General features: G+C 41.2%; 2 protein-coding genes across 11 annotated transcripts; one reads left to right on the top strand and one right to left on the bottom strand.

The window, feature by feature from the left end:
• Window positions 1-43,821: 43,821 nt before the first annotated feature.
• LAS1L (LAS1 like ribosome biogenesis factor) lies at window positions 43,822-63,666 on the top strand. 10 transcript variants are annotated; one of them, XM_014794888.2, is made up of 14 exons: window positions 43,822-44,113; window positions 44,855-44,980; window positions 45,949-46,018; window positions 46,847-46,928; window positions 47,726-48,007; window positions 48,295-48,341; window positions 49,176-49,285; window positions 51,055-51,140; window positions 51,864-52,070; window positions 52,424-52,571; window positions 57,954-58,474; window positions 61,246-61,396; window positions 61,878-62,080; window positions 63,342-63,470. In XM_014794888.2, the coding sequence occupies exons 1-13, from the start codon at window positions 43,923-43,925 to the stop codon at window positions 62,065-62,067; spliced, it is 2,211 nt and encodes a 736-aa protein (XP_014650374.1). In that variant the 5' UTR covers window positions 43,822-43,922; the 3' UTR covers window positions 62,068-62,080; window positions 63,342-63,470. The 10 variants fall into 10 exon arrangements, 8 of the variants coding, with proteins under 8 accessions (XP_014650374.1, XP_087282945.1, XP_087282947.1 ...); XR_015550462.1 differs by lacking the exon at window positions 61,878-62,080 and adding an exon at window positions 55,338-55,453 and having other exon boundaries at window positions 43,828-44,113; window positions 63,342-63,666; XR_015550463.1 differs by lacking the exon at window positions 61,878-62,080 and adding an exon at window positions 55,338-55,453 and having other exon boundaries at window positions 43,828-44,113; window positions 61,249-61,396; window positions 63,342-63,666.
• Window positions 63,667-70,281: 6,615 nt separating this feature from the next.
• On the bottom strand, window positions 70,282-108,290 carry ZC3H12B (zinc finger CCCH-type containing 12B). Its single transcript, XM_004439908.3, has 6 exons — window positions 108,167-108,290; window positions 84,649-85,415; window positions 78,750-78,889; window positions 77,030-77,264; window positions 76,259-76,365; window positions 70,282-75,090 (listed from the first exon to the last, which is right to left on the bottom strand). The coding sequence occupies exons 2-6, from the start codon at window positions 85,257-85,259 to the stop codon at window positions 73,673-73,675; spliced, it is 2,511 nt and encodes an 836-aa protein (XP_004439965.1). The 5' UTR covers window positions 85,260-85,415; window positions 108,167-108,290; the 3' UTR covers window positions 70,282-73,672.
• Between the last annotated feature and the right edge of the window lie 35,889 nt (window positions 108,291-144,179).

Below are 144,179 nucleotides of genomic sequence, written 5' to 3' on the forward strand. Positions count from 1 at the left end.
TTAAAAATTTCCAGGCCCTGTGGGGTTTGGGGTTAAAGAAATGATGAATAAGTCACTGTCCCTGCCCTTGCTCTGGTAGAAAAGACAAACATGAACACGAAATGCCCGTAATTCATATGGCTCAATGTTACACTAGAATAGGAGTTGGAAAACTACAAGCCATGGGCCAAGTTCAGCTGGTCACCTGTTTGGGGAAATAAAGTTTTATTGGCACACAGCCGTGCTCATTTATTTACATGTTGTCTGTGTCTGCTTTTGCACTAAAACGGCAGAGTTGAGCAGTTGCGGTAGAGACCATATAGCCCACAAAGACTAAAGTATTTACTATCTGGCCTTTTTCAGAAAATGTTTGACAATCCCTGCACTAGAGGGCTGAGAAAAAGACTCTGAGAGCTAATTTGATTCTGCCTGAGAGGGGAGATGGTAGTGGAGGGGGGTCGGATAAAGCTGCCCAGAGTGGCACAGGGACCTGGGTCTCAGAGGCAGATGGTGACTTTCCATCTCTCCACTCTGCCCATGCTCTGTACACTTGGGCCTCTGGGCAAGTGCTGGCTCACCCACCTACAACCTCCACAAAACACACTCACAGAGCTCCCTGTACCACCAAATAGACACACAGTCATTCCTTTCCCATGTCTTTCCTACATCAAAGAAGGACCTTAGGCAGAGAGGATGTCAAAGACCAGATGCCCATGCCATTCTTCCCCAACTGGTAGAGCATGTCTGACAAGGCACTTGTGCTGGCCTGAATCACCTTCACATTGGTCTCAGAGAGTACATTCAGGAGGGCTGGCAGTTAGGCCTGAGGGAGATTTCTCTGGGTCACCAAGCACAAATACATTAGATTAGGAAGGCCCTTTGGAGATGCCTGAATCTAAATGCATCACTCTCCATTTACATATGGGAAAACTGAGGCTAAAAGAGACATAGAGATAATCCCAAAGTCGCACAACAAATTGGTGGCTGAACTGGCACCAGAATCTAGGTGTCCTAAGTCTAGAGGCAAAGTGCTAGGCAAACTCTTTACAGATGGGAAAAGTTCCAGGGAGGTGAAGAGACTTGCTCAGGGTCACATTGTATGTTAAGGACAGATCTGGGACAAGAATCCAGGGTGGTTGAATCCCAGACCAAGGTACTTTCAAAACAGTGTTAAGCATCTAACCCAAGTGCCCAGAAAGACACCTATCTAAGATCACCTCAGTCTTAATGGAAAAGCCAGGGGTCTTTCCATTAAGCCATACTGCCTATCATGGGGCACATTAGTGCCTTCCAAGCAAGGGGAGAGGAATGATAAGAAACCTGCTTGTCCTAACCTCCCCATTCCCAGAGATGGCCTATGCCAAGGGGGGTCTAGGGTAGTGGTGCCAGGGCATTCCTCCCTTCCTTCCTCTGTTATGCTCCCCAGTCCACATTTGGGCCTTCTGCACTCCCCTTCTCTAGGGTGTGGAAGATGTTGCTGAAGCCATGTAGGTTCAACAACCTCACAATCATGCTCCTATCAGAGATGCCTTTATGCAGGTAGCTCAACGCCAATTCTCAAAGCAACAGTTTGGACACCAGAGAGCTTCAAAAAAGCTGGAAGTGTCAGTCCCTGATGTTTTTGGCTCCTCTGCCACCCCTATCAGTTTCCTTCACTCAGTCCTCTGTTCCTGCCTTGCTTTTTTCAGTTTTCACCCAGGAGACATGGACCTCAACTTAGACTGGAAAATCAGGTAGTGCAGTGTGGGAGTGTGCAGTGCAGGTCTTCTCTGAATAGAGGGCCTTGGGAACAAGAAAAGAGAACTGGTCTTAGAGTCCGGGGACTTGAGTTCTAGTTCAGACTCTGCCACTGAGTCCCTCAGTGATCTGAACAAGCCACTTTCCCTCTCTGGGGCTTAACTTTGACCTGCAGGAAACATCTCCCTCCCTCTACCCTTCATTCTTCCTTTGGATCCCACTGACCAGCCAGTTGGCCACTAAGTCTCTCATCCTACCTGTAAGGTCAGGCACATGTTCTGGGAAATCAATGAAATCCTTCAGAGAGTGGAAGCTATCTAGCATGTTGAGCTCAAAGATGCAATAGATCTGGGTGGTCAGAGCAAAGATTTTGTGGGCATACACAGCCTTCATGACTTCTTGGTACCCTGGGACAAAGAGAATCTTGAATATGATATTCATGGCCTGCAAGAGGCAGATGATAAGGATGATAAGGATAAGGCAGTCCCCCCTGACTGAGCGGAACGAGGGCTTCCTGGGCTGGGAAGCAGAAGGATAGGTGGTATCTCCATGGGCTGCGCAAGACACCTAATATTTCTGGTCCTCTCTGTATCCAAGAAGAGTAGTTGCTGCCTACCCTGCCCTAGCTCTCCAGGTTCTTATGTAGAGTGGGGAAATGACATCTGTGAAGACCCCAGGGTTCAGATAAGGGACAGCTTGGCTGGTATAAGAGGAATTGACACAGATGCAGGATCTTCCTTCCACCAGAGACTCCCTGGCTCCTGTCAGAGCTCTAATATCTTTCTTCTCTACCAACTTTTATCCCCTAGTAGTTAACCCTTTTTGCCCAAGCCCCTCATTAACTTCGGGAAGGGAGCGGTGATAGCAGCTCAGCCAGAGACTCTGCATAGGGGCTTTTGGCCTCCTAGATTTCCTCCAGGGATAGCCTCTTCTCCAGTTTCTCCATGAAGCAGCTGGAGGACCTTGGAGCAGACCTGGGAGTTGGCACCCACTGCCTTTTCCAGCTCTGCCTACAGTCACCCTGGGGCACCAGCAGCACCCTCTAGTGAGTTCAGGCTAGGTCCAATGAGCACCCAGAAACACACACAGGCTGTAGGACACTAGTTCATTTTCTCATTCATCCATTCCACAAACATTCCCAGAGCTCCTACTCTGAGCCAGACACTGCCCAGCATCAAGAACATAGTAGGGAGTAAGACCCAGTCCCTACCATGAATGTGCTGTAATACATGATAAAATTATCATAGTACCCTCTATATCATTGTCACACATCCTTTTGAAAATGCGGCAGTGTTTTAATTAATACATACTATATGGAATATACGTACATAAATATGTGCTCTGTTAGAGGGATGTAGAGAGTGCTCGTGGAATTCAAAAGAGGGGAAGCAGGCCAGATCTCAGAGACAAGGGGGTATTTGAACTAGGTCTTGAATGATGAGTAGTTTTCAAGGCAAAGGGGATGAAGGGAAGTCCAAGTGGAGGAAATGCCATGTGCAAAAGCAAGCATAGAGGCACGAAAAGGCATGGTGGTTTCCAGAATAGTGAAGAGTTCCATGGAGCTAAAATATGAAGGAGAGTGAAGAGGTAGGAAGTACTTTCAGTCATACCCCCCCCTGACCTCCAGTGAGGGGAGAGGGGTTGGAGGTTGAATTGATTGGCCAATGGCCAATGTTTTAATCAATCATGCCTATGTAATGAAACCTCCATAAAAACCCAAAAGGACAGAGTTCGGAGAGCTTCCAGGTAATTGAACACATGGAGATTTCTAGAGAGTGGCATGCTCAGAGAACATGGAAACTCTGTGCCCCTTCCCACAAATCTTGCTTTATGCATCTCTTCCATATGTTTCTGAGTTATACCATTTTATGATAAACTGGTAATCTAGTAAGTAAAATGTTTCTCTAAATTCTGTGAGCCATTCTAACAAATTAATCAAACTCAAGGAGGGGATCATGGGAACCTCTGATCTAAAACGAGTGGATCAGATGCACAGGTGACAACCTGGACTTGCAATTGGCATTTGAAGTGAGGGGGGACAGTCTTGAGGACTGAGCCCTTAACCTGTAGGATCTGATGCTATCTCCAGGTAGATAGTGTCAGAATTGAGTTGACTTGTAGGACATCCCACTGGTTTTGGAGACTTGCTTGGTGGTATGGGGGGAAAAAGCACACATCATACATTGGTTTACCCCAAGTACTCTTGTTGCTCCAGAATCTCTAGTGGTGGTAGTGCAAGAAACCTCTGGAGGCAGGAGGCCAGAAGTTCTGTCTTCTCTTAATCTTCCAGAGAGGGCTTGAGTTTGCTAGAAAAAGACAATTGTGACTAGTAAGGGGGAACATTTGGGGAGAACGGGTAGAAGGCAGCCCAAGTCAGCAAAGGGTAGAGAGAAAAGGAGGCCTGCTCCCAGGAGCAAAGTAGGGAAAAAAACAGGCACAGATTGAGCCCCTAGGCCTGGACTCTGTGGCCTGACCTCTGAAGAATGGGCCCAGCCAGCTAGGGGAACTCTGTTCCACCCTAGCCAGGTATCTGACTGAGAAGTACTTCTCATTTCAATTTAAGGGCTGCTTAGAGCTGGGAGCCAGCTTACCTAGAAGAGGAGTACCTCTTTCTTGGGCACTGTCCCCAAGTCCCTTTCTGTTGCTAAAGCTCAAAGCAGCAGACAAAATCCCTCAGAGCAAGAAGGAAGCAAGGGTAAGGGCCTCCTGCTCCAATAGTAAGGTGATGGGGGATTACCTGAGAGTAGCACAAGCAAGGGAGGCCTCCTGAAGATTTGAGGTGCTCAAGATAACTTGAGGCTCCTCTTCCATCATAATCTGTAAGAATCAGTGGGGTAAGAGGATCCAGATTAGGGAAAGGCTGACATCTGTGTCCAAGGCTCTCTAGGCAAAAGATTTTATAGGCTCACCAGCTCTTATGTCTTGACTGAAATCTTCCCCAATAGTAAATTTCCTTATGGCCAACAGCAGCTGTTGAGGTAGCATAAAAGACAAGATAAGACTCAAGGGGAAAATGGATGGGAAGGAAATACACATTTAATGAGCTCCTACTGTGAGGGACTAAAATCAGGGATTCACCATTGAGGGCACACAGGCATCAAAGGCAAGCAAATGGATTGGTTAAAGGGTGGCCTTTGGAGCCAAACTGATTGGGGTCAAATCCTAGCTCTACCACATGCTAGTTGAGTGATTTCAGACAACTGATTTGCCCTCTCAGTGCCTTTACTTTCCTCATCTATAAAGTGGAGATGACAATAACATGTACCTTAAAAGAGTGTTGTAAAATTTAAATAAGTTAACATGCCTTCAACATTTAAAAAGGTGCCTGCACAGTAATCATCTAGTAAAGAGAAGCCATTATTTTCATACATCACGTGCCAGGTAGGGTTCTATGAAATCAAACAATAAACATTAGTGCATCTTCATGGAAGATTAATTTTTCTCCATGGTAAATAATTGTAAAACATTATTTTAATCTTAAACAATATTTTGGAGTAGAAAATTTTTATGAATCTTTAAGTTAAAAGAAGATGTTTTAAGTAAATCTAGGGCTTGCCAGAGAAAAGCCCCTCAAACTCTCCCTCAGACCTTGTCTGCTTGTTCGGTACTGTGTGTCCTCAGGGTCAAACATGGTTCCTGTCACTTAGAGGGCACTTGATAAATATTTGTGGAATGATTGAATAAATCAATATGCCACACTTATCTGTCTATAGCTGAGAAGTTTTGTGGAACGTTATTTGGGTACAGTTGTGGTTACTTTGGTTCTGCACTGCTTCTGGTTGTATTTGAGAGCCTGTATTTTCCATCCTCCACTGCCTCTGCTAGAGGCATCGTCAGTGCCCTCCTTGTGCTGCTTGCGCCTCTGAGGTTGCTGGTGCCTTGTTGCTTACGATGTTGCTGCAGTCTCAGTTGTCACCACTGGGGTCACCAGGCTGTGAGTGCTTCTGCTGCTTCCAGGATCATCTGGGTCTCGTGTTCCTCCACCGGCTCTCCGCAGATTCTCCACAGGCTCAGATGTTGTTGCCCCATGTACCACCTGGGCCACTGCTCCCAGGTTGTCTGGGGGTGCTGGCTGCACCACTACGAGTGGCAATGGGTTCCCAGGTGTTGCTGTCACTGTCAGGGGCCTGGGGACCTGGGGATTTGTATGCAGCTCCCGCTGTTGGTAGAGCCGGTGTTGGAGGTGCCACCACCGGGGGCTGGGTCATCAGTTCTGCTGCGGTTCCTGAAGACTCTGGCCACAGGTTCTACCTGCCACCGCTGGTGGGGGGGCAGGGGCTAAGCAGGGAGCGATTTTTCGTTGCAGCTCGCTCTTGCAGTTTCTGGTCTCTGGCATGAGTCAGTGTGTTTTGAAACTTCAGGCCCCAGCTGGGAAAATCTAAGTTTTGTATGCTGTCCCTACTGTTGGAAAGATCGGGCCACTGCCAACGCAGGGGCAGGGGGGCTCTGGGTCACTGGCTCTGCTCTGTGTCCTGAATTCTCAGGGCATGTGCACCACCCACCAGTGCTGGGGTGGTGAGGGGTCGGGAGCCACAGACAGGAGTGCTGCTCCCCTAGTTCCACTGCTCCCAGAGGTCTACTCGACCCACCTTCAGATATATAGATGTATGTATCTATTAGGTGTCCTGTTGTGCTGTGTAGGGAGTCCTTTGCTGGGCAATGGTTGGTTGTAACTTAAGAGGGGAGAGACCTGATGCTGATGTCACTCAGTTTTGAGGAACATTAAATCCACACAATAGGCCTGCAAAATATTATATATTATAATTATCCCTACTTCAGATATTAGGAAAGCAAAACTAGCAAATAGCTAGAAATGAGGTTCAAACCCAAAAGAGGATTTTTTTGTCTAACACTGGATCCTAGAACAAGTGTCAGAGAGACAGCAATGCCCAGGACTCTCTCAGTACAGAAGAGATGTCCATCTGTCCAGTCCTGGACCCAGATGAAAGCAGGAGGATAGAGAGGATGGCTCCACATTCCAGACTCCTGTCCCAAGGGTCTAGATGCCCCCTTTCCCCTTCCCTGTGTCCTCAAGGGAACTAAAAAATGAACAGTGGGGTCTTGAGTAATGGAGGATTTACCCTTCAGAAGCATGAATCCTTCCCACACTGTCCCACCAGGGTAGGGATGGGGTGAGGGGGGGCCACTGGTGATATGTTGCCCTGGAAAGGACTCCCACATGGGGAATCAGACTACTGACAGTCAGTTCGAGGTTTGCCACTTACTAATTGTTTATCCTCAGACAAATTGGTTTATCTCATAGCATCTCACCTATAAAATACCAAATAAGCTGCTACATCATTAAAAGAAACGCTGTAGACTGTAAAGGGGCTGAGCAAGTGTGAGAGAGAGAGAGTTATTAATGAAGGTAAGTTAGGAAAACCTTGAATGCCAAAGTCATTATCATGCTTCACCTTAAGACAGTGGATGAGTTGTAATTTCTAGAGCAACCAGTAGCTCTCAGCTTCCTCATTGCTATAAATGGCTATAAGCAGGATCAGAGTGAATGTTAAGAAACCTTTCTTCAGGGGCCAGCCCCCGTGGCATAGCGGTTAAGTGCGCGCACTCCGCCGCTGGTGGCCTGGGTTCGGATCCCAGGTGCGCACTGGTGCACTGCTTGTCAGTCCATGCTGTGGTGGCATCCCATATAAAGTGGAGGAAGATGGGCCAGATGTTAGCCCAGGGCCAGTTTCCTCAGCAAAAAGAGGAGGATTGGCATGGATGTTAGCTCAGGGCTGATCTTCCTCACAAAAAAAAAAAAGAGACCTTTCTTCAGATGTTCATCGCAGGGCCACCATAAGGGGAGGGGTGAGTGCAGAAAGGGGTTATTAGAGGTCATATAATCATGAAAGAAAGCAGAAGTGTGGTCTCTGCAGGGGCAGGCAACACTTGCCTTTGCAAAAGGCCAAATGGGCCGACTCTTTGGATTTCTATCTAGCCCTAGACCTCCAACCCCCACAATGAGTGCCCCCAAAATTGGCTGCCATCCCTGTAGCCCTCACCCTCCTACCAGACCCCCCCACTTTCACATGCTTCCTCTCAGGTCATCTGGGGAGGGAAAAGGGAGATGCTGAAGGGGGCCTTACCTTAGACACAGAAAGCTAAGTCAGAAGGCTTGGTTTCCAAGCCCAGTTTTGCCACTTACTAGTTAGACAATCTTGGGCAAGTCACTTTACCTCTCTGAGCCTCTGTTCCCCCCACTGTAAAGTGGGTAGAATAAGGTCTGCATTGACTACTTCAAAACGTTATGCAGGACAAATAAAATGATGGATTGGAAAGTGGTTTGTCAATGGCCACTTGCTACAAACAAGTGAAAGGAACCAGCATTGTCACTGAGAAAGGCTTGACCAGCTCAAAGGATGGGCCACACATTTGTCTGAATCCCCTAACTGAAATCAAATGTCTAATGGTGCCATGTTCCCTTTGGAAGTCCCCTCCCTTTTCCAACCATTTGGTGATACTCCAATTTTGACCATGGGTATCTAACCAAACTTATTATCTACTCACCCACAAAACTTCCTCTATCTTCCTCCCATCCCTATTTTGGTGAACGCCATCACTAGCCACAAAATTGGCCATAGGAGACACTGCAAAATCATCTTCAGTATTAGGTAATATTAAGTAATTATTGTTTATTTTATTTATTGTAATTAAATGCATGATGCTTACAGAAAAAAATCATATTTAGAGATAGATACACAATGAGATATCTATGGGTAAAATGACAAGATATCTGGGATTTGCTTTAAAATGTTCCTGCCATAACACAGAAAATGTTCCTGCCAAAAAAAGGGAAAGAGGTAACTGAAACGAGACTATCAAAATGTCGATAATTGTTAAAGGTGGGTGATGGGTACACGGGGATCCATTATACTATAGTTTTCACTTTGTGTGTGTGTGAAATTTTCAAAAATAAAAAATCATTCTCAATATCTCCCTTCCCTTCATTCTCACATCTAATTGGTGGTGGTAGGCTGAATAATGCCCCCTTTCCACAAAGATGTCCACATCCTAATCCCTGGAAACTGGGGCAAATGGGATTTGCAGTTCTGATTAAGTTAAGGGTCTTGAGTTTGGGATATTATTATTCTGGGTTATCTGGGTGGCCTTAATGTAATCACAACGGTCCTTATAAGAGGAATGCAGAAGGGTAGAGTGAGAGATTTGAAGATTCTGTACTGTTGGCTTTGAAGATGGAGAAAGGAGCCAGAAGCCAAGGAGGCAGGCATCTTCCAGAAGCTAGAAAAGGTAAGGAAACAGATTCTTCCCTGAAACCTCCAGAAGGAACGCAACCCTGGCAATATCTTGATTTTAGAATTCTGACCTCCAGAATTGCAAGAGAATAAATTTGTGTTTTGTTTAACTGAAGGAGAGCAGAATATGCCACCCAAAAATGTTCCACTTTGGAATGCGGATTATTCGGAGCTGAAAGCAATCAAGGCTCAGCAGACTCAGGAAAAGCTTTATACCTCCCCTGTAACCTTCTAAAATAATTTAGATAGGGAATCTGTACCAAGAAGAAAGCTATTACTAGATAATAGTATCTGACTTACCCACATAGCAGAGCAAACACCTGCCCTTCTCATCTTCCTGTGAATTGCTTTCTTCCCCTTTGGAGCCCCAGGCCCCTATCCCATTCCTTAGCTCAGATGGTATATAAGCCTCAATTGCCTGATTGCCTTTGAGCCTCATATCTCTGTGAGGCTCCCCTACATAAGTAGGAAATTAAATTTGTTTGTCTCCTGTTAATCTGTCTTTTTATTACAGGGGAATCTCAGTCAAGAACCTAGAAGGGTAGATGGAAAATTATTTTTCCTCCCCTATAGAACCGCTAATTTTGTGGTAAATGCAAGCAGCAGTAGGAAACTAACACACTGGTAGTTTTTCATATTTTGCTTTCTGAACACCTTTCTGATTTTTCCAACCTCTCCTCTCCTCTCCATCCCTAGTGATAATGCATTGGGCCAGGCAGTTTTCACCTCCTAATCCATTTTTATTCATCCTCTCTTTTTCTAGTCCACCTTCCTTCACTGCTCCCTGACTTCCTTTTTGAGAACATATATTTGATCATGTAACAACTTTTGCTTAAAAACTATCAATTAAAAATTATCCTCCCACTTAGAGGATATCAAATTCATACCAGCCTAGCCTAGAAGTACCTGACTAGCCTCATCTCCCACCACTCCCATCCTCCAGCCACCGGGCATGAGGCTTCAGCCACAACCAGCCACTCTGCATTCCCCAGGCACACATGCCCATGCAGGCCTTGGAACATTGGCACTAGCTTTTCTTTCAGACTTGACTGCCCCTCATCCCACTCTTATCCACTGAGCTAACTTGTACTCATCCTTCTAGGTCCAGCTCAAATGTCATTTCTTTTGAGAAACCATCTTACTCAGTGTCTCTTCTTCCCCCAACAGAGTTGTCGGTGCTTCCTACTACATTCACAGGCCCGTATATTTGCCACGCTCACAGCATTTAATCACACTGCAGTGAAGTTCCCTGTTTGTCTACCTTACTATGATTGTGTGAGCTCCCTGAGGGCAGGGATTGTGTCTGATTCATCCCCGTGCCCCCAGAGTCTGGCATGGCACTTGGCATGTGATAAAACTCAATGAGTGTTTGTTTTATGATTTTTTTAAAATAAATGAATATTACCATACCAGTTTTACAGTCCTGGTCTGGGACTATAAAACCTACTTAGATACAGGTACAGGGGGCCTCTGCTGTCTAACCAAGGCCAGGAAATGGAAGAGAGCTTGCCAGTTCAGATTGAGTCTAGGTTGGAGTGAGTGCCCATTAGACAGATAGACAATTAAGTTTCAGAGCAGAAAGAGAGGTCAAAACCCAGGATTTCTGGCTCTTCAATCTCTTGCAACCCAGAGGAATGAGGAGGGGTAGAACGGGGAAGGGAAAGAGGAAAAGGAACAAGGTACCCAGTGGTTGTTCTGAAAGTAAAACACAGTTCAGGAGGCAAGGTTGTCAGCCAATACCAAGAGGTTGTCCTGGAGGCTTGAATTCATATGGCCATAGCAGAGCAGCAGGGTGCAGCGAGCCTACTTCTGCTGAAGGTCACTGGGGCTCTGTGGAGACAGGGCCTAGTGAAGGTTACAATGTCCACTCCTGGGCTCATGGCCACAGCAGCTGGTATGCCAGATGGCAAGAAGGCCAGTACCCTCTCCCCTACTGCCTCCCCTCAACCTTTCCCCATGGATCTGTCCAGGGAAGGCTGCAGAGCTCACACCAAAAGGAAACTTGAGTCACAAGTCAGAGTGAGTGAATGAGCATTCAGTTTCTATGAGTCCTTGGAAGACCCATTTCCTCAGACAAGAAGATCAATGGCCTCAGACCTACATTCCTGTCCCTAAGAGCTGGCAGTTCATAGAGGCACAGAAACTGTGCAGCTCCTAAGAATTCCCCAGATCCCAGTATCTGCTCAGCTACCTTCACCTCCTAAGTGAGAGCTATGGCTGCACAGCAGACTGTTTTTCCCTTAAGAGCAGCAAGGAGGCCATTGCAAAGACCCTCTTAGTGGGATAGAACTAGGTGGCAGGTGGGGAGAGCTCAAGTGCTCCCCACCTCCCACTAACTTAATGGCAGCCCTCTTTGGGAATAGCTCTAGGACAGACCTGAGTGAAGGGGAGGTAGGGACCGGAAGAACAGGGGGTTGTCCCTAGAGGTCAGTCGTCCACAAACCCTCCTCCCCCTGAGAATAGCGTACACTGTGAATCCACCTGGTTTAGAATGTTGCTGCCAAATTCTTCTAGCAGAGCACAGGTCAGATCCAGATACCGAGAAGCTGCCAATCCGACAGTAAGGACAATGCTCTGGATGGCAAAGAGGGAAGGAAACCAAAGGGGGGCATGAGAAAAAGTTAGCTTTTGGTTTCCTCTCCCTCCTTGCCTCTCCTGGTGGGACAGAAGGCAACCAGCCTGTGTTTGGGACCCACATTTGCCCAATTGTTTGACCTAGGAGCCTCTGTTTCCTCAGCTATAAAATAAGAGAGAAACTTCTCTGCCCAGGGTAGCTGTGGAGATCAAGCGAGGTGTCTGAGAAGGTGCTTTGTAAACAGCTAAAGCAGTATACACATATGGAAATTATGATTTGCTTATAAACCCACACGTTTACTGTTATACAGAGAGGGCAAGTGGAGCTTCTCAAAGACCTGGCTATATCAAGCCTAGCAGGGGGCTTTTCCACAGGGCTGAGGGACCCAGGTAAGGGAGGCTCTCTTTGATCTGGAGCCAGGCTGGGTCAGGTAGGGAGGAGAGGAAGGAAGCTTAGGTCAAACTGTGTTGCTACAATTGAAGAGAGTTGGCCTGGGGACCCTCTACCCTGAAGTGGACAGGGACTAAGCCCCCTCACTCTCCCAGGCCTCTGTATCCTATGGTGATTCTTAGCCTTGCCCCTTCCCCTCCTAGGTCCCAAAGGGGGCCAGGACTGACTTTTTGGGAGACCTTTATTCAGGCAGCAATTCTTCCTCATTCCCTGGTGTTCTGGACTCAGCCACCTTCCCCAGGCCTCCTGGGCCTGCCACTGATCCTCTGCCTTTCTGGGTGACTTGGAACTGCATTGCACAGAAGCTAAGAAAGTAGGATCTGGGGCTGGCCCCGTGGCATAGCAGTTAAGTGCACGCGCTCTGCTGCTGGTGGCCCGGGGTTTGGATCCCGGCGTGCACCGATGCACCGCTTTGTCAGGCCATGCTGTGACAGCATCCCATATAAAGTGGAGGAAGATGGGCACAGATGTTAGCCCAGGGCCAGTCTTCCTCAGCAAAAGGAGGAGGATTGTCATGGATGTTAGCTCAGGGCTGATCTTCCTCACAAAAAAAAAAAAAAAGAAAGAAAGTAGGCTCTGAAATCAGACTGCCTGGGTTTGAAGCTCACCGCCAAAACTTGCTAACTGTGTGATCTTGGGAAAGTGGTTTACCTGCTTTGAGCTTCATTTCTTCCATTTGTAAAATGGCTATAATTATAGTCCCTACCTCATAGGGTTGTTAGGAGGAATAAATGGTAGTTTATACAATAATATCTAATTTATTAAGTGCCAAGCACTGTGCTCAGCACTTCTTATTTTTCTTGAGTTACAAATGAGAGAAATTGAGGCTCAGAGAGGTTACATCACTTGTCCAAGGTCGCACAATTAGTGAGTGGCAGAGCTGGATTCCAATCCAGACCACCTGGTTCCAGAGCCCAAGCTCTTATCTGCTCTGCTGGTTTGGTGAATGTCCAGTGTTCAATAAATGATAGTTATTATTGTTATTTTTAACAATCATAATAATTTCTGAAGGGACAGAATCCCAGAGGAGCTAAAATCAAACATTAGAATGGTGACAAAATTTTAATGCTGACAGAGACCTCAGGGATCATGTGGGGCAGTCCTTACATTGCACATAAAGGAAAACTGAGCCCCAGGAAGGTGGAGTGGCTTGCCTAAAGATATGCAGCAATTGGGGGCAGAGCTAGGGTCCATTCCTGTTCTGTTGACTCCCAAACCCTTGCCCATTGTACCCTCCCAGGTCTCTTCCCCCAACCCTCAGGCCCAGGAACCATTGATAGAGTATGGAGTGGGGATGCAGAGGTGTTCTAGAGGGTAGGCTGGGGTCCCTCAACCCCTCCCCCAAGTCCTCACTTCTCACTGGCACATCTATTGGTGAGATATCTCCAGTAGGCTGCTTATGTGTTCCTATATCAGGTGGACATCATCAGACACCATCAGGACAATCCCATAGTGTATACAAAGGCTAGCCTAAAAAGACACCAGAACTGTAACATGAGCTTGGGGGGGATGAAGAGGGAGGGGCAGTCTACCAGCAGACAGAGAGGGATCTCAAGCCTCCAGGAGAGACTGGAAGGATGAGGCACTCTACAAACAAGTTCCCAGAACCAGCAAGATGCCAGCCCTCCTCAATTGCTTGGCCCACTACCACACACAAAGACATCATGTGGGCAGGCAGTGCTCTGGCTAAAGACACCCTGGATGCACAGCCCTGGCCTCAGTCCTCAAAGAAGCCCCAAAGATGCAAGAAAGTGCAATCCCAAGTCCAATTTTTAAGGGTAATGGGGAGTGTCATGGTAAATACAATGAACCTAGTGTCAGAAGCCCTGGGTTTGCCTATCTACCCTTGACCCCCACACCATGGACCCACTGTATGACCTTAGGCAAGCTATCTAACCTACCTGAGCCATGGATACCTTATCTGTAAAATAGGATAATGATCATCTTCCTTCCAGGGCCAGAGGGAGGTTTAAACTAGATAATGCCTATAAAAGCCTTTAAAAATCATAAAGTGATCGGACGTCAGCATCATGGCAGAGTGAGCTTTCCCGTGAACTCTTCCCCCAAAAAGATACAACAAAAGCAACAGTCACAGACCAACAACAGAATCCCAGACAGTGAAAACCTAGAGCGGAAGGATCCAAACTGCCGCACATCTGAGAGCGGAATGTGCTGGGCCCCCGGAGGAAGTGGGGAGAGGTAAGGAGAACTCCTCTCCCTCCCCATCAGATCAGCGATCCTGGTCCGCGCGGCTCCCAGAGAGGGGGGAGGGGCGGCCCTCGGCGGGGAAACCGTGGCTCATCGGACTCTCTCAGCCAGTGGGAAACCCCCGCACAGAGGACTCAGAGGAGCCACAGGGCTACCATCAACATCTGAGCACCCCAGAGAGCAGATAAAGAGGGGCAAACGAGAAGCCTCCCACGTCAGGGACCCAGAGGGCAAAAGAGAGAGCGTCCCCCTCCCCGCAACCCGGACTCTGCAGCTCAACGGACCAGACCAGACCTAGCGATCTGCGACAGACCTGATCAAATGACTGCACCCGTGGATCGCAGCGGGAAAAAAAAAAAAAAAACAACAAAACTGCAGATCGCAGCAGAAAAACTAGGGCAGAGCACAGGGGGCTTAGACTACACAGCACTTTACCACCAGACAGTGGCGGCAGGTGGAAATTGCAACCAGAGACTTCCAGAATGAGGAAAAACAAAACCAACACAGGAACCACAATGCAAAAATATATGAAATCACCAGACCAGAAACAAAAAGACAAGCACCCAGAAATCAACCCAGAAGACACAGAAATCCATAAACTAAATGACAGAGATTTCAAAATAGCTATCATAAAAACACTCAACGAAATACGAGACAACACAGACAAACAATTCAATGAGATTAGGAGTTTCTTCACAAAAGAGATTGAAATCATAAAGAAAAACCAATCAGTGCTGATGGAGATGAAGAACACAATGGAGGAGATAAAGGAGAATCTGGAATCTTTAAAGAACAGAGCTGACAATATGGAGGAAAGAATTAGCACTTTAGAGGATAGGAATACAGATATACTCCAGATGGAAGAGGAGAGAGAACTAAGACTAAAAAGAACTGAAGAAAGACTCCGAGAAATATCTGACTCTATTAGAAAATGTAACATAAGAATTATAGGTATTCCTGAGGGAGAGGAGAGGGAAAGAGGAACAGAGAGCCTATTCAAGGAAATAATAGCTGAGAATTTCCCAAATCCGGGGAAGGAGCAGGAAATACCAGTTAGCGAAGCCAACAGGACACCTATATACATTAACAGACAAAGGCCTTCACCACGACACCTAGTGGTAAGGCTAGCCAGGGTCAACGACAAAGAAACAATATTAAGGGCAGCTAGACAAAAACAAAAAATAACGTACAAAGGAACTCCCATCAGGCTCTCAGCGGATTTCTCAACAGAAACTTTTCAGGCTAGAAGAGACTGGAATGATATATTCAAAATACTGAAAGACAAAATCTTTCAGCCAAGAATACTCTATCCAGCAAAAATATCCTTCAAATATGATGGAGAAATAGTAACTCTCCCAGATAAACAAAAGCTAAGGGAGTTCATGGCCACGAGACCCCCACTACAAGAAATACTCAAGAAGGCCCTCAGGCCTGGAAAAGAAGAGAAAGGGAACACAAAGCTTGGAGGAAGGAGAAAAGTAGGTAGACAAAATCAGAGAAAAAGTAGATCTTTACCGGAATAGGTTAGCAACCACTTAAATACTAAATTCAAAGATCAAAGGAAGAAATTCACCAAAAATAAATTTAACCTCATCACTGTAAACACACAGCCACAACACAAGATAGAATAAGGTATAACAAGAACAACTTAGAAGGGGAAGAGGAAAGTGACTGAATTGACTTAGTATAAGGAAATAGGAGGCCATCAGATAATGGACTATCTCATACACAAGATTTTTTGCCCAAACCTCAAAGTAACCTCTAAACAAATAATCAAAGCAAAACCACATATGATAAACAAAGAGAAAACTAGAAGAGTCATAAGACAGAACAACCAAACTGAATTGGCAGTCCAAAACAAATCGGACAAGAAACAAAGGAAATGCAAAAGAACCAGAAAATAAGTGACAAAACAGCAACATTAAGCCCTCATATATCAATAATTACCCTAAATGTAAATGGATTGAACTCTCCAATCAAAAGATACAGAGTGGCAGGATGGATTAAAAAGCAAGACCCAACAATATGCTGCCTTCAGGAAACACATCTTAGCACTAAAGACAAGCACAGGCTCAGAGTGAAAGGATGGAAGACAATACTCCAAGCTAATGGCAAACAAAAGAAAGCAGGTGTTGCCAAACTCAGACAAAGTAGACTTCAAGATAAAACAGGTTAAGAAAGACAAAGAAGGGAAATATATAATGATAAAAGGGGCACTCCATCAAGAAGACACATCACTTATAAATATATATGCACCCAACATAGGGGCACCAGTGTACATAAAGCAACTATTAACAAACCTAAAAGGAGAAATCAACAACAACACAATAATAGTAGGGGATCTTAACACCCCACTTACAGCAATGGATAGATCGTCCAGACAAAAAGTTAATAAAGAAATAGTAGACTTAAATAAAAAACTGGACGAGATGGACCTAGTAGACATATACAGAGCACTCCATCCAAAAACAGCTGACTACACATTCTTCTCAAGCACGCATGGAACATTCTCTAGGATAGACCATATGTTGGGAAACAAAGAAAACCTCAATAAATTTAAGAAGATTGAAATCATAACAAGCATCTTTTCAGACCATAAGGCTATGAAACTGGAAATGAACCATGAAAAGAAAACTGGGAATGAGACAAAAATGTGGAGATTAAACAACATGCTACTGAACAACCAATGGATCATTGATGAAATTAAAGGAGAAATCAAAAACTATCTGGAAACAAACGAAAATGATAACATGCCATATCAAACCATATGGGATGCAGCAAAAGCGGTCCTGAGAGGGAAACTCATAGCGATACAAGAACACCTTAACAAACAAGAAAAAGCCCAAATAGGCAACCTTAAATTACACCTAACAGAACTAGAAAAAGAAGAACAAACAAAGCCCAAAGCCAGCAGAAGGAGAGAAATAATAAAAATCAGAGCAGAAATAAATGAAATTGAGACCAAAAAAACAGTAGAAAGGATTAATGAAACAAAAAGTTGGTTCTTTGAGAAGATAAACAAAATCGACAAACCCTTAGCCAGGCTTACTAAGAAAAAAAGAGAAAAGGCTCAAGTAAATAAAACTAGAAATGAAAGAGGAGAAATTACAACGGATACCATGGAAATACAGAGGATTATAAGAGAATACTATGAGAAATTATATGCCAACAAATTGGACAATCTAGAAGAAATGGATAAATTCTTAGACTTATACAACCTCCCAAAATTGAACCAAGAAGAAATGGAGAATCTGAATAGACCAATAACAAGTAAAGAGATTGAAATAGTAATCAAAAACCTCTCCAAAAATAAAAGTCCAGGACCAGATGGCTTCTCCAATGAATTTTACCAAACATTCAAAGAAGACTTAATACCCATCCTTCTCAAACTATTCCAAAAATTAGAGGAAGATGGAACACTTCCTAAATCATTCTAAAAAGCCAACATCACCCTGATACCAAAACCAGACAAAGACAATACAAAGAAAGAAAATTACAGGCCAATATCGCTGATGAACATTGATGCAAAAATCCTCAACAAAATATTGGCAAACCGAATACAACAATACATTAAAAAGATCATACACCATGATCAAGTGGGATTTATACCAGGGACGCAGGAATGGTTCAACATCCGCAAATCAAACAATGTGATACGTCACATCAACAAAACAAAGAATAAAAACCACATGATCATCTCAATAGACGCAGAGAAGGCATTTCACAAGATACAACATCCATTTATGACAAAAACTGTCAATAAAATGGGAATAGAAGGAAAGTACCTCAACATAATAAAGACCATATATGACAAACCCACAGCCAACATCATACTCAACGGGGAAAGACTGAAAGCCACTCCTCTGAGAACAGGAACGAGGCAGGGCTGCCCACTCTCACCACTCCTGTTCAACACAGTACTGGAGATTTTGGCCAGAGCAATTAGGCAAGAAAAAGGAATAAAAGGAATCCAAATAGGTAACGAAGAAGTGAAACTCTCACTATTTGCAGATGACATGATTGTACATATAGAAAACCCTAAAGAATCTGTTCAAAACTATTAGAAACAATCAACAACTACAGCAAAGTTGCAGGGTACAAAATCAATCTACAAAAATCAGTTGCATTTCTATATGCTAATAATGAACTAACAGAAAGAGAGCTCAAAAAGATAATACCATTTACAATTGAGTCAAAAAGAATAAAATACCTAGGAATAAATCTTACCAAGGAGGTGAAGGACCTATACAATGAGAACTACAAGACGTTATTGAAAGAAATCCATGATGACATAAAGAAATGGAAAGATATCCCATGCACGTGGATTGGAAGAATAAACATAGTTAAAATGTCTATATTGCCTAAAGCAATCTACAGATTCAATGCAATCCCAATCAGACTCCCAATGACATTCTTCACAGAAATAGAAAAAAGAATACTAAAATTTATATGGGGCAACAAAAGACCCCGAATAGCTAAAGAAATCCTAAAAAAAGAACAAAGCAGGAGGCATCACAATCCCTGACTTCAAAACATACTACAAAGCAATAGTAATCAAAACAGCATGGTACTGGTACAAAAACAGACACACAAATCAATGGAACAGAATTGAAAGCCCAGACATAAAACCACACATATACAGACAGCTAATTTTCGACAAAGGTGCTAAGAACATGCAATGGAGAAAGGAAAGTCTCTTCAATAAATGGTGCTGGGAAAACTGGACAGCCACATGCAAAAGAATGAAAGTGGACCATGTGCTATCGCCATTCACAAAAATTAACTCAAAATGGATCAAAGACCTGAAGGTGAGACCTGAAACTATAAAACTCATAGAAGAAAATATAGGCAACACACTATTTGACATTGGTTTTAAAGGAATCTTTTCGGATGACATGCCTACCCAGACTAGGGAAACTAAAGGAAAAATAAACAAGTGGGACTTTATCTGATTAAAGAGCTTTTATAAGACAAATGAAACCGGAATCAAGATGAACAGACAACCAACCAGCTGGGAGAGAATATTTGCAAAACATACATCTGACAAGGGGTTGATCTCCATAATATATAAAGAACTCACACAATTGAACAACAAAAAAACAAACAACCCGATCAAAAAATGGGCAGAGGTAATGAACAGACACTTCTCCAAGGAAGATATACAGATGGCCAATAGGCACATGAAAAGATGCTCAACATCACTAATCATCAGGGAAATGCAAATCAAAACAACACTAAGATACCACCTCACGCCCGTTAGAATGGCTATAATCACCAAGACAAAAAACAACAAATGTTGGAGAGGATGTGGAGAAACAGGAACCCTCATACACAGCTGGTGGGAATGCAAATTGGTACAGCCTCTATGGAAAACGGTATTGAGATTCCTCAAAGAATTAAAAATAGAGATGTCCTATGATCCAGCCATCCCACTACTGGGAATCTATCCAACACACCTGAAATCAACAATCCAAAGAGGCTTATGCACCCCTATGTTCACTGCAGCATTATTCACCATAGCCAAGAAGTGGAAGCAACCTAAGTGTCCCTCGACTGACGACTGGATTAAGAAAATGTGGTATATATATACAATGGAATACTACTCGGCCATAAAAAAAGACAAAATCGTCCCATTTGCAACAACATGGATGGGCCTGGAGCGTATTATGTTAAGTGAAATAAGCCAGAAAGAGAAAGACAAACACTGTATGATCTCACTTATATGTGGAATATAAACCAAGACATGGACAGAGAAAACTGGACTGTGGTTACCAGGGGCAGTGGGGGTGGGGGGTGGGCACAAGGGGTGAAGGGAGTCATATATATGTTGATGGACAAACAAAAATGTACAACCTAAAATTTCACAATGTTAGAAACCATTAAAACATCAATAAAAAAATCATAAAGTGATCTATAAATCCAAAGACAATGCTAGTGAAACATGCCAGTCTCAGATGAAAAAAAAAAAAAAATTTCAGATTCTGTTTTCCCAAGAAGTAATTTCAGCTCTGCCTGAAAGTTTGAAGTTCCCAAAGGGAAGCAGGGTGGTGAGAGGAAAGCAGCAAGAGAACCAGGGTGACCAACTGTTCTGGTCTGCTCAGGAACGAGGGAGGTTCCCAGGACTTAGGACTTTCAATATTAAAACTAGGAAATTCCTGGGGAAACCAGAACCAGTTGGTCACCCTAAAAAGAACCCTGCCAAAAAGTCAGAAAGAAGAAAGGAGATGAACATTTGAGTTCTTACTCTGTGCTGGGCACTGTCTAGGCATTTTTTCCTTGCATTCAAATCCCAGCTCTGACATTAACTTACCTTGGACAAGTCTCTGGGTCTCAGGTAGGATAAGACCTCCGAAGTCCATACCAATTTGAACATTCTGGGAATCCTTTCCTTTAAACTCAGGTGGCATTTAAGGCCCAGGGAGGTAAAGCCCACCCAGCAGACTGGAGGCAGATGAGCAGGGCCATGCCTCCCCCTACCACCCCGAACCCATCCCACTTCCTGTGCTCCCCTACACCACCCTTCTCTAAGGACTCTCTGGTAGAGCTATATCCACACTTGCTGAACTTCTGGTGGAGTACTGTCATCTGGATTTTCTCCATGAGCATGTGTAGGAACATTTCATCAATCTGAGAAAACATGCTTAGATCTCAGGGATCAAGGCAGGCTAGAGAAGGCCTCACAGGTGTGTGGGTCAGCTTCTTGCAGTAGAGTGTGAGACCGGAACCTGGGGTGGATGTATGGTGGGGTGGAGGCTTACTTTGAGTCCTAGCTTAGCTCAACTGGGAGCAGTTTCAAAAGCCTCCAGTTTAGGGTGGGGATTGAAATACCAGGACTGGGTGGCTAAGGGCAGAGGCATAGTACAGGTGGGGTTGTCCCAGGAACATAGGCTGCCCCAGGCACAGGAGATTGAGATAACCTGAAGTGGCCCAGAATACCTTCCCAATTGTCTGGACCGGGGCTTCAGGGGGAGCTCTCATTTTCTCCCAAAGTTTACTGGTCTAGGACCAGCTGAACCTTATATAAAGTGAATTTCTCTCCCCCTACTCCCAGTGGAAATGGCATAAGACCCCTCTTGGCATACCTTTTCTCCCTCTGCTCCCTCTGGGCTGGCAGATCCAAGGCCTTCCCTGTCTCAGCAACCTGTCAACCACCATCCCTACACCCCAACCCAGGTCCCAGGGACCAAGAGTAAAGAGGGGGAATAGTTGGGCAGTTTGCCTGGGAACATTACATCCCTAGGAGCAGGGATGGCAATTTAGGCTTTCTCTGAGAGGACTAGGCTCAGGGAATGAGGGACAGACAGCGGCAAAAGCCCAGACTCTGGAGTTAGAAAACCTTGGTGAAAGGCCCAGTCCTGCCATTTACATATTGGGTGTGTGGACTCAGGCAAATCACTTGTGCCTCTTTGAGTCTCAATTTCTTCCTTTGTGAAATGGGAGAAATGACAATCTACTAACCTCAAAGTATTGGTGTGGGCAACAAATGTGTAGTGGACATAGATTTTGTAAACTGCCAAGGTCTCTACATATGTTTGCCATTTGTTTACTTCTTCCTTCTATGCCAATTGAATAGAACACATTGAGTGAGCACCCACTATGTGCCAGGCACTGTACGGACTATAAAGAAGACAGGATCCCTGAAGACACACAGAGGCCAAACGCTGTTATAATAAGGTAGTGGAACTATGGATAATTTTTTCCTTCTTTTCTCTATTTTCTACATTTTTTCTGTAATGTGGTTATTTTTCATAAACAAATGATAAGCTAATATTGGTTGGTTGAATATCTACTGTAGGGCAGCAGAATTTGCTATTCCAAATTGTGTCTCTTTGACTTGATTATTTTTAAGAACAAAAGACTCAGGAAAAAACATTGACCTCCCCTGCTAACTGCCTAAAAGAATTTAAGGTAGAAGGCCTATTCCAGGAAGGAGCTATCACCATAGATAACTATAGTATAAATGAACTAGGTGTGGTGGACAGAGAGGAACCTAGCAAGGCCCATTTGATCGAAGTCCCCTTCATGTCTCATTGTCATTGCAAGGCCTGGCAAACATTTGTTTACCAAACACTTGCTTTTCCATCTCCATGTGAATTGCCTTCCTCCCCTTTGAATTCCAAAACCACTACCCCCAACATCCTCCTTTGTCTTTAGCTGAAAATGGTATTGAAGGTGGTGGCTTGGCCATTTTAGTGAGTCACTCAATTTTCCTGGGTCTCTCCCATGTATACAGGGTTATTAAACTTGTTTGATTTTCTCCTGTTCTTCCGTCTCATGTCAATTTATTTCTTAGACCAGCCAGAAGAATCTAGATGGGTAGAGGAATATTTCTTCTTCCCCTATACTACTATGTGCCAAGCACTATACTGGGCACTTGGCACACATTATCTTCTTTAATCCTTGTGAAAATTCTACACTGCCTTCCTTTTAGGATTGTTGCAAGGATTACATAAGTTTTTTTTACAAATCTTTTACATCATTTTACAAATACAGATACTGGACTCAAGAGTTTAAGCCACTTATTGAAGGTTATACAGGGGATAACTTCCCCTGGGGATTATACAATCCCTCCCCACACTTTCCCTTAAGGTTCTTATGGCTGGCCAAATAATTAAAAAGGCAGGTTAGCAGGAGAAAATCAAACAAAGTTCAATAACATGTATACGTGGGAGAAACTCAGAAAATAGAAACTGAGCAACTCATCCTTCTAACTAAGTTGCTTGCTTAAGTATATTCAGCTAAAGACAAGGAGGGTATTGGGGGGTAGTCATTTGGGACTTTGGAGGAGAAGAAGACAATTTACATGGAGATGGAAATGCAAATGTTTGTCAGACAACCCTTTACAGGGCCATCTATAGAGAATGTGGCAGGAGAGACAGAGTTTTTGATAAGATGGGCTTGTTGGTGCCTTCTTATTGCTTCTATTTTACATTATACTACAGCCATCATATGGTAGTGGCTCCTTCCTATAACAGGCCTTACATGTTAAATTCTTTAGGCAGTTTGGGAAGGGAAGCTCAAATGTTCTTCCTGAATCTTCTGAGCCTTTATTTTCTTCAGCTCGAAATAATCCGCATACCAGAGTGGCGCATCTTAGGGTGGCCTGCCCTGAGCACCATCACAGCCAATAAATGAATAGTAGAGCCAGAGTTTCAATCCAGACCTGTCAGATTCCAAAGCCAGAAACCACCCTTCAGGAGTAGCCACTCTTAAGGGGTAACTGAAATACACAGCATACTGTACTCTAAGACTGACTATGTTAATTTCCATAATAAAGGTGGAAATTTCTGTGCACACGAAGAGGAATAGGAAGTAAACTCAAATGCGATGGAGGTGGCAAAAAAAAAAAAAAAAAAGCTTCTCAAAACAGCTTGGAACCAACTCTCTTACCAGAAACATCTGGGACTCTTTGGGTATACAGATGGTGATCTAAGGAGAGAGGTGGGTCCTTTTACAACCAGAAAGAGGTTGAGTGCTCAGTCCTTAGCATCTGGGGGCTCATTCATTTGTTAATTTATTTAAATACTCCTTGAGCACTCCCTCTGCTGTAGGTTTAATGCTGGTCTCTGGGGAATCAGAAGGAATTAAGACAGTTTGGGACCTCATTTAAAGTCCAGCTGGACAGACACAGTGGCATAAATAGATAATTATAAAACAATGCAAAAAAGCAGAGGTAAAGCTACATACCCACAATATTAGCAAAGTACCCAGGCTAGTAGAGGGCAAGGAAAACTTTTAATTACTATGCTTCCCTTTTAGCCTAGCCATACTCAAACACTGCTTTTGTAGTACAGAAGAGGACATGGGTGGGGGAGCTGGAACAGGGCTTATGGGAATGGTGTACTGCTTCCCAGGCCAGTGGCTGCAATATACCTAGAGGCCCCAATGCTCTTAGCAGAACATCACAGAACATAACAATGATGTTAATAGACCCTATTGGCTGAGCACACATTCAGTGTATGTGCCAGACACTAAAGTAAGTACTTTACCTACATCATCTCATATAATCCTTCCAACAACCCACTGAAGTGAGTATCATGGCCTCCATTTTGCAGCTGGAGAAATCAAGGCTCAGAAAGATTAAGCAACTCTCCCAAGTTTATGCAGTTAGTTCAAACTGGGGCTGGAATCCTCATTTGTTAGTCTCCAAAGTTCCTGCTCTTTATTTGATTCTTTCATGAAAACCATGAAAAAAATTTCCCAACAGACAACATATCATACACATGTGTCTAAAATCACAACCCACAGAACACATGTCCAGGGGAAAAAAAAAAAGAGAGAAGATACTCAAACCCTTCAACTTAACTGGTGTTGCTGGCTTGTGGCAGTGTTTTAACAAAGGTTTATGGAAGTAAAAATACATAAATAGAGAAAAAGTCAATTCTTTAACTTAATTATGCCAAACTAGGCAAATTAGTTAAATCCAGGATCACACTTGTCAGTGAAAGCCACTGAGACATTGGTCACCTCACCAACCCCTCTGATGATCTGGCTTCCTCTCTCCCCACTCCAAGGTTGTCCTACTAGGGCTGGGCACTTGGGTGAGAACACTGACCTTTACAAGGAGAAAGGGATCAGCTGACTGGTCTTCAGCTCAAGGTATCATGTAGTCAGACTCCTGGCTAGAACTTCCAATCCCCTCATCTGCACCAGGGCTAGGACAGTGCTCAGAAAGTAAGAAGTCTTCTGAACAATAACTTAGATTCCAGCAGCTGTGGATTCCAGTGCCAGGCTCAGTCCCCAACTCCCTGAGCCATCTTGGGCTAAGCCATTGGCCTTTCTGGTCATCACTACCTCCCCTTCTCTAAGCTTAAAGAGATAAACTGGCTGATCTGAAGGTCCTTCTAGCTCCAGTAGTTCCTGCTTCTAGGAGAGTTTGCCTCAGAAGTTTTAAGTGTAAGAGTGGATCCACATGAGTATGCTTCCTCACCACCCCTTCTGAAGTCTCTCTGGCTGGCCAGAGACCAGGAGGTAGAAGTTGGGGGGATACATAAAAGAACATTTTTCTCTGGCAGCCTTGGACTTCAGAGAGGAACAGGTAAATCTATGATGAGAGTTGTCAGTTCCTGTTAGGCAAACAGTAGCACTAATAAATCCTGGCCTTTGATCAAAAAGATACTAATGAGAAAGAAGTGATCAGCTCATAGTTTCCACTGTGGGATCTAGGAACAAATGCAAGTTTGTTTTCAACTTGCTAAGACTAGAGCAAGGATAGCTTTTAGGACACCAAAATGCAGGCAGGAAGGAGAGCAGAAGAGATATATAGATAGATAGCATATTTTCCAGCAATTAGCAGACAAAGCCTCAGACTTCCCTAAAGAAAATTCCTCATCCCAGGGAAGACAGCTTCCTTCCAAAAGTCCTGGCAAGGACTTATGATGCCAGACCATTGGGCAGAGTTTTCCAGGAGCAAAATGTTTTTGTTGTTGTTGTTTGGTAGGAGTTGGGGTGGAGTGTTGAGGATTCCTAGGCAGTCATGGCACACTGAGGAAATGTGAGTTTCACAATGGCACAGTGAATTTGCTGTCTCTTTTCTGCCCCAAGTAGCCCCACTCACCTCTCTCACCCCCCTCCTCCTACTCAAGGATAATGCCCCCAAAGTAGCCAAGACAATCTTGCAGATGCATCTTCCTGGTACTCCCTCTTTCCTCATGACCATCTCCTTACCTTTGGAGATGATTTTGCTGATGTACAGTATGCTCCAAGGAGGCCCACTCCAGCCCACTTCATGCTGATGGTTTTGGGCATAATATGTTCAGAATTGTGCATCCGTATTGTCATCAGCCATCAGCAAGTTACTGGCTGTATTCTGGTAGGCTTCCTCTGCATCCTGGGCCAAGAGTAGAGGGAGAGGGAGACCCCAGAGTAGGGTAGAAGGTAACCTGGATCATCCCACTGGGTTTTTGGAAGGCCTGAAACCATCCCAACTCCTTTGAGTGGACTTGTGCAAATGCCTGTGGCTAGACCATCCTACTACACTGAGTCTCAGTTGCCTGCCCAAGGAAATAAGGATTGAACAATATGTGTAAAGTGTTCAGCACAATGCCTGGCATATAGTAGATACTGGTGGTGACTTTTTTGACTAGAGTGACATCCCGGTTTGCCCAGGACTTTCCTAGTTTTAGCGCAAGTCTCACATCATGGGAAACTCCCTGAGTCCTGGCAGACCGGGATGGTTGGTCACTCTATTTTCAATCCTCTCTTCTCAACTCTTCAAATGAAGGCACAATCCAACCATCTCACATCCTCATTTGTTTGACTCACAAACCAATCTACTTTTAGATTTCTCTAATAAAAATCTTAAAAATTTGTAAAAAATACATAGGTCCAACAAATTGCAATGTACTTCTAATGTCTGTTCCTCTCAAAAACTCTGTGTTCTAGGGAAATGCTTCCCAACTGAGGTGATTTTACCCACAGGGGAAATTTGGCAATATCGGGAGGCATTTTTTGTTGTCACAACCTGGTGAGGAGAATGCTACTGGCATCTAGTGGGTAGGGGCCAGGGGTGCTACTAAACATCCCATAATGTGCAAGACAACTCCAACAACAAATTATTTGGATCAAAATGTCAATAGTGGGGCCGGCCCGGTGGTGCAAGCAGTTAAGTGCGCACGATCTGCTGCAGCGGCCCGGGGTTCACCAGTTCGGATCCCGGGCACACACTGAAGCACTGCTTGGCAAGCCGTGCTGTGGCAGCGTCCCATATAAAGTGGAGGAAGATGGGCACAGATGTTAGCCCAGGGCCAGTCTTCCTCAGCACAAATAAAAAAGAGGAGTATGGGCAGATGTTAGTACAGGGCTGATCTTCCTCACCAAAAAAAAAAAAAAAAATGACAATAGTGTTGAGGTTGAGAAACCCTGTGCAGAGCTAATGGATATTATTAGCTCAATAGATGCTACAAAGAAGACTCTGAGGCTGAGTGAGATAAGTAGCTCAAGGTCAAAGAGCTGGAAAGTGGCCCAGATAGGATTCAAACCCAGACTGGTTGAGTCTGGATCCAGTTCTTTTCTTACTATATTGCAATGCTCCTGAGAAATGTTTTGTTTGTCACCTCATTTGGATTTGTTGCATCCCTGGTATGATAAAACACAGTCCATGTTAGAGAAGGGAAGATGGAGCCTCCAAAATTCAGGCTGTTAGCTTCTTAATCCATTTTAGCCTTGTACTCTACAGCCTACTCCACTCCCTTAACACACACACAGGGCACAGGTATGATGGCAATGAGGGTTTGGTCATTGGCTGGGGCCCCTGAGATGCCTGGAGGTGAGTGACAGCTGGTGACCAGTGTGGTGGTGGAGAGGAAAGAGTGGAAAGTCCATCCTTTCCAAGATAGTAGTCAGTTATGGAGAGGCAGCCAGCCAATCTGTCCAGCCTCTTGGCATCCACAAGAATAACAGCCCCCAAGAGGGACCACATCTTGCACTGTAGAGCTCATAGAAGTGGCCTGCTGAGGTAATCTAGCCCAAAGCTCTCATTTTACAGATAGAGAAAATGAAGTCTAGAAAAGGGTCTAGCTCACTGTTTGAGAGGGAAGAGGGACAGGAATACTAGGGAGTCCTGCCACTTAGTGCACAGCTCATGTCACTGTGGTCTCTGGAATCTCAGGCTTGTAGGCCAAGCAGGCACTTCCACATTAATGCTGAATGAAGGCCAATATACCTCCTCACACCTCTGTACCCTTAATTCTCACCCAGCAGGCTCTCTTAATACCTTGAAATTTGAGGATCCTGAGGCAGGTGTTAGGGTTTGGAGGTGGAGGAGTATTAGAAAGGAAGGAGGCTTTAGACCTTCCCCTTTCTCCTTTTGACATCTCTTTTACACTGTGCTCCTGGACTGCTGACTTTCTCTCACTTCAACCCCATCTCCTAGCCTCACAGCCTAGCTCCTATTCCCCCAAAGCCCTTGGCCTTGATCAATTTGTCCTCTCTAAAGCTTCTAAACCACAAAGCAAAGAAATTAATCTTAAATGTGACATTTTCTACATCCTAGCTAGCCACTACACATACTTCTTTTACCTGCCAGGCCCCAATAAGCGTCTGAGTTTGGAACCCCACTTTACCCTAAGCCCTTATTCCCTAAGGCAAGCAGTCTAATTGAGTATTCCAGCCATATAGTTCCTTCTCACAGAGAAAACATCTAGTTTACTTTATACCAGTGGTTCTCGAAACATGGTCTCTTAATCAACAACGTCACCACCATCTGGGAACTTGTTAGAAATGCAAAATATCAGGTCCCACCCCAGACCTACAGAGTCAGACACTCTGGGGGTTAAAGCCCAGTAGTCCTGGGATTTTTGTTTGTTTTTGTGTGTGTGGGGAAGATCAGCCCTGAGCTAACATGCGATGCCAATCCTCCTCTTTTTTTTTTTGCTGAGGAAGATTGGCCCTGGGCTAATCCATGCCCATCTTCCTCTACTTTATATGTGATGCTGCCACAACATTGTTTGACAAGCGGTCCGTTGGTGCGCGCCCGGGATCCGAACCTGCGAACCCAGGGACACCAAAGCAGAGCGTGTGCACTTAACCACTTGTGCCACCAGGCCAGCCCCCCAGTAATCCTGGTTTTAACCAGCACCCTGGGTGATTCTGCTATATGCTACACTTGGACAATATCTGCCCTGTACTCTTAGGTTAGCCTTACAAAGAAGCAAAATGGTATCATTTTAGAGGTACTAGGAAGCAGAGCCACCAAGAACAGTTGCGCTTTACACAACTCCAGAGGCCGTCCTTCATGTAGATGTGAATGGTGCCATGTAGAGTTCTGCAGTGCAGACCTGCCAGTAAGGGTGCTGTTCCTCTTCCTGCCACCAACAGAAATAAACAAATAAAAACCAAGAACAGAACACCACATTTCCTATTAGTCCTCACAGTGATGCTCTGGAGCTGGTTCATACACACTGGAGCCAATTTTGTGCATCTCTTTCCAATTCTGCATTCAGTGATTTCATATTAGTAGCTTGAAATAAGCTATGATGAAAGTATTTAAACCATGTAAATTGGAAAACAGTATAGATCTGAGTTTAAAAAAAATAATTAAGAGCCTGTTTACCCTTTCTAGCAGGGCTACCAGGTATATCCATGTGAGTTGTGTACTGCAACACTGCTTCTCCAGAAAATCTGTATGAGAATTTGTTGCATCATTGTTCTTGGTGGCAAAAAGTTGGTAACAGAGTGAATGCCCAGGAATAGGGCATTGTTGAAAGGATTACAGTACATTCCTCCCAGGGAATATTATACAGCCATTAAAAAGAAATAATTGCAGTTATACCAGATGACTTGAAGGGGCTTTAATGAGATATTGTTGAAGGAAATATGTAGAAAAGTTTTTAGGATATGATACCTTTTTGGAAAACAAATTGTGCATTTAAGCATAAAAATATTTAGTTATGTGTGGAGAAAGATATATAATAGCATGTCAACATGGATTATGGGAATGATGGGAAGGAGGATTCCCACGAGAATGACTGCTCAAAATATCCCCGATATTTATACAGTCATATTTATGTAGTTAATGACAATTTACATATTCTGTAAAACTAAAACTGTTTGGAAGAATATAATTAAAACAATATAAAATTGGGAGGTGGTAAGTTGATAGTAGGCATGGCAGTAGTATTGAGGATCTATCTAGTGTCACACTCCCCCAAGTGGAGAAGTCCCCCAAACTTTGTCAGTAGAGGATCAGAATTTAACAATTCTCAGCTCCTTGATGCCCAGCCCTCAAGTTCTAGCTTTCCAATCTGATATAGAGGTCAACTGCTGATCAATATAGGGCATAGCTAGGTCACTGGGCAGAGGAAAAAATGAGACACACAAAGGTGGCCAACCAGAAACCAACTGTGCTGTTTCAACTCTAACAGCACCAGCCCATACAGGAGGAAGCTGGGTGCTTCCTAAGGGTCCTTGGGCTTGTGCCAAGACTAGACTCCTGAGCCCCAATCCTTTAGGACTAAGCCCTCCAAAACCTTGTATTTATCCTCTTCTATTAGTAAGGGTAAGGGCAGGGGCTTTGACACTTTTCACTTGAACAACATCTCCCTTATCTTTAGCACTTTCTTCCAATAACCAGCAAATATCATTCATTTCTAGTATTTAATCCCCTTTTCTTTTTCCTTCCCTTGTCTCCATTTCCAATGTTTCACTCTTAACTCTAGATCGAACTCATTCTTTAGAAGTCTTCCCTGAACTCCTTGTTACGCTCTTATCCCTGTATCTATTTATTTTTTTCATAACTCTTATTACCTGAAATTATCATTACCTGAAATTATATCACACAGTATTTGTTTTCTTGGACGTTGTCTCTCTCTTTTCACTAGAATGTAGGCTACATCAGGGCCAGACTTTGTTATATCCACTGCTGCATCCCCAGTACCTAGAACAGTGCCTGGTACATATGGGTGCTCAATTAATTTCTTTTTTTTAAAATACAATGTTTTATTTTATTTTTTGGTGAGGAAGATCTGCCCTGAGCTAACATCCATGCCAATCTTCCTCTATTCTGTATGTGGGTCACTGCCACAGCACGGCCACTGACAAGTGGTGTAGGTCCATGCCCAGGCTCCAAACCTAGGCTGCTGGAGTAGAAAGTGCAGAACACAACAACCAGGCCATGGGGCTGGCCCCTCAATTAATATTTCTTCAATATATTTTTAAATACATGAATACCACTTAGTCCCCATATTTTTTCTATGCCCTTAGAATATTAGAAATTCTTTCACCAGGGTAACAGAAGGCTCTAGAGAAACTTGTTTGCTGGATCTTTGGGGTAACTTTCACTCTCCACTGTCCTTGTAACTGCAGCTATGGTTCAGATCCTTAGAATAGGTTCTTTGTTTTTTGAGTTTTTTTTTTTTTCATATATGTGTGGTAAAATTCATTTAAAAATTATTCAGGAAATTTCCAAACAGGGAAAAATAGCTTTAACAATTGTCACCATATGACCAATCTTGTTGCATCTATGGCCTCTACTCTTACCCACCCCTTTTATTAATTTTTCACAGCTTTAATGAGGTATAATTTTTATACAATAAATTCCATATATTTAAAGTATAAAATTGGATGACTTTTGGTATATGTATACACTCATGAAATCATGGCCACAATCAATATAATGAACGTATCAATCACCACAAAAGTTAGAACACTGTCTCTTAAATTGTAGGTTGCAACCCAATAGTCATTTGTGGAACCACTTCTGGGGTGACTGATGAAAGATAAAACTGGATAGCCCTGTAACCTCATTTCCTTCCCCTTTTCAGTAGTTTAGCTGAGAGGTGGCTGTGCTGTACTGAGCTAGCTGTGGAAAGACAAGGCCTTTGGCTGATATCAGCATTCCTGGCAAGGAAGGCTCTTCCTAGGGTCCTCAGTATGCAAGACCATGGCCTTGGGCATGCACACTCCTTAGCATTGTTCCTGATCTGGGAGATCATTGATACATGTCTTGCTGCTTAGAGAAACTAGATGTTGCCTTAGCCCCTTTTCCCAGTGTGGAGGTGGAGCTCGTGTTCTTTTGGAGTGCTCACAGTGGCACAGCCTGCTGTCCAAGCAGGCCCCTCTTTGCTGGGACTTCATCTTTAGTGCATACAGAACATCTGTGACTGGACTATGAAATGGAACAAGGAGAGTTTGGGAAACTGTGTGTGCTCTGCTACTTCTCAGCTTGCTTGTAAGTTTTCCCTGAATAAACAAAACCCCTGTTGTATCTGTACTCTGTGGCATATAGAGAGCTGACTCCCCAAATTTTACCAACACAGCTTGTTGATAAGACAAAGCAGAGTTTATTGCTTACCAGAGTGGAGGAGAACACCACCTCTGCAAGTCTTTGGTAGAGGTGTCTCAGAGGGAGGGAAGATAAGGTTAGAACTTGAGATTTGGAAGTTTGGTTTGAGGTAGGTCTTTCATCGCAGGGACTTGGATTAGAATTAGGTAAGGATCATAATACAACAGTCTAGGATTGGTGGAAACAGCAAGACAAGGATTTTGAGGTGAGAGATTTAAAGAATCTTAGGGCATTTCAAACTCTCTGTTGATGGTTTCCATTGAAGAGTTAGTTTGGGATTTATGGGGATGTTCATGTAATGAACCATTTGCCTGGGCAGGGGAGTCCAGGAAAAATAAAATCATGCTAATGAAGACAGTAGAATAGCAAAATCATGTTAATGTAGACAGTAAAGTGTGGTTTCAGTTCTCAAATCCAAGCTGAATATAGGTATAAAAGATTTTGGTTTTCAGGTGTTTGTTAGTGATACCGCCTCAAGACAAGGTTGACATAAGGGAAGCCATTGTAGAAAAGAAACCCTATCATAACTTTGAATGACCTCTGACACACTAACCCAGCTGGATATGCACCCTCCAGGAGATCTCACTGCTGTGTTGATTTTTCAACTCCTGCTTGTGCATGTACCTCCCAGCTGTGATAAGATGATAACTTTGTTCTTTTGAGTTCCTTAGGAATGTGATGACCCCCGAACAGAGAATTTATGCTAATGGCCATCATCCAGGAAAGCTGAAAGATCTGGTGTGGTGACTCCCAGTCTGTAACACCAGAAGGTTAACATTCCTAACCCCCTCCCCTATAACCCACCAGCCTATATAACTGCTGTAAGACTTTGTGCCCCTTAAGATGGTTTTTTTTTCAGCCATTAGTCAGCCTTCTTCCCTCTTGCTAGCAAGGTGTAGTAAAAGTCCTTTTACCACCTTGCCTCTTGACTATTGGCATGTCTTGCGGCGAGCAGAAGGCCCCATGTTGGGTGGTAACAATTTGGCACCCCAGATGGGATGTTAAGTCCTGCTTGTGGGCAGCCGACCTCAGATGGGCAACCTGTTGGGTAAGTCCCTAGCAGCCACAGAAGCTCTCTTTGTCTTGGCGAACTGCCCTACCTGCTTTCCCATAGTGGCGCCGGCTGCCTTCTAACACTGGTTGTGGTAGGAAGAGAAATGGCTACATCTGGTGAGTTGACAGGCTCAATCTGTAATAGGGTAAGTCACTTGAGGACGCTCATGAACTCTCTTCCCCTCCATCTGGAGTCCTTCTGTTTGCAGCAGGGCCATCTGGGTTCAAATAGGACCGTCTGGGCGCGCACTTGGAGTGGGAACAGTTGCAGGACTTTATACCCTATATCTGGGAAATAGTTCGCTGGTTGTCTGGTTTTTCTGTGTCTGCATCTGTGTCTGTGTTGGTAAATAGCTTAAAATTGGTTGTTTGGAGACTGAGTTTCTTGGTGATCATAACAAACTCACTTTAGAAATTACCCTGTTTGTTACAGCTCCCTTGGGAAAATTCCCCTAAAATGCAGTTAACCATAAACAGCTGGCAAGATAACCTGGGATAATTTAAAGTTACAGTGGCCACTTTGGGCTCCTTTTGAGCTTTTGATTTGAGAGAGAAATCTTTAAAGAGTTGAAGGTTCCACCCCTGGGAGCTCTCCTCTGGTTTCCGGGCCTGATCACTCCTGAGACCCCAAGTAAGCCCTCTCTTGGTGGTTCTGGTTTCTGGTTTCTGTTAATCTCTTTGGGCGCCTGGAGTGATTCCAGGTTGCCCAGTGGGTCAGTCCTTTGACTGACAAGGCTGCAGCTTCTGGTTTCAGAGAGTCCGCACACTCCACCCCTAGGAACTCTCCTCTGGCTTCTGGTTTCAGAGAGTCTGCTCTCCACCTCTGGGAGCTCTCCTCTGGTTTTTGGGCACCTGGAGTGAGTCCAGATTGGCCCTCAGTCATTTGACTGAAATCTGGAACCCTGTTTTGTCTCCTATCAAGAACGCGTTGAGTATTTTAGGCGCCCACTGAGTCAGTTATAGGGACAGGAGATCTGTAATCTATTCTGTAAAATGTCCTGCCGGGGTTGTGTGCCCCAGCATGGGAACTGTTGTCTGTGTGACCCTTTTCTTGATAACCCTTGGGAAGAGGCCATGAGGGCGAGGTCTGATCACCTCTTTCTCTTCTTTGTCTGTTTCATTCATCACCTCCTCTGTTGTCATCAAGTTGGGGTTAAGTTCAGGCTGGGCTTGAGCAGAACCTGGACCTTCTGTAAAAATCAAAAACTTGAAAACTTTCTCCCAGGGACTTAAGTGTCAACCTCAGCATTGGGAGCCTCGGCCCCCTCCCCACTCCAGGCTTTTGCCTCTTGTCTCCCTGGCTTGCCTTGTGCTGGCTCAGGGACTAAGTGCCTGGGCTGAGTGGGACTTGACTAAAGCTTCTAGCTATATTGACACTCACAGTTGGGCTCTGCACCCTTGTCCGTGCTGCTGTCAGTCAGACACTGACAATGCTTTACCACCGTGGGGAATGCCCCAAGCATCCCTGGAGACTCACCCCTTGGATGCATTTTAACTAATTGGAAACACTTCAAATTGGATGGGTTATGCCCCAGAAACTCCATCTTGGGGAAAACTTGAGTGATTTATCTGTGCCTTTGTGATATAGTTGGACAGGTAGATCAACCTATAATGTCATTTGAGTTACAACCCAATTTCTGAGAAATTAAGAGCAATTGTCCTTAAAAAAAAAAAAAAAACCCTGTAAGACTGGAAAAGCAGCTCTAGAGGCAGCTCAGATTGAACCAGTTCCTTAATCTCAAAAAAGATTATTGCCTTGCCTCTCTAGGAAGTGTTATCTAGCTCATCACCAATTCCTGAGACTGAAGGAAAAAAAGAGTCAAAAGGCTGGAAATGGCCATAAGAGCACCCTGGGCAAAAATCTAGCATCTTTAGTGTCTTCTCTACAAATATTAGTAAGTGAAAAGGCTTAAAATGAAATTTGGATTCGTAACTAGGGAGCTTTGTATTACTGTACCCGATTCATGGCAGTAATTTTAAAACCATAGCTGTGGAGACTCTGTGTATGTATGTCTATATGTATGTTACATATGTGTGATATTTTACCTCCAGAGGGTATGGTCAAAATTAAGAGCTCTGTTTAACTGGATTAAAGTAAGGGCTTATATAAATTCTAAATGTAATAGAAATTAACCCAAATGTCTTTCAAGTTAACATGGCATAAATTAATCTTTGGTAAATGAAAGCTGGTTTATGTTTATTGGTTTGATTGACAATTGTTGGAAACAAATGATTTAGATGAAAATGAGTAAGAGATTTTGGGTACAATAATTATGTTTTACAGTCTGTATACTTAAAAAACAGCTTCCAAATTCGTTTTGGTAACTTAAACTTTAGAGTTTTTGATAAAAGTTCATTGAGTATCTGGGTCGTTTTCAAATAAGATAAAATACTGAAACATTATTGCTAAACATATCTAAGTTTATCTACTTTTGGCTTATTAAAGAAAAACTAAAAGGTGTTTTGGGTCTATTAGTAGACATGTCTTGTATTTTATTAAAAGATTGTACTATAAAGTAACAGGTTTTTAGAAATTATGAAAGGTATTTATAAATTTGCCAAGCCACAAAATTCTAATATAAAAGACAGTTCATGATTGTTTACTTTATAGTTTTTACTAAGGTCTGTAAGGGTTAAAAAATTCTAATTAATATATGTAATTAAAGCTACTAAAAATTAATAAGGAAAACAGCTCTGTATACAAGGAAAGTAAGATGTATATAGTAAAAAGGTACAAAGAATGGAAATATTTTGTTTGGTTGGTTAAGAAAGATAAATTTGTCCAAAAGTACTAGAGGGGAAGAAAGGAAGGCATGGGACAAATTCTAAATGTAAAAAGTAAGTGACAGAAAGTTTGTGAAAGTAAAACTCTGAGGAGTTTTATACATGGTCAAGTTGGCTAAGATTAAACTAAATCACAATTAAGTAAATGAGTTTTAATGTCAAAAGTAAGCTGGTGCAAAGTTAAAATTTGGTCTTCTCTTAAAAGGATAATTTTCTTGATAAAGAGGTTATAAAAGATTTTTCTTTACCTTTGAGTAAGTCTACCTAAAAGACAGAAAAAACTGTTAAAACAATTTCCCATGTTCAAAAGACTGAGGTCTCTCTATTAAGGCTTTTTGGACTGTTAGTGCTCTGTTTGCCCTTGACTTTATATTTTTGACAAGCTCCGCAAAATTCATATTTTAAATAAAGTCTTTTTTTTGACTTTTTGTCTTTGAGAATTTTCAAAGGGCCCTGGGACTTCTCAAATAAATTTGCTCTTTTCCTATAAGGAGGAAGATACTAAACTTATTAGGCTTATTTGGTATGTTAAATTACATGGGAAGCATTGTCAAATAAGTAATGATAAACCTTCTTGGGTACTATTATGTGGGTGAAAGTTATTGATATAGGTGTTTTGAAATTGTATAACATTACTGAAATTCTGATCTTTCCTGGTTGTCAGTCTGGTTCTGGTTATTATTTTCAAGTATTGTATGTCACAAAGTTAACTAAAACTGTGTCAGTTGCCATTTGGGGTCTTGTTGGTTACAGACAGTTATTTATTTGCTCTGATACTTTTGCAAAATATGTTTCATCTTCAGACAAATTTGTGGAAAGGACTCTGACATTTATTCTAGAATATAGGTTTCTGATAAAATTTCAGAATATAAAACTGAACTGGATAAGAAATAACAGAACTCTGAGAAACTGATGATTTCATGAAACTGCTAACAGAAGATTAAGATCAAGAATCAATTACATTGGACTGAATGAACTGATGAGGATGACTATAATTTTTATGACTTTGTTTCAAATATTGATGATTTTTTAATGTTTTGTTTTATCAGATTCAAGGAAAACTTTTTCTCTTCTCTCCTGAGCTGCTATGGCTTATGGAAATTTGGTAAATTTTACCTTTGTAAGCAGGATTGAAACATTTATCTTTTTCTCCCTACCTGATCCCTCCAGGATTTGAAAACTCTTAGTAAGTGAGTATTGTTGGTTTCATGTCAATATAGTTATTTGCATAAGTTCAATAAGAATCTGTTCTCCTTATAACAGGACACATTTGGAAACATTGGCCATATTACCACGCTTTGACTGGAATGTGACAAGACAGCTTTCGACAGACAAAGATTGGGCTTTATGGAATAAAGCCACATGGAAATATTGGCTTGGTACCTTATGTTCAGTGTTCCAAGCAGCACTTACTGGATAAGTAAGGAATGTCACTTATCCGGCAGGTGCAAAGAAGCTTGAAATATTTTGGAGGACCTTCAAGAAGAGAGGAATTCACCCAAATCTGTAGGTATTGCAGGCAAATGCTGATGACAAAGTCCTTGGCTTGGCTTTTCTGGCCTCGAGAGACCTTTGAAGTTCAATCTGAGATTTCTTATAAAGAGTTCCAGCAGAGCGGCATTAAAAGAGCCTATGTGACCAATGGCTATTCTTGCTGTACTTATGTAAATAATTGGGCCAAATTTATTGAAACTAAACTTATTCTGCAAACCAGTTAGTTTTAATTTGGCTAGCTTTTATAAAACGAGGGTGATTTTAGAGGGAAAAATATATGTTTCAATAGAAACTATAGTACACATTTATTTATATTAGGTTTTAGTTCTGATAATTGTCTTTGAGGCTTCTGTTTTGTATCTGTTAACTGGACTGGATCCTGAATTCTTCTAGTCTCCTGAACTATCTGGCTACAAATCTCCAAACTAACGTTTTTGATTTTTTTTTCTGTCATTTTCATTTGGAATCACTGAGAACTGAACCTGCCCTTTTTCCTGAAGCTTTACAAACTGAAGCTGGTGGACTTGATATAAACTTAAGAGAGGTTCACGTCTGTTGCTCTATAAGCCACTCAGAAAGGTACCTGAATACCCCATGACATCATCAGAGACATTCCAAACTGCAAAAGATGCTTTGACGCTGACATCTAGAAATCTTGACTGGCTGTCCTCTGAACTCAGAAACTGGTTTATAATTTGCTCCCACCATTAACTTTGTTTTTCTTTTTGTCTTATTAATTACCTGGTTACTTGCTTCCACATTATAGGCCTAACTTTGGGAGCCCATCTGCACCACCATCTTACTAAGAGACTGGTTCAATAAGATGGAATAACAGGATATCCCTCAAGATTGAGGGGTTAAACAGCAAAGGGGGAATTGATACTGGCTCAAGAGAAGGTTGACATAAGGGAAGCCATTGTAGAAAAGAAATCCTATGATAACTTTGAAAGACCTCTGACAAACTTACCCAGCTGGATATGCACCCTCCAGGAGATCTAACTGCAGTGTTGATTTTATAACCCCTGCTTGTGCACGTACCTCCCAGCTGTGGTAAGATGATAACTTTGTTCTTTTGAGTTCTTTAGGAATGTGATGACCCCCTAACAGAGAATTTATGCTAATCGCCATCATCAATGAAAACTGAAAGATCTGGTGTGGTGACTCCCAGTCTGTAACACCAGAAGGTTAACATTCCTAACCCCCTCCCCTATAACCCACCAGCCTATATAACTGCTGTAAGACTTTGTGCCCCTTAAGATGTTTTTTTTCAGACATTAGTCAGCCATTTTCCATCTTGCTAGCAAGCTATAATAAAAGTCCTTTTTCTCCTACCACCTTGCCTCTTGACTATTGGCATGTCTTGTGGCAAGCAGAAGGCCCCACGATGGGCGGTAACATTTGTGGCATAGGTCCATGCCCCCCTTACATGAGAGTGATGACCAGCATTTTTCAAAAAATGAAACTAAGAAAACTAGAGTTGAATTTCATGTAGTGGTAAGTACTGTCTTGTGGAAATTTTGTTTCGGTTATACATATGTACATGTGAAACGAGTTATGAAGTAAAAGGTATTGCTTACAATGGGTCTGGATCCAGAAATGTTCAAAAGCTACTCCTTTAGAGATATGCTGATAGACCCCTAAAACGGAGGATCCCCTCTCTCATCCAGTTTGCACTGCTCCAATCTAGCCTTCCATGCTAGTAGTAGAGGAGTGTCTGGCTTCGTTAGGGAAAAATACATAATCTGAGAATTGGAACAGAGGCACTGTTCAGGTAGATTAAGGGTTGAGTGGGAACTTTGAATCTATAAGATTGTCTGCCATTTTGGCAGAGAGCTGAAAGAAGTCATGTTGCTATTGCAGCACAAAAGATGGAAGCTAGACACAAATAACAACATCCTACTGTGACCAGTGTTAGCATCTAAAACAAATCCTTAAGAAAGTATAGGTTCCCATTTGGCTGAGAAACAATCTACTTAGTCAGGGGACTGGATAAGATGACCTCTGGGGCCCCCTCCATTGGGAAGATATAATGATTCTAGAAAGGATCCTGCAACAGAAGCAGGCAGTTAACCTGAGATGTGTTATCTTGCTATCACCTCCCAGCATTTGATTCTGAGGTATTGTTGGATAGAACAATAAATGTGACACAGTGGCCAATGAAGACCTTCCATTGTCAAGTGGGTCATCTACTTCTCTGAGGAAATTCTGACACTTTAGGGCTTTAGAATGCTTGAGGTTTTAGAAGAGACATTAGCCCCTCCCCAACATCAGGCCTGAAATTCCTCAGATAAGGAATCTTATCCTTTGGATAAGGCTCTGTTTTTTCCATTTAAAACGTACATTCTCCTTTGGCTCAGAATTTCAGCCTTTCACGTTTGTTTTTCCCACTTATCAAAAAGAAGCTTGGGTTAAAGAGAAAGTTTGAGAAACAATGCAACACTACTTTAGTGGGAGTTGATGTGGTTTGTTCAGAAATTCATTCAGCAAACAAAGATTAAGGCTAATTGGAGCCCTGGATGTTCCTGCTTTTGAAGTTCTCATGGTCTGAAGCAGACCTGTAAACAGGTAAATCACAACCCATGTCTGAGGGTTGTGGAAAGACCCTAGGCTTCAGAGCCACACAGACCTGGGAGGGAATCACATAATTGTGCTAATTTAGGCCATGCAGCTGAGCTTTGGTTTTCTCATCTGTAAACTGATGAGAACAAAACCAACTTCACAGAATTGTGAAGACCATGTGAAAGACAAAATGCACCAGGCAATTAAGGAGATGGTTTTATTCAGGCTATAGCCATAGAGAAAATGTTCAAAGAAAAAAAAAGGAAAGTTAGGGTTTTATAGAGGCAGGTAAACAAAGGAGTCATCACAAGTCTTACGGGAGTCGTGAAGCAGTATGGAGAGGGTCTTATCCTGGAATACGCCAGAGCAGTGTGGTCCTTTATAATTAGCTGTTTTTTGGAACACAAAAGGTTGGGGGAGTTTCTCAATTGTGGCTGCTTTCTTGAAGCCCAGGGCTCAGATAAAGTTCAATGCTGTCAAGCACTTTGCATAGTACATAGCACATAGCCTGGCCCATGGTAGGCATTCAGTGTTTCTTTCCCTTCCTTCCTCCAATAGAAGGATGTACAAGTGGTGTGGGGATTCAGAGAAGGGCTTGACAGATTTACTCTGTTTGGGGGAACTGATTTTTTTTCTTTTTTTTTGTTGTGAGGAAGATCAGCCCTGAGCTAACATCCAATGCTGATCCTCCTCTTTTTGCTGAAGAAGATTGGCCCTGGGCTAACATCCGTGCCCATCTTCCTCTACTTTATATGTGATGCCACCGTAGCATGGCTTGACAAGCGGTGCATCGGTGCATGCCCAGGACCTGAACCTGCGAACCCTGGTCCGCCGAAGCGGCACTCCTGGGGGCAGGGGGGGAATGACTGATTTTGACAAAGGATCCTGAATCTTAAAGGATGAATAGTGGTTTGCCAGAAAGAGGGAAGAAAGGAGAGAACTCTAGAGAGTGCTAACATAATAGACAAAGGCACAGAGGCTTACAAGAGGTTTGCATATTTAGAGACCAGCTATAACTTCAATGTGGTACAGGGAGTAATTGGACATGAGGTAGGTTTGAGCCAAATTGTAAAAACCCTTGAAAAGCCATTTAATGCCTACTTTTTCAGGAAAACAGTTCAGGAATTTATGATTCTAACAAGATGAGGTTCAAGTTTGTGAGCCCTCTTCCCTGCTGTGTAAGGGATGGAAGCAAGGAGACCAGTTAGGAAGGTAGTACATGATCCAGAGAGGACCAAGGCCTGAACGAGAACAGTGGCCATGAGGATGTCAAGGAGAGGACTGTTTAAAAGATAGTTAGTAGAATTTACTAGACAGATTATGTAGTTGTGGGGAGGGGCAGCATGGAGGTGAGGGAGGAGGTGGATAGTAGAGGATGATAATGTTAATAACAATATAGGCTAATATTTCAAGTGCTTACAATGTGGCATGCACAGTTCTAAGAACTCTACACTTACCTTTTTAAATCGACACAACAGTCCTACGAGGTAAGTGCTCCTTTTTCTCCATTTTAAGATGAAGAAAATCAGAGAAGTTAAATAACTTGCTTGAGTTTTCACAGATAGTGCTGAAGCCAGAATTCAAGCCCAAGCTGTCTGAGTGCAGAGAGTGAAATTTGGATGACTGTGTGGACGTTGTTGACATTTACCGGGATTGAAGGAGTGGCAGGGCAGATTTTTGGGGAAAGTATTTTAGTTTTGGAAAGATTAATACTGAGTGTAGCAGGCAGTTGATTAAATGAATCTAGAGCTTCAGAGAAAGATTAGGACCAGAGCTGGAGACTTGAAAGGCATCAGCATATAGGTATGTGCTCAGTAGGGGCCTCAGGACTGCCTCAGGTGAATGGGATGCACAAAAGTGGGGGTGGGGAGTTAGAGGGAGGGGAATGGTGAAACAAATGGAAGCAGTGCTTAAAGACAAATTTGATCAACTTCAAGATTCATAGGCAATGCCTTAGACTTGGAGAATGCTTGTTTAATTCAAGACCACTGGTACAGCTGGAGGTGTCCTGCAGCACCACATGCCTAGGGATTCTTAGGATTCTTGAGGATGTACCAGGATGGATTCCATAGTGCCTGTGGTAGGCTGAAAAAATTGCACACCCAACCCCCACCCCCCACCCCCCAAAGACATCCATATCCTAATCCCTGGAAAGTGTGAATGTTACTTTATATGGTAAAATAAATAAATAAAATAAAATAATGCTACTTTATATGGTAACATAAATTTAATTGCAGATATAGTTAAATTAAAGACCTTGAAATGGGGAGATTATCCTGGATTATCCAGACGAGCCCTAAATGTAACCACATGTAGTAGAGGGAGGCAGAGGGAGATCTTAAACAGAGAAAAGATAAAGTGAAGATGGAGCAGAGAAACATTTGAGGATGCTGGACTTTAAGACTGGAGTGATGTGGCTACAAGCCAAGGAACGCCAGTAGCCTTTAGAAGCTGGAAAAGAGAAGAAATGGATTCTCCCCTAGAGCAGCCAAAGGGACTATGGTCCTGTCAGCACCTTGATTTCAGCTAAATGATACTGATTTTGGACTTCAGACTTCCAGAACTGTGAGATCAAAAATTTCTGTTGTTTTAAGCCACCAAGTTTGTGGAAATTTGTTATAGCAGCCACAGGAAATTAATATAGTGCCTCCTCAAAGGCATCACTACTTAATATACTTGATCCAATAATCCCATTCTCAATAGGTCTCAGGCCTCATTTGCCACATATTAGACATGGTGCTCTTGTTACATGCTTTGGTCAAGTTTTCTTGGAATACATGGAATAGGGAGACCTTCAGCTTCACGGGGTAGGAAAGAGGAAGCGTAGGGGTCTTTACCTGAAAAAGGACTAGCTTCTAACCCCCCTTCTAATCATTCAAATGTTCACGGATGATTCCTGCAGACCTAGCAGGCCCTTTGACTGGACTGGATCCTGATGGGTCGTATAAGCCATCTTCCTGTCTTTGCCTGCACTCACCCGAAGGTGAAAGGGTATCTGGTTTCTGGTAGACACCTGGCTTACTGGTTGGCATGGCTACTCAGGACAGAGTAACTGTCATTCAAGAACCACAGGCAGACTACATCTTAGGAGAAGCTGGCTGGAGAAAGAGGCGCATATGGAGAATGGATTGGAATTTGTTCCTCTCAAGTCAAACAGAGCGACTTACAGTAATGCTGTTAAGATTGCTAGCAACAGTTTTCTCTCAAGTGTTAGACTGGAAAATAACTTCTGTGAGAAGGACTGAGACAGAGTCCTGAATACATTTTAGCCAACGTGTAAAACCAGAAAGGCTTCATAATATTGCTTTCCCCCCAGAACTGCAGAATGCCAAGGAATTATGCAGAAAAATTAAGTATACCTTTGTGGATATTGAAACCAACAAAGCAGTGGAATGCTGGCAGAGTAAAATCCTACAATTCTCAGCTATGAAAGAAAACCTAGAGGTCACTCAGTCTAAGCCCCTCACTGTACAGATGTGAAAACCCAGCAGATTTTTCATCTCAACTTCAGATATCTAGATATTAGATATTTGCTCTGTACTCTTGCTCCAGTGTCAATAGCGTTTTACTGGATCAGGTGCTGATTCATGGCAATAAAAACATAAGACCATTTGCAGTACACTGGATTATCACAATCCCTTCCCTGCCCGCCAATGGGCGCAAACTAACATTCCTCCTGCAGTGCAGACACATCCCTCTCGGTCTGGGACAGAAGCCCGTTAGCAACGAGGAAATTAGCGGAACCTTGAGGCCGAACGCTTGCAGCTGCTACGGTTGCTTTGCGAAAAGAACACATCCGGCCGGCGAGGACGTACTCCCATCTCGTGTTTGGTCGGCCCCCTGCCCTCGCGTTCCGATTTGCCACGCTAACGCTGGGAGGCGGGCTTGCGTCGGGGTCACGCTCTCCTATTGGCTACTGGTGCGGCGGCGGTTTGGAGTGAGCGTGGCTTGTTGGGCTGCAGGCTGTGAGGAGGGCCGCGGTGCAAGCTGCGTCGAGTCCAGTGTCTGGTGGGAATCCGGGGCCGGGCCAGGTCTGGGTCACCGGGTGATGGATCGCGTGTGGAGTGCGTGGTGCGGGAAGTGCGTCCAAGAGATAGAGTCGTCGCCACTTTGGGCACAGCGCATCGTGGTCGCCTGGCTCGGTAAGGCCGAGTGGGATCAGGTGACGGTGTATCTGTTCTGTGACGACCATAAATTGCAGCAGTACGCGCTGAACCGCATCACCGTGTGGAGAAGCAGGTAAGGCGGCAGGCTCAGCCCTCCTACCTGCGTGCTGGTGGCGCCTCACCTCTTCCTTTGTAGAATTTGTATAAGGCTTTATTCTCCTAAATTGCCTAGTGGTGCCCGTGTGAGTGGTTTGGGCGTTGCCCCTCTCCCAAGTGCCTGGGGGAAAGTCTCAGCCAAGCTCTTGCACTAATCCCGTTTGCAGAAAGAAAGGGAGTGTGCCTTAACAATCCTCCTGTAAAATCTTCGAGCTTTGACCCTCACCTTCTCCCATCTTGGGGAGGGTGCCGGAGGGACCAGTGTGGCTGAGCCAGTGCTTAAGTAGTAGGTTAATATCCTAGGGTGGATTTCCGATTCGAATGGGGGCGGGGGTGGTTTGCCTACAAAACCATGTTGGAATGGGCCTCCTCAGTCCAGTTGAGAGCAGACAAAGGGTAAAGGTCTCAAGGGATAAGGGTCTTCTCCAGTTGAATGAGTTGAGGGTTTCAGGGTGAAAGAAAGGGGTGTGTCCACACTTGTTGGTTGATTGCATAGCAGTTAGATGTCCTGTATATATCCTAGACAGCTTCTCATGCCCTCTGTACTATTGGATCCCAGGGACGTTATCCTCCCTCTTCCCATCTTCTTGATTTGTGTCTGTTCATGCACTCTTCAGCCAATATATAATTGGAATAACCTACAGCAACCTAGGTTCTGAGGTGGAGGGTGGATCAGTGTAAGGGACCTTTATGATGGTGCTGGACTGTGGCCCTTTAGGTTAGGCAACGAACTCCCCCTGGCAGTGGCTTCTACTGCTGACCTGGTACGCTGTAAGCTCATGGATGTAACTGGTGGCTTGGGCACTGATGAACTTAGACTGCTCTATGGCATGGCATTGGTCAGGTAAGACCTACCACGGGTGGGAGTGGGGGGTGGTTTTGGGGGGGGTTGGGGTGGGGGTAGCACATGTTAAGCAAAGCTTGGGTTACCCTGTGATTGCTTGACTTGACAGCTTTTGGTACCCCCTATCAACACATGTTTCTCTTTTTCCTTTCCTGAGAGCCTTCTCTCTTTCATTTTTCTTTCCATCTGTTTCTTGGAATGTGGGGTGGGGGTGGTTCACACCAAGAGATCTCTGTGGGTCTCTTCCAGCTTTGACAGTTTGTTTTTCTTCCCCTTTAACTCTTTCACCCAGAGGAACTTTTCTGAATGGTTCCATGTCCTTGGCCATAATTTAATGTAGATTTTCCAATCCTCTCCCCATTTATACTTAGCACCACCCTTTTCCCCTTCTCTCCACGAACACTGAAAGGTTGCTGAGTTGTGGAAGTGGAGATGTGGCCCAGTAGTTCGTGACTCACAGAGTGACTCATAGTGATTCTAGCAGGCTCATGCACATTGGGAAAAAGGCTGTCACTGAGTTTTTTCATCTGTCAAAGTCTTTGCTCATCTCATACTCTTCCCCTTATCTGCCTGGAGGCCCTCCCTAGCTCTTCTTACCTTCTCCATCATTTAGCTGTGCTTCCCGTATCATTTTATGTAGTCCTTCGTCCTAGCATTATAGTATTATGTTCCAGCATAATATGTTACATTATGTTGTGATTATTTATCCTAGACTGAATTCTTCAAATCCAGAGCAGTGTCTTACTCATCTGTACGGCTTCAGTACAGGGCAGACCCTCAGTAATTGTTGGACTGGATGGAACTGTCCCTGCTCTGGCTGACACCAACCATAAGAATAGGACAGAACACTCAGTGGAAAGGTTGTGGAAATGCAAAGTGTCAGTAACTCAGCAAGGTGTTTTGAAGCCCCACTGGTTTGAGTAAAACAGTTGCTTGGGCTGTGCCACTTATTTCTCCCTCAACTCCAGGTTTGTGAATCTTATTTCGGAAAGGAAAACAAAGTTTGTCAAGCTCCCCCTCAAGTTCCTGGCTCAGGAGGTGTGTATGATAAAGTGGTCTTGCTCAATTCTCTCTCCCCAGGAGGGCTCACTAAATGGGGCATGGGGTGATGTGGGCACACAGTCAGACTAGCTCATCCCACCACTACTGGCCAGGCCAAGCCCAGCAAGAACCCCAGAGCCTCAGCCTCCAACATGAAAGAAGCACACTTACTCCCTTGCTCATGGCTGCTATCTTCAGTTGGCTTTACTGCCCAGCTTGCTGGGAGTGGCCCAGTGAAGCTGAGGCACCTGGATGCTCCACTGGGTGGGGACAGGAAAGAGGTGGCAGTCACAGCGCCTGCCTTCTGGGAGCTGACAGTCTGAGGGAGGAGACACGCTCAGCCAAGTAGCATGAAAATGCCAGACGTTCCTGCCCTCAGTGAGTATGTGAGATGTGTAGAGGCCCAGAGGGCAGGCAGGTTCTCAACCATAAAGAGAAGCATCCTGGAGGAGGTGTGGGAAAGAGGGAGGAAGGAGGGGTAAAGGGTACCCAGGGAGAGGGACTGGTATAGACAGGTTGGAGGGAGGCTGGAGAAGATGATTGTTAATGCTCATTCACAGGAACCTCTTTGTTGAAGGAGGGTGTTTGGTGGCTGGGGGAGGCGAGTGTTTTTTCTGATTTTCAAGATCACCTCTGCAGAGTAGTAAAAAGAATTGGGAGACCTGGTTTCTAATCTTAGCTCTGCCACTAAGACTGGAACCCCTTCTCAGGACCTCAATTTCTCTATCTGTAAAGTGGAGGGAGGCCAGGCTAATTCATCTCTGTGGTCCCTTCCAGCTTTAATATTTTCTAATTTCTACACTCAACGTCCTCCCCCACAATCAGGTGAACATTCCAGATTGGATTGTTGAACTTCGCCATGAGTTGACCCACAAGAAAATGCCCCATATAAATGACTGCCGCAGAGGTGAGTCCCCAGGGAGTATAAATATCATAGTTAAGCCCAGGTAGAGGGAGGAAGGTCTCCATCTGGGGTCAGAGCCAGGACTAGGGCGAGGCAAGTGAGGCACTTGCCTTGGGCACAAACTTTAAGGGGGCATCGGAACTCAGTAATCAAGATAAATAACATTTTAATGTGGAAAAACCCACAACAAAATATCAAATTTTAAGTAAAGACAGGATTAGTGTTACTGATTTCTCCTTTTGTAATGTGGCTTGGCAGGGCACTGTTCTGATCTTGTTTTGATATCTCGATTATTGAGTGTTTGGGCATTCCTTAAATTTTGTGCCTGAGGAGGAGAGTGGCAGGGGGCAAGTTGAGAGGTGTGAGCCATCAAGTGTCATGAACCCAGGGGTTCTTTGGACACCCCATCCTAACTAAGGACCCCTGCTTCAGCCTAGACCTTTCGTGCAGGGGAAACAGATCTAGAAAAGATCTCAGACCAAGGCCATGTAACTAGCCAGTGGGGCTGGGTCTTTGTTCTCCCACTTGCCAGCCCTGTGCCATTTTTGTCATTCCATATCCAAGCCTAGTATTAGCTTTTTCTAGGAAAGGTACTGGTGAGCAGGAGACAGCAAAGAACAGAGGGATAACCCAATGAAAGAGGGGCAGCTTCTGGATATTTGAGATTTGTGCCTTCTTGGAGCCACGCCTCTTCCCTGGGGCCTTCCCATAATGCTTGCAAGATGAGGCTGGGGACCTGCTAAGAGCTGCTAGCCTGTGGCTGGTCCTATGGCACTGCCTTTCTTCCTCTCCTCCTTTAGGCTGCTACTTTGTCCTGGATTGGCTCCAGAAGACCTACTGGTGCCGCCAACTGGAGAACAGCCTGAGAGAGACCTGGGAGTTGGAGGAGGACACGGAAGAGACAGATGAAGAGGGCCAAGAGGATAAGAACATTGTTGTTGATGATGTCACAGAACAGAGACCGGAACCTAAGGATGAAGGGAAAGATGCAGAGCTGGATGTCCGGGCTGAAGGAGACCACAAAAGCAACACAGAGGCTGATTTGCATTGGGAAAAGGCTCTGAGACATAAAGAGCTATATGGTAGGTGTTCTTGTCGGGGCAGAAAGGGGCCCATGAGCCTGGAAGACTCAAGCTTAAGGTTGACACTGGTGGTTTCCCTGGCTCAGCATTTCCTCTGGGGTTGTGGTGAGTCTTAGCTTAAAAAAATTACTATCTCAAGCATCTTCCTTGATCCCTGTGAAGTAGGAGAGGCAAGAATTCTAGTTCCCAATTTACAACTCAAGAAATGAGGTGAGAGGGGCTCAGAATCCCATTAGGAACAGGGTGCTGGGCTGGCTGCCCTATCTGTTTCCCTATTCTGTTTTCAGAAAGAGCCCGGGAACTGCTGGTATCATATGAAGAGGAACAGTTTAAGGTAAGAAAGTGCCCTTGATTTGGCATGTTCTCTCCTTCCCCAGCCATTTCTTCCCTCTTGCCAGCTACCTTAGAGAAATCCTAAGAAGGAATTTTAAAGAAAAGTGGCAAAGCTTGAGGGAACTTCTCAGAAACAGGAGAAGCAGAGTCCAGTTGGCTAACCCTCCACACGAATGGAGGGGGGAGATGCTGAAAGTTTGTGGATAATCTGCCCCATGGGGTGGTGGGGAACAACTGGACGTAGGTGGTTGCATAGACCTGCGGTACTGCAGCTGATCAGCAGATGGTGCCCAGGAACTTTCCTAGATCAGGTGAGCTTGAGGGGAGCTGTTTTAGCAGAAAGGAAGGTAGCTTAGAAACCATTCAGCTGAATCCTTCCTTTTCACAGACAAAGAAACTGAAGCCATGGATAATTGAAGGGACTGGCCCAAGGTCACATAAGCAGTTAGTGATAGAACCAGGATTAGAGCCTGGGTTTCCTGATTTCCTTTCTTGCATAACCCATTGCTTCCCCTCCCCCTTGGCCCAAGGGTCTCTACCCAACTCCAACCAAATTCTCCCGCTAGATATCTTAGTATTGGGGTATGTGGTGATTGGGAGCCACAGGGAATTCAAGGGGTATGGGGAGGAGGAGGAGGAGAAGAAAGTCTGGCGTTTGAAGGTCAGGATATTTTTAGTTGCAAGACCAATAGGGGAGTTAGGGGCCCACCCCTGCATGCCCTGCCCTATCCCCTGAAGGGAGGTGCTGAGAGGTCCTATGGGAAGGGATCCTGGAGGGGTGGAGGAGGGTTGCCTGGCTGAACCAACCTTCTGATGGGATCCTTTTTGCTGGCAGGTTCTGGAGAAATTTAGGCATTTACCTCAGGCCATTAAGGCATGGAATAACCTGTCCCCACCTGTAGAATGCATCCTCGCTGAGCTCAAGGGCATTACATGGGAGAACAGGTTCGTAACTAGGTAATCAGAGGCTGCCTACTCTGGGGTAGAGCGTAGCAGCCTCACTGAAATTGGTTTCCATATCCCAGCTTGCCAACCTCTACTGTAGGAAATCCCAAGGATAATCCTGATCCCTCATGGGGTGACCCTGCATTCTGCATGACCCTCTTGTCCTGGCCCTGCCAGCGACCAGGTGGGAGTTGCCTACTCTGAGTCACTAAAATGGCCAGAGGCAGGAATGTCGGCGGTCATCCATCCCCTGGCCAGCTTTGTTCTTCTCCGTCCAGTGGTATGTGGAACTCTTGGCAACTAGGAGAATTACCGCCTCACTGCCTAGCCCTTGTCCAAGTTTGAGGTAAAAGATATATGGTGGGCACTGCTTGTCTTTTCTTTTGAACTGCTATTGGAGAGTGTCAGTATCCACTGGATAGTCATGGTTGGGGGTACCAAGGAGGGGCCTTCCCAGGGCCTGGGTCCTCAAACGACTAAGTCCCTCCTCGCTTAGTATGGCCATGAGCCTTTTTCCCAAAAAATAGTGCTCAGTTCAATCCAGAGCAGACAAACAGCGTCTATCCATTCCTCTTCTCCCTAGCTCTTGGGGGCTTGCTACCTAAATTTAGCTGAAAAGGTCTTTGGGGAACCTTCCACTAAGAACCTGTGGAGGCAGTGCTAGACCTTCCCAGCTAGGGAGAGGTTGGAAGGAATCTAGGATGGAGCAGAGTGTATAGGAAGGTGGTCTAGGTGGCAGTGGGCTTGGGTGGGAGCCTACAGTGCAGGTTGGGATTACCCCTGGAGTCTTCTTCATTCCCAGGATATTACTAGTTCCAAAGGTGTTTTATCAATGTCTGCCCAGCCTAGGCTTCTTGGCTGCACCTTTCAGCAAAAGGATGGGTGGTAGCCTCTTCCGCAGCTGGGAAAACTATCCTTGTGCCTCTATACAGTAGTGTCTGCCTGCTTGTGCTTAGCAGGCAGCTGGCTGGCTGCTTCAAGTGCTCTTCCTGGATACTGAACTGAGGAGATGGGAGAGGGATGGAAGGACAACTCCTCCTTGAGCCTGGTGCGGGGGTGGGGGATCTGAGCATGACCACCCTTCAGGCATTGAGACACCTTGGGAGCTCTTGTTCTCCCTCTAGGCCTTGTCATCTAGGAGAGCCTCTTGGGGAACTGCTAGCTCTGGAGAAGACAGCTGGCTCTTGCTGGTTTCGCTTTGAACTAGATGAGGATGAGGGATTACCCCTATAGCCTATGCTTTCAACCTCTATAACTTACTACTGGGTTCTTGGAATCCCTAGGAATAAGGATCATATTTGGTCCAGCAATTGTCTCCCCAAAGTTTCTGCATCTAGGATCTGAAACAGGGCAACCAGGAAGAGGGGGAGGGCTAGGAGGCCAGAGGACTGTCAAGAGAAACAGAAAGACTGAGCAGGAACTAAAGTCTAAAAGCCCTGTGACCCCAGACATTTAACTCCTCTGTGGGCCTGGGACTTTTCACCATCTGTATTTTCAGTCTTGTTCAGCCACTACTGCCCTCATTGTGGGTCTTAGATCAGCATGTGCTTGGCAAATGCTTGTTCAAAACCCACTGATCCCAGTCTCTGGCCCAGCCCCTTGCCCAGGAGGCTAAGACTTGAGATCCAACTGTCACCTGCCTTCCTTTTCCCGCATGCTGCTTTAGCCAATTGAGCCAGAGGCTTTAGCTGCCTTTGGAGTGGGTAGGGGAGTAGGAGAGGGTCTTCTGCCTGCTTCAGTTTGCTTAATTAAATCTCCTCTTGCTCCAGGGAGGCTGTGCTGGATGCTTTTCTGGATGACGGCTTTCTCATTCCCACATTTGAGCAGTTGGCAGCTTTGCAGATAGACTATGAAGGTAGGGTCCTGGGGGCTCACTGCAGCCCTAGGGTACTGTGTTTCTTGGGCTAGAATGCCAGGGGTGGCCAGGGTGACCCTGGACTGGGTGTCAAGGGCTGTTTCCTGCCATTCCATAGCCTCTGGAAGCCCCTCTCAGCTGAGCAGAACAGGTAGCCCCACTGATAAGGAGTGGCTGGGCTGTTCTTCCGTGGCCTGGAATTGGATGGGGTCGGGCGGGGTGGAGTAGGGGGAGTCTTAATGCCGTTATTGTGCTGTGTTAACTATGATTTAGCCACTTGCTAGAGAGCTAGAACAGCAGAACTGGAAGGGCCTGTGAGGTCATCTAGTCCAAGATCCTCGTGTTACAGACGGGCAGACTGAGGTCCAGAGAGGGGAAGGTACTGACCCAAAGTCACACAGTGAGTTATTGACAAAGCTGAAAGCTAGAACCAGAACTCTTTTTCTTTTATACTCTGTTGTGAGTCAGTTGTTGGTTGCCAGATACTAACTGGTTTCTCTCCCCACTGTTCTACTTTCCTCTTTCCTCTCGTTCTGTGGTGACAACTCTGTTGGTGGTGCTGGGGCCCCGTTCCTTCTCCTTCACTCTCTCCTCCCCTTCCTCTCCCCCTTCTCTTCCTCTCTCCTCCTTTCCTCCCTCTCCCCCTCCCTTCCTCCTTCCCTCTCTCCCTTTCTCCCTGTCTCCCTCCGCTTTCCTTGTCAATGGGTGTCCCTCACAAACCAGAAAATGTGGACTTGAATGACGTCCTGGTGCCAAAGCCATTCTCTCAATTCTGGCAGCCCCTGCTCAGGGGCCTGCACTCCCAGGCCTTCACGCAGGCCCTGTTGGAGAGGATGCTCTCCGAGCTGCCAGCCTTGGGGGACAGCGGGATCCGGCCCACCTACATCCTCAGATGGACCATTGAACTGATCGTGGCTAACACCAAGACTGGTGAGGGAGACTAGCCCTAGCCCCAGGACCTGATGCAGCCCAGGCAAGAGCATCTGCCACTGTCCTCAGCTCTCGGCTGAATAGCATCAGGCAGACACATTCCTTCTTGAAGGTTCAGGTTTGCCCAAGAGGGCCCAGTGGCAGCAGTGGACAGATCTCCCTCCACCTTTTTTTTTTCCTCAGAGCCAACTAAACTGGGCTGGGGCAGAGGGCCCTGAATTGTTTGAGCAATTGGGAGGTATAGAGTAAGGAGTCTAGGGGGATGGGGAGGAACAGAGCCAAGCTTTTCAAGGTGCAAGATTGGGTGGGGGGCTTACTGATTCCTTCTCCTCAGGCCCTCTCTTCTCTCTCAGGAAGGAATGCCCGCCGATTTTCTGCAAGCCAGTGGGAAGCAAGACGGAGCTGGAGGCTATTCAACTGCTCTGCCTCCCTTGACTGGCCCCGGGTGGTTGAGTCCTGCTTGGGCTCACCTTGCTGGGCCAGCCCCCAACTCCTTCAGCTGTAAGTCTCTTGAATTCCATCTGATAAGAGAGTGAGGCCTTATAGGCCTCAGGGCCACACGGCCCTAGAATGGCAGAGTTGGGCCAGCCCTTACAAGGATACCTAGTTCCGTCCCCTTCCTACTAACAGATAGGGGAACTGAGTCCCAAAGACGAGAGGGGTAGACTATTCTTGCCAGATCACACAGCTTAAGACTTGGCTGAACTGAGTCCAGTATGAGAATGAATGAGACAACCCCCCTAGAGTGCTTAGCACAGTGGCCTGTACAGAGTAGGTGCACAATAAATAGTAGCTGCTATTTAGTTATCGAACCCAGTCTTCTGATTCTAAGCCCAGTGCTGTCTCTTCTATTATCTTCCCAAAGTATACCTCTCATACATAGGTGCTCAGCAACCTTCAGTGGCTCCCTGTTGCCTTCCTGATGAAGTCTAGGCTTCTTAGCCTGACGTTCAAAGATCTTTCTGATTCTGCCCCAACCTATCATTGGTAACCGTACCTCCTGTGATTTCCCTTTACACAGTCCACCCTGGGCTCTATGGTCAAACTGAATATTCTGCTGGTTCCTGTAAAATGCCTGTGGTTGTCTCCCTTTCCTTTTCTCTGTCATTTTCTGACCTCGAGCCACTTCCCTCATATTCATAGAAGCCTTTAGCGCTCAGTTATCTTCCTGTTTTCTGGAACAACATCTGTTTTCATTTGAGTGACCCATCTGACACTCTGCAGCTCCTCAACACTAGTGACTTTAATTCTCCACTACACTCAGCTACCCATTTCCAACACTCAGAGCTGTTCCACCTCCGAAAGCTGACATCCTAGCATCCCCCTCGGTGACCACCACCTCTTGTCCTTCCAGTTCTCACCCTCACATGCTATGACATCTGCTCTTTGCCTGCATCCAGACCTCCATCTCTATTTTCTCCCTCCCTCAACCTTGCTTCCCTTTGATCCTGTCTGTGGTCGATTACATCAGCCACTCATCATCAGCACCCTCAGCTCTACTCATCCTTTGGCATATCTGACTTGCAAACCCCCAAGCTGGGATAGATCTTCCCCACTCTGCTTCCCCCACTCCTCAGCCCGGGTGGCTGAGCTCTGCTGGAGAAAACCACATAGCCCTGCAGATTGCTGCCACTGCAGAGGTATGATTCTTAATCTTGGGCTAAGTCTCAGTTCTGCTTCTCTGAACTTCTCCTTGTTTTCTGTCCACTTTCTCTCCCATTTTCTGACTGTTCTAAGCCCCTACCACTCACTTTAAGCCCCTCCCCCTCTCCCATTCCTTTCGAGGAACCCTAACTTCCTCGAGCACATGGAGGCATCCGGCAGGGCCCACTTACCTGAAATCCAGCCCTCGTGAACTGATAGGCGGCTACACTCAACCTTCTCACTAGTCTGGGGATGAGGTGGCCTTACCCCACCTCAAAGTCTGCTCCTCCACCTGTGTTCTGGAGCCGCCTCCACCAACATCGCTGGGGCCTCACCCCAGCCTCTCCCTTGCTCTACTGGCTCTTGTTCTTCAACTTATGAACATGTCTGAGTTTTTCTCATCTTAAAACAAGACAACAATAACAGCAACACAAGCAAAATCTCCTTTGACCCAGCATCCCTCTGTTGGGTTATCATGAGCTTATTATTCCTGTCCCATCAAAACGTCTCAAAAGAGTAGTCTACACTCAACAATGTTGATTTCCTCCCTACCCTCTTACTCCTTAACTTGCTGCAATTTGGCATTCACCCCAGAGCTGCTTTGACCTCCTAATTACCAAATCAAGTGGGCCCTTGTCTGTTGTTGTGTCTGCTGCATTGATGCTGTTTACCACTCCCTCCTTGAAATGCCTGTGCTTTTTTACTAGTTCCCATTAAGTGCCAAGACCCAAATCTCTTTATCTAGCCCAGGCCTTTCATTCAGCTCCTATGTGACTGCATGTCAGGCCTCTCCCCTTGGATGGCCCATAGGCACCTTACTGTGACCAAAAGGGAATTGGTCATCTTACTCCACACCCCAACCCCAAAGTGATCTTCCTCCTCTGCTCCCTGTCTCACTTGGTGGCAGCACCATCTACCCTGTCATGTTGACTCTCTCAAGTACTTCCCAAATCTGAGGTTTTGTGTTGCTGTGTCTACTTTCCCTGGTGTCTCCTTCCCTCTATCAGACTAAGCTTTTCAAGCACAAGGGCTCTGCATTAGCCACCTGTGCCACAGCACACCACACAAGCCCAGGCCCCATATGGGCCTCAGTAAACATTGAACTATACTCTGCTGTCTCATTGCCAGCAGTATTGTCTTTGGTGGGAGCTGACTCCATTCCTGGAGAATAAATGAAGTGGGAGTCTGGATGCTAAGACCCTCTTAGACTCCTGATCCCCCCCATAAAGTCAGAAAGTCTTTCTTGAACCCTGATGGCATTTGGGGCACAGTAGTAGCTTATAAGTAGCTTATAAGAGAAAAATGTAGCCTTGTAGACGAAGTCAGCCAGGGCAAGACCTCTAGGAGATGAGACTGAACCAAACAGCCAAATCTCCAGATGTGTGTGTTCATGACAGGAAGAGATATGGATGGGTAGGAAACTGGGGGGAGAACCAAAAAGGCCTGGAGGGTCAGGAAAGCATCACAGACGAGGCATTTAAGCAATTCAAGCAGGAGAAAGAATAAAGGAAGTTTCAAAGTCCAGAAGGAACATGGCATGTGTATGTAATGGGGGGAGGGAGTGAAAAGAGCATCGTGGAGAGGTTTGGATAGGTGGCCTTCAAGGTACTTTCCAATCCTAAGTGCCTGCAGAGTGGAAGCTGCTGGTCTTGGAGAAGTCTGGACCACAGAGATCTTCTCCCAACCCAAGCACACCAGAGGGATGCGACACATGCCAGCAGTAACAGCGGCTCACTTGGGTACGATTCCTTGTGCACAGATCCTGCCTTTCCCAGACAATCAGTGAATCTAGTTCTAATCACCCCATTACACAGACTGGGAAACGAGATTTCCCTAGGTGTTATACTGCAAGTCTGCAAGTCAGAGCTGGGTCTAGAATCCAGATACGCTGTCTTTTTTTTTTTTTATGAGGAAGATCAGCCCTGAGCTAACATCTGATGTCAATCCTCTTTTTTGCTGAGGAAGATTGGCCCTGGGCTAACATTCGTGCCCGTCTTCCTCTGCTTTATATGGGACGCCGCCACAGCATGGCTTGACAAGCGGTGCGTTGGTGCACGCCCGGGATCCGAACCTGTGAACCCCGGGCCGCCAAAGCGGAGAGTGCGCACTTAACCACTGCGCCACTGGGCCAGCCCAAGATATCCTGTCCTTAACTCCTGGGCTTTCTACAGCGTCCCGTTAGATTGCACTATTGCAAAAAGCATGTGCTATTAGGCACATACGGAACTTTGATTTCCCCAGAGGAAAAATAAAAGATACCCCTGGAAATTAAGTATCAAGCATGGTGCTGTGTTGTTTTGAAGTTATTTCATTTCATTTGACACAGCAATCTTTGGAGGTAGAAGTATTATATCCTTATTTGACAGATGAGAAAGACGTTGAAGCTCTGAGGAGTGAAGTGACTTATCCAAAAGTTGCATGGTTTGTTGATGGTGGAACAGGGATTTGGGCCCAGGTCTTGTGAGTCCAAAGTCTACCTTCTTCCACCAACCTGACCTGTGAGCTTCTCAGTCCCGAGCCATGACCAGACAAACCCGAGGAAGGAGATGCCTTTTAAGATTCGTATCACCCCTGCATCTCAGTGGTCAGACTAGACAGCTCGAAATAGCGATTGCGTAATAACAAACAGCAGTGATATGGTGTCTTGCCAATATTAAGTGCCTGGGAATATTTATTATTAATCATACTAATGGAGCACAGTGAGAGAGAAGAGTGTTTCCTCTCTGGCTTTTCCTCTAATAAGGCTGAAAGCTTTTCAAGAGCTTCCCCCAGACAGCCAATATCAATTCAATTTGAGCCAGTGTCCTCTTAGAATATGAAATTAGCCCTGCAGAAAGGGTCTCCCAGCCCTGCCCCCAGTAACCAGCAACCAGTGACCAGAGACTACACATATGTGGCCAGTCTGCCTGCAGGGCCCAGAGAGAAAACAGCCCACTGAGCATATGGCCCCTTCATGAATGACCCACAGTTCAAACTCAATACACCTAGAAGGAAACTATCCATCTGTCCACCCCACCCGTGCCTCCCACGGTGACCAGGTGCCTACTAGGTGCCCGGTACTATGTGAGGCTCTGCAAGGGGTGCTCGCCCTCTGCTTCCCCAGGAGCTCTCCTTCCCAACAGCTCTGTATCTGTAGGTGATTTTGCTGTTAGCACCGTCCTTTGTATGCACATCATCATCATCTTTAACTCTCCTCTGCCTGACCCCTGTCATCTGGTCACCAAGCTCTGCTCTCTGTTTGTCCTTCACAGCTTCTCTCCCTCCCCTCTCCACTGCCAGTGCCCTAGGTCAGCCCTCACCAACTCTCCCTGGTCTCCCTACCTCCGGGCTGCCCCACCCAGGCCATCCTCCATATGGCCACCCTCCACACAGGCACTACAGTGATCTTCAGAAACGCGGCCTTCACCTGCACTCAGAGTTGTCAAGTGACCCCCTGTGCCCAACACACACACTTAACCTTTACAGCCTTCTCTTCCTCCCACAGCTCCTCGGCACAGCCCTTCCCCTTGAGCCAGGCTACTCTCACCACATGCACATGGCACGGCGTGCTCGCTCTTGTCTCTGCACAAAGCCCTCTCTTGATCTCTCCTGCCCTCCTTTGCTCTCTGCCTCCCCCCAGCTCCTGTAGTGCCCGAGGTCTGCAGTGCTCATCTGGCCTCCCTCCCACATCCAGCTTTGTCTTGTCAACTGCTCCTTTTTCTTCTTTTCCTCCATTCCAGGCTGATCTGTAGTTGCTCCTGGAAAGGGATCACACTTTGTGTTCCAGGCAGAAGGAGCCCAGCATACTTCCTGGCATATCTTTGGAGCTCAGGACAGGTGGCTCAGCTAGGCCAGAGCAAGAGAGAGATCTGCCATTCTCATGTCAAGCCCTGCAGGTCTATTGGCTAGTTTGTATATTTACATATCATTTCAGTACAGACTAATAGCTATCATTTATTGCATGCCCACTATGTGCCAGGCACTGTACATGAGCTATCTTATTTACTCCTCCCAAAAACCCTCTAATTTGGCTGCCATTATTGTCCTTATTTTACTGAGAATGGAAGTGTGCCACAGAGATGAATTAGAGAGCTTGTTCAGGGTCCAGGGTCCTGTTGTTTCTGTTTTCTGTCTGCTCTACTCACTGCCTTTCAGAGGTAGGTCGGGAAGCTCAGTGACCAAGTTCAAACCATGGAGTGTTGGGGTATGAAGTGACTTGAGATTTTGAATCTTGCTTTCTCTATCCCTCCCTTTGCTCAGCATCTTTAAAGCCATGGGGCAGGTCCTGCCAGACGGGGAGCAAGAAAAGCTGCTGCGCATCTGTTCCATTTATAACCAGAGTGGAGAAAATAGCCGGGTGCAGGAGGGCTCAGAGGCCTCCCCCATTGGGAAGTCTCCATACACACTGGACAGCCTGTATTGGAGCCTCAAACCAGATTGCTCTAGCTCTGGGCCTGAAGGAGAAGCCCAGCAGCAGGAGGAGCAGGGCAGCCTTAATGATGTTAAGGAAGATGAGGAGGAGGAGAAAGAGGTTTTGGAAGACCAGGTGGAGGAGGAGGAAGAGGAAAATGATGACCAGGAGAAGTGGAAGGAGGAGGTGGAGGATGAAGATGATGATGATGATGACGATGACGATGACGACGACGACGAAGATGATGAGGAAGACAGAATGGAGGTGGGGCCTTTCTCTACAAGGGAGGAGTCCCCCACTGCTGAGAAAGCTAGGCTTCTGGCCCAGAAAAGAGGAGCTTTGCAGGGTTCTGCATGGCAAGTTAGCTCAGGTGAGAAACCTGATACTCACTTTCTCCCCATACCAATCTTCCGTCTTTGGTTGGCTCTTGAGGATTCCCTCCACTGTCATGCTGCTGGCTGCTTCATTCAGAGAGCATAGAAGGGTAGTGTGGGTGTAGGCACTAGGCAGCAAACCATGGAGGAGACCACGAGAGGTAGGGGGTAGATACGTGTATGATTCTGCATGTGTTTTTCATGTGCAGTGATCCAAGGGCAAGGAGACAAAAAAGAGTGCTTTCTGTGTTATGTGAATGTGTATGTACACATGGAGGCTGAGTGGTAATGAGACAGGATTTTGCTGTGTGTATGAAAAAGAAGGAACGCAAGGGCATTAAGTCAAAGGAAGTGGAAGTGAGATCAGAAGAGTGAGAATAAGGAGTGGTGTGTTTTTAGGTGACCATACAAGTTTGTGACACAATGCCGGGAGGGGGCCAAGGAGGGTTGGGTGATAAGAAAGTGGGGGACCCTTTCTTGAGGGTGGTCTTTTGAGTGTCCTCATTTAGGTTAGGGAGCAGGAACCTTAAGGCAGGGAGACCCTGAAGGAATGAACAGTCTGGTGTGGGGGGGGGTATGTGTGTATACTGACACACTGGAGGCAGGGGTAGATGTGGGGGCACAGCCTGTGTGATGGAGTCTGAGGGACGGAGGGGAAACAGACTGGGTGTGGTGTATTGTGGGCATGGTGAGAAACAATAGGGAGAGAGGGGAGGCAGTGAAGGAACTTAGGGGGAAAGGTGGAGCCTTTGCCCTTCTGTGGACATGTGTGTGGAAGGACTGGGGCATAAAGGCCCTGAGTGCCAGGGGTGGGGGAACATGTTTATGTCTGTATTTGTGAATGGGTGTGTGCCTACATGTGCTGGACAAACCAAGGCACAGTGACAGAGAAATCTCTTAGGGCAAGGAGGGCTGTGTTTGGAGATCTTTGTAAATATTGAAAGGGAGTGGCATCAACACAGGCAGAAGTGTGTGTGTGTGTGTGTGTGTGTGTGTGTCACAGAGAGTAGGGGCTATGAAAAGAGAAGTCATTGTGAAGAAGGCTGTACGTGCATCTGTGCATACATGCACACATGGTCATGTATGTTTTTGGAAGGGGGGCAGAGTTGCTGAGACCCATGGGGGCCAGGAGGTATCTGTATGAGGGCGAGAACTGGTAGCAATGAGAGGTGGGGATATATGGAAGGACATGAGAACAGGCAGTGAGACAGCCATCCAGAGATGGTCTGTGTGTGTCCATGCTGTTACTGAGGGGACATGTACAAGGGTGCAGGCTAGAGAGGTAAGGGCAGTTATGTAGGCAGCGTTGGGGATGTTAGTGATGGGGAGAGAGTATGGTCAGGTCAGTGACAGGCATGTGAGGGAGTGATCCCTGTGTACGAAGATATTTTTGTATGCATAGGGCAATGCAGGGCATTAAGATAGACACAGTTTCCTTCCTGTAAAAGAGCCAGAGGTGGGGGATGGGCAGGCAGAGGAACAGCCCTTGCTGAAGGGAATTCTATGGCGAACATAAAAAGCTAGTCCAGGATTGATACTTTCCAGAATGCCAGGGGCATTATGACAGGGAGAATTCTTTGGGTACCAGGGAGATGTGGGAGGCCAGAGACTGAATCTACTTGGAGGAGCTCACTGGTTAAGGCTTCACTTGAAAACATTGGATACACTGGTTTAAGGATGGGGATGGGCACAGGGATTTAAGATAAACTGTGTGGAGAGTGTTTAACTGATAGGACAGAGGAGATGGGGAGTACCTGACATGGTCCATTCTAAAATGGAGTATCTTTGGGGTGAGGTGGGGAGTGGTTTGTGAACGTGGAAAGGCTGGGCGTTAAAATCTTTCTTTCTCTCCCTTACCATTGCTTCCTTTGTGTGTGCATACACATATGTGGGGATGCAGGGACATTAAGATTTCTGGTTTATGTGTCTGTGAATGAGGTGTGGGAGGCAGGGAGTGAAACTGGGAACATTTGTTAAATGGAGGGCTTGGTCTATGTGCTTGTGTATGTATACTTAGGTGGTGGTGGGGGGTGGGATATACAGTGAGAAAGCCCTTTCCCAGAGAAGGGATGTTCTTTGTGTGTGCATCTGGGGACAGTAAAACCTTGCAGGGGGCAGGGGGAGCATAATACCTCTGAGAGAGAGTGTACCCTGAGGTGGTGTGTGGGTGTGTGTGTGTATCTCTCAAGGCAAAGCCACTAAGAAATGATATGGCACTCAAGCACATTGGGGGGTTTGTGTGTAGATGTGTAGGAAATCTAGGTCATTCAGATACTCCGAGGTATCTGTGGGTTTGGGGAGGAAGTGCTGTGGGAATTCTGGGGCATCCAGACTTTCCTGGATATATGTGTGTGTGGAAATAGTGGTAAGGGTGAGAGGTTGAGGCAGTGATACAGCTAGGTCTGAAAAAGACATTGTTCTCTGTATCTATGTGAGGGCACCTTTAGGGGAAGCGGGAGAAGAGCAGAGAGGAACAAAAATGTCTGTAGTTGTGTGCATGGGATGTGGGGTGTGGTAGGGTGTGTGTGTGTGTGTGAACACATAGAGGGAAAGAAGGGCCATAAAGAGTGTATGAGGGAGTATGGAATGGGTGGGGAGCATTAAGGTGGAGAGGAGCTCATGAGAAGTGATGCAGAGAGGAGTGAGGCTGGAGATACACAGAGAGCCCATGCTAGTGGGCTAATTGAGGTGAGTGGGTGGACAAGGTAAGTGGGCTTGTGCATCAGTCTGAGAACTAATGCTCTTGCCTCCTCCCTTTGCTCCACAGAAGATGTGCGATGGGACATCTTCCCCTTAGGCCGAATGCCAGGTCAGACCGAGGACCCAGCAGAGCTTATGCTGGACAGTTATGACACCATGTATCTTTTGGACCAGCCTGTGCTAGAGCAGCGGCTGGAACCCCCAACATGCAAGACTGGGTGAGTACCCGTGGCAGCAGGATTTCTTACCCCTTTCTCTGGAGGGAAGGAGGGAGGGTGGGATGGAGGAAGGGTGGGACACAAAGTGGGGTGGGTGGGGGAGATAGCTGTCTCCAGTCATGGCCTAAATGAGGGATGTATAAACTCCAGTCCCTGGCTGAGCTCTGGCCAGAACTCCCAGCCCCTAGTTGGGGGAGCCAGTGAGGCAGCCATGCAGAAATGACTTGGCACCGCTCTCAGACTGCATCCAGTTTGTGTGTGTGTGTGTGTGTGTTTGTGCACGCGCACGCACATTTTGGGAAGAGAGAGGTCCATAGCTTTCAACAGATCCCTTAAAAGGTCCACCACTCCCAAAAGGTCAAGAACGGATGCTCTAATCCAACTTCTTCATGTTCCTGAGGAGAAAACTGAGGCCCACAAAGGGGAAGGGATTTGTCCAGAGGTGCACAGAATAATCGGTAGGCCTCCCCACACTGTCCAGGCATCTTGGTAGCAAGCCTTGCGCAGGGCTCCATGCTCTCCCTCGAAACTCGCCTCTGGATCATAGGCGTGGGAGCCTTTGGGTCATCAGGGAGCCAGGAACCAAGCAGCCCTTGCTCAGGGGCTCCGCTGGTAACACAAAGAAGCCCGTCCAGAGGGCGTGTATATTCCGGAATGCGGGGCCGTTGTGACCAGAAGAATCCTGTGAGTACCAGAGAGAGACCTCTGTGGGCCCCTGAAACTGAGAGTCTGTCCCTGTGCCTCCTACCCACTCCCTGGGAGATGAGCCCCTCTTCCTCTGGACATTCGGGAGAAGGCTAGTAGAACCCAGGGGTTCCAGCAGCTGGCCAGGCCCAAGGCAGTGCCCTGGACTTGGGTCCTAGGCCAGGGAGCAGCAGGGCTCTTGGAGAGGAGAGGAGGTAGCTGGGGAAGCCAGGTATTCTGTAGTTGGGAGTGGGGCCCACACGTCTGAGAGAGAAAGAGGCCGCCTTTTCCCTTGGGTAAGGCTGGCTTGATGAGCACCAGGGTATCATGGGTGAAGTGTGGGCAGGTAGAGCTGTTAAATCCAGAAGGAAGCTGATTAGGCCCAGCTCTCACACCCGCTGTAGTCGGGAGGCTTCTTCTGCTGGAGCGGTCATGCCTACCCCTGTTCCTTGTCTCAGCTCCACCCCTGACTTGGCTATGTGGCCTTGAGCAAGTCCCTTTTCTTCATCTCTGTGCCTCAGTTCCAGGACTAGATCATCTCTTAGGGTTTTTTCAGCTGCAGTAGTGTAACCATGGATCTGCCTGAGGGAAAGGATGATGGCTTTGCTCTCAGCTATCACCCTCATCTACCTGGAAGGACCTTTGACCTGCAGGAAGCAGGGGAAGGAAGAGTGTTCTCAGCAGGGCCAGGGGTGGGGAGGATAGTCGTCTCCCTAGAGCAATCTTGCAGTCCTGGGATGGGAGCTCGACCTATCGTCTCCCTAGAGCAATCTTGCAGTCCTGGGATGGGAGCTCGACCTAGCCCTGTAGCACAAGCCTGACTTTGGGCCCCTTAACCAGCTATTGGGAGTGGGAGGGATCCAGCCCAGCATCCTCTGGGCCCCCAAGCTCTAGGGCCTTGGAAGAAGGCCTGTTAAGGCAGCCACTTTCACTATCTTCCTGGAGGTGGGGTGGTGTGGGTTCCCCTCTTCTACCTCAACCCAAATAGGTCTGCTTTAATCGGGTTTATATCCTGGGACTCTGCATAAAGTTTCATTTGAAAAGTTCCACTCCTCCCCTCCCTCCCTCCACTGAGGGGAGGGCAGAGCCACCCTTGGGGCCCATCTGAAGTGGTTTCTCAGATTTGCTCCAGTTTCTTCTTCGTAAAGCTAGGCAGGAGGGTGGGCCCTTCCCATAGACAAACACACATCAAGCACCCTTAGTCCTTCCAGAGCTTAAAGCTGCCTCCTTCCCTGACTGACCGCACCCCCTCTCTCCACAGCACCCTGGGCCTGAGCTGTGGCATCGGCAGTGGCAACTGCAGCAATGGCAGCAGCAACTTGGAGGGGCTTGTCTGGAGCCAGGGCCAGCTGCATGGGCTCAAAACTGGCCTGCAGCTCTTCTGATGCCTGCCCTGGTGCAAGTGTTCATCCAGCCCTGCTGGGGCAGCAGCCTCCCCCCATCCAGTGCACCTGATGCCCATGAAACAACCTGGGAGACAGCCCACATCAGCTCGGTTTTCCACCACAGTGGAATTTTGAATATGTTCTGGGGATTTTTTGTTTTGTTTTGTTTTGAAAAACAATAAACAGGAAACTGTTGTTTCAGGGTTTGTGAGATGAGGGTGTGTGCTGGGGCAGACCAATGTAATTCTCCTTTTCTGGGGGCTCCAGAGAATGCAGGACCATAACAGGGCTTTTGAGTGGGAGCAGGGTTCTGAGGCCCCTTGGGCCCACTGCCCCTGATTGTTTCTACCACCAGTCTCCACTCATAGCTTCTTCCTGACTCAAACTATTTTCCCTCCCCTGAGCTGTAGTATGGGGCCAGGTCACTTGGAAGCATCAGGCCCCAGAAGAGAGGCATTGCTGGCCATAGAGCCCAGCCAGCGTCAGGGGAATCTGTTGAGAACCTCCCTGACAGCAAGAAGACCCAGGCCTTCCTGATGCTATCCAGCAGGCTTCTGCCTCATTTCCCTCCCTGCTCTCGCTGGACACCAAACAGTAGTTGAAAGCCAAAGAGAAACCTTTCTTTGTCACTTATTCACTCCTTTGTTCTAGAAAAGATGCACACTTCCCTGTGGTGGACATTGGAGCCAGAGAAATGTCTTAGGGACTGACCCAGAGCTCCACTATGGCTACCCAATTCCCTCAGACACTCAGAGTGCCTACCCTATGTCAGCCCTGAGCTGCCAAGAGACAGGGATGAATAAACCATGTTCTCATCCCTCAGAGCCCTCTGCCTGGGTAGAAAGGACAAAGTCACCAATTATGATAACCTGATGCCTCTGCTAAGTGCTTTATGGGAGCTCTGGTGTGCCACAAGTTCTTGGTTTATGTCAGAGTGATATTTCCAGGGTGGTGGTTGACTCATGTCAAGTCTGGCTACAGTATTCCCCATCCCCACTCTGGGAAGAGTGATAGCTGGGTGAGAGAGTGGGCATCTCTGGGGCCAAGTTTGGGTCCAAACAAGGGGAAGCAAGGGACAGAACCAGGTATACCAACCAAGAAACTGTCCCAAGAAGTGGCTGAGCCAAGGAATGATGAAGGAGAGGGCTTACGCTATGAAAATGCCAAGGAGGAATTTAGTGGAAATGTCATGCCAGACCCCAAAAGTTTTAACTTGAGTTGGGACCCCTAGGGAGTCCCCAACACCTCTTCAAGGATATCCTGAATATCTTTGTGGGTATGAGTATGTAATCATTTTTCTAAGCTAGTCCACAGATCTAATCAGATTACCAAGGGATCCATCAGCCTAATAGCCCAACAGGGTTAAGATTTCCTGTCCTGTGTGGACCCAAGTATTAGGCATGGGCAGAGCAGTCTCTTGCACTGGTTAATGCAAAGTCAGTTTCCCTCCAACTCTTCCCTCTCTTGCCACAATAGCATATGCTAAGTCTTTTAGCATCCTGGAATGTCAGAGCTGAAGGAGTCCTCAGAGCATCTAGGGACCACCTCTAGTCAAGGGATTTGCAAATATGTACTCTAGGAGATGATAGCTCAGCACCTGCTCTGTAGGAAGGTGGGTGCTGCAAGCTCTTGGTTCCCCTCCACTACTTCTCTAGAGCAGCCTGGATTTTATTTATGGTGTATGTATTGGTATCCTATGTAAGAATTTTTCTTTTTCAAAATGAGTTTTGCTGCTAAAAAGTTTGCAGATCATAGTTCTAGTCTAGCCCCCTCATTTTATGCATTGAGACACCGAGGCAGACAAAAAGGAAGGGGATTTGCCGAAAGGCACAGAACAGGTTAATAGCTTGGTGTAGATCCGCATTTCTTGCAACATCAGTATCATCTGGGTACTTGTTAGAACTATAAATTATTGATTCCAGACCTGAATTAGAAAGGTTGAAGGTGGGCAGCAATCTGATTTAACAAGCCCTTCAGGTGAGTCTGATGCACACTGAAGTTTAAGATGCACTGGTATGGAGAAAAAAGCTACCCAAAGACCTAGGTTGCAGACAAGTTCTAGAATTTAATGGGAGCAACTTTGGGCACATCATGCCACAGTTTCTTCATCTGTAGAAGGAGGATAATATTTGCCTTGCAGGCTTGTTTATAAGGATCAAAAAAGATAATAGATGTGAAAGTGCTCTCTAAAGCTTATCACGCTTTCTATGTGTGAGTGGTGTGGATTCACGGCAGGGTTGGTGGCAGGGTTGGTGGGTCTTGAACTCAGGACTCTGGTCCCCATATATTCTAGAACAAAGTGCTTTCCCTTGGCCCTCCAAGACTGACCTAAAGATGAGGAGCAGGCTATCTGAGCTCATTTCTAGTCCAGGTCCAGGGAGCGTAAGAGCCAAGGGTCATTGTTGGCTAGAGTCCTCATCAAACCTGGGATTTGTGAAGCCAGGTCCCTGAGAAGGGCTGCTTCAGATGGCAGGAGCGGAAGTGGTGGTGGGGGGTGAGGGAGGTGGGTGAGGGAGGACCAGCCAGGAAGCAACCTTAGCCCAATGCCCTTGGACCTTTTCCTTCTGACTAGAGATCAGAAACTGATTAGAAAAAGTCTTTGAACTGCACACATTTAACTGGGGAACAGGGTTGGGGGGGGGGTCAAGGGAAGGGAGCATAGATTGTACTGTTACTCAACAATAGTAATTAAGAGTGACTTCTTCTGATAGGAGATAATACATCAGTGATGAAGAACATGGTTTCTGCCCCTAAGGAACTCCTTGTTTCGTAGGGGAGTCTGCATGCCAGCATAATTATAACAGCGTGACAAGTGCTAAGACAGAGGTATTCAAGATACCTGGAAGGCCCACTAGGGGGAAGGCCTAACAATCTGTGGACAAGGAGGTAGGACAGCTTAAGGGAAGAGGTGACATTAGCAGTGAATCTTTTTTTTTCTTTATCTTTTTCCCCCCAAAGCCCCAGTAGATAGTTGTATGTCATAGCTGCACATTCTTCTAGTTGCTGTATGTGGGACACAGCCTCAGCATGGCCGGAGAAGCGGTGCGTCAGTGCGTGCCTGGGATCCGAACCCAGGCCGCCAGCAGTGGAGCGCACGCACTTAACCGCTAAGCCACGGAGCCGGCCCAGCAGTGAATCTTTAAAGGCAAGTGTTTACTAGTCAGAACAAGGAGTGAAAAGAAGGTAAAAGTCTGGAGGAGATAAGAAAGAGCATGGCATGTTGGAGTACCAGTGAAGAAGTGTCGAGGATAATTGGAACATAGGTCATGTGAAGAACATGGTAGGTCCTGAGGCCAGAAAGGTAAGTTAGAGAGGGGTATGGTCAGACTAGTTGATTTTCCACCTATGATTAGGGAGAGGCACTGGACATTGAATTGCCCCTTTCTGGAATTCTAACTATTCCTATTACTCCCCCTAACCTCACACTCCACTGCCCTCCAAGAAAGTCTTAATTTATTAATGTATTCTCTAAGTGTGCTTTATTTCTTCACTAGTGTGCAAATTCCAGAATATAGAAACTCTTTTCTCCTTTTCTGTGTCTCCCTAGCCCAGTATAGGGCAGGCCCCTATTTGGTACTCAGTGAGAACTTGATAGTGGTCTAGTAGTTAAGATTTGGCACTCTCACTGCCACGGCCCAGATCCGTTTCCTTGTCAGGGAACCATACTACCCATCTGTCAGTTGTCATACTGTTGCAGCTGTGTGTTACTGTGATGTTGAAAGCTATGCCACCGGTATTTCAAATACCAGCGGGGTCACCCATGGTGGACAGGTTTTAGCAGAGCTTCCAGACTAAGACAGACTAGGGAGAAGGACCTGGCCACCCATTTCTGAGAAAACTGGCCATGAAAACTCTATGAATAGCAGCAGAGCATTGTCTGATATAGTGCCAGAAGGTGAGTTTAAAAAAAAAAACAAAAAACAAAAAAACTCTTGCCTTTAAAAAAAAAGACCAGGCAGGATTCAGCTCTGCTATACACAGGGTCACTGGGAGTCAGAATTGACTCGAGGGCACTAACAACAACAACAACAAAGAACTTGATACATGTATGCCTGAGAAATGTGAGAGGAGGCAGCAAGGGTGGAGACTGAAGAGGAAAAGGGTAGGGAGAGATGAGCACTCTTAGTCCCAAGGAGGATGATAAAAGAAAAAAAGATATTCTCAGATTAGCTTCTTCTAAATAGTCCCTTCCAAAGGCTCCTATGCTGGGCTCCCCTGCAGCCATTATGGCCACCTCTGCTTTTACAATGAGACTGGCTTTGTGGGGGGGAGCAGAGGGAGGTGAGTAGGAGGCCCCAGAGAGGCCTGAGGGAAGAGCAGACACCACTTTGATGAAGGGCTCACTGGCCTGGGAACAATGAGGCCTGGGGTTCCAGTCGTGCCTTTGTCACTAACTCCCTGTTTAGTCTTGGTCACATCTCTTCAGTTCTTGGAGCCTCAGCGCCCACACCTAAAACCTGATGGAATTGATGCAGCTGAGTATTATTTCCCAAGTGACTTCTCTGTGAAGTGTAGGGTTCCAGGCCACTTCTAGTTCTGATAGACTGACTAAGGCCCAGCAGATGATGTCTCTGTGGCCCTGTGGCTATTCAGGGGAGAAATTATAAGTTGTTTACAGAAATAATCCTGGGCCCTGAGCCGTCCACCTTGTTCTGGCCCAACCAGTAGAGGCCCAGCCAAGCCCAGCTGATGCCAGCCCTGATATCAGTTCCCCTACATTAAACCCAGCATATATGGGGCTAAAACCAAAAGCACTCATCCCCTTTCCCTGCTTCTCTAAGTTGCATACATATGTAAATATTGGTTTTTTAAAACTTTGTATCCCTGAACTTCAAAAGGCACGAATTGTTAAAAGCCCAGATGGCCTCATGCTGGGCTCATGCTGAAGCTTTGACTAATTACCAGTTCTTGAGGTTTGTTACAGGGAAACTGATATCCAGAGAATATCAAGAAGGTGAAGCTTCTCAGACCACAACTCCTTGGCGCCAGCATCCACTCTCCACCATGGAGGCAGACAACCAAGGACACCTACATGCAGATTCCCTTATCTTGCCATCCTCTTCCCTGCAAGCAGCCTCACAAGGCCAAAGGCACGCTGCTGGGAAGGCACCAACCAGCAAGGCCACAAGCTTCCTCACCCTACAAGCAGCTGCATTCCTCGCAACCTTTAAAACCCCTTGCCTCCCATCTTTCTGAGAGATGGGATGAATTTGAAGGTTCACTCTCGTCTCCTGGCTGACATCACCCGAAATAAAAACGCTTTCCTTGCCATAAGCCTGGCATTTCAGTTTTTATTTGGCCCCTGTGTGGCGGGTAAAGGACCTGTGTTTGTGTCTGGTAACACAGCCTTGTGGGAAATACCAGTTGACTAGTATTTGGAGCTGTGTTAGTACAGTCATACGTCGCATAACAACGTTTTGGTCAATGAATGATGGACTGCATATACAACAGTGGTCCCATAAGATTAGTACCATATAGCCTAGGTGTGTAGTAGGCTATACCATCTAGGTTTGTGTAAGTACACTCTGTGATGTTCATACAATGATGAAATCGCCTAACGACACATTTCTCAGAATGTATCCCTGTTGTTAAGCAACTTATCACTGTAGACAAAAATAAGAAGGCATATGATTACTGTGATAAAATTCAGATGAACTCATTTAGGGAGATCCCTCCCTTTATAGCTGATCTCAAGATGCAAGTCCCAAGGACGATAATTTAATTTTTTAGGAGCAAACTGGAGTGTGTGTATACATAGGTGTGGTATGGCTTTTGTTGTTGATGTTCTTAAAAAAACAGAGCCATTAGTGGTTAGTAGGCAAATAGTTTATTCAGTAAATAAGTATGGTTACAGTTCATTGTTGTCAATGATACAGCATGTTCCATCATGATTATAGGTAAAACAAATTAAAACCTCATGAAGTAGTCATAGCACATTCATACTAGTGAATACACATTGCAAAGCACGGCACGTGCATTATAGGGCCAGACAAAACTGGGGACAGGATATATTTTCACTCACCTCTGTTTGGCTTTCTGTATTTTGTCATTGAGACTTACATTATGTTTGGGTCAAACAAAAAACCCAAAGAGGTTTTATAAAAGTTTACAACAATTAAACAATATTGTTTAATCCCACAAATAGATAAAGCAAACTACTATAGCTCAATGATACACAAACCAGGATTAAAAATAGTCAATCTGCCTATGTATATAGCTAGCTACAATATGATAGATATTGAATATGCTGAGTCTTTTCAAAGGCTTTTGTCACTTTTCAAAGTGACAACTTTAGACAAGCAGGTTCCCAAAATATACTGGTTTGGTTTCCAATGAGAACTAACTGTAGTGCCATTTCAGTTGAAGACTATGCACTCCTCAGTGTCAGACCTAAGGGGAAGCAAACTAGGGGAAGGCAGAGAAGGGTGAGGAGGAGACCTGAGAAGGGCTCTTTGGACAGTTTGACATTACTTTCCCTGTTCAGCTCCAGATCTGGTTCACAGAGTAAAACAAAGTGTATTGAAATTGTTGGCCCTCAAAAAGGGCAGTTGTACAAAGTCTCATACTTAAAGCATAGATAAAATGGTAACTGAGTCCCTCTTAAAATGAACTCTTCTATGTTAGAAGAAAACTCAGTGCCAAAGGTTAATGGATATCAATGTTTGAATTTCTGTATAAAGATAATTTATTTTTTTCTGAAATAGAAAAAATGGGTTTTAGAGGTATTCTCCTGGAAACTAGCAGAAAGGGGAGGGAGAGAATATGTGTGTGTGTGTGTGTGTGTATGTGTGTGTGTGTGTGTGTGTGTGTGTGTGTTTCATTACTTAGAAGAAGAAAAGTTTTGTAGACCATTTCCATAAGGCCTCTGTCATTCTCCCTTCCATGCCTTGTACCTTAAGAGAGAGTGCAATGGCTGTATGTTACCTTTGAAAAGGCTCCTTTTCCTTTTAGCTGTCTTACAGAAAGAGTGCCCTGGATTGACCATGCCACTCCAGAGTCACACTTCTTCAGGTTGAAATAAAAATAACAACAAAATCACAAAAAGAAAAAAAATCACAAAATCCAAGGCCTGAACAGGCCCAGACTTGCTATTAGTTCAAATCCTCACTGAAATAATTAAAATTATAAAGCACCTCTTACAAAATATACTGCTTCTTGAAAACCACACAAAACACTGTGCAGTAACCCCTGCTGAGTGCTCAGAGGTAAGTATCCTGAGGGACACAGCCCTAGCCCCAGGAAGGAAGTTTGATTTTATTATCAAGTGAGCCAAGGAGTCCCAATACTTCTTTGTATTTGCTGTTTTATAATTACAAACAAAATGGAAAAGTCAAAAAAATGTGCAGACCTCAATATAAAGAAAATGTTTCTCTAATAACTTTACTAAGAACCAAGTTGGATTTATGCATTCATAATTATACAGCTCCATTTATAGATTCTTGCAGATGATTCACTCACACTGACACTTTTTACACAAAATTGCTTTTGCAAGGACATATTAAATTTAATACGCTAAAGAGAACATATGCAATATAATGCTCGAAACTGTACAAATAATAGCTGTGCACATAGTAATAAAGAGGCCTTGAAAAATTGTCTTTGTCTATAAAGTACTACCGCCCTTTGGAAATAAAAGTTCCCTCACAACCCCTGGGCTACTTCCTTGTGACACACAGTGCCACAAACATCATGGTGAAAAGTCAGTACCAAACCTAGTTTAAGATGGGTTTTGTACATTTATTTCTATATAATCAGGAAAAAGAGAGATACAATTTGTATCAACAAAAGGTCATTTCTGGTTATTTGAGGCATTGCTCCTAGCCGCTTTGGTTCATACACATTTTATGAGAAGAGAAGAATGACAATTGTTTGCAGGAAATAAGAAATACATACACTGCCTTAAAAAATATTTCCTGTGTTGGGAGGAACTTAGAATTTTTTTGACTACTAAACACGAACATGTTCAAGATGAATTGCAGTTGACAAGATTAATCTTGTGCTTCTCTGTAAATTGTGCAGCTAGTGGATATTGTGGCACCGTTGATGATTTTGGTAGGAAGATGAACTAACTGGCACAAAGGCAGTAGAATCATCTAAGATTATCAAATGTCCTGATTTACACATGGGACAGATTTAGACGATCCAAGAAGTTGAAGATATGAAATGGTGTTTGTGTGAAATGGCAAGCACTTCAGTGGCAACTGTCACTCTCTATAGTCACTCACCTACCTGACAGAAAATACTTTTACACCTCAATATGTTGGGGGATGGAAAGATCAGAGGGTAGGAGATAAATGTGAAGCTGTGGTTAACTGAAGAAAAACATTGGTTGACATGCAGTTTTGATCAACTAGGACGGAGACAGAAAAGCCAGAAAAGCAGCATGCAAGCCATTATCAAACCACCAGAAACAACCCTGACTATAGCCTCACATTCTGAGTGTTTCACAGTAAGAAACATTTATAGGTAGTGTCACACCTTCTCATGAAGAAACAAAAGGCCAAGACCAGGCCTTCTCAACTTTCATGAAAAACGACCATAGAAATTAGCAAGTTCCAGCTCAAGAAATAGTGAGCAGGTCATGGTTCAAAATATTGAAATATACAATGGATTCAAAAAGGGGGTTCATTTAGTGCAGCTTGAAAAAATCAAAAACAATAAATGCCTCTTTTAGAGGCATTTAGCTACAAAGGTTCCCACCCTGAGCAAGATACAAGTTGAGCAAATGGTGCTGCTCAACCCAAAGTCCTGCTTTCTTTAGTAATTCATTACCTAAGGGCAAGTGCGCCCTCTTTGCGTGGATTTGAAGTGCATAACTGTGCCAGCTATGAGCAAAGATGTAGCATCTCCTTTTGGAAGCTGCACCCCCTTTTGAAAGATGCCTTTTCTACCTAGAAAATCCCATGGTTTTGTTTCCTAAAAATATTCTGCTCCACCAATGATCGACCTTATTGCCTAAAGGGTGGATAGCAAGAGAAAGTGGATTACACGGTTGTGCACTGTCCTCCATTACATTTCATCCTGTGATATTGAATACTGCATAGGTTGGAAGTCCAAAGAGCATCCATTGGACACTCCTTGAGTATAGCTTTTGTGTTCATAATTTAATGTTGCATGAGTTTGGCCATCTCTCCTTGGATAAGGGAAATGGACTCTAGTAGCAAATCCCTTGGTCCTGGTCAAACTCTTCTACGCTTGTCCAGCACACACCTACTATGCCTGGAATTTGAGCTTATCCATCATCTCGTCTGCAGAAGAAGGCTGCAATCTGATCCCTAATTTGCTGAGGTGAAGAGATTTAAAAGCTAAGAAGTGTCAATAAATGTTGACAAGTAAAAAGTACAAGGGAAATAGAGCTAGCTTGCTCTGGTGCCTAAGAAAGCAATGTTCAAATATTGGCATGTAATTTCACTTTCAAAACTAATTGAAATTATGAAATGTGACATAAATTATCAAGTCAGATTTGTGTTCTATACAGCTGTAGACTAAGGATTGTGCTGAGCCTATCTTCTCATCGTCACTATATAAAAGATTATAGAGATACACATACATCTCAAACTAAACACGTACAGTCATACATGCAATATAATTGCTAACAATAGGTTTGAAATATAGCTCTAGAAGCTTCGATGTGACCCTATAGCTTGGTAAATAAAAATATTGAATGGTCAGATATCCATGCAATAAAGTATGCATTTACTTTTAAATCGCTTTAAATATTCCTATTAAAAATCCTAAAAGGTTAATTCAACATATGATCTGATCTTGATGCTCTTGCTCTCTAAATTAGATGTATCATTGATACTTTGTAATATAGAATGTGTGACTAAGAAAACGTTGGTAATGGAATCCCTTGGGGTTTCTTGCATTTAGGCCTCTCCCCCTGGGTTTTGTCTTCCATTACCTGCATGGTGCAGTGCAAAAGGGCACGGAACTTGGAGTCAGAGGACTTGGGTGTGAGTCCTGACTTGGTCATTTGCTAGCAGTGTGACCTTGGCAAGTCACTTAATCTCACTGAGCTTCAATTTCCTTGTCTAGAAAACAAGACATTAGTAAGACTTACCTCACAAGGTTGTTATGCACTTCAATGACATAAATACTCTGTAACTTGTAAAGTGCAACACAAAATTATTAGTTACTATTATCATAGTATTAGTGCATTATTAGTATTAATATTTATATTTAAAAGAATAAGTTCTATGTTATGTCAACGTGCAGCCCTAAGCTTAGAAACAATCAAGGCTGCCAGTTGCTGGGCATCTGCTGTGTGGGGATTCTTCTCCATTACTGCAAGGACAATGTTTGAAGGGAAAATATTGCAGAGGTTCTTGTAGGTCTGATACTGGTGCTCTGGGATCATATGCTCCCTGGAATCATTGCACATTCCAACCCAAGGATTCCTCCAAAGCTGCTCCATCTTTTCAGGCACGCTCCGTACCATGACTGGCTCATAGCATGGTTGCATGAGGCTGTTACTCAAGGGATATGAGTGGTAGCTATAGGAGTCAGTTGTACAGGGCAATGGGTCCCAGCTGGCACGTTGTTCCCGGCACAGAGGAGGTCGTCTTTGTCTCATGGGGTTGCTCTCATAGAGGCGAGAGTCAGAAATGCTGTCCATACGAGTCATCACCAGGGCACGTCCTGGCTGTGGGGTCGCCCCAGGATGGATATTGGGAGGCATAGGGTAGTCTCCAGGACAGCTGGATCGTGTTCCAGTTGCTGGGTGCTGGGCATGCAGAACCAAGTGGGGAACTGACTGCTTGTGGGAGGCTTGCTTAGAATCCTCTGGACCATAGCTCTGCACTCGTGTTAAGGCCTCATGGTAACCATGAGGAAAAGGCTGAAGACGGTTCTGAGATGCTGATCGATGCAGCTTCAAATTGCTTTCAGGATAGGTATCAGCTACAGCCAAGTACAGGTTGTTGTAAGAGGAATAGTTTTCATTTCTGGTATGGCTCATATGACTGTCAGAACACAGGTTGGGATTCCGGGCATACACCCCCCGGTCTGCTTCAGCCATGTAGTACTCTCGATTATGCATGCTATTGATGTTCAGTTTGGAGAAGTCACCTAACATTGAATAATAGCCGTGGTCTCCCAAGGATTCAAACTTTGGGTATTGCTCAGCATAGCTAATAGACGTCCCGTGGCTGTTGGTAACCAGGATGGGGGGGTACTGCATGCTGGCCATGTGCTCCAATGAGGCCTTCTGGTGGGGGAAATGAGATCCTGGCACTGGGCTGCTGGCTGAACGGGTATTGAGTGCACCTACTGCATGGTTTTTGGAGGGTGGGATTGTGGGGACACTTAGGGCAGTCACAAGTGAGGGGACAGAGCTGGCCTCAGGCTTACGGACAATGGACAGCCATTCCTCAGGCTCCACAGCCACGGACCGAATGCTGGGATCCGATTGGCGCTTGGGGGCCACACGTTTGACTTCTGAGGTTATTTCACCTTTGGCACTAGACAGCCCTGTGCCACACTTGGCAGGGGTGCCTTTGCTCATGGTTTTCACTGTGGACAGTTTGGCACTGATGCGGAGCTCATCAGCCACCGAACGCTGGGGTTGGTTGGCCCGCTCCGGATGGTAGTATTTGCACTTGTGGCCGTAGGTACATTTTTTGCCTGAAAAATAATGCCTTGGGGTAAGACTCTCTCTCATAGTGGTACAACTCTGTGTGCCAGAAACTGTTGTAACAATCTGGTCACTCAGGTTAGAGTTTTACTGTTTGGGGTTAAAGGCAGAAAATTAACTGTCCATAAAGATGAGAGACAGACAACACCAAGGAGGCATCATACACTGTGAGGGGAGAGGAAGGAAGTGGAAAGCTGGGGAGGAAACTGCAGTGTGAAAACTAAGTGTTGCACAGCTTTCATTTCCCTCTAATTCACAACTTTGCCTAGGAATAACCTACGTGCTAAGGTGGAGTAGAGCAGCAGCAGGCAGCATGATGCAGTGCAAAGAGCACGGGCTTGGAGGCCAGTCAGATCTGAGTTTCAATTCCAGCTGTGCCACTTACTAGCTGTGTGACTTTGGTAAGTGACTTTACTTTCTGAGCCTCATTTTCCTCTTCTGTAAACAAGGTTCATAATCATGCCTATATTATAGGGTCATTGTGAAGATTAAATGAAGATAATGAACATGAAAATACTCTATGATTTAAATAAATGTTAATTGAACAAAAACCAAGATGTCCCATAAACAAACGATCATCCAAAAAGAGTGAACATCCAAAGTAGCCTCAGACCAGGCAGCCCATGTTGCATTGTTAGGCTCACAAACTCTGTAGCAGACGGACTTGGGTAAGGTCATGAAAGTACTCTAGAAAACTATATTTTAAAAACGCAAATAAAAATGAAGTTTGGAAGCAAACTGGAAAGTACAGATGGGAAGAAAAGGGTATTATTAGAGGGTGCAGTCACCTGCCTGAGAGACACGTCGTTCTTGGGGCCAAACCCAATTTGGCCTTGCCCTTTCTGCTTCTGTAGACCCACATGGACACTTCTCTGCTCCCAGCAACACTGCTCAGGATGGAGGCAGCTAGAACCCAGACATCATTTTAACAAGTGACAACTAATCTTCCCTTCAGTTCTAGTTACCTTTTCCTCATGCAGTTTCTAGGATGATTCTTTAAACACCTAATTGAGAATACATGAAGACACAGACTTTAACTCACAGAAAGTGAACAAGCCAGGATTTTCCATTTGAAAGGGAAACCTTGAAGAGAAAAGTATTCATAGAGTCCTTATGTTTCCCTTAGTACAGAACTCAGTTCTGCACATAGGTACTCACCATAAGGGCATGGTTGTTTCTTGTGCTCAGGAACAACGGGTCTCTTTCTTAAGAAATTTTCAAGGCTTGGGCCATGGCGTCCTAAAGGATCATCTGGAGGCATAAATCTAAAAGCAAGCAAGCGAGAGGTAAATGCCTTCCCTTCTGTCCCCACTACCCCTTACCAGGAGTTCAGACCTTCATTACCTCTTGCTTATACTGTTGTCACAGCTTTCTAATTGCCCTTCCTGCCTCAATTCTATCTTTTGCTAAGCCAGCAGTTCTTCCCTCTGTTCCCACTTGATCACAAGAAAAGGATAATTTCTCCTGTGCGTCATTCTTCCATGGACTATATGTTCCAGCAATACTGGCATGCCTGCTGGTTCCCCCAACATGCAACCCACTTTAACATCTTTATAGCTTTATTCATGATGTCCCCTTTACCTGTAATGCCCAGCAACTCCCTTTCCTCTGTCTGTAAACTTCATCTCAAATGTCATCTCCTCTGTGAAGCCTTTTCCTATCATTTTACATCGAAAATCAATTTAAAAAATTCTAACTATAGCACTTATCACAACACATTGTGGTTATCTCTTTCTCTCTCTTCTCCACCACACTTTGAGCCTCTTAAGGGTGAGTCCTGTTTCTTATTCAGCCTTTTATCCTCATGGCAACCAGGATAATGCACGGTACACAGTAAGTGTTCAGTTAATGTTTATTGAAATGAGATGAAATCTATCTTAGTGGTAACTTGGATTTAGGCTATTCAGAGCCTACTGGAAAGAAACATACTTATCATTCACAAAAGAATACATCAGCAACCGCTCCTCTATAAACTTCTTCCACTCTGGCTTTTCGACTTGAAGGTCTCTGTAGTTATCATTAGATACAATAATGCCGTCGGAATCAAAAGCCAATTTGACTATGAACCGGTCATCGTAGCAGACAACTCTCCTGCCCTGGACCCTTCGGGATGGAGTGAAGACAAGAATCTTTTCCTTCTCCAGTTTACGTAGTATATCTTGATCTGTCAAAATATGAATTATATGCCACAGCATAAAGATCATCTTTGGAAACTAACAGCATTATCTCCATATCACAAATACAAAAGTTGGTACTATATAAATATATTATTTTCCCTTAGAGAGAAAGTGGCCTCTATTCCTGGCTATGGTACCAATTTTGATAGTCATCGTAGGCAAGTCATCTTCCCCTTTGGTCTTCAGTTTTCTTTTTGATAAAATGAAGGAATAGGATTCAATGACATCTAAGTTTTAGAAACTACCATGAAGAGTGAGAAATAACGCTGATATACTAGCATTCTTGATGCTTGTTTTGCCCTTTGGCTGAAGCACCAGCTTTTGACAGCTGAAGAAAACAGGGCAGTATGCTGAGGATGTGTCTGCCAGGAGGAGAGTAAAGCATCACTCCTAGGGAGTTACATTTTTGCCGTCTGCCTGGAGGAAGGCCACAACTAAGGGGAAACATCAGGCTGTATCATGTGAGTACTGACACCCTTTTTGTTTTTGGCTTCTTAATTGCTGAGGAAAGAAAGCTTGCAGGCTGGATTTGAGCAGGGCCAGGATCCACTCTCAGACTGAGGCTAAGAACCTGTTCAGCAGCTGGCAGACAGCTTCATGACACAGCTCCGACAGCCATTCACTGGACTTTCTCATTTGGCACATCAGGTAACAGCTGATACTCAGAGGACTGCGTCTATATGCTCTCAAATGCTGTAAAGAGTTAGCTTCATATACTGTTGAAAGTAAATGTAGTGATCCTACTGCCATTAGGGCCAAATCATGACTCTTGTGGACCTTAGGCACTTTTGCCTTCATGGGCCCCTTCTTCCATAAAGAAATATTAAAAATTACACTTTACAACTGCGTTGGTATAAAGACAAATAATCTAGTTAGATACATTATTACACATTCATTGTTATTATATTCAATTTTTCCTTCTGATGTTAAAAGAAAATAATAAAATTAAAACATTTCTGTGGGACCCTAAAAGTATTGTGGGCCCTAGGCACTGGGCCTACTGTGCCTCATGGATAAGTTGCCTCTGGCTGCCATGGGACTTTTCTCTCTCTCTCTACTTCACCACCTAATTTGCAAATTCCACAATCACTTCTCTGGTACAGAATGAGATCCACTGTCTATCATGGTTTCTTTAGTCTTCTGGAAAACTCAGTCACATTCATAACCAGATTCATCTCCCTTTAGTCGGAAGTCTATGGTCAAATAGGAAAGCACCCCTTTTTTTCAACCGTGTGCTTTATTCTTTGCCAAATTGAAGTTGTCTCTATTTAACTACCTTATACCACAACACAATGATGGTTTTATTTGGATAAGGAAAAATATGCTTAAAAATACACTTAATAAAAGACATTTTAAGTATACTTAATAATTTAGAAAAATAATTATCTAAATTGGGACCATCAACCTCTACCCAAACTATATTGCTAGCTTTGCCTCTGGATGAGAAAAAAAAGTCTTATTTGAAATAATACCTGTAATTGGTGCATCAGGGCGGGATTGCTCCTTTCTCCATGCAGGCACAAATACAGTAATATCTTTATGGCCTTTATCTAGAAACCAATCCACAGCAAGTTGTATTCCTCTGCAGGAGAACTCTTCTTTATTCCCATGGCTTTAGGAAGAGAGAGAATGAGAGGATAGAGGATTGACAAGAGGTAGCAAAGAAATACTCCAAACAGGCTTTTTCTTAGTACCAACACATTAACAACAGACATTCTAATTTTGATGATGCCAAAAATGTATTTTTAAAAAGAGCAAACCAAATTCTTTTTTATTCAATCATTACAAATGTTGCCATTATTATTATACCTTCATTCAAGGCCACAGATGATTAATAACAACTTACAACTTATAGCAGCCCTGGTGGCTGTCACTACTTCCATTTTCTCTCTTCTCTTTCTGTTTCTACTACCACTTTCTTTTCAAAGATTCAAATATTCACAATAGATGCAAAAAGAAGAGGTGTCACCAGAGGTTTAGATAAAGTTTATATGGAGGATTAGTTGGAGATGAGTCTTAAGCACATATATTAAGCTTAAAAAATAACATTAACAGAAAAAAAAACGCCAAAAAATGCCACACACAGACTGAAAATAGCTATCACATTTAATTAAATATAACGTACCAACAAAAATCACATTCTTGAAAATTTTACGATGTGGGCAATGCCCACAATATAACGCTAAAAGAGAAAAAAAAAGTCTACAGACTATAGATAATGCAAACCCAATTTTGTAGAAGAAAGTCTATGTGTAATCTTAGAAAAATACTAGAAAATAGATACACGAAAACATTAATAAAAATTCTTATTCTGTGTGAGATGGTTATAAGTGATCTATTTTCTTACTCTAATTCCAAAATTTCTTCAAAAAATAAGTATTCCTTTTATAATTAGAACATGATGTAAAAAGAAAAGGCATTCTATCACAATTACTTGTAGGAATAAATATTGTAAAAACTAAAAAAGCCAAACAGAATTCATTTGATTGGAAATTGGAAGAGGGAAAAATTAGCAGAAGAATTGGAAAAAAAATGTATCTATTGTCATCATCTTAAAAACTCACAAACTGTGTATTAGCTTTCTGCGTAGTTTGGCTGGGAAAATTCCGATCTCTTAGCATGGAATTTGGTGCTCTGACATATACATAAGCCACACTAAATTACAGTTAATTAAACAGTTTGGATGGTAAAAGAAATTGGTTTACATGTACCAATTCTATTACAATAAAGTGGCTATTGCCTGTCAAACAAGACTGATTAAAAAAAAAAGAACCATTTTGCCAGAAGGTTAATTAAGACAATGTGATGGGGGCTCTCTCTTTAGATTCCTCACTTTCTCATTGGTACTCATTCACTCAACTACAAGAGAAATGAGCTTCAATTATATTGTTCCCTTTGAGTGAATTCATACATAATCTCAGGGGCCCCATTAATACATACACTGCGAGACTTCCCACTGTCTGATCACTCTTGAGGCATATGACAAAAATTTATTAAATGCCTTTGTTAACATTTCCAAACACATGTTAATCATGTTTAAAAGTCTCCAGTGAGTACCATAAAGCAATTATACTACTCTACTTAAAGTCAAAGCACTTAAGAAAAAAAAGAAAGGAAAATTTATTTAATTGCCAATACACTCCAAGGTAGCCTTAGAGGCAGCTTCCACTGATTGCTTCTAAAAAGTTGAACAATGGGTAAATTGGGCAAGCCCATGGCTCTTAAAGGGTTAATACTAGATGAACCCAGCATAAAACAGGCAGGTAGAGAAGATGTCCAGTTATGATTTTTCCCACTGTTATAGTGCTGGTAAGTGTAAAATGACCTTGGGAAAATCATCAGAATTTCCATTATAGAGAGACTTTGGAGGAAGGGGATGGGATTTCATTTCATTTGGTTCTGTGGTGCTATAAAGTGTGTCCTCCCTAACACAGTCTAAGACTAGAAATAAATACAAGAGTAACATTTGCTGTTGTATATCCCAATTTTATATTCTATACTGGCAAATTGTTTAAAATTATTTTTCATCATTGTAAAAGTAATATATACTTATAGTATAAAATGTGGAAAATACATAAAATATAAAGAAAAAACCCTGCATAATCTGTTTTACTACCACTCAGAGATAAATACTGTTAATATTTTGATGCATCTGTATTTTGATATCAATTTTTTAACATACTGAGAAATATCATGTTAAGAGAAAATGTTAAATACATATAGCATTCCATTGAAAATATATTAAAATCATGCCATTGGAGCATCGCATGAAGCACACCAAATGCCTAATAGGAATCAGAATTCACTTTCAACATTTATTAAGGTGGCAATGAAGTCTTACATAAGGGCCCAGAATGCAAAGTTTAGTGCTCAATAAGTACTTAAGGAATGAATATATTTTTTAAAAAGTGGATAATAATGCTTGCAAGATGACCTGTTTTAGCCCAAACCCACAAAATAGCCTTTTCCAATCTAAAAAAACTAGGACCTAAAAGCCTATCTAAAAAAAAATCTAAAGCCTAGGATTTGTAAGTCATAGAGTGTCTTGGTGACACTATAGCTCACTTTGTCCTGTAAACTGGCTTACATACATATTATGACTCAGGTTCCAAGCCAAATTCTACTTAGCAGATGGGTCACTGGCCTCTCCCTCTACACTTTTTTGTAGGGTTCAAATATTTGGGCTTCTCCCAGACTTAACACAGAATATGGTGTTATTTATATTTTAAAGCCTTAATTACCCTGAAATGGATTTTTCCTCCTAAAGGAGACAGCTCTCAGAATGAACAAACCCTTTAGGATCTTAGCATACATCAGTATGTGAATCACAGGTACACCACTATTGCAAATGTTAAACAAATCCTGCTGATGACAAGCAAAGCATCATTATTTCAATGCAGTTTCATTCAACATGCTGAGGAACAACAGATGTTAATATGTAGTTTGTCTAAGAAGTACCAATCTCATGATAAATTTACAGCTAGCCAATGGGGAAAACAAACCAAATTTAGATTAATGGAACTAACAAATTCATAAGCAGACTATGGCACTGAACTTTCACCATGTGAAATGTGATTGCAGAATAAATGGGACTCATCAGTAACTTACCTAGTCAGATAAGGGAAGAGATGCTAAGAAGGACACACCTGGCAATTAAAAAAAATCACGTGGTCCACTATGCATTATTTTAATATGCTCCTAAAATTAAGATTGAGTGCTGATTTTTTTTTCCTTTATTTAAATTGTGTGAGGTATCTTTAATTTAGTAAAGCAACTCCTACAAAAGACAAAAGTTCATCTTCCTATTAGTATGACAGTTTGCTACTGGGATAGACTAGAAATGTTGAAACTAATTACCTTGGTAATTAATCTTTTCATTCTTTCTTACAAAGCAAAAGAACTATACAGTGTCCTTCATAACGAGCAACCCTTGAATAGAAGTCCCAAAACAAGGAAGATCTTATATCACCATGAAGTCAAAGTCCTCAAAGAAGTCCTGAGTTCTTCTCATCCCCACCTCCAAAACACAAAACCCTCATTGAAGGGTAGGCCTTGGGAAACAGGTCCAATCTAAGGTATTTTGGGTAGTCTGGTCTGGTAAGTGATTGAGTTTGGCAGATATCATACTTCTTTCCCCCAAGAATCACTCTAGTTTATACCTATTTGGAGGGAAGCAAAGTTACTTTTGGCCCTTTGAACATAAAAATCACCCTCTGCTTTTCACTGGCCCACTGCATCATTCTGATTACTGTAGTATTGTATACAGGTCATTTAACTTTCTTGTTACTATGTTTCTAGTTTCCCCTCATTAAAACAGGAGAGATGACTAGGCCTGCTTTACTCATCTTGTGATGATGCTGTCATGATTTAAAAGATTTGTAAAAGGAAATCTGTAAATGTATTTTCTGCTACTAGGAAGGATGTCAGATATTCTTAATAACACTAATAGGCACATACTATCACATGATATTGTCAAAGAAGCATTGGAGTCAGATTCAGGTTTTAATACAAGCTTTGCCATTTATTATTTGTGTAACCTTGGGCACTTAATCTCTATGAACCTGAGTCTCCTCACCTGAAAAAATGAACCTAATTAGTCCGTTCTTGTAGGTATTTTAGTGAGGATTAACTCACGTATGCAAAATACCTGGCACAGAATACATATTTATAAATGTTAGTTTCATTTCATCCATTTGAAGCCAGAAAACCTAAGTTCAAATCCTCACTTTGCTACTTACTAGCTATAACAAGTAACCTCAAGGAAGTCACTTAACCTTGCTGAGCTCTAGTTTTCTCATCTGTAAAGTAAAGTTGCTATAAGTATTAAATAGAACTATATATTAAAATGTACCTCCAGATAGCCTGCAAGCAACTCCTGCATACAGCAATGGTATGGTTCATAAGACTTCCCCCTATCCCTGCTTCCTCATATCTCTGTGGGAAGTACTGTTCTATGTGCTGTGAGGAAAACAAGGGAGGCATAAAACAAGGTCCCTGCCTTCAAAGACAATGGGATAATCAAATGAAAAACATGCTAGTCTAAGGCTTTTTACTTTGTTCTGATTGTGTATGGTCTTAGAATTCTAGAGAGTTCATCAAGCAATGGTAGATTCAATAGGAAGCAGGCTCCTGATCCCTGGGAATTTTTAAGCCAAAGCTAGACGACAGCTCATTTGAGAAATAGAAGAAGGGGTTCCTAAGGCTCTCTGACATGAGATAAAAAGTTATTTGAGAGAATATGGAATAAAGTATAAAGGCACTCTTGGTTCTGTATTACTTTCCTATTGCCACTGTAACAAATTACTGCACATTCAGTAGCTTAAAATAACACCAATTTATTCTTTTGTAGTTCAGGAGGTCAGAAGGGTAAAATCAAGGTGTTGGCAAGACTGTGTTCTTTCTGCAGGATTCAGGGGAGAATCTGTTTCCTTGCCTTTTTCAGCTTCTTGGCTCATGGCCCCTTTCTTACATCACCCCAATCTCTTGTTTCTGTCATTACATCTTCTACTACTCATTCTGATTCTGCTGCCTCCCTCCCTCTTATAAAGACCCTTATGATGACACTGAGCCCACCTTAATAGTCCAGGATGTACTCCCCCATCTCAAGATCCTTAACTTAAGCATATCTGCAAAGTTCCTTTTACCATGTAAGATAACATATTCACAGATTCCAGGGATTAAGATGTGGACATCTTTAGGGGGGTATTATTCAGCCTACCATAGGTACCACAACTCAGAGACAATCATTGGTATCAGAAAAGTCAGGATGGTGTTTGTGGAGGTGGTGCATCTTGGACGGTATGAATATAAGGAGAAGGTTACTCCTAGGTTGGGAAACGACATGAACACAAGTAATGGGGATAGAAATCAGCATGATTTGTGTGGAGACTGTTAAAGAGACTGATGTAAATGCAGTAACTGTGAGAGATGCAATCAAATGGAAGGAGGGAAAGGTCAGATCACAAAGCCAGGGAAAGGGGTCCAAATTTTGTAGAATGGCAATTGGGAATTACTACAAGTTCCCAAGTACGTCCCCAAGTGACATTATAAAACCAGCATTTTCAAGATGATTGGCCTAGCCAAGCAGAGGTAGGAGAGGGGACCCCAAGAGGAACAGAGGCTGAATGGTTATGTCTCCTTTGAAGCATCACTGATGTCTAAGCGGCATTCAGAATTCCTGAAAAAAAATTGGCAACAATTTCAAAGGATAGAGAAAAGGCCAGGGCAGGATCATTTTAGCCTCTGTCCACGTAGAGGAGCACAAGCCACAGACAACAACCAAAGGCCTCTCATAGTATTTTGCAAAGGAAGACAATTTCTATGAGCTCAGGGCAGTTTTTAAAAAAGAGAGAGAAAACATACCAGTCTTACCTCATTGCCACATTACTTCCATCAATGACAACTGGCCTCAAATTGTCACTGTTGTCTATTCCATCTTCAAGAAACTGTTCAGGGTTTGCAGTCTGTCTGGAGCTGGGCCCCTGAGGCACTAACAGACTCAAGTTGACCTGCCCTTCCGAATCACCTTTGTTCCCAAGTCTGACAAGCTCTGCCAACACATCATTAATAAGTGATTCTGGGCCCAGCTTGTTCAGCACTGATTGAATCTGTTCCTCTGCATAGCCCAGCTTTAGAGCAAAATCCATCTTGGCTTGGTATTCCTTTTCTAAGTCAAGCTTCCCATCCTGTAGAATGCTGCTCTGGGAGAAGCTTGGACGATCTAGGCAGGGTGACCTACAGAGCTGGCGGTGTGGTTTGGAGGGAATCTCCTTTTTGTTCAACTGAGCATCACCAGGTTCGCAGCTGTTGTCATTGTTGTTGCCACTCTTAAGGCTCATCTGTTCAGGGTCGCTCTCAGAGCTTATCCACTCTTCAGAATCAGCATTGACCTGCTCTGTGCTATCCTGCTTAGGCTGCTGCTTCTCTTCTTTGGAGGCACTCTTCTCCATTTTTGGTGTCTCCATGGCAGCCGTGGCTGTCATCCCGTTCAGTGGGCAGTCTGAGGTCTAATCAACTTTTTTTCTTTTTAGCCTGTTTGGAATCCATGTACAGTGGCATTCCTTTGTGGTAAAATGTGGTGGTAGTGTTGGTGCAATAGTTTGCTTATTTGGTTTTGTATGTTCGGATGTTACCAGTCCCTACAAATAAACACACATATCACAATTATGTTCAGTAAAATTCTAGGAAAGCATTTTAGAACACAGAGGTTTCTTCCTAAGAAACTACAGGTTGTCTGACATTTTATTTTTCTAACTAAAATGATTGGACTCACCTTACATTAAAAAATAAAGAGAGTCTCTAATTCTCCAATAATTCTAGATATAGAAATTTCAGTGCTGGCAATAACGCTGTAATTCACACACACACACACACACACAAAAGTCACAGCTCAAGTTAACTGCTTATCACAACAACTTTGAGAAAAAGAAACATGGCATTTCAACAGGGTGCAGGAATATATACATCCTTGAAGGGACTCTCTGTCTTCCTTTCTGCCAGGTAAGTTTTCCAGATCTGACACCAGATCTTTCTTGCTAAAGTTGAACTCCACTGTTGAAGAGAACAACCTTTCCAGCACTACTCTTTGCAAAATATCAGGGACCCCATCAACCGGGCAGACTGGAAAACCATTAAAATTGCTCTCAAGCAATTGAAGCAGGCTATAAAGGTAACAAGTAGAGAAGTGTGTGCTCCAGATAAGTAAAGAGATTTGTGCATACTCATGAATTGTGTATCTGCAGCCTCTTTTATTTATTGTAATTGGTAAATAAAAGGAGAAAACTCAACTCGCATGAGAAACCAGAACATTTAAAAACTATTAATAACTCCTCTTCTCACCTACCTCATCTGTGCCTGCAAGTTTGAGTTCTAACCTGGCCAAAGTGTTTCCTTCAATTTGAGCCTGAGTTTCCTCATATGCAAATGAAGATATTGATAGTTACCTCACAGGGTGAGGATTACATAAGATGAAGTAAGAAAAGTGCTTAGAAAAGTGAACAGAACATAGTAGGTTCTCAATATAGGTAAAGGGTGCAACAGACATAACCAGGGGTTTGGTTTAAATAAAAAAAGAAGACTGACAGCGAGGCACGGCTATAGACCTGTGAGCACTGACAAGTTCTTTAGATAGCAGCTGTGCTCATTAATCTAAAATCAGAGTATCTAGGTAACTAGTGTACTAGGGTTTTCCAGTTACATTTCAATTCTATTTATACAAACAAGAAGAATAGCCACAAATAGCTCTATCTAAGAATAACATGGATAACTGCATGCTTACTTTAAGAAAGTCACGTTTGAAAACATCATATGCACACAGAACTGACATCTCAGAACTGATATTCAGGCAGCATATAATGACTTCTCTAATGAATATCCTATCACTTGTGACTTCAAAATTTTCCCTTAATGAATTAGCCAACACATAGACAAACACCCATTTCACTTTCACTTCTCCATTAATCTTTGTTATTCAAATTTTAAAGCCTATTTCCTTTATAAGTTTGACATTTACTATCTTACTATCTGACATTTTATTCACTTCAAAATAATTTCTAGTGCACACAGGGCATTCAGATTTTCCTCCCTGAATTTATTCAAAGCTCCAAAGTCACTTAAAAACAACTGTTTATAAGACTAAATTTATATTTTATTGGCAAATCAGAGGTACCAGTAAAAGATAAGTTTGGCTGCTCTTAGCTCGTGGACCACAGAATGTTTTTCTCCTCTACTATATGATATTTTTCTCTGTCCAAATCGACATTGGTGTGAGCACCTTTACCATGTTTATGTAGAGATACAAGAGAAAATTTAAGTTCAGGGAAAATCTCACAACATAGGAAACCCTCATTGGAACTGCTAGTTATTATTGTGAAAGTTTCCTACTCAATAACCTAAAGTAGAAGAGAAATAAATGATGTAGCAGACATAAACTTGGATTTACCTTTCAAAGCCTTAAGTAAGAAGATTTTAGAAAAAATGATAGTCTGTCCTAAAACCTACGAAGGTGTGTAGGTGTCATGCGTTTTTTGTGTTTGTTTTATAATGCAAATTTATTGAGGCAAACATAGCAGGAATATCTTTTCTTTCAAAAGAACAGTCACTGAGTGCCAGACACTGTGATAAACCCTGGGTCTAGGAAGAGAAACCAGAACTAAACCTGTCCTCAAAGAACTCGAAAACTAGTAAAAAACTAGGAGTGTCCCTAGGAAATGCTGAAACAATTCTATAGAGGGTGACCACCACAATTAGAGCCCAAGCTGGGACACTTTTAAGGATAAAAGGAGCATTACTAATAACTATGTCAGAACAATAGACATAAATGTGGCACGTCCTAGGCAAACCTGAATGTATGCCTGGTCCTTCAAGTTACTTGAAAATTTCCATTGATGTATGGAAGAGGGAATGTTCAATTCTGTCAGTGGGGTGTCAGATGGGGGTGGTGGTTGAAGGGATTAGGAAAGAATTCAAGAAGGATATAATATTTGAAGTCATTTTCTGACTCATTAGTTAATTAATTAACAAACATTTACTTAGTGCCGACTATGTGCCAGGAAACACGTTAGGGGCTGGGGAACGTAAAAACGGACATGGATTCTGATCCTAAGGTGCTTATAGTGGTGGTGGTAGGGAGTGGAGACAGATAATAATCAAATAATTATATAATTCATAATTACGAACTGTGAAAAGTGATGCAGTGTTAAGAAGTATAGGGAGCTATGAGTTGAGCCTTAAAGGAAAGAGAATCAATTTGCTGGGCAGGGAAGAGTTTTTTAAATTATAGATATATGAAGATTAATATGATATTCTGCCTTAGCCAACACCTCATGCCTAATATTACTGGTGAGGAGTGATTAATGAAAGCATTAAGAATGGCTAAAGGAAAATACTTTTTCCCAAAAAGGAAGGTGAGTCGGGAGAAAAGTTTCAAAGATGACATTCTAGCTCCTACTTATGACAGATGTTGAAAAGAGTTTTTATCTTTCATTGTTATTGTTTAAAAAAAATCACAAATGAGTGTATTAAAGACTGACATACCTTGGAAAATCATGTTAGTCAGACGAAATTATAGAACTGGATGTAATTTGCTTTAAGAAGATAAGAGCTTTGTCACCAGATAGCCACGTATTATAGGTACAGAACTTGTCTATAATTTGCTTAAGAATATGATTCACCAAATGATTGTAAAGTTTAATTTAAATCTAAAACATCAAAGAAACATAAGCAGACAAAAGCTGCCAACAGTGACCTCAAGGAATTTCCACCAAGACAAAAGCAACAAAGTCTTCTCTAATGAGAAGATTGCTCAGTCTGCTTTCTTCCTCCACTCCCTCCCTCATCCTTTTATTATGAAATACAATTCATTCATTTTGTATTTGCACAGAGAAATTTTCCAAGATCAATCTTCAGGTTCTACTACAAACTCCACTTCATCTTTTCCAAAATCTGTCAAACAACACCCTGTATGGAGACAGAAACATCTGGCCATGTCTACTCAACTAAAGCTACTGGAAATGTTCAAAAAAGCCCAATAGCATGTAGGACACAGCCATCTAGCCAAGTCAAGAACAGAATAATAAATTCTCAGTTATCTACATGTGGCTAAGCCACTTTATTATTTGTGGAGTAGTTAAATCGCAAGCTGTGCTCTGGGAAGGCATGTTTTGAGAGAGACTTAGGGACACCTAATTAGACAATTGCCCTTCCCTTTCCCTTCTAGCAATTTTTTTCATAATAGTTATCCTCAAAGAAAATACACATATCAAAAATTATCTACTGTGTGGGATTTTTGGTTGGGCCCAGATAATTGAAGAGTTACTATAGTTCAGTCATCATAAGAATGCTAAGCTCTTTCCTTGGTTTCTACTCTTTGAACTGTACCACTGCTTTTAGAATTAGCTAAAGAGAACAAATCCAAATCTTTATTGTATCAAGCCATCATATTTTACTTTAAAAATGGCAAAGAAAATAAAAGTTATTATGAAACTTTAGTAATAGTAATAAAATATGAACAATCATTTACATTTGCCTTGCATGTTTGAGTTGCCTAAGTGCTTTCACATACACGCTCTCAATCAACAGGGCCACATCATCACCTACCTAACCCAGATTTGGGTTATTATGACTACATAGCCCACCTTTAATTCCCTGTGTCAAGCACATCAACTAAAGAAACACACAAATCCCAGGGAGAAACAAGTGTAAGCTCTCTCAATGCTTGGGAGGCAAAGGGGTTTGAAACCTTTGCTGATTCTCAAAATGAAAAAGTTACACATGAAGACAATCTGAGAAAATCCAATCTCCAAATCTTTCCATTTTCATTTATATCAATTACATAAAGCAATTATATCATAAAGGAGATAAAGACTTGCTTCACAGCTTCCTCAACCTCCAACTACTCCCACGTGTTCATGTGGTCTCAAATGGTTCACAGGTTCTAACACTTATCAAAGAAATAAGTATAAGAAATAAGATACTTTCTGTGGTTTGTAAAAATGGGATTTCCTTCAAGCAATGGGAACTTGCTTGTCAGCCTGTTTGTTTTTACACTACCCTCTAAAACAAAATTGGCTCTTTCTTTTTTAAAAAAAACTTTTTTATCTTCGCTGCATTCTCAATGTGATGCATGTCACAGCAAAAATTGTCACAGCCAGAGCCAAGAACAACTGAACTATTCAAAATGTAGAATTTCATTTCAAAGCTTTGCATGATTAAATGGCCTCAGTTCTTGCCCCTCGCCCCCATATCACACGTTGAAGCTTTAGACAAAATGTTCATAGGAAAGTAATGATCTGTTGGCTTTCATTATCCATTCATTCTTCTAGGATTTCAAACATAATAAACACACAATGATTTGATTTCAAAACTCTTTATTCCTAGGTTTTGAATTGGGGCTCATTTTCTTGCTACCTTCCACTGCCACTTTTCCCATTAGGAAGGACTTATATCCACAGAACATCTAAAACACCTTACATTACACACACACTGTTGTCCAAACTAATTAAAACCATATTGGTAAATGTAACTTTAATTTACACTGGATTCAATTTACCAAACAAAAAGCATTTCTAGTGCTCAACTCTCCAAAACGACAAGGAAACTGTAGGTTATATACTTACTATTTTCTTCTCTCTATGTAAAGAACGTCTAGAGAAGGATCAGTTGAAACTCATGTGGGGAAGCTGCATCATACACTACAGGAGACGATCTCTGTTAGAGTAACTGTGCAGTAAATGTGCATTCTATGGCCACTAGTGATGGCTGGGGAGCTGTTATGGAAGTGGCTTCTCCAGAGAACATGCCCATTTCCATGACTCATTGGTGAAGTTTCTTATCTTTCTTTCTTTCTTTTGTTCTCTTCTCCCCTCTTCCCTTTTCTTTCCTTTTCCATTCTCTTTTTTTTCTCTCTGCGCCACACACTCCCACCCACAAGACTCTTTTGGTCAAAAGCTATAGGAAAATGTGGCTGTGTCATCCTATACTTACAGTAAATCGAAAAAAAGAAATAGTGCCTGTCTTATGACTTTAATAGCAATAAACGTTATCTTGAGCATCCCATTCAGTTAAAAATACTAAGTTTGATCTTTCTTGATTCTCTTGAATTCAATTAGTTTGAAAAATGAGTGGAATGGAGTATATCTTATTTTCTTTCCTCATACTGAAATCATTAGACTAAAATGAGAAGGGACTCAATGATCAGGACCATTCTGAGAGTTAGCTGCAGTATTGCAGCTGTGATATCATCAGCTTAAGTCTGGTTAGCCCCAGAGATCTCTAAGAGGAAATTTGAAGTATATTGGGAAGCAAATGGGATTAGGAGGGAAAGAGAGGAGTGGAATGGTCTTAGAGGTTATTAGACTCTCATAAGTCTAAATTCTCCTTATTTCAACCAACACATTATTTGTTTTCACTTCCTTCCTCAGACAGTTATGTTTTTTCTTTTTTTCAACACATGCTCTGCTCTATCTTAGCAGCAGCTGTGCTTCTATGACCAGTGAAGTTCATAAGAAACAGCTTTAAAAATACTTCATAGGCTTTCAGAATAAGGAATGCTTAATAATGCAACATATGTTATACTAAGTAATATGTCAACCACGTTACGACATAGGCACTCTCCTGGCTGTCCTATGAACCTAGGGTACTAGTGATCCTTGAAGGTCCCATGCACAAACAGCCATAGGGGGCCTGAAAATAGGGAGAAGCCTTCTGCATTTGGAGTTGGAGTCATAAGATCTGGGTTCAAATCTTCCTTCTACCACTTACTAGAGCTGTGTGACTTTATGCAGTAATCTCACCTATGAGTTATGAGTCTGTTTTCTCACCCGAAAAATGGGGATACTCTTATCTGTCTGCTGAGAGGACTGATATGAGGATCAAACAAGAAAGTGGATGTTGAAAGAATATTATAAACTGTAAAATTGTATAAATGTAAACTATCATTACTATTGGTTACAGCAGAGAGAGGTACGAACCACTTAATAATAAAAGCAACAACTGTAGTAGAATGAGAGTCAGGAGACTTAAGTGCTAGTCCCAACTGTACCATGGCTAATTATGTGATCTTGGGCAAATTACACTACCTCTCTGAGCCATAGTTTCCTCACCTATAAAATGAAAATGATGATGGTACCTATTTCATAGGGTTTTGTAAACATTAAATGCAAAACAGATGTGAAAGCTGTTTATAAACTGTAAAGTTTTATACCAGTTGTCCATCTAACCTATTTCTTTCTTTTTTTTTTTTTTGTGAGGAAGATCAGTCCTGAGCTAACATCCATGCCAATCCTCCTCTTTTTTTGCTGAGGAAGACTGGCCCTGGGCTAACATCTGTGCCCATCTTCCTCCACTTTATATGGGATGCCGCCACAGCATGGCCTAACAAACCAAGTCGGTGCGCACCTGGGATCCGAACCTGGGCTGCCAGCAGCGGAGTGCGCGCACTTAACTGCTACGCCACGGGGCTGGCCCCTCTAACCTATTTTCATACCCCCAGACTTGGTAGGTTGCTTCACCATCAACTATACTTTTGAAGCATGATGTCAAAGTAGTATTTCTCTTGGGCTTGCATTCCTCTTTTATCCAGACATTGCCACTAGGATGATACCCAAAAACTGCCCTACCACATCATAAAATCACTGTGCCCATTCGGGTCTTTGAAGCCAGGAAATTCTAATTTTTCACTCCCTCTCTTCATACTATGTGCCCAGCACCATTCCAGGTACTGGGGGCTCTAAAAAAAAAATATGACACAGTCCCTATAAGGTGCTCACATTCTAGTAGGTGAGACAAACATGTAAACAAATAGTTACGAACAATATAATATGCTCTCATAATGTTGTTTATAAGTGCTAAGGGAATACCAAGCAGGGAATAAGTAATTCTGCTATCTGAGGTAAGGGAAGTGGAATTTGAGCTATCTTTGAGGGTTCATCAGGGAAAGGGTAAGGAAATTGTGGAAGACATGCTGGGCAGTTGGAACAGCATATGAAAGGGCATGGAGTTGTGAAAGACCATGGTGGGGTCAAGACTAGGGAGTAATGCTCTCCACACTCAGGATTCTCTCCTCTCTACTTCTTCCACTTCACTCTCTCCCTCATTTGTTAAAAGTCTGTCTCTCTCCTTCAGTAGACTGTGAATTCCACTAAAAGCAAGAACCATTCACATTCATGCTTGCATCTCTGCTTCCCCCCATCCCAACACTTGCATATTGCTTTGTACATGGTAGGTTTTCAATAAATATTTTATCAAATGCTTCATCTTTGTACTGTTGTAGCCTCTGGCATACTCATAGAAGACTGCAGTCAGGTTCAGATGATCAAAAAAACCATTTGACTTTATATCACTTATATATAACCCTGACTTTTATCAAAATGATGGTGAGTTGGGTTAAAATGATTTCTTGTGGGTCACTTATTATCTAGGGGTGATTTCCTTAAACATCTGTCTATAATTGACTCTGTAGTTCAGTCAACATTTAATACTAGTTGTTTGGAAAGCACTTCTTTTCACAATAGAGATTAAAAATAGTGAACAAGATGTACAGCAATAACTTTCCAAATGTCCAAAAGTTTATGTAATTACCTTCATGCCATGAAGTATTTTGATAGTTACATAACTTTAATTACTAGTTATGAGTGATGTCCACAGGAATGGTAGAGAAAGGACCTCCAAAAATCTGCTTATCAATAAAAGCAATGAGAACACTAACAAAAATTGTTAAAATAAACTTTTCCAGAATTCTGGAAATTAACCAAATGCTTGCAATAATCCAAGGAGTGTTTATTCTAAAACCAAAACAAAAACCAATACCATCAAACAACTGGCTTAACCTAGATAAGAACAGAAAACGTTGTGGCATTTTAATTTGCCCTATTCCCATCTGCTCTCCCCAGATCCATGGTGGCCCTGAAGGCCAACAGCCTCACAATCATAGTAGCCATGAGAACCAGCAACCTAGAAGGCAATAGAGGAATCAGAATGAATTTAGAGCTCCCCCAAAGTCCCATCCCCATAGAATTATCATTATCTGATCTGTCTGGCAGTTCCTTGGAAAACTCGACTCACAGGGCCTTGTCTTTATTTGACCTGACTTAGAGCTTGGGCATGGTGAACACATTTTTCCCCAGGGATATTCATCAAAAACAATTAGAAGCAACTGTTTAACATCACAGCTGCCTTAGGTTGTAATAATAGTTGGAGCAAACAAGAAGCTGACCAAAAAACTTAGAAGGAAAATCTGGGAACTGGATGTCCATAGGAGACATTAAAAAGCTCCCATATATTCCTGGGGATCTAGAAGGACATGTGCATTTGCAGGGCTGTGCATGTGCTCAGGAAAGGCCCAAAAAAGCCTTAATCTCTCACCTCTGGCTGAGGTTAAGGCTCTGTGCAGCAGAAAGTGAAGGCTAAGACAAAGTTATCAAATGCCTTCCAGAGTGTTGAAATTGTGCCCCAACATGCACGGAAAATCCCTCAGCAAAGGGAGGGACGTGTATTGGTTCAAGGCATTTAAGAAAATCTTTGTTGAACCATTAGCTGACCACTAAGCTATTCTAAGCAGAGACTTCAGTGTTCACACACAACAAAGAATACAGACTTTACAGAATTACTTTAGAAGTCACTAAATAACAACTACAACAACAAACCCTGGGGAGAGGAGGGAATCTGATTTCCAGAGTTGTCACATTATGTTATTTAAAGTGTCCAGTTTTCAACAAAAAATTATGACACATGCAAAGAAACAAGTACGGCTCAGGTGATATCAGCAAGATGATGGAACAGGAGGTTCCCTGTTTGTATCCCCCCTCAGCAACAATAATTTGACAGCCATCCATGAACAAAAGCGCCTTTGTGGGAGCTTTGGGATCCAGATAAGAGACTGAAAACTTGGTGGAGTCCAAGATCAATGAGGGCCATTTTGAAAAGGTACGTCCATACCCACATGGCTGACTCACCAACCATGGTACCAGCTACAGATCTGGAAATAGCGCTGTCCACCTGTGGACTCAGCTATAGCCTTGTTTGGCCTTGGTCCTACCACCAGTGCCATACGACAAGGGACCCAGAGGGAGTCACACCTGCCTATGCCTCAAGTAATAGGTCCATGGACCTTAGTCCCAGCTGTGGATCTTGAAGTGGCCCATCATCTGGCTCCAGCCCCTCTCAGCCATGGTCCAGAAGCCCTTAGAGGCAAGCCCACTGAACTCAGTCCAACTGTAGATTCTGAAAGCCCTGTAACTGGGCTCCAGCTGCTCCCAGCAGCAGTCTACAAGCAGTCCTCCCAGGAATCCATGGGGAGACATACTCATTTGTGCCTCCAAAGATTCTGAAATGGCCCTAAAACTCAGCTCCAGCCCTTCCCAGCTGCAGTATGGGTGGAGTCCTGCCAGCCCAGAAACCTGGCAGAAGACATGCCTGTATACACCCTGAGAAATCTGAAACAGCCTTGTAACTTGGCTCCAGCCCCTCCTAGCCATGGTCAGGAAGTACAACTGCCTGCCTACAGTCCTGCTGGGAGATACACCCATTGGAGCCCCTGGAGGCAGGCCAGCCAAACTTGGCCCAACATCAGATCCTGAAACAGCTCTCTGATTCAGCTCCAGCCCCTCCCAAATGTAGTCCATGAGCAATCCTGCTTTCCCAGAGACCCACCAGGAGACACACCTGCACATACACCCAGAGGGAAGCTCATGGACTACAGTCCAACTGCAGATCCTGAAAAGGCCCTGTAACTCAGCTCCAGCCCCTCCCAATAGCAGTCAGGGGGCACTCTTGCCTTCCCAGGGACCTGGTGGGAGACATATCCATCTGTGCCTCTGGAGCAAGGTCTATAGGCCTCAGTCCTAGCTACAGACCCTGAAGTAGTCCCAGGACTCAATTATAGCCCCTATCAGCCACAGTTCAGGGCCAGTCCTGCCTGCCCAGGAATCTACCCAGTGACCTATCAGGAATCCTACCAGAGATCTGATGAGAGCCAAGCCCATCCATGCACCTGGTAACAGGCACACTGTCTGTGAACCCAAACATGGACCCTAATGTGGATCATTGTCCCAACACCAGCCTTACTGAACAAGATCCTGGAGGCAGTTCCATCCACCCAAGGGCCAGAGAAGATCCACACCCAGTTGAGCCTCTCGTAACAGGCCCCCAACTGGAAACCCATTGTGGATTCAGCAACAGCCACATGACCCAGCTCCAACACAGCTCAATTGCAATTCTGGAGGTAATCCCATCAACCCAGGGAACCAACAGGAAAAAGTTCTTATCTGCCAAAACCAGTCTGTAAAGACCAGAAGAGGTGTTTGCTTCTTCAAATGCACACATAAATGCAAGTATACAGGGATCACAAAGAATCAGGCAAATATGACACCAAAAGGAAACAAATAAACCTCCAGTAACTGATCCCCCCAAAATGGAATCTAAAAATTGTCTGACAAAGAAATAAAAATAATCATTTTAAAGAAACTCAATGAAATGCAAGACAACACAGGCAACTAAATGAAATCAGGAAAACAATGCATGAACAAAAAAAGAGGTTTAACAAAGAAATAGAAATCATCACAAATAACTAAACAGAAATCCTGAAGTTGAACAATACAAGGACAGAACTGAAAAATTCAATAGAAAGCTTCAACCACAAACTGAATCATGCAGAAGAAACAATAAGCAAACTCAAAGATAGGTTATTTGAAATTACCCAGTTAGAGGAACAAAAAGAATGAAAAAGAGTGAAGAAAGCTTACATGAATTATGTGACATCATCAAGCAAATGAGTATTCACATCATGGGAGTTCCAGAAGGATAAGCAAGAAAGAGGCAGAAAGCTTATTTAAGGAAATAATAGCTAAAAAGATCTCAAATCTTGAGAGAGATATGGACATTCAGGTCCACAAAGCTCAAAGGACCTCAAGCAAGATCAACCCAAAGATTATCCTGAGACACAAATAGTCAAAGTGTTACAAGTCAAAGACAAAGAGAATTTTGAAAGCAGCAAGAGAAAAATGGCTCATCATATATGGTGGACCTATAAGATTATGAGCAAATTTTTCAGCAGAAAACTTGCAGGCCAGAAGGGAGTGGGATGATATATTCAAAGTGCTGAAAGAAAAACACTGCCAACCAAGAATACTATAACTGGCAAAACCATCCTTAAGAAATGAAGGACAGATGAAGTTCCACTCAGACAAACAAAAGCTGAGGGAGTTCATGACCAGTAGAACAGTCTTACAAGAAAGACAAAGGCAGTTCTTCAAGTTGAAATAAAAGGACACAAAGTAACAACATGAAAACATGTGAAAGTATACAAACTCACTGGTAAAGGTAAATATATAGTCAAATTCAGAATACTCTAATACTGTAATGGTGGTGCATAAATCACTATTTATCTGTAGAATTAAAGTTAAAAGTCAATAGTATTAAAAATAACTATACCACATAATACCAACTTTTATGGGATGCAGCAAAAGAAGCCCTGAGGGGGAAATTCATAGCAATACAGGCCCACGTTAACAAACAAGAAAAAGCCCAAATAAGTAACCTTAAATTACACCTCACAGAACTAGAAAAAGAAGAAAAAACAAAGCCCAAAGTCAGCAGAAGGAGAGAAATAATAAAAATCAGAGCAGAAATAAATGAAATTGAGACCAAAAAACTGGTAGAAAGGATTAATGAAACAAAGAGTTGGTTGTTTGAGAAGATAAACAAAATCGACAAACCCTTAGCCAGGCTTACTAAGAAAACAAGAGAAAAGGCTCAAGTAAATAAAATTAGAAATGAAAGAGGAGAAATTACAATGGATACCACGGAGATACAAAGCATTATAAGAGAATACTATGAGAAATTATATGCCAACAAATTGGACAATCTAGAAGAAATGGAGAAATTCTTAGACTCATACAACCTCCCAAAAGTGAACAAAGAAGAAATGGAGAATCTGAATAGACCAATCACAAATAAAGAGATTGAAATAGTAATCAAAAATCTCCCAAAAAATAAAAGTCCAGGACCAGATGGCTTCTCCGGTGAATTTTACCAAACATTCAAAGAAGATTTAATACCCATCCTTCTCAAACTATTCCAAAAAATAGAAGAAGATGGAACACGTCCTAAATCATTCTACGAGGCCAACATCACCCTGATACCAAAGCCAGAAAAAGACAATACAAAGAAGGAAAATTAGAGGCCAACATCGCTGATGAACATAGATGCAAAAATCCTCAACAAAATATTGGCAAACTGAATACAGCAATACATTAAAAAGATCATACACCATGATCAAGTGGGGTTTATACCAGGGACGTGGGGATAGTTCAAAATCCAAAAATCAGTCAACGTGATAAACCACATCAACCAAGCGAGGAATAAAAACCACATGGTCATCTCAATAGATGCTGAGAAAGCATTTGACAAGATACAACATCCATTTATGATAAAATCTCTCAAGAAAATTGGTATAGAAGGAAAGTACCTCAACATAATAAAGGCTATTTATGACAAACCCACAGCCAACATCATACTCAATGGGGAAAGGCTGAAAGCCATTCCTCTGAGAACACGAACGAGGCAGGGCTGCTCACTCTCACCACTCCTATTCAAAATAGTACTGGAGATTTTGGCCAGAGCAATTAGGCAAGAAAAAGGAATAAAAGGAATCCAAATAGGCAACAAAGATGACATGATTTTATATAGAAAAACCCCTAAAGAATCCGTGGGAAAACTGTTAGAAATAATCAACACCTACAGCAAAGTTGCAGGGTACAATATCAATCTACAAAAATCAGTTGCATTTCTGTATGCTAATAACGAACTAACAGAAAGAGAGCTCTAAAAGATAATACCATTTACAATTGCATCAAAAAGAATAAAATATCTAGCAATAAATCTTACCAAGGAGGTGAAAGACCTATACAATGAAAACTACAAGACATTATTGAAAGAAATCGATGATGACATAAAGAAATGGAAAGACATCCCATGCACATGGATTGGAAGAATAAACATAGTTAAAATGTCTATATTACCTAAAGCAATCTACAGATTCAGTGGAATCCCAATCACAATCCCAATGACATTCTTCAAGAAAATAGAAGAAAGAATCCTAAAATTCATATGGGGCAACAAAAGACCCCAAATAGCTAAAACAATCCTAAGAAAAAAGAACAAAGCTGGAGGCATCACAATCCCTGACTTCAAAACATAGTACAAAGCAATAGTAATCAAAACAGCATAGTACTGGTAGAAAAACTGACACACAGATCAATGGAACAGAATTGAAAGCCCAGGAATAAAACTACATGTATACGGACAGCTAATTTTTGACAAAGGAGCTAAGAACATACCATGGACAAAGGAAAGTCTCTTCCATAAATGGTGTTGGGAAAACTGGACAGCCACATGCAAAAGAATGAATGTGGACCATCTGCTATCGCCATTCACAAAAATTAACTCAAAATGGATCAAAGACCTGAAGGTGAGACCTGAAACTATAAAACTCATAGAAGAAAATATAGGCAACACACTATTTGACATTGGTCATAAAGGAATCTTTTCAGATGACATGCCTACCCAGACAAGGGAAATTAAAGAAAAATTATGCAAGTGGGACTTTATCAAATGAAAGAGCTTCTACAAGACAAATGAAATCAGAATCAAGATGAACAGACAACCCAACAGCTGGGAGAAAACATTTGCAAAACTTATATCTGACAAGGGGTTAATGTCCATGATATATAAAGAACACATACAACTGAACAACAAAAAAACAAACAACCCGATGAAAAAATGGGCAGAGGAAATGAACAGACACTTCTCCAAAGAAGATATACAGATGGCCAATAGGCACATGAAAAGATGTTCAACATCACTAACCATCAGGGAAATGCAAATCAAAGTAACACTGAGATATCACCTCATGCCCATTAGAATGGCTATAATCACCAAGACAAAAAACAACAAATGTTGGAGAGGATGTGGAGAAACAGGAACACTCATACACAGCTGGTGGGAATGCAAACTGGTGCAGCCTCCATGGAAAACGGTATGGAGATTCCTCAAAGAACTAAAAATAGAAATACCTTATGATCCAGCTATCCCATTACTGGGAATCTATCCAACGAACCTGAAATCAACAATCCAAAGAGGCTTATGCACCCCTATGATCATTGCAGCATTATTCAATATTTTTTTCCTTTTTTTTTCTTTTTTGTTTATTGCAGTAACATTGGTTTATAACATTGTATAAATTTCAGGTGTACATCAGTATACTTCTATTTCTGCACAGAATACAAAATGTTCACCACCAAAATACTAATTACAACTCATCACCACACACATGTGCCAAATTATCCCTTTCAACATCCTCCCACCCAGCTTCCCCTCTGGTTACCACCAATTCAATCTCTATCTCTTGTGTTTGTTTGTTGTTGTTATTATCTACTACTTAATGAGGGAGACCATACGGTATTTGACCTTCTTCCTCTGGCTTGTTTCAGTTTGCATAATACCCACAATGTCCATCCATGTTGTCTCAAATGGCTGGATTTCATCGTTTCTTATGGCTGAGTAGTATTCCATTTTGTATATACACCACATCTTCTTTATCCATTCGTCCCTTGATGGGCACTTAGGTTGCTTCCAAGTCTTGGTTATTGTGAATAACGCTGCAATGAACACAGGGGTGCATGTATCTTTGTGCATTGGTGTTTTCAAGTTCTGTGGATAAATACCCAGCAGTGGAATAGCTGGATCAGATGGCAGTTCTATCCTTAATTTTTTGAGGAATCTCCATACTGTTTTCCATAGTGGCTGCACCAGTTTGCACTCCCACCTGCAGTGTATGAGAGTTCCCTTCTCTCCACATCCTCTCCAACGCTTGTTGTTTCCTGTCTTGTTAATTATAGCCATTCTGACGGGCGTGAGGTGATATCTCATTGTAGTTTTGATTTGCATTTCCCTGATAGTTAATGATGTTGAAAATCTTTTCATGTGTCTGTTGGCCATCTGTATGTCTTCTTTGGAGAAATGTCTGTTCAGGTCTTTTGCCCATTTTTTAATTGGGTTGTTAGTTTCTTTGTTGTTGACATGCATGTGTTGTTTATATATTTTGGAGATTAACCCCTTATTAGATGTATGCTTTGCAAATATCTTCTGCCAATTGTTAGGTTGTCTTTTCGTTTTGTTGATGGTTTCCTTTGCTGTGCAGAATCTTTTTAGTTTCATGTAGTCCCATTTGTTTATTTTTTCTATTGTTTCTCTTGCGTGGTCAGACATGGTGCTTGAAAATATGTTGTTAAGACCGATGTCGAAGAGCGTACTGCCTATGTTTTCTTCTCGATGTTTCATAGTTTCAGGTCTTACATTCAAGTCTTTAATCCATTTTGAGTTTGTTTTTGTGTATGGTGTAAGGTAAGGGTCGACTTTCATTTTTTTGCATGTGGCTGTCCAGTTTTCCCAACACCATTTGTTGAAGAGACGTTCTTGTCTCCATTGTATGTTCTTGGTTCCTTTGTCAAAGATTAGCTTCCCATAGATGTGGGTTTATTTCTGGGGTTTCAATTCTATTCCATTGATCTCTGTGTCTGTTTTGGTGCCAGTACCATGCTGTTTTGGTTAGTACAGCTATGTAGTACATTTTGAAATCAGGGAGTGTGATACATCCAGCTTTGTTCTTTTTTCTCAGGATTCCTTTAGCTATTCGGGGTCTTTTGTTGTTCCATATAAATTTTAGGATTCCTTGTTCTATTTCTATGAAAAATGTTGTTGGACCTTTGATAGGGATTGCATTGAATCTATAGATTGCTTTAGGAAGTATGGACATCTTAACTATGTTAATTCTTCCGATTCAATAGCACCCAATATCTTTCCAGTTCTTTGTGACTTCTTCAATTTCTTTCAGCAATGTTTTATAGTTTTTGGTGTACAGATCTTTCACCTCTTTGGCTATGTTTATTCCTAGGTATTTTATTATTTTTGTTGCAATTGTAAATGTGATTGTATTCTTAATTTCTCTTTCTGCTACTTCTTTGTTAGTGTATAGAAATGCAACTGATTATTCTATGTTGATTTTGTATCCTGCACCTTTACCGTATTCATTTATTACTTCTAAAAGTTTTTTGGTGGATTCTTTATGGTTTTCTATATATAAAATCATGTCATCTGCAAATAGTGAGAGTTTCACTTCTTCCTTTCCAATTTGGATCACTTTTATTTCTTTTTCTTGCCTGATTGCTCTGGCTAGGACTTCTAGTACTATGTTAAATAGGAGTGGTGAAAGTGGGCTTCCTTGTCTGGTTCCTGTTCTTAGAGGGATAGCTTTCAGTTTTTCACTATTGAGGATGATATTAGCTGTGGGTTTGTCATATATGGCCTTTATTATGTTGAGATACTTTCCTTCTATACCCATTTATTCAGAGTTTTTATCATAAATGGATGCTGCATCTTGTCAAATGTTTTCTCCGCCTCTATTGAGATGATCATGTGATTTTTATTCTTCATTTTATTTATGTGGTGTATTATGTTGATTTATTTGCAAATGTTGAACCATCCCTCCATACCTGGAATAAATTCCACTTCATCATGGTGTATAATCTTTTTACTGTATTGTTGTATGCGATTTGCTAGTATTTTGTTGAGGATTTTTGCATTGATGTTCATCAGCGATATTGGCCTATAATTTTCATTTTTTTGTGTTGTCCTTGTCTGGTTTTGGTATCAGGGTAATGTTGGCTTTATAGAATGAATTAGGGAGCTTCAGCATTATTCATTATAGCCAAGAACTGGATGCAACATAAATGTCCCTCGACTGATGATTGGATCAAGAAGCTATGGTATATATATACAATGGAATACTACTCAGCCATAAAAACGACAAAATCGTCCTATTTGCAACAACATGGATGGGCCTGGAGGGTATTATGTTAAGCGAAATAAGCCATAAAGAGAAATATAAACACTGTATGATCTCAGTAATATGTGGAATATAAACCAACACATGGACAGAGAAAACTGTATTGTGGTCACCAGGGTCAATGGGGGTAGGGGGTGGGCACAAGGGGTGAAGGGAGACATATATATGGTGATGGACAAACAAAAATGTACAACCCAAAATTTCACAATGTTATAAACTATTAAAACATCAATAAAAAAACTATAGTTACAATAATTTGTTAATTGATGCACAATATAAAAAGATGTAGTGTCACATCAATGGCATAAATTGCAGGGAGAGTGGAAGTAAAAGTGTACAGTTTTTGTATGTTGTCGAAGTTAAGTTGTTATCAGCTTAAAATAGAATGTTACAACTATAAGATGATTTATGTGAGACTCATGGTAAACACAAAGAAAGACCTCTAGTAGATACAAAAAAAGATAAAGAGAAAGGAATTATAGTATAATACTACAAAAAATAAATCACAATAGAAGACAGAAGACACAATAGAAGACAGTGGAAGAATGGAAAAAAGGAACTACAAAACAGGAAATAATGAAAAAAATGGCAATAGTAAGTTCTTATCTATCAGTAATTGCTTTCAATGTAAATAGATTATATTCTCCAATCAAAAAACATAGAATGGCTGAATAAATATAAAAACAAGATCCAATAATATGCTGCCTACGAGAGACTCACTAAAGGACACACATAGGCTGAAAGTGAAAGAATAGAAAAATATTTTCCATGCAGATTGTAACAAAAAGAGAGCAGGAGTGGCTATACTAAAATAAGACAGATTTTCAGTCAAAATTAGCCACAAGAGACAAAGAAGATCACTATATAGTGAAAAAGGGGTAAATTAATCAAGAAGATATAATGATATAGAGTATATATGTACCCAACATTGGAGTACTTAAATATTTAAAGCAAATATAAGCAGAACTGAAGAAAGAAATAGGTACCAATACAATAATAGTAGGGGATTTCAATACTGCCCTTTAAACACTGGATAGATTATTCAGACAGAAAATCAAAAAAGAATCAGTGGATTTGAATAACACTATAGACCAAATGGACCTAACAAATATGTACATAACATTTCACCCATCAGAAGGAGAAGGATGTTCTTCTCAAGCACACACAAAACATTCTCAAGGATAGATCATATGTTGCGTCTCAAAGCAAGTCTTAACAAATGTAAGAAGATTGAAATCAGATCAAGTACATTTTCTGATCACAATGATATGAAACAAAAAACAAATAACAGGAGGCAAATTGGAAAATTCACAAATGTGTGGAAATTAAACAACACACTCTTGAAAAACCAATGGGTCAAAGAAGAAATCAAAAGGGAAATCAGAAAGTATCTGAGACAAATAAAAATGAAAACACAACATACCAAAACATAGGATGCAGCAAAAGTAATTCTAAGGGGGAAGTTTATAGAGAAAAATTAAGAAAAAAAAAGATCTCATAAAAAACAAGCTACCTTTACACCTCAACAAACTAGAAAAAGAAGAACTGAGCCCAATGTTAGCAGAAGGAGGGAAACAATAAAGATTAGAGCAGAAATAAATGAAATAGAGACTAGAAAGACAATAGAAAAAAATCGGTGAAATTAATAGTTGGTGTTTTGAAAAGATAAACAATTTGACAAAATTTTAGATAGAATAACCAAAAAAGAGAGGACTCAAAGAAAATTATAAATGTGGGAGGAGACATCACAAATGATACCATAGAAATACAAAGGATCATGAGACTACTATGAAGAATAACATGCCAAAAATTGGAGAACCTAGAAGCAATGGATAAATTTCTAGAAACATACAACCTACCAAGATTAATCATGAAGACATAGAAAATCTGAACAGACCAATAAAGAATACCAAGATTGAAGCAGTAATCAAAAACTTGCCAATAATGAAAAGTCCAGGTCCTGATGGCTCCACTGGTAAATTCTAGCAGAGATTTCAAAAATAAATACCAATCCATGTGAAACTTTTCCCAAAAATTGAAGAGGAGGGAATACTTCTAGTCATTTTACGAGGCCAGCATTACTCTAATACAAAAGCCAGACAAGGACATTACTAGAAAAGAAAATCACAAGCCAAAATCCCTGATGAACATAGATACAAAAATTCTAAAATAAAATATTAGTGAACTGAATTCAAAATCACATTAAAAGAATCATACAGCATGATCAAGTGGGATTTATCTCTAAGATTCAAGGATGGTTCGACATATGTAAATCAATAAATGTGATACACCACATTAACAGAATGAAGGATAAAAACCATATGACCATCTTGATGCAGAAAAAGCATTTAACAAAATTCATCCATGATAAAAAAATAAATTGGGTGTAGAAGAAATGTACCTCAATATAATAAAGGTCATATATGACAAATCTACAGGTAACATCATACTCAATGGTGAAAAATTGAAAGCTTTTCCTCCAGGATTAGAAATATGACAAGGGTGCCCACTCTCACCACTTCTATTCAACATAGTACTGGAAATCCTAGCCAGACCAATTAGGCAAGTAAAAGAAATGAAAGTCATCCAAGTCAGAAAGGAAGAAGTACAATCGTCTCTGCAGATGACATGATCTTATACATAGAAAAGCTGAAAGATTTCACAAAAACCATGTTAGAACTAACAAATGAAGTCAGTGAAGTTTCAGGATACAAAAAATCAGCTGTGTTTGCATATAGTAACAATGAACTATGTGAAAAAAAATAAAGAAAGCAATCCCATTTACAATTGCATCAAATACAATAAAATACTTAGGCACAAATTTAACCAAGGAGGTGAAAGATCTGTACACTGAAAACTAAAACATTGATGAAAGAAATTCAAGAACACACAAATAAATGGAAAGATATCCTGTGATATCTGTGTTCTTAGATATCCTGTGTTCTTAGACTTGAAGAATTAATATTATGAAAATGTCCATACTACTCCAAGTGATCTACAGATTCAGTGGAATCCCTATCAAAATTCCAATGGCATTTTTCACAGAAATAGAAAAAAGCAATCCTAAAATTCATATGGAATCACAAAAGACCCCAAATAGCCAAAGCAATCTTAAGAAAGAAGTAAAAAGAGCGGGACATCACAGTTCCTATTTTCAAACAATGTTACAAAGCTAGAGTAACCAAAGCATTATGGTACTGGCATAAAAACAGACATGTAGACCAATGGATCAGAAGAGAGCCCAGAAATAAACCCATGCACATGCAGACAACTGATCTCTGACAATAGTGTGAAGAATACACAATTGGTAAAGGGCTATCTCTTCAATAAATAGGGTTTGGAAAACTGTATATCCACATGCAAAAGAATGAAATTGGACCCTTATCTTACACCATATACAAAAATCAACCCAGGATGGATTAAAGACATAATCATAACACCTAAAACCACCAAATTCCTAGAAGAAAACATAGGAAAAGTTCCTTGACATTGGTCTTGGCAATGATGTTTTTGGATATGACACCAAAAGCACAGGCAACAGAAGCTAAAATAAACAAGTGGGACTACGTCAATCTAAAAACCTTCTGTACAGCAAAGGATAGAGTCATCAGAATGAAAAGGCAGCCAACATAATAGGAGAATATATTTGCAAACCAGAAATCTGATTATGGATTAATTTCTAAAATATATAGGGAACTCATAGAGCTCAATAACAAAAAAACAAATAATCTGATTATAAAATGGGCAAAGGGCCTAAAGACATTTTTCCAAGGAAGAGGAAGACATACAAATGGCCAACAGCTACATAAAAATATGCTCAACATCATTAATCATCAGGGAAATGCAAATCAAAACCACAAAGTGATAAAACCTTACACCTGTTAGAATGGATATTATCAAAAAGACAAGAAATAACAAGTGTTGGAGAGGATGTGGAGAAAAGGGAATACTTGTTCACTGTTGGTGGGACTGTAAATTGGTGCAGCCACTATGAAGAACCGTATGGAGCTTCCTCAAAAAATTAAAAATAGAACTACCATATGACCCAGCCATTCCACTTCTGGATATTTATCCAAAGAAAACAAAAATACTAATTTGAAAAGATATATGCATCCCCACGTTCATTGCAGTATTATTTACAATAGCTACTATATGGAAATAACCTAAGTATCCATCAATGGATGAATGGATAAAGAAATTGCAGTATATATACACAATGGAATATTATTTAGCCATAAAAAGAATGAAATCTTTCCATTTGTGACAACATGGAAATCCTCGAGGGCATTATGCTAAGTGAAATAAATCAGATAGAGAAAGACAAAACTATTTGATATCTCTTGTTCAAGAAATCTAAACAAAACAAAACAAAACAAAACAAAACAAAAACAAAAACCAAGCTCACAGATACAGAGAACAGATTGGTGGCTGCAAGAGGTGGGCGGTGGGGAATGGGAGAAATGGGTGAACTATATTTTTTTTCTAGTTTAAAAAAATTGAATAAAAATTTTAAAAAGTCCCAGAACATCTTTTGCAGAAACTGACCAGCTGATCTTAAAATTTATATGGCGATGCAAGCCTGAATAGAAAAAAACCAATCTGAAAGACAAAAAAGTTGGAGGACTTGACTACAAAGCTACAGTCTTAATTATGCTTACTAGCTGTTAAACTCTGAGAAATTTACTTAACCTCTCTGAGCTTCATTTTTAACATCTGTAAAGTGGGAATAATACTATCTGATCATGGTAAAGATTAAATAGGACAATAAATGTAATGCACTTTATAAATTACAGATCAGTTTAAAAGTCTAATAAATATTTATAAAATACTTGCTATAGGCCAGGCATTATTTGTGGTACAAAGATGTATAAATAGTTCCTGACCTCAAAGAGTTTACAAAATTCATGTGTCATTATAAGTGGTACGGCATAGTGGAAAGAGAACAGACAATGTAGTCAGAGACCTATGTTCGTGTTAGCTCTGCTACTTCTTAGCCAAAGGATCTTATATTTTTCCCACAAATTCATTGTACTTTAGTTTCCTGAGGTTAGGTGGAGATAATGATATTTGCCCTACATTAAAAAATGATTTGGGAGAGGATAAGATGATATAAACTATAATAATAAAACCATCTTTATTATGAAAGTTAGGTAGCATATGGAATGTTCTGGGCTGATCTATGGCACACCAACCATCACCGTGTCTTCACATAAATAAAAGCAATAGGTACAGATGTTGGTATGGACACTGTATATTCAATTTTTCTTTAAAAACAGCTTTATTGAGATATAATTCACGTACCATACAATTCATCCATTCAAAGTGTTCAATTCAATGGTTTTTGGTATATTCACAGATATGTGCAACCATCACCAATTTTAGAATATTTCATCACTTCAAAAGGAAATCCCATGTGTTCATAGATTGGAAGACTTAATATTGTTAAGATGTCAATACTCCCCAAAGTGATCTACACATTTAATGCAATACCTGTTAAAATCCCAATGGCTGGGCCGGCCCGGTGGTGCAATCAGTTAAGTGTGCATGCTCTGCTGCGGCAGCCCGGGGTTCGCCGGTTGGGATCCTGGACGCGCACCGACGCCCGGCTTGGCAAGCCATGCTGTGGCGGCGTCCCATATAAAGTGGAGGAAGATGGGCACAGATGTTAGCCCACGCCAGTCTTCCTCAGCAAAAAAAGAGGAGGATTGGCAGATGTTAGAACAGGGCTGATCTCACACACACACAAAAATAAAATTAAATTATAAATAAATAAATAAATAAAATCCCAATGGCATTTTTTTGCAGAAAGAGAAAAATCTATCCTAAAATTCATTTGGAATCTCAAGGTACCAAGAATAGCCCAAACAAGCTAGACAAAGAAGAATAAAGTTGGAGGTCTCACACTTCCTAATTTCAAAACTTATTACAAAGTTACAGCAATAAAAAGTGTGGTTGGCATAAAGACAGACATATAGACCAATGGAATACCATAGAAAGCCCACAAATAAACCCTCACATATATGATGAAACGATTTTCTACAAGGGTGCCAAGACCATTCCCCATGGGGAAAAGACAGTCTTTTCATCGAATGGTATTAGGAAAACTGGAAATCCACATGCAAAAGAATGAATTTGTACCATTACATTATGACATACACAAAAATTACCTCAAAATGGGCCAAAAGTAAGAAATAAAACTATAAAATTCTTAGAAGAAAACATAGGGGAAAATCTTCATGACATTGGATTTGACAATGATTTCTTGGATATGACACCAAAGAACAGGCAACAAAAGTAAAAATAGAAAAATTGGACTACATTAAACTTAAAAACTTCTGAGCATCCAAGGACACAATCAACAGAGTAAAAATGTAGCCTATGGAATGGGAGAAAATATTTGCAAAACATATATGTGAAAGGGGGTTATATCCAGAATATACAAAGAATTCCTAAAACTCTACAAAAAAAAAACACAATTAAAAAATGGAAAAAAGTTGTGAATAGACATTTCTCCAAAGAAGATATACAAATGGCCAATAAGCACATGAAAAGATAATCAACATCACTAATTATTAGGGAAATGCAAACCAAAACCAAAATGAGATACCACCTCCCACTCATTAGGATGTCTAATAGCAAAAAATTAGAAAATAACAAGTATTGGCAAGGATGTGGAGAAATTGGAACTCTTCTGCACTGTTGCTGGGAATGTAAAATGGTGTAGCCATCATGGAAAACAGTATGGAGGCTCATCAGAAAACCAAAAACAGAATTACCATATGATCAAGTAATTTCACTTCTGGATATATACCCCAAAGAATTGAAAGCAGGGTCTCAAAGACATATTTTTATACCCATGTTCATTGCAACATTCAAGTACACCATGGAATAATTATAGGTTTGGTTCCAGACCATTAAGACAAATATAGCAATAAAGAGAGTCACAAAAAATTTTTGGCTTCCTTGTGCATATAAATGTTATGTTTACACCATATGTAGTCTATTAATTGTGCAATAGCATTATGTCTAAAAAAACAATGTACATACCTTAATTAAAAAAAATTTTATTGCTACAAAATGCTAACCATCATCTGAGCCTTCAGCAAGTCATAATCTTTTTGCTGGTGGAGGATGTTGCAAAAAAAGCAATATCTGTGACACACAACAAAGCCAAGCACAGTAAAATGAGGTATGCCTGTACTCACAATAGCCAAAAGGTGGAAGCAACCCAAATGTCCATCAATGGATGAAGGGATAAACAAATTGTGTTATATACAGTCATGTGTCAATTAACGATGATGATATGTTCTGAGAAATGCATCATTAGGCGATTTTGTCATTGTGCAAACATCATAGAGTGTACTTACACAAACCTAGATGGTATAGCCTACTACACACCTAGCTGTATTGTACTAACCTTATGGAACCACCATCATATATGCAGTCAGTCACTGATTATAATGTTATGCAGTGCATGACTGTATATACAATGGAATACTCAGCCTTAAAAAGGAAGGAAATTCTGACAATTGCTACAACATAGATGAAACTTAAGGACATTATGCCAAGTGAAATAAGCCAGCCACAAAAGGACAAATACTGCATGATTCCACTTATATAAGGTATCTAAAATAGACAAACTCTTAGAAACAGAAAGTAGAATGGTGGGTACCAGGGATTGAGAGAAAGGGGTAAAAGGAGTTGTTATTCAATGGATATAGAGTTTCAGTTTTGCAAGAAGAAAAACTTCTAGAGTTCTATCGTACAACAATGTGTATATAGTAACAGTACTGTACTGTATATCTAAAAATGGGTAAGATGGTACATTTTATATGTTTTTTACAATAAACAAACAAACATTTCCAATGCACATGGCTTGGTGTGACAGGATCAGAAGGAGATAATATCTTTAAACTTAAAAAAAAAAAAACGGTTGAGATGGTAAATTTTGTGTTACACGCATTTAACCACAACTAAAAATAAAAGATGATACCCTGAAACCTTTATACATTCACACATGTATCCCCACATCCTCACCCCAAACCCTAAGCAATCACTCATCTACTTTCTTTCTCTATACATTTTCCTATCCTGGACTTTCATATGAATTGAATCATATAGTATGTGGTCATTTGTGACTGACCACTTTAACTTAGTGTAATGCTTTCAACATTCACCCATGCCATGGAATGTATCAATGCTTCATTCTTTTTATGGTTGAATAATATTTCATTGTATGGATATAACACATTTTGCTTATTCATTCATCTGCTGATGGACATGGGTTGTTATTACCTATTGGCTATTAAAAATAATACTGCTATAAATATTCATGTATAAGTGTCTGTGTGAACATGTTTTCATTTCTCTTGGGTACAAATGTACGAGTGGAATCACAGAATTATATGGCAATTCTATGTTTAATCACACGAGGAACTGTCACACTGTCTTCCACAGTGGCTGTACCATTTAACATTCCTACCAGCAGTGTATGAGGGTTCTGATTCCTTCACCTCTTTGCCAACACTTGCTGTTGTCTGACTTTTTTATTCTAGCCATCCTTGTGGGTGTAAAGTGGTATCTCATTGTGATTCTGAGTTGCATTTCCCTGATGACTAATGAGACCAAGCATCTTTTCATGTGCTTATTGGCCATTTGTATATCTTCTTTTGAGAAATGTCTATTCAAATCCTTTGCCCATTTTTGTGTGTGTGTGTTAGGAAGATCAGGCCTGAGCTAACATCTGATGCCAATCCTCCTCTTTTTTTTTTTTGGCTGAGGAAGATTGGCCCTGAGCTAACATCCGTGCCCATCTTCCTCTACTTTATATGGAACACCACCACAGCATGGCTTGACAAGCAGTGTGTCAGTGCCTGCCTGGGATCCGAACCTGCGAACCCCAGGCCATGAAGCAGGATGCATGCACTTAACCACTTGCGCCACCAGGCCGGCCCCATTGCCCATTGTTAAATTGGATTATTTGTCTTTTTATTGTTGAGTTGTACAAGTTATTTATATATTATAAATAAAAGTTCTTGTCAGATATGATTTTCAAATATTTTCTCCCATATAGAATTGGTTATCTTTTCATTTTTTTGATGGATTCTTTGGAAGCACAAAAGTTTTTAACTTTGCTGAAGGCCAATTTATCTATTGTCTCTGGTTCTTTGTATTTTTGTGCCATATCTAAAAATTCATTGTCAAAAATCCTAGGTCATGAATATGTACCCCTATGTTTTCTTCTAAGGGTTTTTAAAAAGTTTTTCCTCTTGCATTTATGTTATTAATTCTTGAGTTAATTTTTGTATATGATGTGAGGTTGGAGTCCAACTTCATTCACTTATATGTGATTATCCAGTTGTGCCAATACTATTTCTTGAGAAGACTATTATTTCCTTCATTGAATGGTCTTGGCACCTTTATCACAAGTCAGTTGGCCATAAATGTATGGGATTATTTCTGGACTTTCAATTCTATTTATCTATATGTCTATCTTTTTTCCAGTAACACACTGTCTTGATTATTGTTGCTACTTGATTCTTGTAAGTTCTGAAATCAGGAAGTGTGAAGTCTTCTAAGTTTACTCTTTTTCAGTATTATTTTGGCTATTTGGGGTCTCTTCAAGTTCCATCAGCTATTCTGTTTCTATAAAAAAGTAAATTGGAGGACTAATAAGGATTGCATTGAATCTGTAGATCAGTTTGGGGAGTATTACTATCTTAACCATGTTAAGTCTTCTGATTAATGAGCATGGGATGTTTTTCTATTTATTTAGATCTTTAATTTCCTTCCACGATATGTGGTATTTTTCAGATTATAAGTTTTGCACTTCTTTTGTTAAATTTATTCGTATGTATTTTATTCTTTTTGATGTTATTGTGAATGAAATTGTTTTCTTAATTCATGTTCTAATTGTAAGTGGATTGGGGGCCGGCCCCGTGGCTTAGCGGTTAAGTGTGCACGCTCCGCTGCTGGCGGCCCAGGTTCGGATCCCGGGTGCCCACCGACGCACCGCTTCTCTGGCCATGCTGAGGCTGCGTCCCACATATAGCAACTAGAAGGATGTGCAGCTATGACATACAACTATCTACTGAGGCTTTGGGGGAAGATAAATAAATAAATAAATAAATAAATAAATAAATAAATAAATAAATAAATAAAAGTGTATTGGAATACAATTGATTTTTCTATGTTGAATTTGTATTCTGGAACCTCACTGAACTTGTTTATTAATTCTAATAGTTTTTATAGTGGATTCCTTAGAATTTTTTATGTATGAAATCCTATCAGCTATCATAGAGATAATTTTACTTCTTTCTTTCCAATACAGATGAATTTTATTTCTTTTTCTTGCCTAATTATCTGACTAGAACTTCAAACACCATGTTGAATGGAAGTGGCAAGAGCAAACATCCTTGTCTTGTTCCTGATTTTAGGGGGAAAGCATCCAGTCTTATACCATTAAGTATGATGTTAGCTGGATTTTTTTCCATGCTCTTTATCAGATTGAGGAGGTTCCCTTCTCTTCCAAATTTGTTGAGTGTTTTTTGTCAAGAAAGGTGTTTGACTTTGTCAAACGCTTTTTTTTGTCTATTGAGATGATCATGTGATTTTTGAATTTTATTTTATTAATATGATGTATAACATTAATTTATTTTGGATGTTAAATCAACCTTGCATCTCTGGGATAAATACCAATTAATCATGGTGTGTAATTCTTTTTAAATGTTTTTGGATTTTGTTTGCTAGTATTTTTTTTGTGTGTATGAGGAAGATTAGCCCTGAGCTAACATCTGTTGCCAACCCTCCTCTTTTTTTTTGCTGAGGAATGTTGGCTCTGGGCTAACATCTGTGCCCATCTTCCTCTACTTTATATGTGGGATGCCTGCCACAGCATGGCTTGATAAGTGGTGTGTGCATCCGTGCCTGGGATCCAAACCAGTGAACCCCAGGCCACTGAAGTGGAGCACGTGAACTTAACTGCTACACGACTGGGCTGGCCTCTGTTTGCTAGTATTTTGTTGAGAACTTTTGTGCCAATATTCATAAGAGATGTATGTTAAAACACAGATTGCTGGGATCTACCCCAGAGTTCTCTGATTTACTAAGTCTGGAGTGGGACCTGGGATTTTGCATTTCTAACATGTTTCTCAGTGATGTTGATGCTACTGGTCCAAGGACCACAATAGGAGAATGACTACATAGATATAATTTTAACAACCTTAGTTATTTGGTTGTCTAGTTTAGATTAGCAGGAATAATTAAAAGGGGAGTAGTCAGAGGCAAGCATACCAATAGCAGTAAGAAGCAACATGTGATAGGCTGAGAATGGGGGGGGGACAGAAACTATAAAAAAGAGACATAAGAAATAAAAGAACATATTTTCCTGAGGCTATTGAGTGTAAGTACCAAGAACCTTATGTGTTTCACTCCTGCCCCTCTCTCATGACTACCAGTCTCCTAGTTCTTGAGTGTTAACATTGCATCTTATATGATAGTGATGTGAGATAATGGATGTTCATTAATAATGACCCCTAGTTACCTGAAGAGGTTTAATTCTGTTTAGTTTACTGTTTAAGCAGGTATAGGATTGTACAATATATTTAGAAATATTTCCATGGAGGGTCAACTTTTAAATACCAATGTTTAAGTAGTCTAATAAATTTACTTTTGAAAACTACTCTATCAATCCCAAATGATACAGAATAAATGAAGATTATCTAAAACTGGAGTTCAGGCAACCCAAATGTGGTAATAACAATATCTAACATTCTAAAAGCAAGTTCACTTTTTCACAATAATACTTTGAGACACATATTATCATTCCTTAGAGGATGACTATCTAAAGTAAGGTTCAGCGAAGTTAATTAAATTGTTGAAATCACACAGGTAGTTAACTGGTAGTGGGGCTAGGTTTGAATTTAGATATATCTGACTCCATTTCTCTACATCGTTCTGCTTTCGTTACAGGAAGAAAAAGCTCAGGCTGAGAAACTGGATAGTAGACAGTTCTCCTGAGTCTTTGCAGGCCATACTCCTTTTAGAGCTTCCCAAAAGATGAGCATGCAAACTTTATTAGCATGAGTAGTTTCTTTCACTTACAGAAACAACAAGAACTCCCTTAATACTCCTGCATGCCCTAGCTTACAATATGCCCTTTCTTTTTCCTTCATCTCTGTGGGTTTCACTGTTGCCTGGAGGCACTCCTACCTCTTCACATACCTGGTCTTTCTTGCCCCAGGCTCTAATTCTTCAGTGACATCACCAAGGGACTAGTAAAGATAGGAGAGCAAATCTGAGATGAGGAGAGAGAGACCCTTAAGGCTCATGATGGCTGCTTCTCCTCTATAAAAAAGAAGGCTATCATTCCCCTGTTTCCCCAGTATCTGGGCTGATCTCCAAATTTCTCTCACAAACTTTTCTGCTCCTAGATAAGTGCCTCAAACATTGAGGTTTATTGGCACTCTGGAATGCAGATAAAGGTCACTTATCCCTCCAAGAATTCAAGCCCCACCATTCACACATATGCACAATTCAGTTTTGAGAGGGCTAAGTGAATGGGATGCTTTAGAGTAGGATCTCTTCTATTCTGTTTCCAGTAGTTTTTGGCAATTGGTATTCTTCCAAACCTCCAAAAGAGCAGTGTGCTTGCTTTGTTCAGGAAGGGCAACTGAGAAGAGGGATTATTTTCTTCCATAGTGAGTCTCAAAAGAAAGAAATTGGGAAAAATGAAGGGAGTAGAAGTTTTGTGTGCAGCAGACTTAGATAAAATTTCCACTTTCACTTATGATTGGATGACTTGGAACATCATTTAATTTATCTGATTTACAAAATGGGGGTAGTGTGGGGTATCAGAATTGGCTACCCCAAAATGTGTCTCTTTGGCTTGATTATTTTTAAAAACAAAAGACTCTGATAGAAACTTAGACCTCCCCCCAACTGTCTAAAAGTATTTAAAATAGAAGGGCCTGTTACAGGAAGGAGCTAATACCATAAGATAACTGTAATGTAATATAAAATGTGTCTCTCAGGTCACATTGTCTGTAGTTGGCCCATTTACAGTTCCATCTCCATGTAAATTGCCTTCCTCCCCCTTGAAGTCTCAAACAACTACCCCCAACGTCCTCCTTTGTCTTTAGCTGAAGATGATATTTAAGCTGGCAGCTTGAATATTTTGGTGAGTTGCTCAGTTTTCCTGAGTGTCTCCCATGCATACATGTTATAAAGCTTTGTTTGATTTTCTCCTGTTATTCTGTCTGATGTGAATTTAATTCATAGGCCAGCCAGAAGGACCTAGAAGGAGTAGACGTATTTTCTCCCTCCCCTACAGTAGTAACCCCTGTTATTCTTACTTTACAGAATGGTTATGAAGCTCTGATGATAATAAATAAGAAAGTCCTCTGGAAAGTATAAATGGGTATATGGATATAAATTTTAATTGCTAATACAATTCTGTGTTCCTGGCATTGCACATGTTTCTATGTAATCACTGTTACCAGTAATGGTTGGATTTTATAGTACTGTTCATTTATTTAAAATGAATTTATTGAGCACTTGCTTTCTTAGCAGGCACTGTACTAGAAACTGAGAGTACAGAAATATACCAGACACAATTATTTTCCTGGGGGTGTGAATCTATTCAGGTATACTTGTAGATTAACTAGGTTTTAGTAGTTGTGGGAGAGTGGTGACTGGCCTGGGAATCCAATCACCACTTTTATGCCAATAATTTAGACATTAACTTTTTTACACTGTACATGTATAGCATAACATCAGTAAAATGGTGGAGTAAGCAGCTCACAAATCCTATCCCTCCACAGAAACATCAAAAAAACTTTGAAAACCAATGAGGTTCATACACATGAGACACGCGGCGAACAGAGAAACAGCTTTTAAATGGCTCACTCATTTGCCCCAGGGCCCAGCACGGAAGCAGCCCTTTGAAAAGCACCCAGACACTATGTGAAAGAGGCTCATTTGGTAATTTTAAAGCACTGGTCTGAGGGGCAGGCGCTTGCTGTGATACTCTCCAGGGACAGAGGCTGGTGGGCATCACCTTTCTGTTGTCACACTGCCTTGCTATGGTCAGCGGATGCCATCTTTTTTTGTCTTTTCTCTTATTAATTCTTTTTATTTTTTCTTTTTCGTAAATTCTTTTTTTTGGCAGGTGCCATCTTTGCACTCCCCCTCTGCCTTGCTCTAGCCAGTGGGCACCATCTTTGTACTCTCTCTCTGCTATGCTCCAAAGCATCAGTATCTCCCAGAGGGGTGCTTCTATGCACATCTGGTGTCCCAGTTTTATGTCTGTTGACCCATTTTTGTGGCCACCACCCAGAGGACACTCCTTGATTGCATGGCTCTAGAGGTGAGGGAGACTTGTATTCCTGGGTCCCATGGGACTCTAACAATTGGAGAGACAGTCCTTGGCAGGCTATCACCTTCAGGGCACTGGACAGACAGTAGACTAAAACTGAGGGGCAGGCTTCTGGCTTGGCACACTTATAGAGTCCTGTGGAAGTCTTCTCAGCGAATGGAGGCTGGTGGATTCAATCTTTGTGCTTTCTTTCTATCTTGCTCCAACTTGCTGGTATCTTCAAGAAAGGAGCTTATACCCTTGTCTGGTGTCCCAATTTTTGTGGCTTCTTCTAGGGGATACCTCTACATTGCCTAGCTCCAGTGGCTAGTGGGGATTATGATTGCAGGTCCCACAGGACTGTAGCCAGTGGAGAAAGCGTTCTTAAAGACCTACCAACCCCAGGGCACAGCAAGAAGCAACAGACCCAGGAGCTCAGTTTTTCTGTGAAAGAGGCCTATCAACTTATCGTAGCTGCAGCCTGAGGGGCAGGCTTCTAATTGAACACACATTTAAAAGCTGATTGTAAATCTTTTGAACAGGTACTATCTTCATGCTCTCCCTCTGCCATGATTCAGAGCACCAGCATCTCTCAGAAGGGAGCTCTTATACATGTCTGGTGCCCCAGTTTTCACATCTGGTGACCTAGTTTCTGTGGCTACTGCTCAGGGGATAGCCCTTGATCGCCTGGCTCTGATGGATAGGAGGCTTGTGTTCCTGGGTCCCTTGGACTATAACAATCATAGAGATAGTTCTTGGCAGGCTACCGTCCCCAGGGCACTACACAGATAGCAGACTGAAACACCCCAAGCCTTTCTGTGAAAGAACCATACTTACTTGTCCTGCAGCTTCAGCCTTAGGGACAGGCTTCAGGTTTGGCACACATCTAGTGGCTCTGAGGTGCTTTCAGAGAATATAGGCCAGGGAATGCCATCTTTGCACTCTCCTTCTGCTTCACTGCAACTAATTGGTACCTCCAAGAAAGGAGCTTATACACTCATCTGGAGCCCTGATTTTTACAACTGTCACCAAGGGGACACCTCCTGATTGCCTGGCTCTGGCGGCCAGTGGGGCTTATGCTTGTAGTCCCATAGGGCTGTATATATTTGCAGTCTTTAAAAACCACTGCCTGAGGGCCTGGTTTCCAATCAGCCTGAATCTAGGTCCTGACTGAGATCCTCCATTTTGGGACACTGAATGGTCTTGGAACACCCTGAAGAGCTGCTTGGGGAGCTAGTAAAAATAAAATAGGGTGCTTGTACAATCACAAAAGTTTTAGAAACAACCAAGGGCTAGGGCAGGGATAAATGATGAGGTTCATCTCTTACAACAAAACCAACCCTTCAAGGCTGGGAAAGGTGGCTGTTTCATCTAATGCATAGAAACCAACACAGAGAGTCAAGCAAAATGAAGAAATAAAGAAATATATTCCAAATGAACAAAGAAGATAAAACCTCAGAAAAAAATCTTAATGAAATGCAAATAGGTAATTTACCTGATAAAGTATTTGAAGTAATGGTTATAAAGATGCTCACCAAACTCAAGAGAATAATAGATGAACATAGTGAGAACTTCAACAAAGAGATAGAAAATATAAGAAAGTACCAAACTGAAGTCATAGAGCTGAAGAATACAGTAACTTAACTTAAAAATACACTAGAGGGGTTCAATAGCAGACTAGATGAAGGAGAAGAAAGGATCAGTGAACTCGAAGACAGGACAGAAGAACTCACTCAATCAGACCAGGAAAAAAAAAAAGGAGAGAAAAGGAAAAAGTGAACATAGCTTAATGGACTTATGGGACAACATCAAGCAACTAACATCTGCATTATAGGTGTCCCAGAACAAGAAGAGAGAAAGGGGCAGAAAATTTACTTGAAGAAATAATGGCTAAAAACTTCCTTAATCTAAGGAAGGAAACAGATATATAGATATAGGAAGCCCAGAGAGTTACAAATAAGATGAACCCAAAAAGAACCACACTATAACATATTATAATTAAAATGTCAAAAGTTAAAGACAAGGAGAGAATCTTAAAAGCAGCAAGAGAAAAACAACTTGTTACATAGAAAGGAACTCACCATAAGAGCATTAGCATATTTTTCAGAAGAAAATTGCAGACCAGAAGGGAGAGGCACTATATATTTAAAGTGCTGAAAGAAAAACAATCTTCAAATGAAGAATACTCTACCCAGAAAAGTTATCATTCAGAATTGAAAGAGAGAGAGTTTTGCAGACAAGCAAAAGCTAAAGGAGTTCATCACCACTAAACTGGCCTTACAAGAAATGTTAAAGAGACTTCTTTAAGCTGAAAAGAAAGGTAATTAGTAGCAAGAAAACATATGAAAGAATAAATTTCACTGGTAAAGGTAAATATATAGTAAAGATCATGGATTAATCACTTATAAAGCTATATGAAGGTTAAAAGACAAAAGCAGTAAAAATAATTGGAACTACAATAATTAGTTAAGGGATACAGAAGATAAAAAGATGCAAAATGTGACATCAAAAACAAAATGTTGGGGGGAGTAAAAATATAGAGTTTTAGAATGTGTTCAAACTTAACTTATAATAGACTATATAAGTTGCTATATGTAAGCCTCATGGTAACCACGAAGCAAAAACCTATAGTAGATACACAAAAGATAATGAGAAAGGAATCTAAGCATACCACTAAAGAAAGTCATTAAACCACAAAGGAAGAGAGCAAGAGAAAAATAAAACAGAAGAACTACAAACCAGGAGAGAAAACAATTAACAAAATGGAAATAAGTACATAACTATCAACAATTACTTTAAATGTAAATGGACTAAATTCTCCAATAAAAAGACGTAGAGCAGCTGAATGGATAAAAAAATAAGACCCATGTATATGCTGCCTAGAAAACACTCACTTCAGATCTAAAGACGCACACAGACTGAAAGTGAAGGAATGGAAAAAGTTATTCCATGCAAATAGAAATGAAACGAAAGCAGAGGTGGCCACACTTATATCAGACAACACAGACTTAAAAACAAAGATTGTAATAAGAATAAAAGAAGGGCATTACTTAATAATAAAAGTATCAATCCAACAAGATGATGTAGCACTTGTAAATATTTATGCACTTAACAAAGGAGCAACTAAATATATAAAACAAATATTAACAACCTAAAGGAAGAAATAGATAGCAATACAATAATAGTAGAGGACTTTAATACCACACTTACATCACTGGATGGATCATTCAGACAGAAAATCAATAAGAAAACATTGGCCTTAAAAGACACATTAGACCAGATGGACTTAACAAATGTACGTAGAACATTCCATCCAAAAGCAGCAGAATACACATTCTTCTCAAGTGCACATGGAACATTCTCCAGGATAGATCACATGCTAGGTCACAAAACAAATCTTAACAAATTTAAGAAGATTGAAATTATATCAAGCATTTGTTCTGACCACAATGGGGTGAAACTAGAAATCAATTACAAGAAAACCAGAAAATTCACACATATGTGGAGATTAAATAACATGCTACTAAACAATAATAGGTCAACATAGAAATCAAAAGAGAAATCAAAAAATACCTTGAGACAAATAAAAATAGAAATACAACATACCAAAATTTATAGGATGAAGCAAAAGTAATTCTAAGAGGGAAGTTCATAGCAATAAATGCCTACCTCAAGAAACAAGAAAAATATCAAATAAACAAACTAAATTTATACAATGAGGAATTAGAAAACAAAGAACAAATGAAGCTCAAAGTTAGTAAAATGAAGGAAATAACAAAGATCACAACAGAAATAAATGAAATAGAAATAAATGGCTATAGAAAAAAATCAATGAAACTAAGAGCTGGTTCTTTGAAAAGATAAACAAAATAGAGAAAAATTTAGCTAGACTCACCAAGGAAAAAAGAGAGAGGATTCAAAGAAATAACATTAGAAAGAAAAGAGGATACATTACAATTTATACCACAGAAATATAAAGGTTCATAAGAGACTACTATGAACAATTATACACCAACAAATTTGACAATCTAGAAGAAATGGATAAATTCCAGGAAACATACAACCTTCCATAACTGAATCATGAAGAAATAGAAAATCTCAACAGACTGATTGTTAGTAAGAAGATTGAATCAGTAATCTAAAACCTCCCAACGAACAAAAGTTCATGGCCAGAAAGTTTCACTGGTGAATTCTACTAAACATTCAAAGAAGAATTAATACAAATCCTTCTCAAATTCTTCCAAAAAATAGAAGATGAGGAAAGCTCCAAACTCATTTTATAAGGCCAGCATTACCATGATAGGAAAACCAGACAAGGACACCACAAGAAAAGAAAATTACAGGCCAATATCCCTGGTAAAAATAGATGCAAGAATCCTCAATGAAATATTAGCAAACTGAATTCAACAATACATTAAAAGGATCATACATCGTGATCAGGTGGGATTTATTCTAGAGATGCAAGGATGGTCCAACAATCACAAATCAATCAACATGATCTACCACATTAACAAAACAAAGGCTAAAAAATAATATGATCATCTCAATAGATGCAAAAAAGGATTTGGCAAAATTCAGCATCTATTTACAATAAAAACCCTTAACAAAGTGGGTATAGAGGGAACATACCTCAACATAATAAAGGTCATATATGACAAGCCCACAGCTCATATCATCCTCATCAGTGAAAAACTGAAAATCTTTTCCTTTAAGATTAGCAAGACAAGCATTCCCACTCTCACCACTTTTATTCAACATAGTATGGGAAGTTCTAGCCATAGTAATTAGGCAAGAAAAAGAAATAAAATGCATCCAAATTGGAAATGAAGAAGTAAAACTATTTGCAGATGACATGATATTGTATATAAAACATACTAAAGACTTCACCAAAAAAACTGTTAGAACTAATAAACAAATTCAGCAAAGTTTCTAGGATATAAAATCAATATAGATTACATCATGTTCACCACCCAAATACTAATTACAACCCATCACCACACACATGTGCCAAATTATCCCTTTCACCCTCCTCCCTCCCCCTTCCCTTCTAGTAACCAACAATTGAATCTCTGTCTCTATGTGTTTGTTTGTTGTTGTTATTATCTACTACTTAATGAGTGAGATCATATGTTATTTGACCTTCTCCCTCTGACTTATTTCACTTTGCATAATACCCTCAGTGTCCATCCATGTTGTCACAAATGGCTGGATTTCATCGTTTCTTATGGCTGAGTAGTATGACATTGTATATATATACCACATCTTCTTTATCCATTCATCCCTTGATGGTGAGCATGATGTAATCTATGCAGAAATAGAAGTATAATGATGTACACCTGAAATTTATACAATGTTATAAACCAATGTTACTGAAATAAACAAAAATTAGAAATAAATAAATAAATAATAAAATTAAAAACAAACAAAAGACTTTATCATACACTTTTCTGTAAAATCAATATAGAATATCTGTTGTGTTTCCATATTCTAATAATGAAATATCACAAAGAGAAATTGAGAAAACAATCCCATTTATAATTACATCAAAAATAATAAAATACTTAGGAATAAATTTAATCAAGGAGGTGAAAGACCTACACACCATAAACCATAAGACACTGATGAAAGAAATTGAAGAAGACACAAATAAATGGAAAGATATTCTGTGATCATGATTGGAAGAACCAATATTGTTAAAATGTCCATACAACACAAAGCAATCAACAGATCAATGCAATCTCTATTAAATTCCAATGGCCTTTGGCGCAGAAATAAAACAAACAATCCAATCACCCTTCCTGGTTTACAAAGCTATAGTAATCAAAGCAGTATGGTATTGACATAAAAACAGACATATAAATCAATGGAACATAATAGGCAGACCAGAAATAAACTCATGGATACATGGTCAATTAATTTATGACAAAGGAGCCAAAATACAATGGGGAAATGACAGTCTCTTCAATGAACAGTGTTAGAAAAACTGGACAGCTATATGCAAAAATAAAAAAAAAGAAAAGAAACTGGACCACTATCTTACACTATACACAAAAATTAACTCGAGATGGATTAAAGACTTGAATGTAAGACCTGAAACCATAAAATGCCAAGAAGAAAACAGGCAATAAGGACCTTGACATCAGTCTTGGCCATGATTTTTTGGATTTGACACGAAAAGCAAAAGTGACAAAAGAAAAAATAAACAAGTGGAACTACATCAAATTAAAAAGCATATCCACAGAAAAGGAAACCACCAACGAAATGAAAATGCAACCTACAAAGTGGGAGAAAATATTCACAAATCATATATCTGATAAGGGGTTAATATCCAAAATATATAAAGAATTCATAAAGTTCAATAGCAAGAAAACAAACAATCCAATTAAAAAATGGGCAGAGGATCTGAATAGACATTTTATCAAAGAAGACATATAGATGGCCAACAGATACATGAAAAGATGTTCAACATCACTAATCATTAAGGAAATGTAAATTAAAAAGAAAATGCTGGGGAGGAAGTCAAGAAGGCGCCATAGGCAAACTCTGAGTTCACCTCCACCCATGGACACAGCCAATTTACAACTACTCGTGGAAAAACTACCCCTGAGACAGAACCAAAAACTGGGTAAGAGGAACTCCTGCATCAAATGACAATCCTAACTGAGGTAGAAGAGGCAGAAACTACCTTCTGGAGAGGAAATATGCCACCTTCACAAACCACAGCTCCTCATGGCTGCCCGGGAGCAGCCCACAGGTACACAGCCTCCCTAGAGGATGGGGGCCCTGAGCCGGGTAACGCCCCCACTGTGGGCATTTTGTGGACTCAGCACAATCGAGACTACTGGCATAATATCTGACTTTGCCTGCTACTAAAGCATTGGGGAGTACCCCCAGAAAAGCTGCTTCACAAAGAAATTAAAACTGGCTCTTAAAGGGCCCATGGGCAAACTCATCCATTTCAGAAAGTAACCTAAAATCACCAGAAAGAAAGGTGCACAGTGCTTTGGTGGAAAGAGAATCACCTAATAGGCCTTGAGTGCATCTTGGTGAGAGATGAGACCTCTCCAGGGACTGGGACCTTGGTGGGGGCCATTGTTGTGGCCTGGTACGGGCGTGCTGACACAGACACCATTGGAGTTCTCCCTGGGGCCTGCTAGCCCAGGTCTGCCCCACCCACTAGAGCACCGATTTAATCCAGCTCAGCCACAGCAGGCAGCCCACCCTAGAGACTGGCCCCACCCAACAACAAGCCCTCAGGCAACTTGTGGGCCTGCATAGATTGGTGACTGGATTCTCAGCAACCTGGCAACTGAGCCGACTTGAGTGGGGAAGGGCGGGTGGAGAGTGTGGGGCGGTGGTGGACTGTGTGGGGCTCCTGCAGTGGAGAGACTGGGTCTGCTTCGGGAGGTCGGGGTGCACACACAGGGCAGGATTGTGTTGACCATGTGTGTCGACTGGTGGGCGGCAGGGCTTGACAGCTGCAGAAGACTTGTGCTTCTCAAAGAACCACACAGGGCGTTTGCCCCACCTTCCAAAACCTGAAACAGTTGGGTGCACCCGTGCCTGAGGCCAGCCCCACACAGCTGCAATCCTCAGAGAGCTGAGAAGAGACCTAAAGCCTGGAGGCTTATAGCAATTGTAAGGCCCTGAACCTAACAACCTGCCACACAGGGGTCCTACTCACTTAAAAGAAAAACTGCAACACAAATGTGGTATTAGAACTTGCAGCCAACTGTGCTGGGGCTCTCCACACCTGATAAAGGGACTTAAGGGCCAATAACAACTACAAGCAGCTGAGCATTACAACATCTGGCCAGGAGCATAACTTGGCCTCCCTGGGTGCCTACAGGGAGAACAAACAGGCCACAACAGAAGGACACATGTAGCCCACATAGGGGTCACCCCTGGAACATTGAGAACTGAGGGAAGCACACGGCAGGCCTCCTAAGCCATCACTTACATAAGGTCACCTATCCAGGAGCAGGATACAATTTATGCTAAAAACTCTGAATAAAATGCGTAAAGAAGGAAAGTGCCTCAATATAATAAAGACCATATGAGACACCCACAGCTAATATCATCCTCAATGGTGAAAAACTGAAAGCTATCCCTCTAAGAACAGGAACCAGACAAGGATGCCCACTGTAACCACTCGTATTTAACATAGTACTGGACGTCCTAGCCGGAGCAATCAGGCAAGAAAAAGAAATAAAAGGGATCCAAATTGGAAAGGAAGAAGTGAAACTGTCACTCTTTGCAGATGACATGATTTTATATATAGAAAACCCTAAAGAATCCACCAGAAAACTTTTAGAAGTAATAAACGAATATGGTAAAGTTGCAGGATACAAAATCAACATACAAAAATCAGTTGCATTTCTATATACTAACAATGAATTAGCAGAAAGAGAAACTAAGAATACCATCCCATTTACAACTGCAACAAAAAGAATAAATTTCCTAGGAATAAAACTTAACTAAAGAGTTGAAAGAGCTGTACATGGAAAACTGTAAAACAATGCTGAAAGAAATTGAAGAAGACACAAAGAAATGGAAAGATATTCCGTGCACTTGGATTGGAAGAATTAACATAGTTAAGATGTCCATACTTCCTAAAGCCATCTATAGATTCAATGCAATACCTAGCAAAGGTACAACAACATTTTTCACAGAAATAGAACAAAGAATCTTAAAATTTATATGGAACAACAAAAGACCCCGAATAGGTAAAGGAATCCTGAGAAAAAAGAACAAAGCTGGAGGTATCACACTCCCTGATTTCAAAATATACTACAAAGCTATAGTAACCAAAACAGCATGGTACTGGCACAAAAACAGACACACAGATAAATGGAATAGAATTGAAAGCCCAGAAATGAACCCACACATCTATGGGTAGCTAATCTTTGACAAAGGAGCCAAGAACATACAATGGTGAAAAGAAAGTCTCTTCAACAAATGGTGTTGGGAAAACTGGACAGCCACATGCAAAAAAATGAAAGTAGACCCTTACCTTACACCATACACAAAAATTACCTCCAAATGGATTAAAGACTTGAATGTAAGACCTGAAACTATGAAACTTCTAGAAGAAAACATAGGCAGTATGCTCTTTGACATCGGTCTTAGCAACATATTTTCAAGCACGATGTCTGACCGGGCAAGAGAAACAATAGAAAAAATAAACAAATGGGACTACATCAAACTAAAAAGCTTCTGCACAGCAAAGGAAACCATCTAACAAAACGTAAAGACAACCTACCAATTGGGAGAAGATATTTGCAAACCATATATCTGATAAGGGCTTAATCTCCAAAATACATCAAGAACTCATGCATCTCAACAACAAAAAACTACCAACCCAATTAAAAAATGGGCAAAAGACCTGAACAGACATTTCTCCAAAGGAGATATACAGATGGCCAACAGACACATGAAAAGATGTTCAAAATCATTAAGTATCAGGGTAATGCAAATCAAAACTACAATGATATATCACCTCATGCCCGACAGAATGGCTATAATTAACAAGACAGGAAACAACATGTGTTGGAGAGGATGTGGAGAGAAGGGAACTCTCATACACTGCTGGTGGTGGTGCAAAGTGGTGCAGCCACTATGGAAAACAGTATGCAGATTCCTCAAAAAATCAAGGATAGAACTACCATATGATCCAGCTATACCACTGCTGGGTATTTATCCAAAGAACTTGAAAACACCGATGCGTAAAGATACATGCACCCCTGTGTTCATTGAAGCATTATTCACAATAGCCAAGACTTGGAAGCAACCTACGTGCCCATCAAAGGACAAATGGATAATGAAGATGTGGTATATATACACAATGGAATACTACTCAGCCATAAGAAACGATGAAATCAAGCCATTTGTGACAACATGGATGGACATTGAAGGTATTATGCAAAGTGAAATAAGTCAGAGGGAGAAGGTCAAATACCCTATGATTTCCTCCATTAAGTATTAGATAGTAACAACAATAAACAAACACATAGAGACAGAGATTGGATTGGTGGTTACTAGAGGGGAAGAGGGGAGGGAGGAGGGCGAAAGGGATAATTTGGCACATGTGTGTGGTGATGGGTTGTAGTTAGTATTTGGGTGGTGAATATGATGTAATCTATGCAGAAATAGAAGTATAATGATGTACACCTGACATTTATACAACGTTATAAACCAATGTTAAGGCAATAAACAAAAAATTAAAAAAACAAACAAACAAAAAAACCAAAATGCGATACCACCTAACACCTGTTAGAATGCCTACTATCAAAAAGACAAGAAATAACAAATTTTGACCAGGATGTGGAGAAAAGGGAACTCTTGTGCACTGTTGGTGGGAATGTAAATTGGTGCAACCACTATGGACAACATTATGGAGGGTCCTCAAAATACTAAAAATAAAACTACCATGTGATCCAGAAATTCCATTTCTGGATATTTATCCAAAGAAAACAAATACACTAAATCAAAAATATATATGCCCTCCCATGATCACTTCAGCCTTATTTACAATAGCCAAGATATGGAAACAACCTACGTGTCCATCAATGGATGAATGGATAAAGAAAATGTGGTATATATACATAATGAAATATTATTCATCTTTAAAAATGAATGCAATCTTACCATTTGTGACAACATGGATGAACCTTCAGGGCATTCTGCTAAGTGAAATAAATCAGATAGAGAAAGACAAAAACTGAATGATCTTGCTTATATGTGGAAACCAAAAAAAAAAAAAAAAGCTCATAGGTACAGAGAACAGAGTAGTGCTTGCCAGAGTTGGGGGGTGAGCAAGATGAGTGAAGAGAGTCAAAAATTACAAACTTCCAGTTATAAAATAAGTCAAGGGATGTAATATACAGCATAGGTACTATAGTTAACAATACTCTTTTGCATACTTGAAAGTTGCTAAGAGAGTAAATACTAAAATTCTCATTACAATAATAAAAATTCCTTAACTATGTATGGTGACAGATGTTAACTAGAGTTATTTTAGTGATCATTTTGTAATATATACCAATATCAAATCATTAGATGTATGCTTAAAACTAACATAATGTTGTATGTCAATTTTACCTCAACAACAATAACAACAGAAAGATAATTGTTGAGACATAAAATAGACTGTCTAAAGTCTGGGAGGAAAAGCTGGGAAGAATGTTTCTTTGAGAAATTAGGGCTACCAAAATGTCTGTGTACTCTGCGGAATTTTCAAATTTTCATACATGCCCAGGGCAGGACACATGCTCAGAAAAAACCTTAGAAGACCCAAAGCTTTCATCTTTCATTGATTTTTGGGCTCAGTGCAAGGAGAAAGGTAAGGATAAGGCAAAGGTTTATATAGCCTGGCTAAATGCTGAAGGAGTACCCTGTATAAAGCCAATCTGCAAAGACTGGGAGAGGTGTTGTACATTTTTCTTTTTATATTTTAGAATTCAAGGAATTCTCTGTTCAAACTCAAGCTAAACATAAGCTAAAGTAAGAGAGAGTTTAGTAACCACATATGACAAAGAATACAGTCTTTGCAAAAAATTATTTGGAAAATTCACTAAACAAACAGACAAGTATAGCATTAAACAATAAAGAACAGAAAACCCTGGGTAAAGTTGAAAATTTTGATTTCCAGAGTTAGTATATTATAATATGTAAATTACACAGGAAAGTATGATGTATTCACTGGGAAAAAAGTGGACAGAAACCGTCCCTAAGGAAGCCCAGAGATAAGACTTACTAGACAAAGGTTTTAAATCAGCTGTCTGAAGTATTCTTAAAAAGCTAACAGGCAACCATGCACAAAGAACTAAAAGAACCAGCGTATTATATATGAAAAAAGTGAGAATAACAATAGAGAGAAATTATGAAAAAAAAGAACAAAATAGAAATTTTGGAGGTAAAAAATAAAACTACTAGAAAAAAATTCAATGGAGGTGTTCATCAGCACATTTGAGCAGGCAGAAGAAAGAATCAGCAAACTTGAAGATAGGAAAATTAAAGTTATTGATTCTGAGGCCCACGAAGTAAAAAGAATGAAGAAAATTGAACAGAACCTAAAGGATCTACATGACACCATCAAACATACCAACATGCACATTGTGGGAATCCCTGAAGGAGAAGAAAAGAGACGTGGGCAGAAAGAATATGTGCACAAATACTGGGTGAAATTTTTCCAAATTTGATGAAATACATGAATGTACACATCCAAGAAGTTCATAAAACTCTAAGAAATATGAATTTAAAGAGATCCACACTGAGACACATTATAATCAAACTGTTGAAAGACAAAGATAAAGAGAATCTTGAAAGCAGCAAGAGAGATACAACTTGTCACATACAGGGATTTTCTAAGATTAGCAGCCAATTCCTCATCAGAAACTATGGAGGTAAAATATAGTGAGATGACATATTTAAAGTACTGAAAAAAAAATCCTGTCAACAAAGAATTCTATAGCTGGCAAAACTAGCCTTCAAAAAGGAAGGAGAAATTAAGACATTCTAGATAATGAAAATCTAAGAGAGTTTTTACCAGTAGACTTTCCTACAAGAAATGATAGAGTTCTTCAGGTTGAAATGAAAAGATGGTAGGAATAATGATATCCAGTAAATGTAACCACATAAGTAAATATAACAGCCTGTATTATTTCCACTTTGGTTTGTAATTCCACTTTTCATTTCCTACATACTTAAAAGACAAAGACATAAAAATAATAATAAACCTAAGTTATTGTGTATACAAGTATAAAGATATAATTTGTGACAAGAACAATACAAAAAGGGAGCAGAACTGTATAGGAGCAGATTTTTTTGTAAGCTATTGAGGCTAAGCATCAATTGTTATAAATTTAGAATATCAAGTATAATCTCCATGGCAACCACTAAGAAAATATCTAAAAAAGATAAAAAAAGGAAATGAGAAGTGAATCATAAGGATACACTATAAAAACTCAACTAAATACAAAAGAAGGCAGTAATGAAGGAAATTCAGGACAAAAAAGCTATAAGATACACAGAAAGAAAAAAGCGAAGTGACAGAGTAAGTCTTTCCATATCAGTAATTATTTTTAAATGCAAATGGATTAAACTACTTTATCAAATGGCAGAGATTGGCATATTGGATAAAAAGACATAATCCAACTATATGTTTTCTACAAGAGATTCACTTTAGATCCAAAGACACAACAGGTTTTAAAGTGAAAGAATGGAAGAAGGTATTTTATGCAAATAGTAACCAAAATACAGCTGGGGTGGCTATATTAATATCAAACAAAATAGACTTTAAGTTAAAACCTGTTACAAGAGACAAAGAAGGAAATTATATACTCATAAAAGAGTCAATTCTTCAAGAAGATATAATCATAAACATATATGCACCAAGTAACAGAGCTTCATAATATATAAAGCAAACATTAACAGAATTGAAGGGAGAAATAAACAGTTCTAGAATAACAGGTGGAGACTTCAATACTCCACTTTCAATAATGGCTAGAACTAGATAGAAGATCAATAAAGAAATAAAAGACTTGAACAACACTATAAACAAACTAGATCTAATAGACATATACAGAACACTCTCAAACAAAGAAAAGTCCAGGACCAGATGGCTTCAATGGTGAAATGCACCAAACATTCAAAGAAGAATTAATAGCAACATTTCTGTAACTCTTCAAAAAAATACAAGAGGAGAAAACACTTCCCAATGTATTCTATGAGGCCAGTATTACCCTGACACCAAAGTCTGACGAAACATTTCAAAAAAAGAAAATCACACACCAATATCCCTTATCAATATAGATGCAAAAAATCTTAACAAAATACTAGCAAATCAAAAACAACAGCGTAATAAAAAATTTATGACAGCAATGAACAATCTGAAAAAGAAATTAATAAAACAATTCCATTTACAATAGCATCCAAATTAATAAAATACATAGGAATAAATTTAACCAAGGAGGTGAAATACTTCTGCAATGTAAAATACAAAACACCGCTGAAAGTAATTAAAGAAGACCTAAATAAATAGAACAACAACCTGTGTTCATGGAATGGAAGACAATACTGTTAAGATGGCAATACTACACAAAGTGATCTAAAAATTCAATGGAATGTCTATTAAAATTCCAAAGGTCATTTTTGCAGATATGAAAAGTTGATTCACAAATTCATATGGAGCTACAAGGGGTCCCAAGTAGCCACAACATTCTGAGAATAGAACAAAAGTCCATTGACAGATGAATGGATAAAAAATGTAGTATATAAATACAATGCAATATTATTTAGCCTTCAAATAGAAGGAAATTCTTCCATTTACAACATGAATGAACCTGGAGGACACAATGCTGAGTGAAATAAGCCAGTCACAGAAGGACAAATAATACATGATTCCACTTATATGAGGTATCTAAAATAGTCAAACTCATAGAAACAGAGAATACAATAGTAGTTGCCAGAGGCTGGGGGAGAGGGGAAATAAAGAATTGTTTTTCAATGGGTATGAAGTTTCTGTTATGCAAGATGAATAAGTTCTAGAGATCTAGTGAACAACATAATACCTATAGTTAACAATAAAGTATTGTGTACTTTAAAATATGTTAAGAGAATAGATCTCATGTTAAGTGTTCTTATAAAAAAAAAAAACCCACAAAAGAACACAAGGAAATTTTTGGAGGTGAGGGATATGTTTAGTACCTTGAGGTGTAGTGATGACATACTTATGTCCAAACTCGTCAAGGTACATACATTAAATACGTTCAATTTTTTGTATATCAATTATACCTCAATAAAGCTAAAAGAAGACATAAACACACAAAGAACTCAAACTTCCTGATTTCAAATCTTAATACAAAGATAAAGTTATCAAAACAGTGTGGTAATGGCATAAGGCTAAACATATTGATCAACAGAATAGAAATGAGAATCCAGAAATAAACCCATAAATCTATGGCAAATTGATTTTTGACAAGGGTGCCAAGACTATTCAATGGGAAAAAATAGTTTCTTCGACAAACACTGCTGGGATAACTGGATATCAATATGCAAAAGAATGAAGTTTGGCCTATACCTCATACTATATACAAAATTTAACTAAAAATGGTTCAATGACCCAAATATAAGACTAAAAACCATAAAACCCTTGGAATAAAACATAGAGATAAATCTTCATGACCTTGGATTTGGCAACAGATTCTGAGATATGACACCAAAAGTAAAAGCAACAACAACACAAAATGGATTAATTGCACTTCATGAAAATTAAAACATTTTCTGCATCAATGGACATGATCAAGAAAGTGAAAAGACAACCTACAGAATGAGAAAAAATATTTGAGAATCATATATCTGATAAGGGTCTAGCATCCAGAATATATAAAGAACTTTTACAATTTAACAACAAAAAGACAACTCAATTTTTAAAAATTGGGCAAAGTATTTGAATAGATATTTCTCCAAAAAACGTATAAAAAGGCCAACAAGCACATGAAAAGGTGCTCCACATAATTCGCTATCAGGGAAATGCAAATCAAAACCACAATGAGGTATTCACATTCACTAGAATGGCTATAAAAATAACAAGTGAAAATTAAGTGTTGGTGAGGATGTGGAGAAATTGGAACCCACATACTTTGCTGGTGGGAACATAAAATGTCACAGTCACTGTGAAAAATAGTTTAGCAATCTCTCAAACAACCTAACATAGAATTACCATATGACCTTGCAGTTCCAGTCCTAAGTATATAACCCAAAAGAACTGAAAACCTGTACTCAAACAAGTGCATGTAACACATGTTCGTTGCAGCATTGTTTACAATAGCCAAAAGGTGGAAATGGCCAAAATGTTCACCAAAGGATTAATAAACAAATAAATATTATTCAGTCATAAAAAGGAATGAAGTTCTGATACATGCTACAACGTAGATGAATCTCAAAATGTTATGCTAAGTGAAAGAAGCCAGACATACTGTATGATTCTATATACATGAAATATTCAAAATATACATGAAATACTTAGTATAGGTAAATCCATAGAGACAGAACACAGAATGGTGGTTGCCAGGGGCTAAGGGCAGTGGGGAATTGGAGAAACTACTTAATGGGTAAGGGGTTTTACCTTGGTGTGATGGGAATGTTTTCCAACTAGATAGAGGTAGTTGTACAACGTTGTGTGTGTACTAAATGATACCAAATTGCTCAACTTTAAAATGGCTACTATTGTTTTATGTGAATTTCAACTTAATAAATTATTTTAAAAAATTATATATGTATTACATGCTTGCTGTAGAAAAATTGGAAAACAGAGAAACATATAAAGAAGAAAATAAACGTCGCCTGTGTTTTCCCCATCTAAAGATAATTACTTTTAATGTTTTGATTAACTACCATTATAATATTGTTGTTTCCTTGGAAGTATGTTTAGAACCACAGAAAAGTGACTAACATTACCTTCTAAATTAACCCATTTATACTGAGGACTGCTCTGAAATGATTACCTACTATAAAGTCCAACCTGATTCAAATTAGTGGCAAGGTCTTCCCTGATGTGAATGAGCATCCAGGTAGAGATTCACATCCAGGTTAAGTGAGCTGAAAGATGAAGCTGTGGGTTCTCCTCTCCCTTTTCTGTGCTTTTGGCTAGAACATCTCCCCCAAGGAGTCAGGGTTTTTTGTTTAGGAATGCAAAGACCCTAGACTCTGCTTTTAGGAGTACGATTCAGAAACAATGAGTAGAACTAAGCAGACTGCCTTCCTATTTTCCAGGTACTATATTTTTGGAAGATGATAGTTAGAAGGACAAAGAAGAGTCTGCATTGAAATAAATATAGCACTTTTACTTCAGTCAACATTATTAAAATCTTTAAAAGCAAAAGAAAAGGTGAATTCAAGTCAATTTATAAGATTGATGAAAAAAATTGCAGCATTATAGTCTAAAATTAACAGAATTTGGGAGGGAAATGACTATACTAAGCTACAGATAAGTTCCCTTAATAGACATCAGACCATTTTCTACTCCAGATTCCTTTTTAATAAGCACCAGATGGGGGTTACATTAGATGAACTTTGAGGTCCCTTTCTACCTCAAGATTATTTAATTCTCTGAGTTGGTAGTGGGAGAGTTGTCCATCTTTGAACCAGTATCCTCACTGTCAACTTGATGTACACACATCACATGCATTCAGACTTTCATACTTTAGTAAGTAATAATAACAGTTTACATTGTTTAATACTTTTTAATTTACTAAATGCTTTTACATATGCCATCTTATTCAACCCTAGCAATGGTACTGTCAGATGGATGGCATCATCCTTGTTTTAAAAATGAAGAAACAGACTCAGAGAGAGGATTATTCATTCCCCCCTTTTCTCTAATTAGACATTTTACAAGACCCATCTTAGGTACTATATCCTTTGTGAAGAAAATATGGACTGATTAAGGTCCAACTTGAATTCATATTACCCTTCTCTGAATTCCAATTGCACTTACATGTTTTATTTATTTTATTACTAAAGTGTTATTTCTTCTTTGTCTTTCTTTTTCTGTGTATTGTACAAAGAAATGTATGTATTTTACAATCAATGGGTTTGAATCTTGACCTTGCCACATACTAGCTATGTGACTTTGGGCAAGTTGCCTAAGTTCTTTGAACCTGAGTTCCCCTATCTGTAAAATGAGGATAAGAATCCCCTCACAAGCTAGTTTTGCTTATCAAATAAGATAATGAATGGAAGGTATCTTTCCATGTACCCCATCAGTCTGTAAGCCCCAGGAGGGCAGTGCCCATATCCTAAATCACTGTTGCTTCCCCAACAGAGTTGGATTCATAGTAAATATTTGATACTTACTTTTTCATGGACTGGAAAGGCTTGGAATGCATGCTTTTGGAACAGTAGGTTTCTTCATAATGCATATAGGCTCATTTTAAAAAATCTTTAAATCTAATGTATCTAAATATCTTTTGCTGGATCTGATTAAAATTTTAACATGCTAATAAGCAAGTTAATACCTTCCACATTCACAAAACATTTATTTGTCAGAGAAATGGAGTTTCTTTAATTTTAATGCATAGGCTTCCCAGAAACTATACATTTTCTGATATCATTACTAATAATGATTTTAGACAAACTCTCCATTGGTGGCTTTTGTTGTTGCTATGACACCAATAACAAGCAGTCCCTTCATTCATTGATGAGATTACTGTTTTTAAACTCCTTAAAGCCTACAATTATATTTATTGGAGGGGTGATGGAAGAAGCATGGGAAAGGAAAAGTAGGGAGTACAGCAGTTGCCACACAAGTCTATAGTAACATAATGAAGGTGATACATGATCCCTAGATAAATGGATATCTTCTTATATACCATCCCTTATTCTTTTCCTTTCTATTACATGCCTGAGAGTGACAGCTCTAAATATTATATTTAAATAGCCATTTTCTTCCAAGGATATTAAAGTGTGTTACAAATACAATTTCTTAAATCTTTTATAATCCATAGGGCTTGGAAAGATGCATTTACATTCTGTTTGTGCAGTTGCTTGAATGTAGTTAGCAGCTTCAGTCTCAAATGTGAAGAATTTTTTTTTAATAACAATTTTATTGAAATATAACTCAGAACACACTATTCACTCATTTAAAGTAGAGAACACAATTGCTTTCAGTATATTCAGAGTTGTACAGTTGTACAACAATCACTGCAACCTAATTTTAGAACATTTTATCATCCCATAAAGAAACCGTATACAGGGGTCGGCCCCGTGGCTTAGTGGTTAAGTGCTACCGCTCTGCTACTGGTGGCCCGGGTTCGGATCCCCAGCGTGCACCAATGCACTGCTTCTCCGGCCATGCTGAGGCCACGTCCCACATACAGCAACTAGAAGGATGTGCAACTATGACATACAACTATCTACTGGGGCTTTTGGGGAAAAAAAGGAGGAGGATTGGCGATAGATGTTAGCTCAGAGCCAGTCATCCTCAGCAAAAAGAGGGGGATTAGCATGGATGTTAGCTCAGGGCTGATCTTACTCACACACAAAAAAGGAAACCGTATACATATTATTAGCCAATTTCAATTCCAGCTCCCTGCCCCAGCCACTGGCAACCACTAATCTACTATTTAAAATTATTTTATTGAGGGCATAATAATTTATAACATTGTGAAATTTCAGTTGTACATTATTACTTGTCAGTCAACCTATATATGTGCCCCTTTACTTCTTATGCCCACACCCCAACCCCCTTCACCTCTGGTAACCACTAATTTTTTATCTTTGTGCATGTGTTTGTTTATCTTCCACATGAGTGAAATGATGTGGTCTTTGCCTTTCTATTTCTGGCTTAATTTGCTTGACATAATATCCTCAAGGTCTATCCATGTTGTTGCAAATGGGACAATTTTGTCTTCTTTATGGCTGAGTAGTGTTCCATTGTGTGCCTAGATATGTGTGTGTGTATATATATATATATATATATATATATATATATAAAAACACCACAACTTCTTTATCCCTTTATCCATTCATCAGTCAATAGGCACTTGGGTTTCTTCCACGTCTTGGCTACTGTGAAAAACGCTGCAATGAACACAGCGGTGCATAAGTCTCTGAATTGTTGATTTCAAGTTCTTTGGATAAATACACAGTAGTGGGATAGCTGGATTGCATGGTATTTCTATCTTTAATTTTTTGAGAAATCTACATACTATTTTCCATAATAGTTGCATTAGTTTTCATTCCCACCAGTAGTGAAACAGAGTTCCCTTTTCTCCACATTCTCTCCAACATTTGTTATTTTTTTTCTTCTTAATTATAGCCATTCTAACAGGTGAAAGGTGATATCTCATTGTAGTTTACATTTGCATTTTCCTAATGATTACCGATGTCGAACATCTTTTCAAGTGCCTGTTGGCCATCTGTATATCTTCTTTGGAAAAATATCTGTTCATGTCCTCTGCCCATTTTTTGATTGGTATTATTTTTGTTGTTGAGTTGTGCGAGTTCTTTATATATTTTGGAGATTAACCTCTTGTCGTTTATATGATTTACAAATATTTTATCCCAGTTGGTTGGTTGCCTTTTCACTTTGTTCCTGGTTTCCTTTGCCTTGCAGAAGCTCTTCAGTCTGATGAAGTCCCATTTGTTTATTTATTCTTTTGTTTCCCTTGCCTGAGTAGACATGGTATTCGAAAAGATGTTCCTAAGGCTGAGGTCAAAGAGTGTACTGCCTATATTTTCAGCTAGGAGTTTCATGATTTCACATCTAACCCTCAAGGTTTTAATCCATTTTGAGTTAATTTTTGTGTATGGAAAAAGATAAAGGACAGTTTTCATTCTTTTGCATGTGGCTGTCCAGTTTTCCCAACACCATTTATTGAAAAGAGTTTCCTTTCTCCATTTTATGTTCCTGGCTCCTTTGTCAAAGATTAGCTGGGTGTAGATGTGTGGTTTTATTTCTGGACTTTCAATTCTGTTCCATTGATCTGTGTGTCTGATTTTGTGCCAGTATAATGTTGTTTTGATTACTATAGCTTTGTAGTATATTTTGAAGTCAGGGATTGTGATGTCTCTAACTTTGTTCTTTTTTCTCAGGATTGCTTTAGCTCTGGGGTCTTTTGTTGCCCCATATGAATTTTAGGATTCTTTGTTCTATTTCCATGAAGAACGTCATTGAGATTCTGACTGGAATTGTGTTGAATCTTTAGATTGCTTTAGGTAGTATAGACATTTTAACTACGTTTATTCTTCCAATCCATGTGCATGGAGTATCATTCCATTTCCTTATGTCATCATCGATTTCTTTCCGTAATATCTTACAGTTTTCATTGTGTAGTTCTTTCACCTCCTTGGTTACATTTATTCCTAGATATTTTATTCTTTTGTTGCGATTATAAATGGGATTATATTCCTGACTTCTCTTTCTGTTAGTTTGTTATTAGAGTGTAGAAATGCAACTGATTTTTGTAAGTTGATTGTGTACCCTGCAACTTTGCTGTAGTTGATGATTATTTCTAATAGTTTTCCAATGGATTCTTCAGGGTTTTTTATACATATAATCATGTCATCTGCAAATAGCAAGAGTTGCACTTCTTCATTGCCAATTTGGATCTCTTTTATTTCTTTCTCTTGCCAAATTTCTCTGGCTAAAACCTCCACTACTATGTTGAATAAGAGTGGTGAGAGTGGGCAACCTTGTCTTGTTCCTGCTCTCAGAGGGGTGGCTTTCAATTTTTCACCATTGAGTATGATGCTGGCTGTGGGTTTGTCATATGTAGCATTTATTATGTTCATGTAATTCCTTCTATACCAATTTTATTGAGAGTTTATTTTAATCTTAAATGGATGTTGGACCTTGTCAAATGCTTCCTCTGTATCTATTGAGATGATCATGTGGTTTTTACTACTCATTTGTTAATGTGGTGTATCACATTGATTTATGGATTTTGAACCATCCCTGCATCCCTGGTATAAATCCCACTTGATCCTGGTGTATGATACTTTTAATGTATTGCTGTAATCGGTTTGCCAATATTTCCTTGAGGATTTTTTTTTCTTTCAGTACTTTATTATTTTTTTTACTGTGGGAACATTGGTTTATAACATAGAAATTTCAGGTGTCCATGATTATATTTTGACCTCTGCATAGATTACATCATGTTCACCACTCAAAGACTAATTACAATCCATCACCACACACATTTGCCTAATCATCCATTTCACCCTCCTCCCTCCCTCCTTCCCCTCTGGTAACCACCAATCCTATCTCTGTCTCTATGTGATTGTTGTTGTTTTTATCTTCCACTTAAGAGTGAGATCATATGGTATTTGACTTTCTCCCTCTGACTCATTTTGCTTATCATAATGCCCTCAAGTTTCAAGCATATTGTCACGAATGGCCAAATTTCGCAGTTTCTTATGGCTGAGTAGCATTTCATTGTGTATATATACCATATCTTCTTTATCCATTAATCCCTTGATGGGCACCTAGGTTGCTTCCAAGCCTTGGCTGTTGTGAATAATGCTGCAATGAACATAGGGGTGCATTTACCTTTACACATTCATGTTTTAATGTTCTTTGGATAAATACCCAACAGTGGAATAGCTGGATCATATGGTAGTTCTATTCTTAATTTTTTGAGGAATCTCCATACTTTTTTCCATAGTGGCTGTACAAGTTTGCACTCCCACCAGCAGTGTATGTGAGTTCCCTTGTCTCTACATCCTCTCCAACATTTGTCATTTCCTGTCTTGTTAATCATAGCCATTCTGACGGGAGTGAGGTGATATCTCATTGTAGTTTTGATATACATTTCCCTGATAGTTAATGATGTTGAACATAGTTTCATGTGCCTATTGGCCATCTGTATATCTTTTTTGGAGAAATGTCTCTTCAGATCTTTTGCCCATTTTTTAATTGGGTTGTTAGTTTGTTTTTGTTTTTTTTTTTGTCGAGATGTATGTGTTCATTATATATTTTGAATATTAACCACTTATCAGATATATGGTTTACAAATATCTTCTCCCAATTCTTAGGTTGTCTTTTCGTTTTGTTGATGGTTTCCTTTGCTGTGCAGAAGCTTTTTAGTTGGATGTAGTCCCATTTGTTTATTTTTTCTATTGTTTTCCCTCCCCGTTCAGACATGGTACTTGAAAATATGTTGCTAAGACAGATGTCGAAGAGCATACTGCCTATGTTTTCATCTAGAATGTTCATGGTTTCCAGTCGTACATTCAAGTCTTTAATCCATTTTGAGTTAATTTTGGTGTGTGGTGTAAGATAATGGTCTACTTTCATTTTTTTGCATGTGGCTGTCCAGTTTTCCCAACACCATTTGTTGAAGAGACTTTCCTTTCTCCATTGTATGTTCTTGGCTCCCTTGTAGAAAATTAGCTGTCCATAGATGCATGGGTTTATTTCTGGGTTCTCAATTTTGTTCCATTGATCTGCATGTCTGTTTCTGTGCCAGTACCATGCTGTTTTGGTTACTATAGCTTTATAGTATATTTTGAAATACCTGCAGCTTTGTTCTTTTTTCTCAGTATTCTTTGGCTACTCAGGGTCTTTTGTTGTTCCATATAAATTTTAGGATTCTTTGTTCCATATCTGTGAAAAATGTTGGGACTTTGATAGGGATTGCTTTGAATCTGTAGATTTCTTTAGGAAATATGCACAATTTAATTATGTTAATTCTACCAATCCAAGAGCACAGAATATCTTTCCATTTCTTTGTGTCTTCCTCAATTTCTTTCAACAATGTTTTATAGTTTTCAGTGTACAGATCTTTAACTTCTTTGATTAAGTTTATTCATATGTATTATTTTTGTTGCAATTGCAAATGGGATTATATTCTTAATTTCTCTTTCTACTAGTTCGTTGATATTGTATAGAAATGTAACTGATTTTTCTATGTTGATTTTGTGTTCTGCAAGTTGACTGTATTCATTTATTATTTCTAAAAGATTTTTGGTGGATTCTTTAGAGCTTTCTATATATAAAATCATGTCATCTGCGAATAGTGCAGTTTCACTCTTTCCTTTCCAATTTGGATCACAATTATTTCCTTTTCTTGCCTGATTCCTCTGGCTAGGACTTCCAATACTATGTTAAATAGGAGTGGTGAAAGTGGGCATCCCTTTCTGATTCCTGTTCTTAGAGGGATATCTTTCATTTTTTCACCACTGAGACTGATATTATCTGCAGTTTGTCATCTATGGTCTTTATTATGTTGACCCACTTTCCTTCTATACCCATTTTATTCAGAGATTTTATCATAAATGAATGCTATATCTTGTCAAATGCCTTCTCTGCATCTATTGAGAAGATCATGTGTTTTCTATTCTCCATTTTGTTAATATGGTGTATCAGGTTGATTGAATTGCAGATGTTGAAATATCCCTTCATCCCTGGAATAAATTCCACTTGACCAAGGTGTATGATCTTTTTAATGTATTGTCGTATTCGATTTGCTAGTATTTTGTCAAGGATATTTGCATCAATATTCATCAATGATATTGGTCTGCCATTTTCTTTTCTTGTGTTTTCTTTGTCTGCTTTTGCTATCAGGGTAATGTTGGCCTCATGAAATGAGTTAGGAAGCTTGCGCTCCTCTTAAGTTTTTTGGAAGAGTTTGAGAAGGCAAGGTATTAAGTCTTCTTTGAATGTTTGGTAGAATTCTCCAGGGTAGCTGTCTGGTCCAGGACTTTTATTTTTGGGGAGGTTTTTGATTACTTTTTCAAAATCCTTACTCGTGATTGGTTGATTCAAATTCTCTATTTCTTCTTGGTTCTGTTTTGTAAGGTTGTATGATTCTAAGAATTTATCCATTTCTTCTAGATTATCCTATCCTATACACAGCTTTTCGTAGTATTCTCTTATAATCTCTTGTATTTCTGAGTTGTCTGTTTTAATTTCTCCTCTTTCCTTTGTGATTTTATTTATTTGAGCCTTCTCTCTCTCTTTTTTTCGTGGTGAGTTTAGCTAAAGCTTTGTCAATTTTGTTTATCTTTTCAAAGAACCTGATCTTGATTTCATTGACTTTTTTCTATTGTTTTTTTAGTCTCTATTTCATTTTTTTCTGCTCTGATTTTTATATTTCCCTCCCTCTCTTGATCTAGGGCCTTGTTTGTTTTTCTTTTCTCCACTTCCTTTAGGTGTACTACTATATTGTTTAGTTGAGATTTTTCTTGTTTGTTGAGATAGGCCTGTATTGGTATAAACTTCCCTCTTAAAACTGCTTTTGCTGTATCCCATAAACTCTGCCAGGTTGTATTTTCATTTTCATTTGTCTCCAGGTATTTTTTTTATTTCTCCTTTGATTTCTTCATTGACCCAATCGTTGCTCAGTGGCATTTTGTTTAATCTCCACATATTTGTGGCTTTTCTGATTTTCTTCCTATATTTGATTTCTAGTTTCTGGTTGTGGTCAGAAAAGATGCTTGGTATTATTTCAATCTTCTTAAATTTATGGAGACTTGTTTTGTGGCCTAATATGTCATCAATCCTGGAGAATGTTCCATGTGCATTTGAAAAGAATGTGTATTCTTCAGTTTTTGGATGGAATGTTCTGTATATATCTACTAGGTGCATCTCTTCTAGTGTGCCATTTAAGGCCAATATTTCTTTATTGATCATCTGTTTGGATGATCTATCTGTTAGTGTAAGAAGAATGTTAAAGTTCCCTACTATTATTGTGTTACTATTTCTCTTTTTATTTCTGTTAGTAATTGCTTTATATATTTAGGTGCTCCTGCATTGGGTGCATAGATATTTACAAGTGTTATGTCCTCTTGTTTGATTGTTCCCTTGATCATTTTGTAGTGCCCTTCTTTGTCTCTTGTTACAGTTTGTGTTTTAAAGACTATTTTGTCTGATATGTGTATTGCTACCCCAGTTTTCTTTTCATTGCCATTAGCATGCAGTATCCTTCTCCATCCCTTTACTTTCAGTTTGTGAGTGTCTTTAGGTCTGAAATGTGTCTCTTGTATGCAACATATATATGGGTCTTGTTTCTCTATCCACTCAGCCACCCTATGCCTTTTAATTGGAGCATTGAGTCCATTAATGTTTAAAGTAGCAATTGATATGTATGTACTTACTTCAATTTTTTAACTTCTTTTTCTTGGTGTTTTAGTAGTTCTCTGTTCCTTTCTTCTTCTCTTGCTCTTTTCTCTTGTGGTTTAATGGCTTTCTTTACTATTATGTTTGGGTTCCTTTCTTTTAGTTTTTTGTGCATTTATTATAGGTTTCTGGTTTGCGATTACCATGGGGTTCATATACAGTAACCTAAGTATATAGCAGTCTATATTAAGTTGATAGTCTCTTTAATTTGACCTCTGTCTGAAAGCTCTACTCTTTAACTCCCCTCATCCCACATTTTATGTTTTGGATACCATATCTAACCTCTTTTTTGTGCATTTTTATCCAGTACCCCCTTATCATGGAAATAGATAATTTTTCCTATTTGTGGTCTTGTATTTTCCCCTTAAATAAGTCCCATTAGCATTTCTTTTAGGACTGGTTTCTTGGTGAATAACTGCTTTAATTTTTACTTGTCTGGGAAGCTTTTTATCTCTCCTTCCATTTTGAATGATACCCTTGCTGGGTAGAGTATTCTTGGCTGTAGATTTTTTCCTTTTAGCACTTTAAATATATCATGCCACTCTCTTCTAGCCTGTAAGGTTTCTGGTAAGTCAGCTGATAGCATTATGGAAGTTCCTTTGCATGTAACTTGTCTTTCTCTTGTGGCTTTTTGGATTCTCTCTTTATCTTTAATTCTGGACATTTTAATTATGATGTGTCTTGGTGTAGGCCTCCTTGGGTTTATCTTTTTTGGTGCTCTCTGTGCTTCCTGTATCTGGATGTCTGTTTCCTTCCTTAAGTTAGGGATGTTTTCAGCAATTATTTCTTCAAATAGATTCTTTGTCCCTTGTCTCGCTCTTATCCTTCTGGGACACCTATAATATGGATGTCAGTGTGCTTGATGTTGTCCCCAAGGTCCCTTAGACTGTCTTCACTCTTTTTTATTCTTTTTTCTTTTATCTGTTCAGGTTGGGTGATTTCTTTTAGTCTTTCATCCAGCTCGCGGATCCATTCTTCTGTATCATCTACTCTGCTTTTGAGTCCCTGTGGTGAAAGTTCATTTCCAGTATTGTATTCTTCATTTATGATTTGTTCCTGTTTATTTTTCCAATTCTTTGTTGAAGTTCTCACTGAGTTCATCCATTCTTCTCCCACGATCAGGGTGCATCCTTATGACTTTTTATTTGAACACTTTTCCAGGTAGGTTGCTCATTTCCATTTCATTTAGTTCTTTTTCTGTGGTTTTGTCCTGTTCCCTTACTTGGAACGTGCTCCTTTTCCTCCTCACTTTGCCTCTTTCTCTGCGCTTGTACCTATGTATTAGGTAGGTCATCTATGCCTCCTGATCTTGGAGAGGTGACCTTAGGTAAGAGATGCCTTATGAGGCCCAGCAGTGTGTTTCCCTCTCATCATCAGTTCTAAATGTTCCAGGAGTGACCCACGTGTGGGCTATACCTGTCCTGTTTTGGCAGGGTTGCTATTGCTGTAGGTGCCCAAGGTGGCTGATCTGTCCTTCTGGTTGGCTGGTTGTAATGCTTGGCTGCGTGTGGCTACTTTGGACCCTTCAG

This window comes from Ceratotherium simum, chromosome X (genome assembly GCF_057802395.1).
Source record: "Ceratotherium simum simum isolate JZ-2026a chromosome X, ASM5780239v1, whole genome shotgun sequence".
NCBI lineage: Eukaryota > Metazoa > Chordata > Mammalia > Perissodactyla > Rhinocerotidae > Ceratotherium > Ceratotherium simum.

Bases quoted from the DNA above. Each gene is read 5' to 3' on its own strand.
- LAS1L (XM_014794888.2), top strand. From the start codon at position 43,923: ATGGATCGCGTGTGGAGTGCGTGGTGCGGGAAGTGCGTCCAAGAGATA. The intron at 46,019-46,846 runs GTGTGTATGATA...CCCCACAATCAG, and splicing joins TCAAGTTCCTGGCTCAGGAG to GTGAACATTCCAGATTGGAT. The intron at 48,008-48,294 runs GTAGGTGTTCTT...TTCTGTTTTCAG, and splicing joins GAGACATAAAGAGCTATATG to AAAGAGCCCGGGAACTGCTG.
- ZC3H12B (XM_004439908.3), bottom strand. From the start codon at position 85,259: ATGACAGCCACGGCTGCCATGGAGACACCAAAAATGGAGAAGAGTGCC. The intron at 77,265-78,749 runs GTATTATTTCAA...ATATTTTGACAG, and splicing joins CCCTGATGCACCAATTACAG to ATCAAGATATACTACGTAAA. The intron at 75,091-76,258 runs GTGAGTACCTAT...ATTATTTTTCAG, and splicing joins GAAACAACCATGCCCTTATG to GCAAAAAATGTACCTACGGC.